We start from the raw sequence: 144,179 nt of genomic DNA, 5'->3' as shown, positions 1-144,179 counted from the left end.
GGCCAGGGAAATAAGTAGAGTGATTGGTGGGGAGGGGAGTAGAGTGGAGGACCCGGCAGGACTGAATAAGGTATTCCGGGATTTCTATAGTATGCTGTGTGCTTCAGAACCCCCGGAAGGGCCGGAGGTGATGAAAAGGTTCCTGGACGGGCTAACATTCCCAAAAGTAGGCGGGGGACTAGTGGACGGGCTGGGGGCCCCGATTCGAGTGGAAGTGGTGTTGGGGGGCCTAAAGGCCATGCAGTCGGGGAAAGCCCCGGGGCCGGATGGATACCCAGTAGAGTTTTACAAGAAGTTCTTGGAGTTAGTGGGACCGGTCTTGACTAGGGTTTTTAATGAGGCAAGGGACAGAGGGACCCTGCCGCCGACAATGTCGCAAGATACTCGCTGATACTGTTCATCTTCCAGTACCTCCCGATCTTTATCCCACAGTCCTTCTTCAAAAGGACTGGCAAAATCATCATGAACTTTGTCTGGGCGGGAAAATCCCCGCGGGTGAAGAAGGCGATGCTTGAAAGGAGCCGCAGCGAGGGAGGGCTGGCATTGCCGAGTCTGATCAACTACTACTGGGCGGCTAACATAGCCATGATAAGGAAGTGGATGGTGGGTCCAGGGACCATCTGGGAGCGGGTGGAGGTGGCTTTGTGCAGGGGCACCAGCTTGGCAGCCCTGGTCACAGCTCCCGTACCGCTGTCGCCGGCCAGGTACTCCACCAGCCTGGTAGTGGGGGCGGCCCTGCGGATATGGGGCCAGTGGAGGAGGCATGTAGGGGAGGTGGGTGCGTCTGTCTGGGCTCCAATATGTGATAACCATCGATTTGCCCCCGGGAACATGGATGGTTTCGAACATGGCGGCGGGCGGGGGTGAGGAGGGTGGGCAATATGTTCCTGGAGGGGAGCTTTGCGAGTTTGAGGGGCTTGGAGGAGAAATTTGGTCTGGTAAGGGGAAATGACTTCAGGTAATTACAGATGCGGGACTTTGTCCGCAGACTGGTCCCATCCTTCCCACGCCTCCTGCCAATAGGGACCCAAGACAGAATAGTCTTTAGAGGAGAAGGAGGAGAGGTTAGAGTCTCAGATATTTATAAGGTGCTCATGAAGGGGGAAGAGTCCCAGACGGAGGAACTGAAACTCAAATGGGAGGAGGAGCTTGGCGGGGAGATGGAGGCTGGGCTGTGGGCAGAAACCCTGAGTAGGATAAACTCAACCGCAACATGTGCCAGGCTCGGCCTGATTCAATTTAAGGTCATTCACCGGGCCCACATGATGGTATCGGATGAGCAAATTCTTTGGGGTAGAGGATAAGTGCGCTAGATGCGGAGGAGGACCAGCAAACCACGTTCACATGTTTTGGGCATGTCCTAAGCTTAGGGGGTACTGGGAGGGATTTGTGGGGATCATGTCCCGGGTGCTAAAAACAAGGGTGGTGATGAATCCAAGGGTGGCAATTTTTGGGGTTTCGGAAGACCCGGGAGTCCAGGGCGAGAAAGAGGCCGATGTTTTGGCCTTTGGTTCCCTAACAGCCCGGCGACGAATACTGCTGGCATGGAGGGACTCAAAATCCCCGAAGACCGAGCTATGGCATTCGGGAATGTCAGGTTTTCTGGGTATGGAAAAAATTAAGTTCGCCTTGAGGGGTCTGTACTGGGGTTCGCCCGAAGGTGGCAACCATTCGTCCACTTCTTCGCGGGAGAGTGAACGTCAGCAGGGGGCAGGGGGGAGATTAGAGTAGGAGGGATAAATAGGCGGGTAGTGTCGATGGGAGAGGAGCGGGCTTGTGTAGTATGGTTCGATTGAAGTATTGATTTTATGTTGATGTTTGCACATTTTTGCCTTTTTTGTTTTTTTTGTTGTTATCTGTATCTGTTTATAATGCTAAAAAACACCTCAATAAAATTGTTTGATTAAAAAAAACCAATGTGCTTAGGATCAGCAGCTATCTTAGCCTTACCCAACCCTCAGAATCAGGGGGAGATACCTGAGCCAGAATTAAAACAGCTATCCTGCAAGCTGTGAGAAGTGATAGGGGTGACCCCATAGGTAGCGTAAACAAGTGTAGACAAAGAAAGGGAGAGCACCCTACAGCTTTTGCAAATATTTGTGAGTACTTTTTGATGCAGTCTAATCTAATTTAATCAGACAAAGTTTAGATGGGCGCCTAGGTCAGTGAACAAGGACCCAAGTAGTCCATTCCTGAGAAGGATCAAGAAATTAGATGGAATTATTTGACCCCACAGATCCAGTGCATAATGAAGCCTGGGTACTTAGGAGAATGACTGGAGCTTTGAAAAGGGAGTGAAAACAAGATCTCAGATGACAAATGAGGCAAAACACCCTCCAGAACCAAGATGCATTTAGAGAAATGACGGACGAGGTAGAGGAAGAGGAAGTTGCCATCAGGGATCCTAGAGGAGCCCCCTTCATATAACAGCACAATGGCCCGAGGCAGACAGAACTCTGGAACACAAAGAGTAGGGCAGCCAGGACCTCAGGGACAAAGGGGAGCTAGTCCCAGTGATCAGTGTTATACTGTGGTGGCAAAGGACATCATACAATGGATTGTCCATAGCCCCCTCGCAACAATCCACCAGAAGGGCCATAGAACTAAAGGCCACAATTGCCACTAGAGGGACCATCGTAAAATGGTCAGCCAATGGCACCTCTATACTCTGGTGACCATTATCCTGGACAAAGAAACAATCAAAAAATGCATGATGGTGTCAGGCCTCTCCTACTTGGGCCTGTAATGCCAAGTGGGATAGTATAGAATGTCCACTCATAGAAAGCGAGGCAGGTTTTCTATGGGATACTGGAGGTTTCTGCCCTACCCTTAATATGACCCACGGGACTAACCCATCTTGGAAAACCAAAAGAATAATAAATCTATGTGGATTCACCGGCCACTCTCAGAAAGGATTTGAAACTCAAGCATTAGAATTTAGACTATAATAACAATCTTTATTGTCACAAGTAGACTTACATTAACACTGCAATGAAGTTACTGTGAAAATCGCCCAGTCACCACATTCCGCCGCCTGATCTGGTCAAGGAGGGAGATTTTAGAATGTCCAAATTACCTAACAGGACGTCTTTCGGGACTTGTGGGGGGAAACCGGAGCAACCGGAGGAAACCCACGCAGACACAGGGAGAACATGCAGACTCCACACAGTGGCCCAAACCAGGATTTGAACCTGGGACCCTGGTGCTGTGAAGCAACTGTGCTAAACACTGTGCTACCACTAGGAGACATGATATGTTACCTCGCAGCTATTTTGGTGAAATTAGACCTCGAAGCAGAACACATATTGGACTCAGACTTCATGAAGAAATGTAGTTTATCATTTGACCCTGTAAATTGTTGTGTACAGTACATGGGAGACTCGGAAAAGTCCACCAAAGAAATATCTGCCAGGGAATATGGTGAAAGAATTTGCACAATTGGATAGCTGTGCAAAATCTCAGATAATAAGAATAATCTTTATTAGTGTCACAAGTAGGCTTACATTAACACTGCAATGATGTTACTGTGAAAATCCCTAAATCACCACACTCCGGGTACACTGAGGGAGAATTCAGAATGTCCAATTCACCTAAAAAGCACGTTTTTCGGGACTTCTGGGAAGAAACCTGGCGCCCGGAGGAAACCCACGCAGACACAGGAGAATGTGTAGACTCCACACAGACAGTAACCCAAGCTGGGAATCAAACCCAGGTCCCTGTCGCTGTGAAGAAACAGTGCTAACCACTGTGTTACTGTGCCACCCAAACTGTTAGGCAGAAATAGAAATGCCTTCACCGCGAGCAAGCATGACTGCGATAGAATGGAAAGAGGGGTTCTGATAGATGGAGCCAACCGTAAACCACAGAAGCAATATGGGTTCTCTGAAGAAGCAGAAGAGGAAGTAGAAAAAGTAGTCACAAGCTTGCTACAGCAAGGAGTCGTATGGCCAATAACCTTCACTGACAATTCCCTGGTTTGGCCTGTAAGGAATCCAGATGGCTCTTGGCGTATTACTCTAGACTATAGAGAGCTTAATAGCAACTCCCCTAAACACAGCAATTGCGACAAGTACATTTGGTATACCTACCCCAAGCGTTCTACAATTTGCATCAGTATTTCACCAAAGGTTGGCACAAGGTCTCCTGTATCCTGAGAATCAGACTCTCAAAACCCACCTGACGCCCAAATTCCCCCCACTGCACACACATCGGCCCCAACACCTCCCTCCCCGTACCCCACAACAGCCAAACACCAAATTCCCTGGCTCCCCACACCACCTCAAAGTACAGGGGTGACCTGAACCCCCCCTCACCCCAAGGAACCCCTGTGATAGGGAGACCCCAACAGGGATCCCAGTGATAGGAAGACCCCCACAGGGATCCCGGTGATAGGGAGACCCCACAGGGATCCCAGTGATAGGAAGACCCCATAGGGACCCCGGTGATAGGGAGACCCCCCACAGGGACCCCGGTGATAGGGAGACCCCCACAGGGATCCCTGTGATAGGAAGACCCCCACAGGGATCCTGGTGATAGGGAGACCCCCATAGGGACCCCGGTGATAGGGAGACCCCCACAGGGACCCCGGTGATAGGGAGACCCCCACAGGGATCCCTGTGATAGGAAGACCCCCATAGGGACCCCGGTGATAGGGAGACCCCCATAGGGACCCCGGTGATAGGGAGACCCCCACAGGGACCCCGGTGATAGGGAGACCCCCACAGGGATCCCAGTGATAGGAAGACCCCCATAGGGACCCCGGTGATAGGGAGACCTCCACAGGGACCCCTGTAATTTGTGGAATTGCCCATAGGGACACCTTTCCCAATGGAATCTCCTCCATAGACCGCCTCCCACACCCAGACCCCACCCCACACAGACCCACCCCGAGAAAAGGGGCCCTTGTCCGGAACCTGGAATGTGGTCCAGACAGCGGCATTGGGAAGCATTATAGCTGTAATGCTTTCCTTGCATTTCCATATGTCCATCCCTCCAAAGAGAACAGCAGTGCCTGCGTTTGGTTCCCACAGGTCAACTATCTGCAAGCCATTCATAGCATTCGCGGAGTGGTCTGTGATTGACTGCTCGTAAAAACCATCTTCAGCTTTGATCCATTCATATCATTTCAGGTTTCAGTGGCCTATGTGGTGAAACCCCAATTTTGGAACCATTAACCACATTAAAGAGATGTAAGTTACACTAATTACACCACAATCACTCAAGCATCTGATTTCACTGCACATCCATCTATAGGGCAGTACGGTAGCATTGTAGGGCAGTACGGTAGCATTGTAGGACAGTGCGGTAGCATTGTGGTTAGCACAATGGCTTCACAGCTCCAGGGTCCCAGGTTTGATTCCGGCTTGGGTCACTGTCTGTGCGGAGTCTGCACATCCTCCCCCTGTGTGCGTGGGTTTCCTCCGGGTGCTCTGGTTTCCTCCCACAGTCCAAAAATGTGCGGGTTAGGTGGATTGGCTATGCTAAATTGCCCGTAGTGTCCTAAAAAGTGAAAGGTTAGGGGGGGTTGTTGGGTTACGGGTATAGGGTGGATACGTGGGTTTTAGTAGGGTGATCATTGTTCGGCACAACATTGAGGGCCGAAAGGCCTGTTCTGTGCTGTACTGTTCTACTTCTAGAGAGCAGTCCAGACAAGGCAGTGGGAAGCATTATAATTTAATACTGACCTTGCAGCTGCACATGTCCATTCCTGGAAGGACAGCAGCTGTGCCTGCCTCTGGTTTCCACAGATCCACTAGTTGCTAGCCATTCATAGCTTCAATGTCTGTTATTGATAACTTCTACAAACAATCTGCAGCTTTGATCCATTCATATCCCTTCACTGTTCAGTGGCCATGTGGTGCCTTTTCTGTTCTGTGTGGGTCTGTGTGGGTGGGCAGTCTCTGGAGGGGTTTCTATAGGCAGAGGGTCCCTGTGGGGGTGTCTCCTTATTGCAGGGGTCTATGTGCGAGTCTCCCTGTTACAGAGGTCCCTTGGGGGGTCCTCCTATTACAGGAGCCCCTGGAAGAGGTGACCATTTTAAAGGGGTCTTTGCGGGGTCTCCCTATAACAGGGGTTCCTGTGGATATGGGAGGGGGTGTCTGGTAGAGGAGACATGGGCAGGCAGTGCATTGTTGGGTGAGGAGGTGGCCCTCGGTGGGCTCGGATGGTTTCTGCCAGCATGGCCCTGGCATCCTGGCCCACCACAAGGTCCACCACGTCAGAGCCATGCTGGAAAAAACACAAGTGATCCGCACCCATGTGATTCCCAGCCACGTGGACTGGAGAATTGCGGGAGGCCAGCACTTTAAGCGCTGGGTCTGCTAAATAGATGCTAATGGTTCTCCAATTTGCATTTATTTCCATGCTCCCGCTGCCGTGCGGTGTGGAACTCGTTCCCGCCACCAGCAGGAGATCAGAACATGGCGTCCAGGTTGGCATCCGGCGCCGATCCCGATTTTGCCCTGACGCCTGATTCTCCGTCCCATCGGAAAACGTGATCCGTAGTCCCGGGACAAAGAATCCAGCCCAAAGACTGTGAAAGAAACAAGTTGGTGGTACGGTATTTGGAACTGGAGTACAAATGTGCAGATTTGCCCTTGGATAGGAATGATTTCTCATATTACTCTCATTGTAATGATTTTCATACTAGTATATCAAATGTATACTTTGATGATGTTTAAATATTAGAGAATTAAGATATGAAAGAAAATGGAAATGGAATTGTTTGCACAGAAATTAGAGAGAATGTTAGACATGGATGATGACCGAAAAGAATATGTCATTCCAAAATGTTAATGTATAAGATCACTACAGAAATAAATGTGATGTATGTTGTAGTTGATAATGAATAGTTTCAGCTTGGAGATAATCGCTTAAGAAACCTATGCTAACCATATTTATGTGTGAGAATTGTCAAGGTTATTGGAAATGAGTTGTTCAAAGTAGCAAACTGTGACATAGCTTGGATGAAGTATTGTACACACCCATGTGCAAATGTGAACTCGGCTTAAGAACATCTGAAGATTTAGTTGTGATCCAAAGTACTATTGTTTAGTGGCCCGGTTCATGCAAAATGGCGAAACAATATAAATTTCTTAAATCAAAACTAAGCTTCCTTACAAGCCTTTGCAAGTTTCTCTGAATATCCCATTTCAAAATTGCAAATTCTCCCAGTACAAAACAAGGGCATGACCCTTGCATACGCGTGTAGGAGACATAAATATCCGGCTCTTCGACCATTCTATAGTGTAACTCTGGGAAGAACTTTGCAGATGCAAGCCCCCCTGAGTTGGAAGCTCAGGGAATGAAGACCCTACAGAAGAGAACCTGGCCAGTTCCTGCACTGGGTAATATCTATCTATCTAAATATCCAAGTTATGAGAATTGTAATCATTAGTGAATCATAAGATTGCACGAATAGTGTATTTGCTTTAAATATATAACAACATTTTGTTGAATCATAACTTACAGTGTAGAGCGTTTGTTTGACAGGTAAACTATTTGACCTTCTGAAAGAGTACAGAGACTAAGAGGGTAAGCAATAGCACACTCCCAGTAGTTACGGAAATCTGAGACATTGCGGGTTTTAGATAGTATAACAAAATGAAGCTTATGACAGTCATATAAACTTAATACTGTAGAAAGCCCAAAGGAGTGTACAAACTACAGGGGTGAAGTAAAAGCAAAAGGGACACAGGGCAATGCAGTGAGTTGGATCCAAAATTGGCTCAGTGGCAGGGAATAAAGTACAATGGCCCATGGAATATTTTTTAAAATGGAAAGTAGTCTCTGGTGTATTTCACAGGGCTCAGTGTTAGATCGCTTACTGTTGTGGTATATGTTAATGATTTAGACTTAAATGTGGCCGAGAAGACTGGGAAATTTGCAGATGGTACAAAATTGGCTGCGTAGTTGGTAGTGAAGAGGAGAGCTGTCGTCTCCAGAATTATATCAATGGTTTGGTTCAGTGGGTGGAAAAGTGGGGAATGGAATTCAATCCACAGAATTGTTAGGTGTTGAATTTGGGAGGGTAAACAAAGCAAGGGAACACACAATAAACAGGAGGATATTGAGAGGGGTAGAGGAAGGATGATATCTTGGAAATATGTGGACTGGTCCCTGAAGGTGGTTTGTGAGATGCAAGGTGGTAAAGAAAGCAAATGGAATGCTTTCCTTTATTGAATGAAGTGTGGATACAGAATTAGGGATGAAATGACAGAACTGAATAAAACGCTGGTTAGGCCACAGCTGGAATTTTGCATACAGTTCTGATCATCACTTTACAGGAAGCACTGCTGAGGAGAAATTACAGAGAAAATTTATAAGAATGTTGCCAGTGCATGAAAATTGCAGCCAAGAGGAGAGATTGGATTGGATTTGATTTTGTTTCTTGTCACGTGAACCAAGGTACAGTGAAAAGTATTTTTCTGCGAGCAGCTCAACAGATCATTAAGTACATGATAAGAAAAGTAAATCAAAGAAAATACATAATAGGTCAACACAAGGTACACAATGTAACTACATAACACCGGATTCGGGTGAAGCATTCAGGGTTTATGAGGTTATGTTAATGAGGTCAGTCCATAAGAGGGTCGTTTAGGAGTATGGTAACAGTGGGGAAGAAGCTGTTTTTGAGACTGTTCATGCGTGTTCTCAGACTTTTATATCTCCTGCCTGATGGAAGTAGTTGGAAGAGTGAGTAAGCCGGGTGGGAGGGGTTTTGATTATGCTGCCCGCTTTCTCCAGGCAGGGGGAGGTGTAGATGGAGTCAATGGATGGGAGGCAGGTTTGTGTGATGGACTGGACTGTGTTCACGATTCTCTGAAGTTTCTTGTGGTCTTGGACCAAGCAGTTGCCATGCCAGGCTGTGATGCAGCCAGACAGGATGCTTTCTATGGTGCATCTGTAAAAGTTGGTAAGAGTTAATGTGGACATGGCGAATTTCCTTATTTTCCTGAGGAAGTATAATTGCTTTTGTGCTTTCTTTGTCGTAGCGCGACGTGGGTGGACCAGGATAGATTTTTAGAGATATGTACCCCTAGGAATTTGAAACTGCTAAGCATCTCCACCATGGCCCCGTTGATGCTGACAGGGGTGTGTACAGTACTTTGCTTTCTGAAGTCAATGACCAGCTCTTTAGTGTTGCTGGCATTGAGGGATAGATTGTTGTCGCAGTCACCACTCCACTAGGTTCTCTATCTCCCTCCTGTATTCTTACTCATCGTTATTTGAGATCCGGCCCACTATGGTCGTATCGTCAGCAAACTTGTAGATGGAATTGGAACTAGATTTTGCCACACAGTCATGTGTGTACAGCGAGTATAGTAGGGGGCTAAGATTGGATCGTCTACGGTTGTTTTCCCCAGAACAGAGGAGGCTGAGGGGTGACTAAATTTAGGTGTACCAAATTATGATGGGCCTCGACAGGGTGGACAGGAAAGACCAGGGGCAAAATTCTCCGACCCCCCGCAGGGTCGGAGAATCGCCCGGGACCGGCAAAAATCCCGCCCCCGCCGTGGCCGGAATTCTCCGCCACCCGGGAATTGGCGGGGGCGGGAATCATGCCCCACCGGTCGGAGTGCCCCCCACGCCGATCGGTGAGCCCCCTGCGGTGATTCTCCGCACGCGATGGGCCAAAGTCCCGCCGCTGAGAGACCTCTGGTGAACCACCTCTGGTGGAGGCGATTTGGCGGCACAAGCGAGCCCCCGGGGTCCTGGGTCCGCGGGGCGATCGGACCCTGGGGGGTGCCCCCACGGTGGCCTGGCCCGCGATCGGGGCACACCAATCGGTGGGTGGGCCAGTGCCGTGGGCGCACTCTTTTTCTTCCGCCACCGCCATGGCCTCCACCTTGGCGGAGGCGAAAGAGAAGCCCCCAGCGCGCATGCGCCGGTGGTGACGTCAGCAGCAGCTGACGCACCGGCGCATGCGCGAACCGGCGAAGGCCTTTCGGCCAGCCCCGGCGCCGGGCGGCAGATGTCAATGGCTGCTGGCGCGGTTTTGGCGCCAGTCGGCGTGGCGCCAACCACTCCGGCGCGGGCCTAGGCCCAAAGGCGTGGAGAATTCCGCACCTTTGGGGAGGCCCGACGCCGGAGTGGTTGGCGCCACTCCGCTACGCCGGGACCCCCCATTCCGCAAGTAGGGGAGAATCCTGGCCCTGTTTTCCTTACTGGAAGGTCAATTACCAGGGGACACAGCTCTAAGGTGATTGGTCGAAGGATTAGAGGGGACATGAGGAGAATCTCCTCCCAGGGGATGGTGGTGTCTGGAATTAACTGCCTGGTTTAATGCTGGGGACAGAAAACCTCAATTCATTTGAAAGATTCCTAGATCAGCACCTTGCGTGCTGTAACCTGCAGTGCTCTGGACCGACTGTTGAAAGGTGGGATTAGAACAGGCAGCTAGTTTTTTATTTTATCTCTTTTGACTGACACAGACACAACGGGGTGCATTAACATTTCTATGATTCTATGGTTATGGTTCTAAGTCTGCACAGAACATAAATTATATAAATTTTGCACCTTACATGTGAGTTATCAAAACTCTAATACTAATGTCCACTCCACAAATGTGGCAAGCTGATTTTCTTCTCACACTTAAATCCAAGCAAATATGAATATAGAATCCATCAGAGCACAGAACAATAATGAAAGATCTTTAATAATATTTCAATTACATATTTATTTTATTGCTTGCTATTTATTTTAAAACGTGAGAGAAAATCACTAGGCAAACGCTTGGTCGAAACAAACACTGGCAAATTTGTAGAAAGTGAGTTAAAGCCAGTTTTTTTATCCCCAACGTTGCCAACAGGCAATGAACCATAGAATTCATAGTGCAGAAGGAGGCCACCCAGGCAATCGACTCTGCACCGGCCCCCAGAAAGAGCACCCCACCCAAGCCCACACCTCCACCCCATCCCCGAAACCCTACTCAACCCCTTTTTTTGGACACTAAGGGCAATTTTAACATGGCCAATTCACCTAACCTGCATGTCTTTGGACTGTGGGAGGGAACCGGAGGAAACCCACGCATACACGAGGAGAATATACAGACTCTGCACAGACAGTGCCCGGGAAATGCACCAGCTCGAAGTCGTACCTCTGTAGGTTCATGATTAGCCTCTGGGTTCGAGGTGACATCTCACTTTGGTTCTTTCGAATAATGAACACTAGTGGCCTTTGATCGGTCTCCACAGTGAACGTTGGCAGGCCATAAACGTAGTTGTGGAATTTTTCAATTCCCACCACTAGTCCGAGGCATTCTTTTTAGATTTGGGCATACCGTTCCTCGGTGTCTGTCATTGCCCTGGATGCGTATGCTACCGGCTGCCATGCCTTGTCATCGTTTTCTTGCAGCAAAACTGGTCCTAGCCCATTCTGGCTGGCATCAGTCAATATTTTGTGTTCTTTGCTGGGTCAAAGAACGCTAAAACCATTGTGGTGGTCAATGCATTAATCAGGTTAAACCACTCTGTCTCATGACTGTCAGTCCATTCAAAAGTAACAGCCTTCCTTATTAAATTCCAGAGGCACACTGTTTTTGAGGCTAAGTTGGGGATGAATTTCCCCACAAAGTTCACCATTGCAAGCATACGTAGTACTGCTTTCTTGTCATGTGGACGAGGCATACTGACAATGGCTTTTAGCTTCTCAGGATCCGGCTGTATTCTGTGTGCTGATAATTTGTCTCGCAAAAAGGTGATCTCTTTGATCCAGAACTGACACTTGCCTTTTTTGAGCTTGAGCCCATACTGCTCAATTCTGTGCATGATTTGTCATCGTCTTTCGTTGTGCTCTGCCATGTTTGATGCCCAGATGACATAAGCGAGAACTCTAGGAAGATTTTCCATGATTTGTTCCATTGCACTGTGGAAGATTTCCGATGCAGAGATGATGCCAAACAGCATTCTAAAAAAACAGTACTGCCTGAACGGTGTATTAAAGGTGCACAAACGTGTCCTGTCCATGTCCAATCTCAGCTACTAGAATCCCCTTGAAGCATCAAACTCCAATAAATATAAATAAATAAATAATAAAAAGGAGTAAATGTTTATTACAGGAACAACCTTTATTCATATTGATGCCCTTAATGTATAGAAACATCCTACAATGGTTTGTCGGTGCACTGTAAAGTCGTTAAGATCCATTTACATTTGTTTATGGGTTCCCGCTGGTGCACAGTCATGGAACACGCTCCCTACACCTGTAGGGGGAAGGGGGGGGGGGGGGGTCGGAGCATCACGATCGGCTCAGCACCCAGCCTCAATCATAATCTTGCCTATATGCCCGATTCTCTGTCCCATTGGGATACACGGGCATCGCAGGACAAAGTATCCCGCCCAATGGCTTAACTCTTCCTTATATTTAGTGAAAATGTCAGTTCATCCAGTACACACATCCGGCAAGAAGTCTGACAATTCAGAGGCAGTGGAGGAGCGGTGGTGAGGTAGAACTGGGTAGCGTCAGTGCATATGGAAATGGTTAGGTAATATAGCAGACCAGCACATGAACTGTCCAATTCCAGGCCCCTGTAAAATTAGATGCTGCTGGAGCCTTACCATTCACAGGGCGTTAAGTCCACCAACTCCATTTTAATATTGTTCCCCACATCAATTATGTTGGGTTAAAACTGGTTGTTATGTATTTCTGTGACTATATGAACGATTTGTTTCCCTGAGTGAAATTCACTGAATATTTCTCTTCCTTGTAACCGTAATTCTAAACTTTGTTGTGGCGATGACTCAGACTTTATTGGAAATTTCAGATCTGGCACCTTGCCCTATTGAAATTCATTGCAATTCCCCATTTTCTAACTTCCTTGTTTTATCGGATAACAATAGTTCAGAATAATTTGATCAGTTTAATTATGAACAAATGATTTATATGGTATTAAGTTGTTAATTTATGGAAGACTGCGCAGTTAACATAGTGTAAAAATATTGTAGGTTGAAGGAGGTTGTCTGAGATGAGATCCCTTAAAACTGGATACCTAGGATAACATGAGAATAGTTCTAGATACGTTAGTTTATTAAGGATTGAGACTAACCATTGAAAGTATACCCAGTAATCATTATTAACCATTAAACATGTATTTTCAGAACATAGCAGTGATAAGCATTCGAACTTTTGCAATAAGCAGTGGCCACACTGCATGATGGGATTTAAGCGAGGTAACTAGTGTGGTCAGGAATAACATGGTCAGCTCAGTAAACAGGGGCGAAATTCTCCGAAGACCTGCGTGACGCCCATTTCCGGCGGCCAAAAGCGGTGCGGATGACTCAGGCGTCGGGGCCTTCTTTTAAGCCGGTAATCTCCGTTCCCGAAAGGGTCAGCAGCGGACTGACGCGATACGCGTCAGTTTCACCCGCTGCGAAAGTGGCGCGTTGAGAGAGAGAGAGGGGACCCGGCGTTGAGAGGAGAGGGGGGGACCCGGCGTTGAGAGGAGAGGGGAGGGACCCGGCGTTGAGAGGAGAGGGGACCCGGCGTTGAGAGGAGAGGAGAGGGGGGGACCCGGCGTTGAGAGCGAGCGGCTGGGAGGTTCCTGGACCATAGGGCCAACTGGACGGCCCTCCAAACCGTCCCGTTCTCCCTCTCTACCTGCCCGTTTCCCCGGAGGTTGTAGCTGGTCGTCCTGCTGGAGGCGATACCCCTGCTGAGCAGGAACTGACGCAGCTCATCACTCATGAATGAGGCTCCCCTGTCACTGTGGATGTAGTCGGGGAAACCGAACAGAGCGAATATTCGGGCATGGGATGGCGAAGGGGAACCTAGAGAATTTATCGACCACAGTAAGGATGTACGTGTTGCGTTCGGTGGAGGGGAGGGGCCCTTTGAAATCTACGCTGAGGCGTTCAAAGGCGCGGGACGCTTTCACCAGGCGCGCACGGTCTGGCCAGTAGAAGTGCGGCTTGCACTCGGCACAGACCTGGCAGTCTCTGGTTACTGTCCATACTTCCTCGACTGAGTAGGGCAGATTGCGGGCTTTGATTAGATGGTGCAAGCAAGTGACCCCCGGATGGCAAAGGCTCTCGTGCAAGGCACGGAGCTAGTTCACTTGTGCGCTGGCACATGTACCTCGGGAGAGGGCATCTGGGGGCTCATTGAGCTTGCCGGGGCGATACAAGATCTTGTAATTATAGGTGGAGAGCTCGATCCTCCACCGCAAGATTTTATCAGTTTTGATCTTACCCCGCTGCGTGTTGTTGAACGTGAAGGCTACCGACCGTTGGTCAGTGAGGAGAGTGAATCTCCTGCCGGCCAGGTAATGCCTCCAGTGCCGCACCGCTTCAACGATTGCCTGGGCCTCCTTTTCAACAGACGAATGTCGAATTTCAGAGGCATGGAGGGTGCGTGAAAAGAATGCCACGGGTCTGCCTGCCTGGTTTAGAGTGGTGGCAAGGACGACATCTGAAGCGTCGCTCTCTACTTGGAAGGGCAGTGTCTCGTCTACTGCGTGCATCCCGGCCTTGGCTATGTCAGAACAAATACGAGCGAAGGCCTGTTGTGCCTCGGCCGTGAGGGGAAATTGTGTGGACTGGATTAGTGGGCGGGACTTGTCCGCGTATTGTGGGACCCACTTGGCGTAGTAAGAAAAGAACCCCAGGCATCGTTTGAGAGCTTTGGGGCAGTGGGGGAGGGGAAGCTCCATGAGGGGGCGCATGCGGTCGGGATCGGGCCCCAGTAGTCCGTTTTGGACAACGTAGCCGAGGATGGCCAAACGTCCTGTGCAGAACACACACTTCTCCTTGTTATACGTGAGGTTAAGGAGAGATGCAGTGTGGAGAAATTTAGCAAGGTTGGCGTAATGGTCCTGCTGGTCATGGCCGCAGATGGTGACATTGTCTAAGTACGGAAACGTGGCCCTCAGTTCGTACCGGTCAACCATTCGGTCCATTTCTCGTTGAAATACCGAGACCCCGTTAGTGACGCCGAAGGGAACCCTAAGAAATTGATACAGGTGACCGTCCACCTCGAAGGCAGTGTAGGGACGGTCCGATTTACGAATGGGGAGCTGGTGGTAGGCGGATTTCAGGTCAATAGTAGAGAAGACCTGGTACTGTGCAATCTGATTGACCATATCAGAAATGCGAGGGAGGAGGTACGCGTCGAGCTGCGTGTTCCGATTGATGGTCTGGCTGTAGTCCACGACCATCCTGAGTTTCTCCCCAGTTTTAACCACCACCACTTGGGCTCGCCAGGGACTGTTGCTGGCCTCCATAATACCCTGCCGAAGCAGCCGCTGGACTTCGGACCTGATGAAGGTCTTGGTCTGGGTGCTGTACCGTCTGCTCCTGGTGGCGGCGGGCTTGCAATCTGCAGTCAGATTGCCAAAGAGGGAGGGAGGCTCAACCTTGAGGGTTGCGAGGCCGCAAATGGTGAGGGAAGGTAGGGGTCCGCCGAATTTGAGGGTGAGGCTCTGGAGGTTGCATTGAAAATCCAGGCCTAGTAAGAGTGACGCGCAGAGGTTGGGGAGAATGTACAGGCGTAAACGGTCGAATTCCATGCCCTGTACAGTGAGTTTAACCAGGCAGAAGCCCCGGATCGGGACAGAGTGGGAACCGGAGGCTAGGGAGATCTGCCGGTTGGCGGGATGGACCGCAAGGGAGTAGCGCCTTACCGTGTCCGGGTGAATGAAGCTCTCGGAGCTCCCGGAGTCGATGAGGCAGGAGGTCACGTGGCCATTGACGAGCACCGTCGTGGAAGAGGGTGCCAGGTTGCGAGGATGGACTGGTCGAGCGTCATGGAGGCGAGTAGCGGGTGATCGGCCGACGAGTCTGACGAGTCCAACGAGTAGTGGCGGGGAGCCGGGCCCCATGGTCCCGTCCCGAGGGGAGGACAAAATGGCGGCGTCTGGAATACATGTGAGGAAGAAGATGGCGGCAGACAAGATGGCGGCGCCCATGGAGTGCATATTGTGGGGGCGGGACAACATGGCGGCGGGCAAGATGACGGTGCCCATGGAATGCACATGGGTGTAGAGGGTGAAGATGGCAGCACCCATGGTGCGCACATGGCGGGGGCGGCGAAAGATGGCGGAGCCCACTGATCGCACGTGGGATCGGGGCAGTGGATGGCAGGGCCCATTGTGCGATCGGCTGAGGTGAGGGGGGTATTCGGGCGCGATAGCGGCAACCGTCCGGGACTGGCACACCGCTGCAAAGTGGCCTTTCTTGCCACAAGCTTTGCAGGTCGCGGTGCTGGCCGGGATGCTTCTGCTGACCACAGAAGTAGCAGAGGGGACCCCCAGGGTGCGCGGTGCGGCGAGCAGGGCAGGCGTAGTGCGCAGGGGCGGCTGCTGGGGGGCCAGTTGCGGGGTCCATGAGGGGTAGGACGGGTGGGCCGGGGGGGGGCGGTTGCGGGTTCCATGAGGTGTAGGACGGGTGGGCCAAGTGGCTAGCGGTGTAGGATCGCGCACTATGGGAGGCGGCCGTCATTGATAGCGCCAGAGTCTTTGTAGCCGCGAGATCGAGAGCGGCCCCTTCCAGCAGTCGTTGCCAGATGGGGTCCGATGCAATACCCGTAACAAAGGCATCCCGCATGAGTAAGTCGGAATGTTCTGTGGCCGTGAGGGCCAGGCAGTTGCAGTCTCGTACTAGAGGTATAAGGGCCCTCCAAAAGTCCTCAATCGACTCACCCGGCTGTTGGACACGAGTAGAGAGTAGATGCCTCGCAAACAGGGTGTTTGTCGATTGTGCTTAGTTCTCTTTGAGCAGTTCCATGACCCGGGCGTAGTCAGGTGCGTCTCGAATTAGCGGAAACACGCTGGAGCTGAGTCTTGAGTAAAGAAGCTGTCGCTTTTGAGCCTCCGAAGGTGGAGGGTCCGCTGAAGAGATGTAGGCCTCGAAAACTGCAAGCCAGTGAACAAAGTCTTTCCTGGAGTGGGGCGACTCCGGATCCAGCTGCAGGCGGTCATGTTTAATCCTGATGTCCATGGTGTAAGGAAAATCTCACTGTAATAAATTGTGGCGCTAACAATTGTACGCAAAGACTCGAGTGAAGTACAAGAGAGGCTTTATTACAGTGAGATGCTATTCCTCAGCTGTAGAATAGCATCTCAGTGAAACTTACAAATATTTATACAGCTCCCTGTGGGCGGATCTAGCCGGCAGGGGCTTACCAGAGAAACCTGTAATACAGGTACGGCCATACATCCCCCTACTGGAAGCACACATACAGTGGTAGGATCACCACAACCATAACCCTTTATTCCTTTACTCTTCAAAAAAACTATCTATCTTTATCTTGAAAATATTTAATGAAGGAGCCTCAACTGCTTCACTGTGCAGGGAATTCAACATTCACAACCCTTTGGGTGAAGATGTTCCTCCGAAACTCAGTACTAAATTTACTTCCCTTTATTTTGTGGCTATGCCCCCCTAGTTCGGCTTTCACCCACCAGTGGAAACAACCTCCCCGCATCTATACTTTCTATTCCTTTCAGAATTTTATATGTTTCTGTAAGATTCCCCTGCATCCTTCTAAATTCCAATGAGTACAGTCCCAGTCAACTCAACCTCTCCTCGTACTCCAACTCCCTCAACTCTGGGATTAACCTAGTATTATGGGCCAGGGTTTAGCGAACACCAAAGTATATCCTGGAGTTCACCTAGAACATAGAACATAGAACAGTACAGCACAGAACAGGCCCTTCGGCCCTCAATGTTGTGCCGAGCCATGATCACCCTACTCAAACCCACGTATCCACCCTATACCCGTAACCCAACAACCCCCCCCTAACCTTACTTTTATTAGGACACTACGGGCAATTTAGAATGGCCAATCCACCTAACCCGCACATCTTTGGACTGTGGGAGGAAACCGGAGCACCCGGAGGAAACCCACGCACACAGGGGGAGGACGTGCAGACTCCACACAGACAGTGACCCAGCCGGGAATCGAACCTGGGACCCTGGAGCTGTGAAGCATTTATGCTAACCACCATGCTACCCTGACCCACAACTTTTAATAGATTTTCGTTATGGGGAGCACAAGGGCTCACTTTATAGGTGTGATGCAACAGAGTTCGAAAGTATTTTTAAACAAAAAAAGTGTTTATTCTATGAATCCAGTTAACATTTTATCAATACACAGTAAACATCTTATCAAGTACCAATACTGATACCCCTGCCCAAAGATACAGTACTCGACAGTGTGTTGTTCCTCGTGTCTTAATAAAGCTCGTAGTCTCAAATGTGGAGAAGATGCTTTATTGTGAATTTGTTCTCTCTTCAGAGCCTAACTTACGACTACCTCAAATGCTGCCTGCTTGTGTCTGTGTCCTGCTACGAGTTCTGCCTTCCGTGAAGTGTCGTCACTTCCTGTCCATGTGTATATATAGCTCTCCCGTGCTCCCTCTAGTGCTTGCTCAGTTGTATTGCATCTACTCAGATCTACGATCACCACATCCCCCCTTTTTTCTTTACATATTTTCTGTACATCGTTAAAGAAAATTGTACAAAACAGTTACTTATGATATATGTATCTATACAAGTGATGGTGCTATTGCATATTTTACAAAGCCAATTTATATTTATGAGTCCACTCAATAAAAACATTTATGAGTCCATACTTGATGAATTTGTTAACTGAGTTTTTTCTTTTGTTGTTGACGTGGTGAATGTTGTCGGTGTTCTTGTTATTTTAAGTAACCAATGTGTCATCCCGAGGTGTTTGCATGGTCGAACCACTGATGTTGACTGACATGGACTTTTTTCTGTGCTTGTGGTATCGATTTATTATGTCATCCGCCTTGAAAGCTGGTGCGCTTGCTTGTTCTGGAGCAGATGTGAGTTTGTGCGATTCGTTGTCATCCCATGGCATGTTTGTAGTCTTGTCATTGTTTTGCAGTGTGCTGTGGCATTGTCCTACATGTGCAGAGTTGTACCATTTTGTACAAGTCGTTGTTTCATTGCTGTTGTTTCTGTCATTCCTGTCTTTGTTGTCTGCTCCTCGCCCCCTATTCTCCCCTCCCGGCGGGGCGGGCGCCGTGCCGAGAGCGACGTTACGGCGGTGCCTATGTGATGTCAGCTGCACATGCGCAGGTTGGCCGGCTCCAACCCGCGCACGCGCGGCTGACGTCACGACGGCTGACAGCTCGAACCCGCGCATGCGCGGTGACCGTCTTTCCCCTCAGCCACCCCGCAAGACGTGACGGCTTGATCTTGCGGGACGGCGGAGGTGAAATAGTGCGTCCGATTAAGAGGCCGGCCCGACGATTGGTGGGCACCGATCGCGGGCCTGTCCCCTCCCGAGCACAGTCGTGGTGCTCATTCCCCACCAGGCCCCCTACAAGCCCCAAACGGGCATCTCACAGAGTTTTCATGACGGCAGCGACCAGGTGTGGCTGCCGCCGTCGTGAACCGGTCGCTAACGGCAGGCCGCTCGGCCCATCTGGGTCGGAGAATTGCCGGTCGCCGTGAAAAACGGCGAGCAGCGATTCTTCCGAGTGGGGAGTGGGAGATTCACGGGGTCACCAGGGGGTCATGAAATTAGTCGGGGGGGGCCTCCTGCGATTCTCCCACGCGGCATGGGGAGCAGAGAATCACGCCCACAGTACTCCATAGGGAACCGAACCCTTAGTAACTTTCCTAACAATACCCATAAGTTAAAGACCCTTTTTAACAAAGGTTTGCATTCCTTACAGAAACAAGAGAGAGATCAGCCTCCCCGGACAGGCGCCGGAATGTGGCGACTAGGGGCTTTTCACAGTAACTTCATTGAAGCCTACTCGTGACAATAAGCGATTTTCATTTCATTTCAAATACACCTCCTTGGTTTGAATGCAGCTCTCCAACTGAAAACGAAACTAAAACTCAGAGCCAAAAACAGCTTCTAGCTCAAAATGAAAGTAAAAAGCAGAGCCAGACCCCAGTTCCACCCACACAATGACATCACTGCAGCCACTTTGGAAGACAAACGTTTCTTAAAATGACATTTCCATGACACCAGTGAATCTCCTCTGCACACCCTCCAGCGCCAGTACGTCCTTTCTCAGGTAAGGAGACCAAAACTGAACACAATACTTCAGGTGTGGCCTCACTAACACCTTATACAGTTGCAGCATAACCTCCCTAGTCTTAAATTCCATCCCTCAGGCACTAGGACACCCAGGTCCCCAGGTAGTAGCCCAGAGGCAACGGAATAAATTAAGGCCAGCAGGATATTATTCCGCCCAAATGGATGCGGTAGCCACAGGCAGGCACTGATGTGTGCCAGTGATGCACAATCAATGGGCACGAGACGTAGATGAAGTCCGAACGATAGGCTTTAATACGCAAGAAGTGTACCCGGCAGCAGACATACAGAAGAAAGGCCGACTGCCGGGAAAGACGGGTTCTTATATGCCGCCTCGTAGGCGAAGCTACCTACCTCTCAGCCAATCGGCTGAGAGGCACATGACTTACCCGGGCCAATGGGCAGCGAGTCCTCTGCACCAATGGCAGCTCACACTTTCAGGTACCGTAATACCCCTAGTCATACTACCACAGCCAGCCTTAGCGTGCGCTTCATGGGCAATAAATGCATCAGAAACCATCACACTGATGGGAAAGATAATCCTCCATCGCCCTCACATTCTTGTTCAACTCTTTGAGGCTGAAAGACTGAACGGTGTCTCAGATAGTTGACGCTCAAAGTGGGAAGCTAATATTTCACCTGGGGTCAGACATGTAGAAATCTGTAAAGTTATAAGGGAAAATTCCACGGGAGGGTTAAATATACAAGGAAAGGAGCATGAATGCATTGTGTAAGTAAAGGAGGACACTAGTGGAGGCTTGGCAGAAGAGCGACTCATGGGAGAGGGAGTGAGCGACTTATATGTGGATGGAGCAAGGCAGTATATAGGAGAGCCCCGTTAGGTGTGGGCTATTGTGGCTAGTAAAGGTGTGTTGATTGCAGGAGAACAGGTCCCCAGGAACCACTCTGCACAAATAGCTTAATTTCCAACTAGATATTACTGGGCCTATGCCTTGGGTACTCAACATACTGGACAGGATTGGATTGGATTGGATTGGTTTATTGTCACATGTACCAAGGTACAGTGAAAAGTGTTTTTTTCTGTGAGCAGCTCACTAGATCATCAAGTACATGAAAAGAAAAGAAAATAAAAATAAAATACATTTAGGGGCAGCACGGTAGCATGGTGGTTAGCATAAATGCTTCACAGCTCCAGGGTCCCAGGTTCGATTCCCGGCTGGGTCATTGTCTGTGCGGAGTCTGCACGTCCTCCCCGTGTGTGCGTGGGTTTCCTCCGGGTGCTCCGGTTTACTCCCACAGTCCAAAGATGTGCGGGTTAGGTAGATTGGCCATGCTAAATTGCCCGTAGTGTCCTAAAAAGTAAGGTTAAGGGGGGGGGGGGTTGTTGGGTTACGGGTATAGGGTGGATACGTGAGTTTGAGTAGGGTGATCATTGCTCGGCACAACATCGAGGGCCGAAGGGCCTGTTCTGTGCTGTACTGTTCTATGTTCTATGTTCTACATAATAGAGCAACACAAGATACACAATGTAACTAGATATCACCGGCATCGGGTGAAGCATACAGGGTGTAGTGTTAATCAGGTCAGTCCATAAGAGGGTCGTTTAGGAGTCTGGTAACAGTGGGGAAGAAGCTGTTTTTGAGTCTGTTCGTGCATGTTCTCAGACTTTTGTATCTCCTGCCCGATGGAAGAAGTTGGAAGTGTGAGTAAGCCGGGTGGGAGGGATCTTTGATTATGCTGCCCTCTTTCCCCAGGCAGCGGGAGGTGTAGATGGAGTCAATGGATGGGAGGCAGGGTCGTGTGATGGACTGGGCAGTATTCACGACTCTCTGAAGTTTCTTGCGGTCTTGGGCCGAGCAGTTGCCATACCAGGCTGTGATGCAGCCAGATAGGATGCTTTCTATGGTGCACCTGTAAAAGTTGGGAAGAGTTAGTGTGAACAGGCTGAATTTCCTTAGTTTCCTGAGGACGTATCGGTGCTGTAGTGCTTTCTTGGTGGTAGCGTCGACGTGGGTGGACCAGGGCAGATTGGTGGTTGAAGAACAATTCACCCAGTGGGTAGAAGCATTCAACATTAGTACCGTGGCTTTGATATTGGCTAATTAAATAATACCAAGGTGGGGGGTGCCCCTCCAACTGGATTCTGACCAAGGGCCATTTCACAGGGAAAGAAGGGGGCCTGTAAAGTTTTGCGAATCCAGCAGAGATTCTACATCCCATACAATTCTCGGAGCTCGGGAATAGTCGAGCGGATGAACCGAATCTTAAAAAACAGCCTAGCCAAAGTTATATTGTAGGAAGGGAATAATTGGGTCCGGGCCCTGCCTGCAATCTTGTTGTGGCAAAGAGCCAGACCCACCCGGGGAACGGGTCTAACTCCTTTTGAGTGAATGACAGGAAGAGCAATGTGCCTCCCAGAGGAGGTGATAACCAGAGGAGTGGAAATTGAGATAAGCAAAGGAACTGTACTCCCATGTATGAAAGATCTGGCAGACTGCCTGCATGTCCTTAAGAGTCAGGTAATTGCACAGCAATAGCATAGAGATAGGACCAAACTGACTGGAAAGAATACCCAAAACCTACCATCACCAGGGGATGGGGTGATGGTCAAATTCATGACAGGTAAAAAGGGACTAGGGGTTCGATGGGAAGGGCCCTATGCAGTAAGCATTACTGGACAAACATGTGCCTTAATAAACGAGAAACTCAGTCCGCGGTGGCAGCACGGGACACAGTTGAAACCATACCTTCATGAGTAGTCCCATAGCCACAAGGATTGAGAGAACCTTCCGGTGGGTCAGCGAACCCATGGAACAGGGTGTGGCCATGATATTTGCAGCTGCTGCACTTGTAATAGGAATTGTCTAGATTTGTAGATGAGCCACCAGGGTGGCTCAGAATATGGGACAAAAGCACGGAGAGGATGCATACGAGGAAGGAGTGGAGATGATGTGAATGATATAATACTAACTGAGCGTCGGAAGGCATTTGTTTATACCCACAGGATTATATTGCTAGCACGCTTTGGAGCTCCACTTCATCTTGGTTGCAACCATCCACATTGACCTCCTTGCCATGGACACGGAAAGACATCGTTGACACAAAAAACAATGATCACATGTATACTAATGTCACGTGGGTGCGTCGAAATGCTGCAAATGTTATGAGAGACGCAAGGGGAAGGAGTGGTATAGGTTTTTATTATGATGGGGCTTGGGATGTATGCACAAACTGAACTCTCTTCGTTCCTGCAGGGCAGCTTATACGAATTATTTGCAATTCCGAAATATCTAGGCCCCATATCAGTTGGGAATCCAAGATCAAGGGAAATACAGTTGATACGGAAAGCTGGGTCACAGAACCTTTGCTCCCAGGCAAGGTGACATTGCTTTTTAAAATGACTGATCAGAAAACGTTAACTGCCCTCGATGACCTGAATCGCGCTATTGTGAAATATAAAGTTATAGGGGACTGTGTGGAGATTCACTGTACAGATCCCTGCCAAGCACTGAACCGTACTACAAATCATGAGATGACATGAGACAGATTAACAGTTTGTACCAGGGAAATAAGGTAGGCAGCCAGTCAGCACAGGAACCCGAGAATCGGGTGAGATATTGTCGGAAGCGAGGACCCCACCAGATAAGGATAGGGACCAGGCAGAAGCCTACCACCACCACGGTGATACCGGCAAGCCCCGGCTTGGTTACAACTACAAGCCCAAGGACGACCCCCAGACCCGAATGTGATCAGCATATCACTAGCCACACTCTGGGACATGGGTTAGTCCTGACCCCCACTGACGAATCAATGACAATAGTACCAGGATATGAACATGTAAAAGTTATGATTAATTTCACCAGCCTACATTCATCAGCCTATTGCTATGGTCAGAGATTATTTGTAACCCTGGAGAGGGAGATTGGGAGTGATTGAAAACATGGAAGCAACAACAGCGAGACATAGTGGAACTAACGGTTGGAGGATATGGGGCAGGAGTTTCAACTGTCAAAGCCGTTGACATCGCAGAGATAAGTGAAGAGATTAAGGTTATGAAAGGGCAAATAAGAGCTGCAGTTAAGGACATATACCAGGGTGCCAGAATGGCGACAGACCATTGCCAGTGAGTCAATCAGCTGATGTGAAAGGAACTTAACAGTTGCAGCCATATCAGACAACAATTAATGAGTTAATTGATAGACAGAATGCTATCTCGCAGAAAGTGCAGGCATGTAATATGTATGCAACACACTTATTACAAAGCCTCCAGACCAATCTACTCCAGCTAGATGCACACCAAGTACCTAATTGGGTGAGCAATGATCAATTGAAGGCTTGGATAAAAACGACTCACCAAGCCCCTGAACATCTAAGGGAATTAACATTGGCCAATCGCGTTCCCTTTGCCAATGATAACCACACCCTGGGAATGATGTTGCATATTCCTAGGGCCAGGGAGGACAGTACTCATGAAATTCTCTGGGTGAACAACTTGGGACACAATGGGAATGTGGTGTTAATTAAACTAAAGAATGCCCCTGAAAATGCATTTCAAAAGGCAGATAGGATATTCTCCATCAACCTCCAGGTGTGCAAAGGAGGGGGAAATAACTGGTTGTGCTCGGAAGAAGCTATTAGTACGGAAGATTATTGCGGGTACACCACATATGAGAATTGCACATTAACGGTAAACAACCAGACTTTGTTTAATAGTGCTCAGTACTTCATCAATTACTACATTGTGATGTTGTATAGCAATTATACGAAGCGAGGCATTGTGTATGAATTGCATGGGCATAACCAATTCTAACCAATTTATCTGAGTCAATTACCATTGGCCATCATGAACTGACTCCATACGGGGATCTGTCTATCGTCGAAGCAGATGACCTTGAGCGAACTGACAATGACCAACGGATTCACCGATATGTCCAGAAGTGACTTCCGCGCATTCCCCACTTGTGGGCTGACTGGGAAGGACTTAAGAAGGAGGCAACATAGATTTACAACTTCTGGAACAAGAAGTGGGAGCTGATTAAGACTCACATCGAAAAGGCTGAGGAACTGTTTAAATCATAGAACTTTTTCTCTAAAATATGGAATTTGGGTTAAATACCAATATCCATCCATGGATATGCATCATGTTGCACATTATTGTAATTCTGCAACTGTTTATACTGCTCATCTTTTTTATTGCACTCTGTTGCCTCAGACGATGAATCAGGGAATGGCGGAAAGACAGTTGGCCCTAAATAAAGAGGAACTGTCACAGATCTTACAGATCTTACAGATGTTTCAGATTCCACACCTAGGCCTGAATCCAACAAATTCAGTATGTCTACTTAATGGTATTCTTGGGCTAGCCAAGGGACAAAAGGGTGGACTGAAGGGGGCGTCCTGAGCTGGGACTCCTTAAAACTGAATAGCTGGGATAACACTAGAATAGTTCTACATGAGTTAGTTTATTAAAGATTGAGACTAATCATTTAAAGTATATCCAGTAATCATTAACCATGAAACGTGTATTTTTAGGACATAGCAGTAGTAAGCATTCCGGCGACTTTTTGGAAACTCTGAAATTCTGAGAATTCAGAATCTCCAATTATTTATCTTCCTTGTGATCGTCACTCTAAAGTTTGTAATGGTGATGACTCAGAATTGTGTTGGAAATTTCAGATCTGGCACCTTGCCCTATCGTGATTCATCGGAATTCCTCATTTAATTTCTTTTTTTTTACAGACAATTATAGTTCAGAATAATGTAATCAGTTTCATTCTGAACACATGATATACATATTAAGTTGTTAATCAGGACGCTCCTCAACCTCCGTCGGTCCAGTGAGAACAAACCAAATTTCTCCAACCTCTCCTAATAGCTAATGCCCTCCATACCAGGCAACATCCTGGTAAACCTCAACTGAACCCTCTCCGAAGTCTCTACATCCTCCTGGTAGAGACCAGAATTGAACACGATATTCCAAGTGAATCCTAACTAAGGTTCGATACAGCTGCAGCATGACATGCCAATTTTTAAACTCAATGCCCCAGCTAATGAAGGCAAGCATGCAGTATGCCTTTTTGACTACCTTTCCCACCTGCATTGCTACTTTCAGTGACCTGTGTACCTGTACACCCAGATCCCTCTGCCTAACAATACTCTAAAGGGTTCTGCCATTTACTGTATATTTCCCACTTCTATTAGACCTTCCAAAATGTATTACCTCACATTTGACTGGTTTCAACTTCATCTGTCATCTCTCTGCCCAAGTCTCCCAGCGATCCATATCCTGCTGTATCCTCTTGACAGTCTTCATCGCTATCCGCAATTCCAACAACCTTTGTGTCATCCGCAAACTTACTAATCAGACTAGTTACATTTTCCTCCAAATCATTTATATATACTACAAACAGCAAAGGTCCCAGCACTGATCCCTGCAGAACACCACTAGTCGCAGCCCTCCAATCAGAAACGTACCCTACCATTGCTACCCTCTGACTTCTATGACCGAACCAGTTCTGTATCCATCTTGCCAGCTCACCTTTGATCCCATGTGACTTCACCTAGTGTACCAGTCTGCCATGAGGGATCCTGTCAAAGGCCTTACATGGATGAAGTCCATTTAGACAACATCCACTGCCCTACCTTAATCAATCACCTTTGTCACTTCCTCGAAAAACTCAATAAAGTTTGTGAGACACGACCTCCCCTTCACAAAACCATGCTGCCTCTCGTTAATATGTCCACTTGCTTCCAAGTGGGAGTAAATTCTGTCTCGAAGAATCCTCTCCCATAATTTGTCTACCACTGATGTAAGGCTCACCAGCTTGTAATTTCCTGGATTATCCTTGCTTCCCTTCTTAAACAAAGGAACAACATTAACTATCCTCCAGACCCCTGGGACCTCACCTGAAGCTAGTAAGGAAACAAAGATTTCGGTCAAGACCTCAGCAATTTCCTTTCTTGCCTCCCTCAGTATTCTGGGGTAGATCCCATCAGGCCCTGAGGACTGAACTATCTTAAAGTGTTTCAAGACGCCCAGCACCTCCTCCTCCTTTTCGATCCCAATGTGATCCAGACTATCTACACATCCTTCCCCATACTCTAGACGGTTGGGGGAGGGGTGGATGGGGAGGTGTTAGTGGATGTGGTAGGCTGTCTGCCGACTGGGGGGATGGGGGGGAACTAACAGTGATCAGGAATGTTTCTTTGTTCCACCATTTGTGTGGGACATGTCGCTATCTTAGGTTGCCCTGTGGCCTGGGAATCATCGGGAAGCTATGGCCTATTACAGTGCTAATGGCTGACTCGAGGTTGAGGTGGGTGAGCAACCCTCAAATGGTGGTCACCTGTAATGTGCAAGGCCCAGTCTAAAGAGCTTGGGTTTTTGCTCATTTAAAGATTCTGGGGGGGGATGTGATGCTTCTCCAGGAGACCCACATGTGTGAGTGGTATCAGCCGTGTGTTCAAAAGGCTTGGGTGAGCCGGGTTTTCCACTCAGGGTTTGACAGCAGGGTCCGAAAGATGACAATTCTCATTAATTAATGGGTCCGGTTTTGTTCGGAGTAGGTAATAGCAGATGTGCGTGGGCGGTATTTATAGTAATGGGAGTGTTAGAAGTGAAACAGGTGGTGTTGGTGAATGTATATGCCCTGAATTGTGACGATACATTGTCATGAAACAGTTGTTAGCAGCGATACTGGATCAGGACACCCATCAACTTATTATGGGGGGGGGTGATATGAACTGCGTGTTAGATATGAGGGTGGATCGTTATAAGCCGCGATCGCTGGTCCCGGGGGATATGGTGAAGCCATTAATTGTATTTATGGAGGAAACGGGTTGAAGGGGTGGGGCAGATCCTGAGAAGTTCGGGCCTTTGGGGGAGAAAGAGTTTTCATTGTTCTCCTCAGCATATAATGTATTCTCCAGGATTGACTACTTTGTGATGAGCCAAGTGGTGGCGGTTAGATGTAGGGCTGCTGGAAAACCTGGGATTCTGTATAAGGATCTCAAGGGCCATAGTGATCTGCATATCTGCATAAAAACAATAATGTAGAGATGTAACAATCAAGTAATCACTAGAGGGCAGCACTAGAGACAGATATAAATAGACAGACTGTAGCCAGGATCAGTCTCTTCACAGGAACAGGGTCTGGTCACCACAAGCTTACAAGGACAGCTCAGCACAGGTATAGATAATCATAAGTATTTCTTAATCAATCATGTTCATGTAACATCTAGTTTAAGCATTGGAGAGAGAACGATCTCACAGTTAATTAGTCAATGTTACTCAATAAAGCATTTGCTTTAATTAGAAGACTATGAGTGTTAATCACGATCGAGTTAAAGATCATACTGGAAGAAGCAAGGGAGTAACACATGTTGCTCAAAGCAATACAACATTACTATCAGAAAGAGTAATATAATAAGGGCTATCCAAGATTATCATGGAATCATAGAATTTACAGTGCAGAAGGAGGCCATTCGACCCATCGAGTCTGCTCCAACCCTTGGAAAGAGCACCATACTTAAGATCACACTTCCACTCTATCCCTATAATCCAGCAACCCCACCTAACCTTTTTGGACACTAAGGGCAATTTAGCATGGCCAATTCACCTAACCTGCACATCTTTGGACAGTGGGAGGAAACCGGAGCACCCGGAGGAAACCCACGCAGCCATGGGGAGAAAGTGCAGGCTCCGCACATTATCTTGAACAATGATAATGGGGAGGTCTCACACTCGATACAATGGGAGGCTCTGAATGTAGTAATTAGGGGAGAATATCTTTCAAGGTACATGTAGATGCGGAGGCAATCAGGAACGGGAATAGCTGGGAGATGATATCCCAGAGGTAGATTGAAAATATGTGAACAGTCCATCCCAGAATTACTAGGAAGAAACTGCAAATGCAGTTCGATTTGATCTCCACAAAGGTGGCGGTGAGAGAGCTGAGGCGAGCTAAAGGGGCAATTTACGAGTATGGAGAGAAGGCTAAGTCTGCTCCTGGCATATCAACTAAGGGAATGGGAGGTGGAGAGGGAGATTGTCCAGATTATGGCACATGATGTGGGGCTGGATTTGGCTCAGGAGAAGGTGAATGACTATCTACAAGGAGTTTTACAGCTCCTAACCGCCTCGGCATGAGAGGCGGTTCTGGGGGAGTTGGAGATCAAGGAGGTGCTGAAATTGATGCAGTCGGGGAAGGCATCAGGGTCCGATAGATTCCTCATGGAATTTTATAAAGTATTTGTAGTCAGTTGGGCCCTCTGATGTTCAGGGATTTCTTTGAGAGAGGTGCCTTGCCACAGTCGCTGGGGTAGGTGTCTATTTCTCGGCTCCTGAAGAAGGACAAAGACCCCACAGACTGTGGGTCATATCACCCGATCCGAACATGGATAGAAAGCTTCCAGCTAAAGTGTTGGGATTAAGACTGGACCCTTGTCTCCCAGAGGTGGTGGGGAGAGACCAAATAGGATTTGAAAAGGGGTGGAGGTTAACGGCAAATGTGAGACAGTTGTTGAACCTGGTTTTTCCCCCTGGTGAGGGTCTGGTTCCAGAGATCATTGTTTTGCTTGATGTGGAGAAGGCTTTTGACCACTGGGACTACCTGTTAGTGATACCAGAGAAATTTGGGTTTGGACCGGGCTTCATAGCGTGGTGGGCCTGCTGTATGAGGCCCCATTTACTAGTGTTGCACTAACCAAGTGACTTCTGAGCCCTTTTGTCCATATCGGGGCCCTCGGCAGGGATGTCTGATGTCCTCTTTGTTACTTGAGTTCACAAAAGAATCACTGGCCATGGAGTTGAGGACTTCGATAGCATGAGAAGGAATAGTTAGAGAAGGGGTGGTGCATAGGGTCTCGCTATAAGCCGCAGATTTTCTTTATATGTTAGGGATCCAGGGTCATCAGTGGGAAACATTGTGGGGATATTCCAGCATTTTGGGTCTATTCTGGCTGTAAGCTAAATATTGGAAAGAACAAATATTTTGTGGTTGGGGCACTGGGGAGGAAAGGGGGCTAGGATTGTTACTGTTCCAATTAGCAGGAAGTAATTTTCAGTATTTGGGGGTCCAGATAGCAAGGGACCAGAAGTTGAACTGTACAAATCTGGTGGGGAAGGTCAAGGTGGACCTGCAAAGATGGAACGGCCTCCCATTATCCCTGGCGGGCCGAGTACATAATCATGCACGTGTGCACTTTCTTCCAAGGGAGTGTGCATGACAGCTACATCCTGGGGCAGTCAGACATCCCCGGCCTCTTTGAGAACCACCCCAGGATGGTTGGTTGGCTCTTGGGGAATAAGGGGTACCCGCTGAGCACCTGGCTATTGAGACCAGTATTGAGACCGGTGACCAATGCTGAAACCCAATACAACAAGGTCCATATGGCTACCCTTGCTGTCATTGAGCGGTGCATTAGACTCCTCAAAATGCGGTTCCAATGCCTCGACCGCTCTGGTGGTGCACTGCAGTGCATCCCCTGGAGGGTCGCCTGCTTTGTGGTGGTCTCTTGTTCCATCCATAACCTGGCACAGCTGCGGGGCGATGTACTGGAGATGGAGGGGAAGGAGCATGTGGCCAACTCCAAGGAGGAGGAGGACGAGGAGGTGCCAGAGGAGGAGGGGCTGGAGGAGGAGCCCGGGGAGGACCCGCAAGATCAGCCGGGGGATGGAGGATAGGCGGCAGTGGTAAAGATCCGGCAAGCCTGGCGGGCCAGGGAGGCCTTCAACCTTGCCTGCTGGACATAGGGCATGGCCTTGTCTGTAATTCACGCCTGCCCCTCCTTCTTCCTTCCCCCCCTCCTTCCCCCCCCCTCCCCCCATCCCCCCCCCCCACACCCTCCCGCAATCTGAGCAATGTAGACACCCAGTGTAATGCTCTGGGAAACCAGGTTCGAATCTTGCCATGGCAGATGGTGAGATTTGAATTCAATAAAAATCTGGAATTAGAATTCCAATGGTGGCCATTGGCAATTGTTGTTAAAAAACCATCTGGTTCGCTAATGTCCCTTGGGGAAGGAAATCTGCAGTCCTTACGTGGTCTGGCCTACATGTGAGTGCAGACCCACAGCAATGTGGGTGACTCTAAAAAATGCCACTCAGTTCGAGGGCAACCAGCGATGCACAGCAGATTCTTGTCTTGCCCACATCCCATGAAAGAATAAAGAAAAAATGTAAAATAAAATAAAACGGAAGAGAGTCACTGAAGTCAATGTTGGTCACGTGGAAGTTGAAACCGGAGAGTTAATAGTGGCTAAATCAATATTTGGCCTCAGTTTTCGCAGTGGAGTACATGAATACCACCCTTATAAGAGTGGGTAATTCAGAGGTACGAGGAGGGGTGAAACTTCGAACAATCAGCATCAACAGGGAAACAGCACTCAACAAACTATTGGCATTGAAGGCAGACAAGTCCCAAGAGTCAGGTGGCCGACATCCTAGGGTGTTAAAGGAAGTGGCAGCAGAGATAGTGGATCCATTGCTTACAATATTCCAAAATTCCCTGGACATGGGAAAGGTTCCAATGGATTGAAAATGCTAATGTAACGCTCCTTTTCGAAAATGGAGGGAGGCAGAATGTAGGAAATTACAGACCAGTTAATTTAACATCTTTGGTTGGGAAATTGTTAGAATCAATTATTAGAGAAATAATATCAAAAGGAATTGGTGGAAACAGGATTGGATTGCATTGGATTGGATTTGTTTACTGTCACATGTACCGAGGTACAGTGAAAAGTATTTTTCTGCAAGCAGCTCAACAGAGTTGAGGTACGATAGTGACATTTAAGGGGTGTCTTGACAAATACATGAGTGGGATGGGAGTAGAGGGATATGGGCCCGGGAAGTGTAGAAAGTTTAAGGTTAAATGGGCAGCATGGTCGGCGCAGGCTTGGAAGGCCAAAGGGCCTGTCCTGTGCTGTACTTTTCTTTGTTCTTTGACATTTGGATAGTCAAAACGCAATCCATCAGAGTCAGCATGGTTTTATGAAGGGTAAATCATGTTTGACTAATTTGCTAGAGTTCTTCGAAGATGTGCACAATGTGGACCCTGTAGATATAGTTTATTTGGACTTCCGGAATGTATTTAATAAAGTGCCACATAGAAGGTTAATATACAAGGTTAGATCACATGGGGTTAGGGGTAATTTACTCCCTCCGATAGAAGACTGGCTGACGGATAGAAGACAGAGAGTCAGGATAAATGGGTCTTTATCTGGATGGCAGGATGTGACGAGTGGGGTTATATACTGTTCAGTCCTTGGGCCTCCACTATTTACAAACCGGGGGGGTGGGAACCAGAATGTGAGCTTAGAAGGTGTAATAACTGAAGGGGAAATAGAGAATCAAAATAAAAGAACAACATCACCCTCAGGCAGAGGAAAAAAGGTGACAAGAGGTGGTCAATGCAGGATTGAGGGTGTTGTACCTAAATGCGCGCAGTAAACGGAACAAGGTAAATGAGCTCGTTGCGCACATTGAAATTGGCCGGTACGATGTTGCGGGAATCACAAAGACGTGACTGCAAGGGGATCAGGGCTGGGATCTAAATATCCAAGGATATGTGTCCTATCAAAAGGATAGGCAGATGGGCAAAGTGGCCGGGGTTGCATTGTTAGTAAGGAATGAAGTTAAATGGATAGCAAGGAGCGATATAGGATCAGAAGGCATAGAATCTCTGTGGGTGGAGTTGAGGAATTGCAAAGGTAAAAAGACCCTGATGGGAGTTATGTTCCGACCCCCTAGCAGTAGTCAGGATATGAGGCAGAAAATAAATCAGGAGATAGCGAAAGCATGTAAAATAGTCAATATCACAATAATCATGGGCGACTTCAATATGCACATGGACTGGGAAAATCAGGTTGGTAGTGGATCCAAAGAAAATAAATTTGTGCAATGGCTAAGAGATGTTTTTTTGGAGCTGCTTGTGACAGAGATTACAAGGGAACAGGCAATTCTGGATTTGGTAATGTGCAATGAGGCAGACTTGATTAGGGAACTTAAGGTGATGGAACCCTAAGGGAGCAGTGACCACAATGATAGAATTTACCCTGCAGTTTGAGAGGGAGTAGCTGGAATCAGATGTAACGGTATTACAATTAAATAAGGGTAACTACAAAGCCATGAGGGAGGAGCTGGCCAGAGTTGATTGGAAAAGGAGCCAAGCAGGGAAGACAGTGGAACAGCAATGGCAGGGGTATTTGGGGGTTATTCGGGAGGCACAACTGAAATTCATCCCAAGGATCATAGATCATAGAATTTTACAGTACAGAAGGAGGCCATTCGGCCCATTGCGTCTACACCGGCTCTTGGAAAGAGCACCCTACCCAAGGTCAACACCTCCACCCCATCCCCACAACCCAGCAACCCCACCCAACACTAAGGGAAATTTTGGACACCAAGGACAATTTATCATGGCAAATCCACCTAACCTGCACATCTTTGGAATGTGGGAGGAAATCGGAGCACCCGGAGGAAACCCAGAGGATGTGCAGACTCTGCACAGATAGTGACCCAAGCCAGAATCGAACCTGGGACCCTGGAGCTGTGAAGCAATTGTGCTATCCACAATGTTACCGTGCCGCCCAGGAGGAGGAAACATGCTAAGGGGAGGACAAAGCATCCATGGCTTATGAGGGAAGTCAAAGACAGCATAAAAGCTAAAATAAAGCATACAAAGTGGCGAGGATTAGTGGGAAGCCAGAGGATTGGGAAGCCTTTAAAAATGAGCAGTGGACAACTAAAAAAGCAGTAAAGGGAGAGAAGTATGAGTGCAAGATAGCTAATAATATAAAGGAAGATAGGAAGAGTTTTTTCAATATATAAAAGGTAAGAGAGAGGCATAAATAGACTCTGGACCATTGGAAAATGTGGCTGGATAGGTAATAATAGGAAACAAGGAAATAGCAAACAAACTGAATAATTACTTTGCATTAGTCTTAACGGTGGAAGACATCAGTGGGATGCCAGAGCTCCAGGAGAATCAGGGGGTAGAGGTGAATGCAGTGACTATTACTAAGGAGAAGGTTCTGGGGAAAGTGAAATGTCTGAAGATGGATAAGTCACCTCAGCGGTCGGTGCTGGGACCACAAGTTATCACAATATACATTAATGCATTGAGGAAGGAACTAAAGGCACTGTTGTGAAGTTTGCAGATGACACAAAGATCTGTGGAGGGGCAGGTAGCATTGAGGGAGCAGGCGGGCTGCGGAAGGACTTGGTTACGCTAGGAGAGTGGGCAAAGAAGTGGCAGATGAAATATAATGTGGAAAAGTGTGAGCTTATGCACTTTGGAAAGAGAAATGGAGGCATAGATTATTTTCTAATCAGAAGCACAGAGGGACTTGGGAGTCCTTGTTCATGATTCTCTTAAAGTTAGCGTGCAGGTTCAGTCAGTAGTTAGGAAGGCAAATGCAATGTTAGCATTCATGTCGAGAGGGCTAGAATACAGGACCAGGGATGTACTTCTGAGGCTATATAAGGCTCTGGTCAGACCCCATTTGGTGAATTGTGAGCAGTTTTGGGCCCCGTATCTAAGGAAGGATGTGCTGGCCTTGGAAAGGGTCCAGAGGAGGTTCATAAGAATGATCCCTGGAATGAAAAGCTTGTCGTATGAGGAACAGTTGAGGACTCTAGGTCTGTACTCGTTGGAGTTTAGACGGATGAGGGGGTATCTTATTGAAACTTACAGAATACTGCGAGGCCTGGATAGAGTGGACGTGGAGAGGATGTTTCCGCTTGTAGGAAAAACTAGAACCAGAGGACACAATCTCAGAATAAAGGGACGATCCTTTAAAACAGAGATGAGGAGGTATTTCTTCAGCCAGAGGGTGGATCTGTGGAACTCTTTGCTGCAGAAGGCTGTGTAGGGCAATTCACTGAGTGTCTTTAAGAACAGAAATAGTTAGGTTTTTGATCTATAAGGGGATCAGGGGTTATGGGCGAAGGCAGGAGAATGGAGATGAGAAAAATATCAGCCATTATTGAATAGTGGAGCAGACTAGGTGGGCCGTGTGGCCTAATTCTGCTCCTATATCTTATGGTCTTATATTAATGACCCGGATACGGCGATAGAAGGTTCTATAGCCAAATCAGCAGATGACACGTAAATAGATGGGACAGTAAGATGCATTGAAGAACCTTACAAATGAATATCGATAGGTTAGGTGAATGGGCCAAAATGTGACATGGGGTTTAACATGGATAAGTTTGAGGTCATCCATTTTGGTCGGAAAAGTAGAAAGGCAACTTGTTATCTAAATGGGGAGAGACTTTGGGTGCTCCGATGCAGAGAGAGCTGGGTGTCCTCGTGCATGAGTCACAGAAATCCAGCATGCAGATACAGCAGGTAATAAAGAAAGTAAATGGAATGTTGGCATTTATAGCTGAAGGAATAAAATATAAAAATAAGGAAGTGTTCTTGCAACTGTACAAGGCATTGGTGAGGCCACACCGCGAGTATTGTACAGAGTTTTGATTCCTTCATTTGAAGATAGGTGCAATAACATTGGAGGCAGTTCAGAGGAGGCTCACTAGATTAGTTCCAGACATGAAGGATTTACCTTATAAAGAGAGATTGAGCAGTTTAGGCCGATACTCTCCAGAGTTTAGAAGATTTGGGGGAGATCAATATAAGATGATAAAAAATGTGGATACAATAGACGTGGAGCGAATGCTTCCTCTTGTGGGACATTCTAGAATGAGAGGTCATAGCCTCAGGATAAGGGGTAGCAAATTTAAATTAGAGATGAGGAGAAGCTACTTATCCCAAAGGGTCGTGAATCTTTGGAATTCGCTACCCCAGAGTGCGGTGGATGCTGGGAAAGTGAGTAAATTTACGGAGGAGTTAGAAAGATTATTCATTAGTAATGGGTTGAAGGGTTACGGAGAACGGGCAGGGCGGTGGAGTTCAGGCCACAATGGGATCAGCCGTGATCTTATTGAATGGCAGAGCAGGCTCGAGAGGCTAAATTGCCGACACCTGCTCCTAGTTCTTATGTTATAAGAAAGAACTATTCTGCCTAATTCCACCTTTGAGCTCTTGGCCTACAGCCTTGTCGGTAACAGCACCTCAAGCACAAATCTAGTGTTCTTGATTAATAAGGGAATTGTTGATTAATAAGAGGATCAGGGCTTATGGCAAAATGGCAGGAGAATGGGGATGATGACCATCTCATGGCTTTAATTGTGTGTCACAAATTTCACGACCGGAAAATCCCACCCAACCATTTCATCCCAGGAATCAACCTATGACTCTCCTCTGATCTGCTTCCAAAGCAAGTATATTGTTCCTTAAATAAAGAGACCAAATATGTGCACAGTATTTTAGGTGTGGTCTCACCATCGCGCAGTATGAAATAGCAAGACTTCCCTATTTTGTTCTGCATCCACCTTTCAATAGATGCCAACATTCCATTCGCTTACCTAATTACTTGCTGTATCTGCATGTGGAGGGTAGAGGGAGGGGGGGATAGGAGCCTACTGACAGGGGCGGGCTGTTGAAGGGTGACAGTGTGGGTTGATGACGGTGGGTGCCCGAAGGCACGCCTGAGGAGATGCGGGACGTGGGCTGGAGGCTGGCCCAGGAAGGGCTATAGTTGATCGGTGGGGTGGGAAGTAGGGCCGATCAGGTTGATCACATGAAATGTGAGAGGGTTGAAGGGGCCTGTGAAGATGGCCCGCGTTCACACATCTGAAAAGTTTAAAGGCGGATGTGGGAATGATACAGGAGACACACCTGAGGGTGGTGGATCAGACTAGGCTGAGGAAGCGGTGGGTAGGGCAGTTATTCCATTCAGGGCTAGAATCGAGGTGGAATTCAAAGTAGGAAATATAGTGGCGGACCCGGGGGGAAGATACGATATGGTGAGCGGGCAGTTGGAGGGGATGCCCGTGGTGCTGGTGAACATTTATGCACCGAACTGGGGCAACATAGAGTTCATGAGACGGGTATTGGGGAAGGTCCCTGACCTGGACTCGCATTGGCTGATTATGGAGGGGGGAGGACTTTAATACGGTTATAGATCCAAGGCTGGATCAGTCGAATTCGAGGACAAGGAGGGTGTCGCCACCTGTTTATGGATCAGATGGGGCTGCGGGGTTGGGTAGATCCATGGAGGTTTGGGTGGCCGACAGCGGAAGAGTGCTAATTTCTTGCTCGGGGGTCCCGGAGGCGGGGTTGTTGAAGGAGCGGCAGAAGCTCCAGATGGAGTTTTGGTTTCTATCTACAGGGAAGGTGGTGGAGCAGTTGAGAAAGGTGAGAGGGGTGGTTTATGAATATGGGGAGAAGGCTAGCAGGATACTAACACACCAGCGAAGAAAATGGGGAACACGATCTTGGTCCCGGTGGGGATGTACCCGGCGGGGCGGGGGAGTCCCGGCGGGATGGAGTGGCGTGAACCACTCCGGTGTCGGGCCGCCCCAAAGGTGCGTAATCCTCTGCACCTTTAGGGGCTAGGCCCGCCCCGGAATGGTTGGTGCCCCGCCAGCTGGTGTGGAAGGCGTTAGGCGCCACGCCAGCCGGGGCTGAAGGGACTCCGCTGGCCGGCGCGCATGCGCGGGAGCGTGAGCGGCTGCTGATGTCCCGCGCAAGCGTGGGGGGGTTCACCTACGCGTCGGCCATGGCGGTGGCTGACACGGTCGGTACATAGTTAAATAGTGCCCCCACGGCACAGGCCTGCCCGTGGATCGGTGGGCCCCGATCACGGCCAGGCCACCGGGGCCAGATCATCTCACGCCCTCCCCCCCCCCCCCCCCCAGGATCCCAGAGCCCGGCCACGCCGCCAGGTCCCACTGGTAAGGGACCTAGTTCAATTGACACTGGCGGGACTGGCATAGAACCAGCGGGACTTCGGCCCATTGCAGGCCGGAAAATTGCCGGTGGGGGGGCGGGGCCACTGGTGCTGCGCAATTCCCACTCCCACCGAATCTCCGGTGCCGGGGAATTCGGCGGCCGGCAGGGGCAGGATTCACGCTGCCCCCCCCCCCCCCCCCCCCACCCCCCCAGCGATTCTCCGACCTGGCAGGGGATCGGAAAATCCTGTTTAGGGACATTTACAGCAGGTTATATGAGTCGGAAACCCCAGCCGAGGTGGAGGGGATAAGGCAGTTTTTGGAGGGACTGGAGTTTCCGAGGGTGGAAGAAGAGCTGGTGGAGGGTCTAGATGGCCACATTGGGCTGTTTGAAGTGGTGGAGGCGATGCAGTCGGGCAAGGCCCCGGGGTCGGATGGGTAGGCGGTGGAGTTTTATAAAAGGTTTTCAGGAATGCTGGGACTCCTGCTGGTAAGGGAGTTTAATGAGGCTCGGGAGCAAGGGGTGCTCGCCCTGACAATGTCACAGGACCCCATTTCTCTCATCATGAAGCGGGATAAGGGGATCTGGAACAATGCGGGTTGTACAGGCCAATCTCCCTTCTAAATGTAGATTCCAAGCTACTGGTCACGATCTTGGCCTCGAGAATAGAGGATTGTGTGCCAGGGGTGATAGGGGAGGAGCAGATGAGGTTTGTGAAGGGGAGGCATTTAGGTATGGGGTATTAGAAGGCTGCTAAATGTGATTATGATGCCCTCCGAGGGAAGGGAGGTGGAATAGGTGGTCACCATGGGTAAAGAGAGGACCTTTGATCAGGTACAATGGGAATATTTATGGGAGGTCCTTGGGAGGTTTGGGTTTGGGCAGGGTTTTGTGGACTGGGTCCGGTTGCTGTACCAGGCACCGACGGCAAGCGTGCGGATGAACCAAGTGAGCTCAGATTATTTAAGGCTGCACCGGGGAACGAGACAGGGATGTCCCCTCTCCCCACTGTTGTTTGCTTAAGCCATAATGCCACTGGCGATGGCGCTGAGAGCATCAAAGGACTGGTAGGTGACAGTACGAGGGGTGTGTAGCAAAGGGGGCGGGATTCTCTGATCCTGAGGCTAAGTGTTGATGGCGTTATAAACGCCGCCGCGTTTCACGACGGCGTCAACATGCCCTCAGGAGCAACGTTTCTGACCCCTACAGGGGTCCAGCACACCACTGGAGTGACCCATGCAGCTCCAGCTGCTGATGCTGGCGTCAAATGAGCGTCGCGGGTCTGCGCATGTGCACTGTGACCCACGCAATGCGCGCATGCGCAGTGGCTCCCTTCTCCGCGCCGGCCCTGATGCAATATAGCGTAGGGCTACAGGAGCCGACGCAGAGCAAAATAAGTGCCCAGCCCAAGAGGCTGGCCGGTCGATCGGTAGGCCCCGATCACGGGCCAGGCCATAGCGAAGGCCCCACATGGGGTCGGACCCCCTCCCCCCGCCCCCCCACCAGGCCGCCTCCGGATGCATGAACGCCGAAGTCCCACCAGGATAGACCACCGTGGACGGCGGGACTCGGATTTCTTTTGTAGCTGCTCGGCCCATCCCGGGCGGATAACCGGCAGGAGGGCCGCATAGAGCAGCCCCCAACCGGCGCCCCGCCGACCGCGCAGGCGCCAATGGCGGCGATTCTCTTCTAACTGGAGAATCGGTGGACCGGCGTTGGGGCGGCATCGCACGATTCGTACCTGGCTCAGTGATTCTCTGCCCGGCGTTGGCTGAGAGAATCCCACCCAGGGTCTTGCTATATGCGGACAACCTACTTTTGTATATTTCTGACCCCGGGGGGGATTGGAGAGATTATGGGGATCCTAGGGGAATTCAGCCTGTTTTCAGGGTTCAAATTGAATATGGGCAAGAGCAAGGTCTTTGCGATTCTGGCGAGGGGGCAAGAGAGGAGATTGGGGGGAATATCGTTCAAGGTGGTGGGCGGGAGGTTTTGGTATTTTGGTATCCAGGTGGCACGGTAGTGGGAGCAGCTACACAAGCTGAATTTGGCTCGGTTGGTGGAGCAGATGAAGGTGGACTTCAGAAGGTGGGATATGCTCCTGTTGTCACTGCTAGGGAGGGTGGGATATGCTCCCGTTGTCACTGCTGGGATGGTGCAGACAGTAACGGTGACGGTTTTCCCGAGGTTTTTGCTCGTATTTCATTGCCTGCCTATTTTTATCCCCAAGGTTTTCTTTAAGAGGACAAATGCGGTGATCTCTGGTTTAAAGGCTACAGGCTGGTGAGCCTTACGTCAGTGGTAGGGAAATTATTGGAGAGAATTCTTTGAGACAGGATCTACTCCTATTTAGAAGCAAGTGGACGTATTAGTGAGAGGCAGTACGGTTTTGTGAAGGGGAGATCGTGTCTTACTAACTTGATAGAGTTTTTCGAGGAGGTCACAAAGATGATTGATGCAGGTAGGGCAGTGAATATTGTCCATATGGACTTCAGTAAGCTCTTTGACAAGGTCCCTCATGGAAGACTGGTACAAAAGGTGAAGTCACGCAGGATCAGAGATGAGCTGGCAAGATGGATACAGAACTGACTAGGTCATAGAAGGCAGAGAGTAGCATTGGAAGGGTGCTTTCCTGATTGGAGGGCTGTGACTAGCGGTGTTCCGCAGGGATCAATGCTGGGACCTTTGCTGTTCGTAGTATATATAAATGATTTGGAGGAAAATGTAACTGGTCTGATTAGTAAATTTGTGAACGACACAAAGATTGGTGGAATTGCCGATAGCAATGAGGACTGCCAGAGTATACAGCAGGATTTAGATCGTTTGGAGACTTGGGCGGAGAGATGGCAGATGGAGTTGAATCCGGACAAATGTGAGGTGATTCATTTTGGAAGGTCTAATACAGATCGGGAATATACAGTGAATGGTGGAACCCTCAAGAGTATTGAAAGTCAGAGAGATCTAGGTGTACAGGTCCACAGGTCACTGAAAGGGGCAACACAGCTGGAGAACGTAGTCAAGAAGGCAAACGGCATGCTTGCCTTCATTGGCCAGGGCATTGAGTATAAGAATTGGCAAGTCATGTTGCAGCTGTATAGAACCTTAGTTAGGCCACACTTGGAGTACAGTGTTCAATTCTGGTCGCCACACTACCAGAAGGATGTGGAGGCTTTAGAGAGGGTGCAGAAGAGATTTACCAGGATGTTGCCTAGTATGGAGGGCATTAGCTATGAGGAGAGGTTGAATAAACTCGGTTTGTTCTCACTGCAACGACGGAGTTTGAGGGGCGACCTGGTAGAGGTCTACAAAATTATGAGGGGCATCGACAGGGTGGATAGTCATAGACTTTTTCCAGGGTAGAGGGGTCAATTGCTAGGGGGCATAGGTTTAAGGTGCGAAGGGAAAGGTTTAGAGGAGATGTGGTGGACGCAGAGACGATAGTGATGTTTAAGCGGTATCTTGACAAATACATGAATAGGATGAGAATAGAGGGATACAGACCCCAGAAGTATGGAAGATTTTAGTTTCGACGGGCAGCATCGTCGTCGCAGGATTGGAGGGCCGAAGGGCCTGTTCCTGTGCTATACTTTTCTTTGTTCTTTGTTCTTTGTTTGCGTGGGCGGGAAAGACCCCGTGGGTAAAGCAGTTGCTGCTGGAGCGCGGTCAAGGGGAGGCGGGCTGGCATGATGAATTTCAGGAACTACTACTGGGCGGCGAACATAACAATGGTCAGGAAGTGGGTAGTGGGGGAGAGGTCGGTGTGGGAGCGGGTGAAGGCGGGTGTAGGGGCACAAGTTTAGGGGCACTGGTAATGGCACCTCTGCTGTTCTCGCCGGCTCGGTACTCCACAAGCCCGGTGGCACTGGCGGCCTTGAGGGTGTGGGGACAGTGGCGGAAGCACATGGGGGTGTGGGTATGGACACCTATTTGTGGCAACCTCTAGTTTGCGAAGGGGGGGGGCTGGATGGGGGGTTTCGAACGGTTCAATTCCCGTACCAGCCTCCCGAACAGGTGCCGGAATGTGGCGACTAGGGGCTTTTCACAGTAATTTCATTGAAGGCTACTCGCGACAATAAGCGATTTTCATTTCATTTCATTTCATTTCAGAGGTGGCAGCAAGCTGGGATAGAGCGGATTGGGGACCTGTTTATTGACAGCAACTTTCTGTGTATGGAAGACTTGGAGGAGGAGTTTAAGCTGCTCGGGAGGAATGGGTTCTGCACCTGCAGGTGAGGGGCTTTGTGCGGAGGAAGGTCCCAACCTTTCCGCCTTACCGCCGCAGGGGATGCAGAACAAAGTAGTGCCAAAAACGGGAGTGGGGGAGGGGAAGATCTCGGAAATTTATGAAGAGCTCATGGAATGGGAGGGAGCCCCAATGAGGGAAGTGAAGCGTAAATAGGAGGAAGAATTGGACAAGGAGTTAGAGGCGGGGTTGTGGGAGGGTCCCCTGAGTAGAGTCAACGCATCCTCGTCGCGTGCCAGGCTTAGCCTATTACAATTGAAGGTGGTCCAGAGGGCGTATCTGACTGTGGCCCTTATGAGCAGGTTTTTTGAAGGAATTTTTTATAGAATTTACAGTGCAGAAGGAGGCCATTCGGCCCATCGAGTCTGCACCGGCTCCTGGAAAGAGCACCCTACCCAAGGTCAACACCTCCACCCTATCCCCATAACCCAGTAACCCCACCCAACACTAAGGGCAATTTTGGACACTAAGGGCAATTTATCATGTCCAATCCACCTAACCTGCATATCTTTGGACTGTGGGAGGAAACCGGAGCACCCGGAGGAAACCCACGCACACACGAGGAGGGTGTGCAGACTCCGCACAGACAGTGACCCAAGCCGGAATTGAACCTGGGACCCTGGAGCTGTGAAGCAATTGTGCTATCCACAATGCTACCGTGCTGCCCCAAAGGGGTGGAGGATAGGTGAGGGCGCTGTGTGGGAGGGCCCACAAATAATCTCCACATGTTTTGGGCATGTCTGAGGCTTAGAGGGTTTTGGCAGGGATTTGCTGATGTCAAGTTAATGGTATTGAAGGCACGGATGGTTCCAAGTCCAGAGTGTAATGATATGTATATATTTTTTTTATTTTTAGAGTACCCAATTAATTTTTTCCAATTAAGGGGCATTTTAGCATTGCCAATCCACCTAGCTTGCACATCTTTGGGTTGTGGGGGTGAAATCCACACAAACACGGGGAGAATGTGCAAACTCCACATGGACAGTGACCCAGAGCCGAGATCGAACCTGGGACCTCGGCGCCGTGAGGCCACAGTGCGAACCCACTGCACCACCGTGTTGCCCATGATATGTATATTGACTGGGATGTAAAGAGTTAACAAGTTAATGATAATGCTGCTTACCACTCGAGGGACCCACTAGAGGGACCCACAGAACAGTCATATAAATATCATGTGACTAAGGGATTCTGGGATTAGATTAGAAAATGATTAGGAGTTAAGAGTTAGGAGAGAGCTGGCAGAGTGTCAGGCATAGAGAGCAGTTGTATACTTGAGAGTTCTGTAAGTTAGAGATAGCATGGTTTTGTACAATAACCTTCTACTTTAGGAATGTGAACGAATCTTAGTTAGTAGTGTAATAAATGTATAGCTTTGTTCGTTAACAAAGCTTAGTGTTATTTATTCAACACTACGCACCCGAGCCAACCAGGCAAAGCAGAATGGAGAACATAACACAGAGGTGGTGATTTGTGGCGTGTCGGAAGACCCGGGAGTCCAGGGGGCAAGAGAAACTGATCTTTGGCCTTTGCCTCCCTGGTAGCCCGGAGATGGATCTTATTGGCCTGGAGGGAATTGTAACCCTCAAAATCGGGTGTATGGGTCAGTGAAATGGCTGGGTTTCTCAGGCTTGAGAAGATCAAGTTCGCCCTGAGAGGATCGATGCTAGGGTTTGCCCGGAAGTGGCAGCCTTTTATCGACTTCTTTGGAAAAAATTAAGCTGTCAGCAGATATAAAGAGGGAGGGGCAGGGGGCTGGTAAAGGGAAAGAGGGAGGCCTGGGGGGGAGGGGGGGGAGTTGAGGTGGGGAATAATTTGTGGGAAAGGTGGACTGGGGAACTGTGTATGTAAGCCACGTTGGCTGAGTTTGGTTGTTGGTTGGTTGGGTGTTATTTGTTTTGTTGTTTTTTCCTCTTGAAAATTGTTAAAATTACATATGCCTTAATAAAATCTTTCCAACAAAAAATAATAATCTTTATTCGTGCCACAATAGGCTTACATTAACACTGCAAATAAGTTATTGTGAAAATACGGCAGTCGCCACACTCCGGCACCTGTTCAGGTACACTGGGGGAGAATTCAGAATGTCCAATTCACCTATCAAGCACATCTTTCGGGAATTGTGGGAGGAAACCGGAGCGCCCGGAGGAAACCCACGGAGACACGGGGAGAACGTGCAGACTCCGCACAGACAGTACCCAAGCCGGGAATCAAACCCAGGTCCCCAGCACTGTGAAGCAGCAGTGCTAACCATTCTGTTCCATATAAATAGTGGTTCCCAGTGGTCTGACCTTACAGCAAAAAAAAATCATGGTAGTTCAGGGAGGTTGATGCTTATGCTGACGTAGGGTTAAAGATCATCCAGAAACTGGGTGGAATGCAGGTGAAGTATAATGTCAAATTAGATTAATTTTCTATAAGTAATGGTCAGTAAGTGTCCACTTCCTTCTAATTTTTGTGAGTAAAGTAGTGGATAGGGGGATGTCAATGGATGTTATTTTTATGGATTTCCAGAAGCCACTTGATAAAGTCCCTTGTGTCTGTAAAATCTCAGACACTTTGACCAGTTTATTAGGCAAACATTATATCCAGGTACCCTTACTTGCGAGATGAATAAAGGACCAGATACCAGAAATGTTGGAGAATGAAAGGTTTAGTGAGAAGGAAGAACTGAGGGAGATAAATATTAGTTGTGAAATTGTGCTGGGAAAATTGATGGGATTAAAGTCAGATAAATCCCCAGTGCCTGATAATTTACATCCCGGAGTATTTAAGGAGGTGGCTCTGGAAATAGTGGATGCATTGGTGGTCATCTTCAGGAATTCTACAGACTCTGGAACAGTCTCTGCAGATTGGAGGGTAGCTCATGTTACTCCAATATTCAAAAAGCGAGGTAGGGAGAAATCAGGGAATTATTGACCAGTAAGCCGAACATCGGTAGTAGGGAAAATTCTTGAATCCATTATCAAGGACTTTATAGCTTTATAGCAGAACATTTAGAAAGCAGTGGCAGGATCAGTCAGAGTCAGCATGGATTTAACATCGAACTTACAGTGCAGAAGGAGGCCATTCAGCCCATCAAGTCTGCACCGATCCACTTATGTCCTCACTTCCACCCTATCCGCGTAACCCACTAACCCCTCCTAACCTTTTTGGCCACAAAGGGCAATTTATCATAGCCAATCCACCTAACCTGCACATCTTTGGACTGTGGGAGGAAACCGGAGCACCCAGAGAAAACCCATACAGACACAGGGAGAACTTGCAGACTTCACACAGACAGTGACCCAGCGGGGAATCGAACCTGGGACCCTGGTGCTGTGAAGCCACAGTGCTATCCACTTGAGCCATTGTGCCTTATGAAGGAGAAATCATGCTTGACAAATCTGTTGGCATTCTTTGAAGATGTAACCAGTACAGTTGACAAAGGGGAGCCGTCGATGTGGTATATTAGGACTTTCAGAAGGTTTTTGACAAAGTCCCACATAAGATATTCTTGTGCAAAATTGAGATGGATAGAAAACTGGTTTGTCCAGAGGAAGTAAAGAGTAGGAATTAATGGGGCCTTTTCCAATTGGCAGCCAATAACCAGTGGGGTGCCACAGGGATCAGTGCTGGGACCCCAGCTATTCACAATATATATATATTAATGATTTGGATGAGGCAACTAAATGTAACATCTCAAAGTTTGCAGATGATATCAAGTTGGGTGGGAGGGTGAATTGTTACGAAGATGCAGGCATCCTACAGCATGACCTGGACAGGTTGGGCGAGTGGGCAAATCAATGGCAGATGCAGTATAATTTGGATAAGTGTGAAGTTATTCACTTTGGAAGCAAAAACAGGAAGGCAGATTACTACCTGAAAGGTTGTACATTGGGAGAGGGGAGTGTGCAGTGGGACCTGGGTGTCCTTGTGCACCATTCGCTGAGGGTAAGCATGCAGGTGCAGCAGGTGGTAAAGAAGGCTAATTGAATTTTGGCTTTCATAATGAGAGGTTCCGAATATAGAAGCAGGGATGTGTTGCTGCAATTATACAGGGACTTGGTGAGGCCACACCTGGAATATTGTGTGCAGTTTTGGTCTCCTTTTCTGAGGAAGGATGTTTTTGCTCTTGAGGGAATGCAGCGAAGGTTTACCAGACTGATCCCAGGGATGGCGGGACTGTCATGTGAGGAGAGATTTACAGTACCCAATTCTTTTATACTGGTCTGCTAGCACTGAGTCATAGGTATATGCCCACAACTGGCCTGAGTTCTATCGTCCCATCCAGACTTAAACTGGTTAATGGGAATAAACAGGATAGTCCGGCTCAGCCAGGGTGATTCAATCAAGATTCATTGTCCTCTGAAATACTTGTTTGATCAGCCTATTATGGAGTCTGATGGCATCTTTTGTTTGTCCTGCTACAAAGTTGATTAACTATGTCTGGAAGCTCATTACGTATGCATAGCATGGATTGGAATGGATTGGATTGGATTGGATTTGTTTATTGTCACGTGTACCGAGGTACAGTGAAAAGTATTTTTCTGCAAGCAGCTCAACAGATCATTCAGTACATGGAAGAAAAGGGAATTAAACAAAATTCAAGAAAATACATGAGAATACATAATAGGGCAACACAAGATATACAATGTAACTACATAAGCATTGGCATCGGTTGAAGCATACAGGGTGTAGTGTTAATGAGGTCAGTCAATAAGAGGGTCATTTAGGAGTCTGGTGACAGTGGGGAAGAAGCTGTTTTTGAGTCTGTTCGTGCGTGTTCTCAGACTTCTGAATCTCCTGCCCGATGGAAGAAGTTGGAAAAGTGAGTAAGCCGGGTGGGAGGGATCCTTGATTATGCTGCCCGCTTTCCCCCGACAGAGGGGGGTGTAGATGGAATCAATGGATGGGAGGCAGGTTCGTGTGATGGACTGGGCGGTATTCACGACTCTCTGAAGTTCCTTGCGGTCCTGGGCCGAGCAGTTGCCATACCAGGCTGTGATGCAGCCCGATAGGATGCTTTCTATAGTGCATCTGTAAAAGTTGGTAAGGGTTAATGTAGACATGCCGAATTTCCTTAGTTTCCTGAGGAAGTATAGGCGCTGTTGTGCTTTCTTGGTGATAGCGTCAACGTGAGTGGACCAGGATAGATCATGGTCTTTTGCGTAAAAGTGAGTGGCTAATCACAAAATCCATATAGCAATAACAAGTTTATGTGACTTGCTTACATTCTCTTGCAGACGGCCAGTATCAATTCAGCTAGGGCTCATGTGGCAGTTTATGTGTCTTGTCAGCCTGTTTCCAGTACCACACCCTCATAAGAGACTGTTAGCTAAAGTTGAATGTTATATTTTGATGGCAATTTATTGAGTAGCAATAGCCAGGGAGTAGAGGTAAAAAGTAGGAACACAAATTGGTAGAATATTCGACTGGTGTTCCACAGATATTGACTGGAGCCCTACATTTTCGTTGTACTTACAAATGATTTTGATTATGGGATAGAGAACCACATATCCTGGGTGACACAATGACACAAAGATAAATAATGTTCAAAGCAATTTAATGGAAGGATAAAATTACAAAGATATATTTACAGATATAATGAATGGACAAGTTTGGGAGAAATGGATTTCAATGTAGGCCAGTGTGAGATCATCCACTCTGGACCAAAGCAAACATCAGAATACTTTCTAAATGATGAAAGGCTAGAAGTAGAGGCAGTCCAAAGACAATTATGGCGTTTTGTAAATAAAATGTCATGGACAGGTACAACAACAATCAAAAAGGCAAATTAAAGGTTGACCTTTGCATCTAATGGACGAAGAGGCAAAGATTTAGAAGTCATGCTGCAACTCTACAAAGCCTGGAGTTCTGAGAATTCTTCTGAGTACAACACCTTAGGAAGAATATGCTAGTGTTGGAGGGAGTGCAATGTACATTTCTAAGCACGCTCCATGGACCACTTCTGAATTAGAATCATATTATCAGGTAACATTATTGTAAATTGTACTTTGAAAATCTTTGAATTATATTGAGATAACATATATATGTGTTGTACAGCATTATTGAGGATAGTGCATTTTAATTTTGGTAACAATGTATCATTTTAAAAAGCTGTAACATCATAAAAATATAATACACATAAGTAAATATTCATTGAATTGAACAAGCATTTCAATCATTTCTATAAAACTGTTCTCAAATTTGTACACTCGTCACTAATAAAATACTATTTTCCCACATTCATGATAATAAAAACCCCAAATCAACATTATTCGGAATGGATTTTAAAATACTATAATTATTAACAGATTAGAATGAATAAATTATCTTGTGAAGATTCTGAAGAAGAAACATGTTCAAATGAGTAACATTGTTTTTCTGAAACTGCTTCATTTTAGTACAAGATTAAGAGATGTGTAAAAAAAAGGAGCAATTTTCCACTTTCAACCCTGTGACTGTCAAAACCACTTCAAAGGTTTCTCCTCCTTTAAAGGCATAACTTTCACCTTCATCTCACAAATCTTTAAACTTGGCATATGACAGACTTTTTAAAAGGTTTAGGAGGGCAGATATGAACATTTTCACGTTATTATTAGGCATGCGTGTTTATGAGATAATGAGTGATTCTCTAAATAGTTTTGAGGTACAGAGGAGCACATTTGCATTTTATTTTGGGAAAATTTCCATTGTTCAATGGGTTTAAAGTCTGCAGATGGGGAGAGCAGACAAAGGAACCCCCATCCCAGGGAAGACCCCGATCTGAGCCCACCCAGCCCAGCACAACCTCCCCTGACCACCCACCCAAGAGGAAGGAATCCTCTTGGCACCCTGCCAGCTATTGTTGGGAGGGGTACTTACTTCATGCCACCCCTTGGACTGCAGGTACAAGGTTGGCACTGCCATGAGACGGAACATGAAGGATGGATTGGGGGTGCTGAAGTAGGGCCTGGAGGGGGGTGAGGTGGGGGGAAGGACAGGGCTGCTGAAGACAGTGTTTGGGGTGAGTGAGCTAGCGGAATGGAGAGGCACAAACAGGAGTCTGGGGGGGTGAGATGGGGTAATAGGGTGGCTGAAGAGGGTCTGGGGTAGTGAGGGGGGCTGAATGGGGGCTGAAGAGGGTTTCTGAAGGGAGGGTTATGCAAGCAAATAGGGTGGGGTGATGTCCTATCTGTGATCCAAAGGTGGGGATGAAGCAGCTAATGGAGATTGGACCGTCCTTTATAAAGGGCGCTGTGATCTCAGAGGTGCTGGATCTGTCTGGGAGATTAGATCCTACTCTTCTCAATTGCAACATGGACCCCGCTAGACCATTGAATGGCACAAAAATAGTGATTTCCATTGAATTTTAAAATAATCCATTGTGTGGAATTTCCCTTTCAAACGTCATCAAAATGGTATGGATGTTAATTGTTTTACCATTCGCATTTATATTTTAAAAGCGAAATACTGCGGATGCTGGAAAACTGAAATAAAAACAGAAAATGCTGGAGAGACTCAACAGATCAGCCAGCATCTGTGAAGGGAGAAACAGAGTTAATGTTTCAAGTCTGTATGACTCTACTTCAGAGGTCAAGATTTATATTTTGTTTATTTATAGTGACAAGCTTTTTCAATTAATAGGTAATTTAAAATCTCAGATGGTACCACAGTGAGGATAATTAATTTAGATTTAGATTTAGATTTAGATTAGTACAGCACAGAACAGGCCCTTCGGCCCTCGATGTTGTGCCGAGCAATGATCACCCTACTCAAACTCACATATCCACCCTATATCCGTAACCCAACAACTCCCCCTTAACCTTACTTTTTAGGACACTACGGGCAATTTAGCATGGCCAATCCACCTAACCCGCACATCTTTAGACTGTGGGAGGAAACCGGAGCACCCGGAGGAAACCCACGCACACACGGGGAGGACGTGCAGACTCCGCACAGACAGTGACCCAGCCGGGAATCGAACCTGGGACCCTGGATCTGTGAAGCATTGATGCTAACCACTATGCTACCGTGCTGCCCATTGTAATTGATAGCACTCCAATCTGTTTTACTTCATTTAGTGGGGAAAGTAAAAACAATGGATGTTTTCGTGCATAGACAGCTATGGACAATCTGGAACAATCTAGAATAGAAACAAAGTGCAGCTCTCAGCAGCTCTGACAGCATCTGCAGATTGAGAAACAGAGTTAACCCATTTTGAGTTGAATGTGACTCTTCTTTGGAACTGAACAGGTAGAAATGTGATGGGGTTTTGTGCTGTTGCGATAATGGGAAAGATCAAGTAGAATAATGGGACAGGTAAAAAAAAAGTCAGGGCAGCGAAATTAAGTAACAAAAATGACAAAAGGAATGATAATGACTCCATGAAAGAAACAAAACATTGGCCCAGAGTGAGTGTTACTGAGAGTAATGGACAACTCTGTCTGAAAGCAAAAAAAAATGAAACCAAGATACAGACTGGTACTTGACAAAAGAAAAAAACCAATATGGAGAGTAGAGTTCATTGTCTAAAGTTGATTTACTCAATCTTGAGTCTAGAATGCTTATTCTGGAGTTGTGGCACTTTTGGTCAAACATAGAACATTACAGTGCAGTACGGGCCCTTCGGCCCTCGATGTTGCGCCGACCTGTGAAACCATCTGAAGCCTATCTGACCTACACTATTCCATTTTCATCCATATGTCTATCCAGTGACCACTTAAATGCCCTTAAATTTGGCGAGCCTACTACTGTTGCAGGCAGGGCGTTCCACACCCCTACTACTCTCTGAGTAAAGAAACTGCCTCTGACATCTGTCCTATATCTCCCACCCCTCAATTTAAAGCTATGTCCCCCTCGTGTTGGTCATCACCATCCGAGGAAAATGACTCTCACTGTCCACCCTATCTAACCCTCTGAATATCTTATATGTCTCTATTAAGTCACCTCTCAGCCTTCTCCTCTCTAACGAAAACAACCTCAAGTCCCTGAGCCTTTCCTCGTAAGACCTTCCCTCCATACCAAGCAACATCCTAGTAAATCTCCTCTGAACCCTTTCCAAAGCTTCCACATCCTTCCTATAATGTGGTGACCAGAACTGCACGCAGTACTCCAGGTGCGGCCGCGCCAGAGTTTTGGACAGCTGCAGCATGACATCGTGGCTCCGAAACTCAATCCCCCTACTGATAAAGGCTAGCACACCATATGCCTTCTTAATAGCCCTATTAACCTGGGTGGCAACTTTCAGGGATTTATGTACCTGGATGCCGAGATCTCTCTATTCATCTACACTACCAAGAATCTTGCCATTAGCCCAATACTCTGCATTCCTGCTACTCCTTCCAAAGTGAACCACCTCACACTTTTCCGTATTAAGCTCCATCTGCCACCTCTCAGCCCAGCTCTGCAGCTTATCTATGTCCCTCTGTAACCTATAACATCCTTCAGCACTATCCACAACTCCACCGACCTTTGTGTCATCTGCAAATTTACTAACCCATCCTTCTACACCCTCTTCCAGGTCATTTATAAAAATGACAAACAGCAGTGGCCCCAAAACAGATCCTTGCGGTACACCACTAGTAACTGAACTCCAGGATAAACATTCGCCATCAACCACCACCCTCTGTCTTCTTTCAGATAGCCAATTACTGATCCAAACCGCTAAATCACCTTCAATCCCAAACTTCCGTATTTTCTGCAATAGCCTACCATGGGGAACCTTATCAAACGCCTTACTGAAATCCATATACACCACATCAACCGCTTTACCCTCATCCACCTGTTTGGTCACCTTCTCAAAAAATTCAATAAGGTTTGTGAGGCATGACCTACCCTCCACATAACCGTGTTGAGTATCGCTAATCAACTTATTCTTTTCAAGATGATTATAAACCCTATCTCTTATAACCTTTTCCAACATTTTACCCACAACCGAAGTAAGGCTCACAAGTCTATAATTACCAGGGTTGTCTCTACTCCCCTTCTTGAACAAGGGGACAACATTTTCTATCCTCCAGTCTTCCGGCACTATTCCTGTCGACAAAGACGACATAAAGATCAAGACCAAACAGTGTTGGTTTTCACTTGGCCACTACAGCAAGGAAAGTAGAGAAATGTGACAGCAAGGTGGTGAAGTAAAGTGGCCAGTGACTGGAATATTGGAGATGTGTTTGAGGACTGAGTGAAGATGTTCCACAAAGCAGTTACCCAGCCTGTGTTTGGTGCCCCCAACATAACAGAAAGTGCCTTGTGAACAGCGAATGCAATATACTAAATACATGGAGGTACAAGTAAAGCGCTGTTTCACCTGGAAGGATTGTTTGGGGGCTTGGACAGTGGGGAGGACAGGGATGCGTTTCTCCCATTTTCAGGCTAAGTGCTCCCGTCAGGTGGGAATCTATCTCAGATTTAAAATTAACAACTGTCCTAGCTTCAACTGCCATTTGTAGGAGATAGTTCCAAACCTCCATTACCCTTTGATTGAAGAAGTTCTTCCTAACATCTCTCCTGAATGGTCCAGAACTAATGGTTAGACTATGCCCCCTAATTTTAGAATCTCCAACTAGTGAAAATGGTTGATCTTTATCCACCCTATCTTTCCCTGTTAATATCTTAAATACTTTGATCAGATCACCCCTTAGCCTTCTAAATTCCGAGAAGGTGAAGAAAAGAAACTGGTACAATCTGGGTTTTACTCATCTGAAATTCTACCATTTCCATATGGGTTGCTTATCACCTTTCCACTGAATGCTTCATTCACATAGATTTGCTTTTTTGAGAATGTTGCTGCCGTGTCTGATTTTACACTATTCAACTTTCTGCGGGTTGCAAAGAATGTCAGAAACACAGGCAGAAATATGAGACCATGAACGGCCCCAAAAGTTATGACGAGAAACATGATTTTGAAAAATGTCCTGAATATGTAACTTTCTGCAGCGGCCAACACAACCACACCCAGTATCGTTGAAAGAGCTCCCTGGATAATAGGATAACCGAGAGTGTACAATGCATCAATACTTCGCTCATTGGCACTTTCTTTCTCACTTGATACAAATGCGTATGAAATATGAGCTGAGAAGTCCACAGAAAATCCAATACAAATGACCAGATTAATCATAGATATAGAATCTAAATTGACATCCCAGAAAGTCATGAAACCAGTCACGCCCACTAAAACTGATGCAGTCGCAAATGTTACCCACAGAGAGCAGATTGGATTAGGTATGAACAATAAGGCAATAACCAGCATTGCTGCAGCAGCCACGGCTACATTCTGTATTGTGTTGGTTACTATAACAAGATATTGATCAAAATAGATGAACGCAGGATGATAAACTAGCAAAGGGATTTTACATTCTTGTGCCAACTTTCTTAATTCAATCAGCATCTGTTTCTCTGCAATTGAATTATTGACATAAATGGTCTGAATAAAAAATCGTGAAGCAATAATGCTTTGGTTATTTTTTAAAAATTCAACATCTTGTTTAAATAAAGGAACAATTCGAAAGAGTAAAGCTAAATTGTCTAAGAATGTATTTTTCTCCGTTATAGCTATTTGCATCTGTTTGGAAATACTAACGTACGTTCGAAGCCAGGACTCTGACAGGGTACGATCTACATATGAATTATTTTCCAATCTGTCCATACAAATTTCAATTTCATTCTGAATGGTGGAATTCCAATATTCCACAGGTTCAGTGACAGAAACCATGACTCGTGGCCCATACTTGGAGAAAAAATCACTTTGGTCGTCATAGAATTGAACCACATATGAATCATCAAAGGCAAGATTTCGAACATCGATACCTTCTTTGATGTTTAAACAGCCATAAATACTGCCAGCCAAATAACCAGCATACAGGAGCACCACAAATGCCTTGGTCCATCTGATTGTAAGGATTGGACCATAATATTTCTTAAAGAAGAAATAAACTGGATGCTCTGATTCTGCACCTGATTCCTGATCAGAAGCCCCACCTACACAACACATTGCATAGCATTTAGATTCGTCTGGTTTAGGATCATGTTCAACCTTTCTGAATGTCAGCCAGTGTCTGTTACTGGCTTCCCTTCTCCCATTCAGTGCGAGAACAGCTCCAAAAAACGTAATATTGTAAAGGAAGCAGAACAGAATAGTTGTACCTGTGTAAACACAAAATGACTGCACAGATCGAAAAGGTGTCAGAATGCCAATATAAAAAGCTAAAACATCAGTCAGAGTGGTGATTGTAATGGAAACAGCTGCTTCAGCGTACGTCTGTGCCAGGCGATCCCCAACTTTATCTTTAACCTTTGTCTTTTGCCAGCTGGAGAGCATAATGAACATATCATCTACACCAATACCTAGAAAAGTGAGATATGGTGAATTAATAAAGCAGTTATTTTTAATTAATGATCACAAATGGAAGTTAATAAAGCTAACATTTCCATCTGAATGATGTATCTGATGGAATCAATACTGCTGAAAAATATTAAATTTCAATGAATAGTAATTACTTCAGAGACGTTGAAAGAATTTGAAGGCAAAATGCTGCAACTAAATGCAAACACTAGGCCAATATCTGCACTATTTTTATATTTTTTACCTGTTGATAGCAGTATTCTGCAACATTACCACTGATATGCAAACATAATTCTGCATTAGAATTATAGGTTGCACAATATAGGAATTATGAACAGTTACAGCCAAATAAACAATTGCTCCACTTTGATGGCTGTCTGCAAGCCTGCCTGACAACAACAAGTGAATATGGAAAAACCTCGGGCGGGATTCTCCGTTTACCGACGGCGAAATCGGGAACTGCAATTGGATGGAGAATGGCTCCCGACACCGGAATCGCGGCAGGCGCTGGTTCGACGCTGGGTCTTGCTACTTCGTCCGCTCCAAATCGGTGTCATCGAGATGCGCGCTGCGCGCAGTCACAGCCCCGTTTGAATATCATTATCCGGCCCACCCACAATGCTCCACTGCCGATGGGCTGAGTACCCGATGGTGCGGGCCACATGTGGTCTCAGCAGTCGTGAGCCTGGCGTGGCTGCTGTGGAGAGAGAGGGGGCATGCAGACAATGTGCAGCAGTGCCATACTCTGCCAAGAGCCGTGCCGCTGGCCGGGGGGCTTCTGCCAGGGCTGGGGGAAGTAGTGAGGGGGTGGCCAGGAGGTGGGCTGTGGGGTTGGGGTGGATGGGTACACAATCCAGCACAACAGGCGCCATCTTTTCCGGTGCAAGTGTGGGGGGGGTGTAGGCGTACACGCGGCTGCAGCTTGTCAGCTCTGCGCATGTCCAACATGGACCCGACGATTCTCCCACATTTTTCGCACGTTCCACAGGTGTTTATAGCGCCGGTGCTAGCCCCTCACTGATAGCAGAATCGGTGCGGGAGTGGCGCCGGATTTTCCGTCATGAAACACCACGGATCCTCCGTTGGCGTCAGTACTTAGACACAGGTTTCTGTACTTCATTCTAGACTTTGAGGGCGGCACGGTAGCACAGTGGTTAGCACTGTTGTTTCACAGCACCAGGATCCCAGGTTCGATTCCCGACTTGGGCCATGTCTGTGCGGAGTCTGCACACTCTCCCCGCGTCGGCGTGGGTTTCTGCCGGGTGCTCCAGTTTCCTCTCACAAGTCCTGAAATACGTGCTTGTTTGTTGAATTGCATATTCTGAATTCTCCCCAAGTGTACCTGAATAGGCACAGAAGGGCTTTTCACAGTAACTTCATTGCAGTGTTGATGTTAATAAAGGTTAATATTATTAATTGAGCTTGAAAAACAATATGGAGTTTTTGGAAGGTTGTAAGTCTGGAGAAACGCAAAGAAATAGGGCAATGCAAAAGCCATGAAAGTATATAAACAGTAAGTTGAAAATGTTAAAATCAGTGTGTTGGAAATCCAGGAGACACTGTAAGTCAGGATATGTGTCAGCATGGGTGACTCAGAGGAGAGGTTTTCCAGGTACAGGCGCGTAAGTAAGTGGGGATGAAGGTGAAGAATACAAGGAAGTGATTGGCGATGCCTTTACTTATGACTGAGATGATGGGGATCGAGAAGTCATGTGAGATGGCAAAGGTGGTCATGAGTATGAGAAGCAGTCTTTGTGGAGGGAAAGGTTGTGGGAGGACAGGAGGGTGAGGTGATTGAGGATGGTGGAGGAAGTCACCAAGAATGAGTAGTTGCTCAATGCAGGGAGGAAAGGAGTGAAGGTGTGTCACAAATAAGTGTGAAATTTTGGATTGGGCAGTAGCGAAAGAGATTTTTAAAGAGAAGTGAGAGAGATGGAATTAGGTCAAGTGGACAAAGGAGAACATGGCAGAGCTAATCGGAATCTTGGAATTGTTACAGTGCACTGGATTTTTGAATGATGGTTGGGGTCAGAATAATCTGTAATTTAAGCAGACAAATTTGAGAGGACAATCATCTGAAGTTTGATCATACTTTAATTGGGAAAATAATATTACTGACCGAGAATCAGAAAAGGTGCATTTGCTGTATTGATGGCAAACTTCATCCCACAGAACAAAAGTAGTCCAAATCCCGACAGTACGGCTAATCCAGCTGATACAACTCCCAGAGTAGCGACCCAAACCTTATTTCTCACACAGTCAAACCTGAAATTAAATTGGATCATATTCTATAACACAACAGACTTTCTTGTATGAAGTTTTCAATGTAAGTGCGTTAAAAATAAATGTGAAAATATAGTTCCTACCTCATACAAGATGTGATGGAAAAGAATATTGAAAGAAAATATGTGATAGAGAACAAAGGAATAATCTTTTTTGAATTTGCTTCAAATTCCTCTTGTCTTGACAGTGACGTGAAATAAGAGACCTGAAATTCAGGATCAAAGGTTATAAATGCATTGTTAAGTTATTTTTAGACAATTGCATCCTGTTGTTCATTCAGGTATCCGGTAAATTTCTCGAAATCAATTGCTCGAAAGCTAATTGCTCGAAGTCAGTTGCTCGAAAAATTATTTCTCGAACTATCGATTGATCGAATGATAGATTGCTCGAAAAGCAGTACTTCAAAAAAGGAATACCCAAGATGAACAAGGCTCATTACATAAAAAAGCAACGAATTTTTGTAAGAAAATAAAAACAATTAATTGGTTCAATAAATAATACCAACAATTACAATTCATAATTTTATTAGTCTTTACAATTTATAAAAAGTTTAAAAGATTTTAGTAAGAAAAAAATAAAGTTAAAATTCAGGATTGCCAATATGTGTTGGCTACTCCATTAATATGCAATATTGTGTGCAACACTTCTTAAATATTCTTCTACATTTCCCGTTTCGTTATATTTTGATACAATATCCTGTAATCGTTGTGCGCAGTCACGGTATTTTTTTCTGCTCCCAGCTGTACTCACACCTCCCACAAATTGTTCGATTTGCAACTCGTGTAAACTTTGCTCTCGCTTTAAGCCATCTATAAACTTCCAAATTGACGGATGACAAGCACTTAGTTGATGTTGGAAACTGTTGTGCCATCCCTCAGTAGAATTGTTCGTTTTCGGCAATCCTTCTTTGACGTAATCGAAACAGTTCCACATTTCATGTTTAAATATAGGAGTACGTCTACGGTTGTGTCTATACGGCCGACCAATCCACGTATCTTCAAAGTAATCCACTACTACTTGAAGTTCATCTGGAAAAATCTCATTTCCAGTTAAAGATTCAAATGTTGCCACAACATTGGGTATCGGTATAAATGCCAATGCAGATAAGAGACTTCCTTGAATTTTTCTATAAAGGGTTTGACAAAAATGAAAAAAACACCCACGACATTTAGACATTGGAAATTCTTGTTCTATGGCCTTAACCATGGCCATTTCAAAATCAATAATTATTGTCAATGGCTGGAATATAGGGATTTTTTCTTTTAAAGCCATCTGGAACTTCCTATACGTTTCTTCAGTCTTGTTAGGTAGCAGTGCATATACAAGGGGTATAACATTACCTGATTTCACACCATGTATTGTATACAATTGAGCAAAAATCGAGGGCACAGTTTTAAATGTTCCATCAGCATACCAGTGCTCCGAACGTACTAAGATATCGAGATTCTTTTGGGTTGCAAAAATTAATATACGACCATTTGTGGGACCAGAGTCATAAATAAGGAATAAATCTCCTTTGCTGGTTTTTGTAAACTCTTCAGGGATATCAAGATCGAGGTAACTATTAGGCAAAAAATGTCCAACATTCTTTCTTGCGCGTGTATTGCGTATGGTTCTTTTCATATTTTCTACTGAAGGGAGCTTCACAGCTGCAGCACCACTTACCTCTATTGAAGCACATGATACAATATATTGCGGTGTATCTCGACTATTCATCGCATGTTCTTTCACTTTCTCCATTGCTTTAGTAGCTTCAATTCCAGCAGCGTCTCCTGCATGGTTGTGATTCCCACTTTGTTTTGTGATACTATCATCAACAGTGATAACACGCGCACAACATTTTCTTGTTTTGGACATTTCACATTTCCAATATATCTTATTGTTCACCGCTTTGTCCTTAATATATAGGTGACCATCCAAACACAATTTCTTCTTTCCTTTTTCGCTCGCTATGAAACTTATATCCATCTTGAGGGTTCGAGGTTTCCTGAATTAATGGTATTTAGCAGTGGTGTTTAACGGTTAATTATTTATTAGTTATCATTTAAAGAGTGAATTGCTTTGAAATAATTGGTAATTAACGTTTAAATATTTATTAGTGATCGTTTAAAGAATGAATGTCGGCTTTCGAGCAATCTATCTTTCGATCAATTGATAGTTCGAGAAATGATTTTACGAGCAATTGACTTCGAACAATTAGCTTTCGAACAATTGATTTTGAGAAATTTACCTGGAACCGTTCATTCATACCTCTTAAAAATTCAATTATTTATTTGACATAATCAGCAACAAAAACAATGTTTAATTCTTATTTTCAAACAATGTTTTTAAGCACAACAATAATTGATTGACAGATTCTAAAACGTTGCTCACTTTTACTTTCCGAGAACAATTACATTAATTAGGGATAAATATAAGGTGCGCATTCATGCATGTTGCAGCATTGGTAGAGATCTATTTTAAAGCATTTAGCAACATATGCATTAAAAAGACAGCAAATAAATTATTGTCCAGACTGGGTGCCCTTTATTTCAGAACAATGCTGTAATCCTTAATTTAGAATTACAAATAAGAACATGACGTTGTACATAATAGTTTTTCAAAGTCAGGGCTGGTGGATAGCGGGTGGGTGTCAGGTGAGTAATGGAGCGATGGGTCCCTCTGTTCCCGCAGTGGTCTCCATCGTGGGAAAAGCGGCGAACCACGGCTACTGGCTTTTACATGCAGAATTCCATGTGTAATGTTTGATTCTGCACCTTTTAAATGGAGATACAGATTAGACTGCGTGGAGTCTTCTGGCCAAAGATGGCAGCAGAGAGTAGGTCACGTGCCCTGCACGTAGAATTGACGTGAAATGCTGTCCATAGACATTTTCCTTTGGCGCCAAAGCAGGGAGCAGATCTGCTTCAATTTTACAGCTGCTGGCAAGCAAGGCAAGTGAACTGTGAAGATCAATGTTTGTTTTTTAAAAGTAAGAGACAGCCAGAAACTCAAACAGGCAGTTTACCTGTTGGAGAGAATCTCACAACAGAGTCTGCTGTGAGAGCTGCCAGGAGAGTCCAGGGCAGCCAGAGCAGTGGAAGTGTTACGAGCTCCAGTGTGTTTGGTTAACGGCCCTGAAAAAATTAACTTACCTCAGAACAAAGAAGTATAAATATGATTTCATGAGGTATGGTTTTGTCAATTGTGACAATGCAAATAAGGAGACAAAGCCACTTTCGGCAATCGATCGGAAAATCCAACTTTCCGACCAAATCAGGGGCAGGATGCTCTGCCCCCTTCAAAACAGCATACTCTAGGTGTACGCCACATAATGTATCGACGGCCTCAGGACTTTGCCTGAGGCCCGCCCACCCGATGCTCCATCCCCGACTGGCCGACTTCCCGAAGGCATGTGTTGTGTGTGGTCCCAGCCTTTCGGGAACTCGGTGTGGCAGCTGCAGGCTCAGTCCAGCACCACCACAGTCGGGAGAGGGACGATCCGCGGGCAGGGGGGGACATTATTCGGGGCTGGGGGTAATGTGGGGAGTGGGCCGGGGCGCACAAGCCGGCCAAAGGGGGGCACTATTTTGCAGGCCGGGTGCACGAGCGGCCTCCGCCATGTAGCACGGCGCGGCCGCTGTAGGCTGCCACCATGCACATGCGCAGCCATGGACTCGGCATTTTTCCGGGACGTATCGGCAACTCAAACCGGATGCTCTACGCTGCCGCCATGCTAGCCCCCAGAAAAACTGGGACTCGGTGGTCATCTTGCGCCACTTTTTCTGGCATAAGACGACACCATTCCCACGGCGGCGTAGGACTACAACCTCAGAATCGGAGAATCCAGCCCCATGTGTTTTATATGCAAGGAAGAACTGGAAAATGAGTGGAGAAGTTTCAGAATTTGAAAGAGAAGTGGTGTGCGAAAAATTCCTTTTCAGGTTGCGATCCCAGAGTCTGTAATTAACTTAGCCTGACTCCAAATTAAAAGACTACACTGCTACAGCTTACCTGTAATACCACTTTAAAACATGCCAAAAGCCCATAATGCTGTCAGCATTCTGGAGTAGCATCTCCCAGGAGTATTCAGTGCAGAGTAAAACAAGCATTTTGTTGCAATTGCCCTTCACGACAACATACATGTGTAATGTTTGATTTTTCGTTTTCATGAAGATAAAGACGGCACAAAGAATCTGGCTGAACTCAGCACCTGATATGCACATTGCCCTCTGATGCTTTGAACTGCATTCAAGCAGGCACCCCTTTGAATTAAAAGATAAGCGAACATGGCGGGTGTCATGAAGGTCGATCGGCGTGTGTCATGAAGTTCGCTTTGCATGTGTTACGAAGATAGGCCGGTTGCCAAACCAGGGAGAAAACGTTTGAAAAACACTGTGGTACACAACACTTAAGAATGTGAGGGACTCATATTTTTTAAGTTTTCTTTTCATATAATGAAAGCCGGAGCATAGCACTGAACATTCAAATTGTTTAAACAGTCACACAATTAAGATGCATAGCCAAATCATATAAGTTATAATTCAAGAACAACTGAAGAGAATTTGACATCATACCACCTAAATGTAGAGCATTTTGCACTTCCTCAGAATGCAAAAAATATGGCGGAGTTTATTTTCTTTCATGAGTGTGGACATCACTGGCTAGGCCAACATTTGGGGGGTGGGGTTACTGGGTTATGGGGATATGGTGGAGGTGTTAACCTTGGGTAGGGTGCTCATTCCAGGAGCCAGCGCAGACTCGATGGGCTGAATGGCCTCCTTCTGCACTGTATATTCTATGATTTGTTGCCCATCAATAATTGCTCTTGAGAAGGTGGTGGTGAGCTGTCTTCATGAACCGCTGCAGTCTACATGGTGTAGGTACATCCACAATGCTGGTAGGAAAGGAGCTTCAGGATTTTGACCCAGTGACAGTGAAGTAATGGCGATACTGTTGTGAATCCGAATGGTAGGTTGCTTGGAGGTTTTCCCATGCATCTGCTGTCAGGTGGTCGAGATTGTGGATGTGCACGATGCTGGTGAAGGAGCTTTGCCGAGTTGCTGGAGTGCATCCTGCAGATGGTACAATCCTCTCCTACTGTACATCGGTGATGGAAAGAATTATGTTCAGAATGGTGGATGGGGCTCTGATCAAATGGGTTAATTTTCCTGGATGGTGTCAAGCTTCTTGAGTTTTGTTGGAACTGCACTCGGCCAGGCAAGTAAAGACTATTCCATCACAGTCCAGGCTGGTGTCTTGTGGATGGTGGACAGGCTTGGTTTAAACATGGACAACGAACTGACTTCAAGGGGTGAGAAGATAATAACTGCCCTTGGCATCAAGGCCCTATTTTGCTAAGTATGGCATCTAAAAGCATTTAGGGAACTGTGACTGTTATATTGCAAGGTGATTGACGAGGCAATGTTGAAACACAAAAGAGGTTTATTTAACTAAGGCAAACTGTATACACTGGACAGCACAACTAATACACAGGTCTTGTTCGCACAACTCCCGGGCTAAATCTGGCCAAACCCCAACGTCCAGGATCACACTGAAACTCCTGATCACGTGCTGTGCCTCTGCATGCTCTAGGCTCGTAATTGGTCGTACGATGTATCACCATTTAAAGGGACCAGACTCCCACAGTGACCTTGGCATCATAAGGTGTGGTTAGCTGTGGAAAGGGAGAACTGGCAATCTAGAGTAAAAATATTAAATTGAAAGCGGGCCAGTTTCAGGAGGGTGAGAACAAGATTTAGCCCAGGTAATTTGGAAACAAAAATTTCAGACAAAACTGTAACAGGCTACCTTTAAAGTGGAGATGGTACAGTGCAGGGACATTGACATTTTATTTGCGTTCATTCATGGGATGTTGTCATGGAGTCAGCATGGCTTCATGAACGGGAAATAGTGTTCGATTAATTTATTAGAGTTTTTCGAGGAAATCTCAACCAGAGTGGATAGAGGGGAACCAGTAGATGTGTTGTATTTGGACTTCCAGAAGGCATTCAACAAGGTATCTCACAAAAAGTTAAGTCATAAGATAAGCCCATGGTGTTGGAGGTAGTATATTGGCATGGAAAGGCCTGTGTTGGCATTTTCAGCATGTCACCAGAGAAGGCGAGAGAGTGCTGATACCCCGCTGTGAGGAAAGCTCTGGCACTCCCCGGTTTCTGTAAAAGTCTGACTCCTGTCCTTCTGTTAACAGTACGCACACACCCATCCTTTGAACGGGATCTGCATCATGGCATTGATCCTGGACCACTGCGCTGGGGGAAAGGGGGATGGGGAGTGGGGGTGCAGGCAGGCCCACTGTGAAGATTAATGTGACAGAGGCTTGACATTATATCAGGTGTTACATATTTTAATAGTGAACATTTTACTGGACAGATTTCCATTCCCCCTAGTTACTGATAATACACCCCCCTCCCCCCGCACAGTGCCACTCAGTGCTTCTCCCTCTTCTTGATCTTTCATGGTCTAGTGCTACGTCCCGGTATGTTGCCAGGATGCACATCAGAGGCGGAGGCAGCCTGCTGCTCTCCGCAACCCATGCCCTTGGATGTCCTAGGAGGGCCTGGAGCCTCTGACTTACTGGTGTCACTGGCGAGGCCGTGCCACCCTGTTCTGCCCGCTGCCCTTGAGATGCACTGGTGTCAGAAGGCGGCATTTGGAAGAACTGGAGACCGCCATTGTTTTATTGGTGACAAGCCCTGGGAAGGCCTCCAATGCTTCCTCTTCCGAGACACAGCTCTTGGGGCCCTGGGGGGCTCCATGGGATGGGGGACATTTGGAGTGAGCCCCAGAGTCCTGTGCGTCATATGGCGCTGCCAGTACCGAGGCTTACCATTGACTTTACCATGGTGTTGGTTCCCTCAGCGATGGTCCTCGGTGACTGGGCTACGCTCTGCAGGGCCTCAGAAATGTCCACCTGCATCTGGGACACTCCCTCAGTGACTGGGACATGATGTTGAGGCCCTCAGCCATGGTTGTCACAGACTGAGCCATGCCTTGGACACCACCACTCAAGACGTGGACGTCGTGCTCCATGCTTTCCACTGCAGTCGCCACCCTAGCAGCGTTGGTCTCGGTGCCATGCACTGTTGGCACCAACTCCTGCACTTGCAGCCTTTGGGACTCCTCCAATTGGCTTTTCAGTCACAGGAATGTCGCTGACACCCCCTCCTGAATGCTACGGTTGTGTCCTATCATCTGCATCAGCTCTGGGACAACCTTGTCCAGGGTCTTGGCACCTGGCTCGGACCCAGCTGTGTCCTGGTATCCGGCAGACCTCCGACTCCTGTCTCACTTGGATGTTTCTACCTCCACCTCAATGTGCATCAGCAACTGTATGGTGCTCACCAGATTGTGCCCCAGAAGCTTGTCCACTAATGTCACCCACAAGGTGCATGTCTCTGCGTTGGTGGAAGGTGCAGGTGATAGTTATGTATAATGCCTTAATGGTGGTCTGCACAGTGCTCTCCTCTCTTTGGCGGTGCCTGGGGGGGAACGGCTTCAGACAGCTCAGCCTCATAAGATGGAGATCATGTGAGAAAATGGACATGTGATCAGTGAGAGGACCATTTTGTCTGAGATGAACTATTCCCTTGGGACAGGTCATCTGGATGAAGGGGCAATAGATCCTCACCTCACTGGTGCAGGCCAACCTCGCTGTCAGTGACTGCTCTCTCTCCTTGGGCAACCCCGCAATTTCCAGGGTCCGTTCCTCATGGAGAGGGGGTGAGGATTCAAATCTCTGGGACTCTGCCTCCGTCTTGGCCTTTTCCTCTGATGGCATGGTAGCACAGTGGGTAGCACTGTTGCTTCACAGCTTCACAGCTCCAGGGTCCCAGGTTCGATTCCTGGCTTGGGTCACTGTCTGTGTGGAGTCTGCACATTCTCCCAGTGTCTGTGTGGGTTTCCTTCGGGTGCTCCGGTTTCCTCCCACAGTCCAAAGATGTGCAGGTTAGGTGAATTGGCCATGCTAAATTGCCCGTAGTGTCCTAAATTGCCCTTAGTGTTGGGTGGGGTTACTGGGTTATGGGGATCGGGTGGAGGTGTGGGCTTGGGTAGGGTGCTCTTTCCAAGAGCCAGTGCAGACACGATGGGCTGAGTGGCCTCCTTCTGCACTGTAAATTCTATGATAATCCTGATGGCCATCTTGTGTGCGGCTGGGTCAGTGTCTATGTGGAGTCTGCACATTCTCCCAGTGTCTGCGTGGGTTTCCTCCGGGTGCTCCGGTTTCCTGCCACAAGTCTTGAAAGATGTGTTGTTGGGTGAATTGGATACTCTGAATTCTCCCAAACATGCCCCGGAATATGGTGACTAGGGGCTTTCCACAGTAACTTCATTGCACTGTTAAGGTAAGCCTACTTGTGACAATAAAGATTATTATTATTAATAGTTATTATGGGCCATCTCCTCCCGTGGGGACAAAAAGAGAACATTTTGAGCCACACGCTTGATGGGTCGGCGGGTCTAAAGCAGGGGGCATCTGTGGACACTGCACCTGGACAAGAAGAGGTTGTGATGGTGGTTGCCAGGGGGTTCTGAGGAACAAGCATGGAGATAAGATGTGGGGAGGCTGCGAGGTGTCAGCCAGTGAATTGAGGGGAAAGGTGACAAGCAGAACTGATGCCAGGAGAGAGGTGGCGGCTTACCCTTGCAGCTCATCAGAGGCTACTGCCTCCCAGGTGGCAATGCTGACCCTGCTGCTGGTCCTCCGACCCCATCGAGGGGAAGTTGTGGTCCTATCTCATCCACAGCTTCGACAAACGTGACCTGGTCGGCATCACCAAAGCGAGGAGCAGGTCTGCGCACTGCCATGCTTGCATGATGACTGAGTGAGTGGTAAAGGGGCCGTTAAAAAGAGCTCTCCCTTGATAGTGACAAGTTGCTGAGGCGCACGTCTGGCGAATCAGACGGTGAAGGAGGCAGTAATGTCAAGAATCTCCTGGGGGCTCATTTTGGGCACAAAGTGCCGTTGAGTACGGGCTGTGACCTCGCCAATGTGGCCGTCACGAAACACCCCTCAAACGCACCCAAAAACGGATTTTGACATTTTTTGTTCAATCGCTCCTGTGAAGTTGTTCATTTTGGAATGGAGACCAAAAGAATCAAGCATTATTTAAATGGAGAAAAACTGCAGAAAGCTCCAGCACAAAGCAACATGGGGGTACTTATGCACGAAACACAGAAAGCCAGCACACAGGTGCAGCAGGTAATCAGGAAGGCTAATGGAATGTTGGCCCTAATTTCAAGGGGGTTGATTGTGATACTCTGCACCCGCACCCCCCCCCCCCCCCCTCGCTAGTGCGGGAACGAGGTCCATGCCTGTGCCCTGTAATGGATTTAAATGAATGCAAATGGGTCACAATGACCCTCTGCTCCGGCCCTCCGTGATTCTTTGACCTTCGGGACCGAGAATCACATGGACGCCGGTCACCTGTGGTCTCTACCAGCGTGGCCCTGGTGTGGTGGATATACCACCTTGGCCAACACGAGGTCCACCACGCCAGGGACACATGCCAGTGACGATCCGAGCCTATCTGAGGACCACACCCCCCCTCCCCACAATGCACTGCCTGCCAACCCGCCTTCGACAGGACACCCGCCCCTTGCCCCCCTGTCTAATTCTACCTTCCAGCTCTTGGCCTGTAGCCCTGTAGGTAACAGCACCTCAAGCACAAATCTGGTTTTCTTAATTAATAAGGGGATCAATGTTTATGGGGAGAAGGCAAGAGAATAGGGAAGAAGAACATATCAGCCATGATCGAATGATGGAGCAAACCCGATAGGCCAAATGGCCTAATTCTGCTCCTCTGTCTTCTGGTCTTGATTGGCGCACATGAGGCTCACATGCCGCAGTTGGACTTACACAGTCCATTCGCCACACACATTGTCCCAGCCAACAAGATGGCTGGAAGGAGAGCAGCGCCATGGTTCAGGGACGCTGAGCTGGACACCCTCATCGACGCCATGGATGTTTTCCATCGAATTGATTATGTTCCATGTGGTGATGGTGCTAGCCCATTTAAAGTAGCTGAATCGTTGCAGCTGTTGCGCTGTTTTTTCTGTCGTAAAACGCCAAAGTTACGATGCAGGCGTCGGCACTTAGTCTCAAAATCAGAGAATCCAGCCCTAGTTTCCCAAATGGAGAATCCATCCCGTTATTTCACGGGAGGCCATTCAGAGAACCTCCACTAGGATGACCGCAGTATTGAGATATTGGGCGGGTTTCTCCGTCCCGCCGTTCCCGCCGTCAGGAAACCCCCGGGCTGTCGGCAAAATGGAGAATCCCGACGGCGGAGAATTCAGCCCATTATTTGATTAGCAGGTTAAACAGGTTGAGACACATTGGAATTTGGAAGAATGGGATGATCTCATTCAAACAGATCGGATTCTTATGGAGGTTGACAGGATAAATGCTGAGAGGATGTTTCCCCTCATGTGAGAGTCTGGGACCAGAGGGCACAGTCTCAGAGCAAAGCGGTGTCCACTTAACACTGAGATGAGGAAACTTTCTTCTCTCAGAGGACTGTGAGTCTTTGGAACTCTTTCTACAGAGAGCTGTGGGGGCAGAGTCCTTATGTATATTTAAGATTGAGATAGATAGATTCTTGATCAATAAGGGGATCAAGGGTTCCGGGGAAAGGGCAGGAAAGTAGACGTGAGGAATGTCGGATGAGCCATGATCCTACTGAATGGCAGAACAGGCTCGAGTGGCTGAATGGCCTACTCCTGTTCCTATTTCTGATGGTATTATTGTCTCAGGGATATTATTATGGACAAGGGCAGCACGGTGGCACAGTGGTTAACACTGCTGCCTCAAAGCGCCAGAGACCCGAGTTCAATTCCCGTCTTGGGTGCCTGTGTGGAGTTTGCACTTTCCCCCTGTGTCTGCGTGGTTTTCCTCCGGGTACTCCGGTTTCCTCCCAGAGTCCAATGATGTGCAGGTTAGGTGGATTGGCCATTCTCAAATGTCCTTGGTGTCCAGGAATGGGGTTACGGGGTTGCGAAGGATAGGGCGGGGGATTGGGCCTGGGTGGGGTACTCTTTCAAATGGTCAGTGCAGACTTGATGGGCCAAATGGTCTCCTTCTGCACTGTAGGGATTCTATGATGAGCATGATCAATATTTTTTGCCCATCCCTGATTGTCCATGAGAAGGTGGTGGTGAGCTGCCACTTGAACCGTTGCAGTCTATATGGTATAGGTACACCCAGAGTGCTGACATGGAGGGTATTCCAGGATTGTAACCCAGCGAAGGAACAATGATACATTCCCAAATCAGGATGTTGTATGCCTTGGGAACTTGCAGCTGATGGCATTTTCATGTGTTTGCTACCCTACTCTTTCAAGGTGGTACAAGCCACAGGTTTTTAAGATGCTGAGGAGGAAAAGTGGAGTCAGCAAAACCAAAGTCCACTAGATGAGAAAGAAGTCAGACAGATGAAACAGAAAAAGAATGCCTGTGACATATATCAGGTGGATCATGTAATTCAAGACTAGGCTGGAATCGAAAGTTCGGCTCGGAAGTGGAAAAGGAAAAAAAGAGGCAAAGTGAGTGCGAGAATAGACTATAGTTAGCATAAAAGCGTATCCAAAACATATATCAATAGCAAAATTGTAGTAAGAGGGAGGTCAGAATAAGGAGAAACTTTTCCCATTTGTGAAAGGATGGAGAACGAGAGGCCAGCAGTTTTGAAGTAATTTGCAAAAGAAGCAAACGCAATATGAGGAAAAATCATTTCTGCGCAGTGAGCAGTTAAGATTTGGAATGCACTGCCTGAGAGTGTGGTGGAGGCAGAGTCAATTGAAGCATTCAAAAGGTGTCTAGACTGTTACTTGAACAGAAACAATGTTCAGGATTATGGGAGGAGGGCAAGAGTATGGCACAAAATCCATTGCACATTTGGAAAGCCAATGCAGACATAATGTGTTGATTGGCCTCCTTCAGCACTGTGGGAGGATCAGGGACCAAAAAAGGGTGTGGCAGCTGGAAGCAAAATATTGCAGCTGATTCTCTGGCTATGACTGGATAACTAAGAATAGAATCAGGTAAGCGCAGCCCCTCCAGCTGGTGACAGAGGAGATGTGTTGGAGAATGCAGGTGTTGTCAGCTCTGTAAAAGATTGGAAATAGGGCTGGGGCAGGGCCTGTGCTGAGATGAACATTAATGCTCCTCCCTGACACATAACAATCATTTTAAACATTTACCTGGGTCATTTATAGAGATGTCTTCAGTGATCTTTTTAAGACTAGGCCACCTAAGGCCTCCTATCTGTCGATGGAATTTGTTTCTGAAAATAGACTCAATTTTTAAATTCTCACCATTATTCTCAAACCCCACCATGGTGTCTCCTTTTGTGATCTCCTTCAGCCCTGCAACCCCCTTAAATCTCTGTGCTCCTCCACTTCTGGTTTCATGAGCATCGTGATTTTATTCGCTCTGCCACTGTTGACTCTGTCTTTCACTGTCTTAAATCTCTGGATTTCCCTCCCTAAACCTCACTGACCCACCACTCTTCAACATGCTTCTCAAAATCTATTCTTGGACTGAGTTTCTTGCCACTGTTCTAACTTCTCCTCATGTTGCTCAGTGACACGTTTTGTTTAATAATGTCCTTCTGAAGCCCCCTGGGCAATTGATTACATTAAAGGCTGAATAAAGACAATTTGTTTTTGTTGTATTTAACATAGAATTGGTACAAAACAGAAATGGTAAAAAGACTCCTCACTCATTGCCACAGGCCAGGAATGATGGCAAAAAATCTTCCACAAACTAATATTACTGACTAATTTCAATTCAAGGAATAGACTTAATGCAGGCACAGAATAAAAACTCATCATGTGGGCAGCACGGTGGCGCAGTGGTTAGCACTGCTGACTCACGGCACTGAGGACCCGGGTTCGATCCCGGCCCCGGGTTACTATATGTGTGGAGTTTGAACATTCTACCCGTGTCTGCATGGGTTTCAGCCCAACAACCCAAAGATGTGCAGGGTAGTCACCACCGTAGTGGGTCGGATTTCAAACAATGTGAGACAGAGTACAGAAATGAGATAGAGAATCTGGTGAACTGGTGTGATGACAATAATCTCTCCCTCAATGTCAAAAAAATGAAGAAGATTGTCATCGACTTCAGGAAACATAGTGGAGAACATGCCTCTGTCTGCATCAATGGGAACGAAGTAGAAAGGGTCGAGAGCTTCAGGTTTTTAGGTGTCCAGATTACCAACAACCTGTCCTGGACCCACATGCCGACACTATAGTTAAGAAAGCCCACCAATGACTCTACTTTCTCAGAAGACTGAGGAAATTTGGCATGAGAGCTACGACTCTCACCAACTTTTACAGATGCACCATAGAAAGCATTCTTTCTGGTTGTATCACAGCTTGGTATGGTTCCTGCTCTGCCCAAGACCACAGGAAATTACAAAAGGTCGTGAATGTAGCCCAATCCATCACGCAAACCAACCTCCCATCCATTGACTCTGTCTATAATTCCCGCTGACTCGGAAAAGTAGCCAGCATAATAACGGGCTCCACATACCCCAGACATACTGGGCGGAGTTCTCCGCAAGGCCCGACGCCGTCGTGAAACTCTCCGAGTTTCACGATGGTGTCGGAGGCTGCTCCTTGCCCCCTATTCTACCCCCCCCCCCCCCCCCCCCCCCGGGGGGCTAGGAGCGGCTGGCCGTAAATCTCGGGCGCCGGGCCTTGTCACTGGCGTCAAGGCCCGGCGCTCCGAGAATTCCGTGGCGGTGGCGCCTAATGACGTCAGCCGCACATGCGCAGGTTGACCGGCGCCAACCCACGCATGCGCGGTTGCTGGCTTCCCCTCCGCTGCCCCGCAAGACATGGCGGCTTGATCTTGCGGGTCGGCGGAGGGGAAAGAGTGCGTCCCTTTGAGACGCCGGCTCGATGATCGCGGGCCAGTTCTCACCCGAGCACGGCCGTGGTGCTCACTCCCCTCTCCGCCCCCCACAAGCCACAAACGAACATTTGCTGCCATGTTCACGCCGGCAGCAACCAGGTGTGGTTGCCGCCGGCCTGAACCGGTCGGGAACGGCAGGACGCTTGGCCCATCCGGGCCGGAGAATCGCGGGTCGCCGTGAAAAACGGCGACCCGCGATTCTCCGAGCGGCGTGTCGCGTTTTGTAACACGCCATTTTGGGGGTGGGTGGGAGAATCGCGGGGGCTGCCAGAACGGCACTCCCGCGATTCTCCCACCCAGCCTGGGCAGCGGAGAATCCCGCCCACTCTCTTCCACCTTCTTCTGTCACGTACCAACCGACTCAAGAACAGCTTCTTCCCTGCTGCCATCAGACTTGAATGGACCTACCCCGTATTAAGTTGATCTTTTCTCTCCATCCTAGGTATGACTGTAACACTACATTCTGCAGTCTCTCCTTCCTTCCCTATGTACGGTATGCATTGTCTGTACATACAGTGTATATCATTCAAGAAACAATACTTTTCGCTAATACATGTGACAATAATAAATCAAATCAAAAAAGGTGGAGTGCCAATGCTAAATTGCCCCTTATTTGGGAAAAAATAATTAGGAACTCTAAATTTTGTTTAAAAAACTCACCCTGATAGTATTCTGATTCTGCAATTCATTTGGAAAAACTTGAAGAAATGCCTTCAGCCACAGCAAATTGCGCTGTTTCATTTCATCGTTATCTTCTTGTAAATAATAATCAAGTTTAATCGCCTTTGCTTTCGTGATGTCGTTTTGATTTAGCGTTACGCCTCCAACAACTAAACCAATAAAAGTTCCATTCATCATCGGATATGAAATCTCAGTTCTGGTGGCCAAACTGTGGTTTATAAAATCTAAAATTTTATTTGGAAAGCAAGAGTCTGCTTCCCGTACACAAAGCGAATCATACCTGACCGTGACATCCTGGGGATAAGTAATGTTAAGCTGCTTCACGATTTCATCTAGTGATAAAATCTCTTGAAATGCAATCTTCGTAAGGATGTTGTCACCTTTCGATACAGCAATCAGAGAAGCAAATGACCCCTCTGTGGAAAGCCTCTGTCCAGAGAATTCAGACCCAGTGGTTGGAAAGTGTTTTTCAATAAACGCTCTCTCAGATTTTGCTGGTCCGTTAATGGGTGTAAATTGCTCTTCTATGTCATTGGCTTCGTTTATCGATAAAAAATAAAAACCTGAACCCAGAGCTGCAGAAAGTATCAGCGGGATTGTGAAGAAACACCAGACGTATTTATTCACGGAATGTCCAAGTTTATAAAAAGCACTGCGGAGATGTTTCTCGATGCAATTTGTCTGACACTGAGCCATGATGAGAGACAGACTGGCAAAAGAAAGCTCGATTCCAAAGCCTTCACCTCGGCGAAGTTAAGCGTGTAAGAGCAGGAAGAAGGAGCGTTCCAAAAGGATGTTTGCTGGTTGTTTGAGCGGCTGATATGAAACCATCCAATGATAACTGCCAGTGTACATCACTGGAGGAGCAACCTAACCCAGTCTGCCATCTACCTGTTGTTGTGGAGACTGTTGCTATCCTGTTAAAGTTGCAGATCAGTCTTTCCATTCAGCCACCATCCATTAACGTAGCTTAATAATTAAACCGTTCTGTTCAGTTTTGCTATGAGTATTAGTAGGAAACATCAGGGGGCGAGTTTGGAAATCCCGGCAGCGGAGTAAATGATTCAGGAAATACACTGTGCTCTGCAAAAGCAGCAGGGTTTGTGAAACTAGGCTCAATTTTCAGCTGTGGTGATGATTTGCATTGAGGACAGAGAGATGCTCTAGTCCTCAGTGATATGCCTGACTCCTGCCTAACAGAGAGTTGAACATGTCCTGCCAATGAATGAGTTTATCGTGGGATTTAAGGACACAGGATGAGCTCTCAGCTGCAACAGCCCCCTTCGAGGTCAGGGGTCCTGTTGCATTCCTCCAACTAACCTCCGGGTGGATCATAGTGCTGCCACTCTCACACTGCACATGGATGAAGCTCTGAGTGCATGCAAGGGTTTGGGAGCATGGTGCCATGAAATGACAGGGCGAAGGATTTGCTGTTGAATAAATTGATGTTTATTTCCAAGTGTCTATTTACAGTGTTGAGCCATCTTAACCAGTGCCTGTGTCCACCCAGGCCCACCACGAGGCTCACTCTTCCTCACCCTCCCACTACATCCAGTTGTACCCCCAGTCTGCTGCCTTCCACACTCTGTTACCTGTGATGACTTTGGTGCATGTTCCCTGGGGATCTGGACCTTAATGTTCCGGGCCCACTTTCTGGCTGCACAGGTGTTGCGTGCTGCCATCCTTGGTGTGGGGTGTTGAAGATGGGTAGCTCACAAGGAGGGGGGAGTCAGATGGGTTGGACACACCCAGGACTCCCTGGGTAGAGGGTCCCAGGCTGCCATTCCTCTTCCCTACATAGGACCGGGGACCTCTGTGCTCCTCCATGGGTAGAGAGGTGGGTGGAGTGAGATCCAGCAGCCCCACAATCCACTGGCACAGGTACTCATAGATTCACACCAGAGCACCCGGAAGAAACCCACACAGACACAGGGAGAAACATATTGGGAGGGCCTTCCCGACATTTTTGCCGCCCTCCCGCTATTCTCCCACCCCCCCGCCGAACCCGACCCGAATCGCTGCCGCCGTTTTTTTACAGCCGGCAGTGATTCTCAGCTGTTAGATGGGCCGAAGTCCCAGCCCTTTCCGCCGTTTTTACGAACGGCAAACACACCTGGTCTTGCCGTTCGTAAAAAACGGCGTCACAAACTCGCTATTAATAACCATGGAACCGATTGGCACGGCCGTACCACGGCCGTGCCAAGGGTGCCATGGGCCCGCGATCGGTGGGCACCGATCGCGGGCAGCGGGCCTGATGCCCGCGCACTACTTGTCCTTCCGCCGCCCCGCAGTATCCATTCGTGGGGCGGCTGAGGGGCAACCCGGCCCGCGCATGCGCGGGTTTCGCGCAAAAACACGATGACGTCACCCGCGCATGCGTGGGTTGGAGTCTTCCAAACTGCGCATGCGCGGCTGACGTCATATGACGCGTCAGCCGGCGCTAACTCCAAACAGTCACTGAGGGCTGGATTTGAACCTGCATCCCTGGCATTGTGAGGCAGCAGTGTTGGCCACTGTGCCACCATGCCGCCCACTTAAGGCCGTCATTTACAGTCATCCCCTGCCTACAAACCCATGGAAAGGGGTCATAACATTCTGCCCTATGTATTGAACCATCAGTTTCAACCATCAATGTATTGAGTTGGCAGCCTACCTGTAATGTCTCTACGTTGTGGGCTGAAGGGCCTGCATTAGGGGCTGGTTTAGCACACTAGGCTAAATCACTGGCTTTGAAAGAAGACCAAGGCAGGCCAGCAGCACGGTTCAATTCCCGTACCAGCCTCCCGGACAGGGGCCGGAAGGTGATGATGAGGGGCTTTTCACAGTAACTTCATTGAAGCCTACTCGTGACAATAAGCGATTTTCATTTCTGTACTGTTCTATGTTCTATGTTCTATGACTTGCCATAATAAACAGAACCCTAAACTTAGTGGGCAGCACGGTAGCATTGTGGATAGCACAATGGCTTCACAGCTCCAGGGTCCCAGGTTCGATTCCGGCTTGGGTCGCTCTCTGTGCGGAGTCTGCACATCCTCCCCGTGTGTGCGTGGGTTTCCTCCGGGTGCTCCGGTTTCCTCCCACAGTCCAAAGGTGTGCAGGTTAGGTGGATTGGCCATGATAAATTGCCCTTAGTGTCCAAAATTTCCCTTAGTGTTGGGTGGGGTTACTGGGTTATGGGGATAGGGTGGAGGTGTTGACCTTGGGTAGGGTGCTCTTTCCAAGACACCCAAGAGTGCAGACTCGATGGGCCGAATGGCCTCCTTCTGCACTGTAAATTCTATTCTATGAAAGAAAGGCTAGCAAATCTATCTGAACCGAAAGTAGAAACACCTAACATAAATCAACACCTTGATTTATTTGCCAGTTTCCTTCCAGTAAATGTGCAGTTAAAGAAAATTCATTTTTAATTCCTGGAATTAAAAAAGGTCATGATTTAATACCTATAGAACCATAACAATGCAGAGTGCAGGGAGCGTCTATTGCTCAAAGGGTTGAACCACTCTCTGAACCAAGGGGTATCAATATTGTTCTATGTCAATTTGCAGAGGCAGTTATAACTTTCGGCATTAAACAACCTTCGTATTTTGCTTCATGACAGCATATGAGTACTTGATGGATATTGTAAAATATTTTAATTGAAACGATGTAATACCGTAATTATTACACTGAACAAATCACAATCTGAACACTTAGGATTTCTCCAGTTGACAATAGTGTAAAACTATTTACTTCCTCTTGTGAAAATATTTATGTGGAGCTTTAAAAGAGAAATCAGTCCAGGGTTCTCAAATTGACTTGGATCCATTATTAAAACTAACTTAATCGAAACCGTTTTTAAATAAAAGGGTGAAAAATGATGCCTCACTTTAGTTGAAACTGAAATATAGTGATTGAATGTGCTTTGCACTTTTGGAATTGTATGGTAAAACTATTGGTTAATTCACTTTTGTTGCGACTCCAGGGAAAGTGGGGCTGGAATTGACTGTGCACTAGTCTAGGGTGTTGCAACACAATTTGGGGGCTCAGATCCAGGATCTTTGGAAGGTTGGACAGCGAAGTTTGGGTCAAAGTATAAATTAAAACAAAAAGAGCAATATAACGGAATGACCCTGGAAGCTGCTTAGAGTTTTCTTCAGATGGATGACTTGTTTCTGGTGTACTTAAAAGAGCCTCAAAAAGAAAAGCAAGTCGAATTGGCAGGGGAATGAAAAGTAGAAATACTAGCTAGAGCTAGGAAGGTGAAGTTAACTGATGCAATTGCGCAGCATTTAAAGTTGAAAGAGATGCTGGGAATACAGGGGAGAACATGAGGTAGTGGAGCATCAAGGACATTATCCGGTGGGAAAATTGGACTGGAGAGAATTTGGTTACAGTTTGAACATTCTGCGTAGCATATCGGCAAACGTTTTGGGATTTAAGGCAACAGCCGGAACAGATGTTTGCCGAATTTGTAAGTGTTCAGCAGAACAATTTTGACAGATGGGTACAAACATCAAACAGCAAATATCAAACATCAAAACAAACAGGGGCTGGTTTAGCACACTGAGCTCAATCGCTGGTTTTTAAAGCAGCCCAAGCAGGCCAGCAGCACGGTTCGATTCCCGTACCAGCCTCCCCAGACAGGCGCCGGAATGTGGCGACTAGGGGCTTTTCACAGTAACTTCATTGAAGCCTACTTGTGACAATAAGCGATTTTCATTTCATTTCAACATTGGTAATTGCAACTACCCATGAGGGTCTGTGAGAGGTCCTTCTCTTAGAGAAATTTGAGAATTCCCAACCTTATATAATAACAGCCCATGTTGAAGACCAGACAGCAGTAATGGCTGGCGAGTATGAGCTAATCCATAGATTTAAATCTTTGTTCCGTCACCCCAGCATTTTGAAAAGGATAGGAAGCGGGAGAGTGAAAGGAAGGCAATTCTAACATTTTTTATGTCACAAGTCGGCTTACATTAACACTGCAATGAAGTTACTGTGAAAAGCCCCTAGTCGCCACACTCCGGCGACTGTTCGCGTACACAGAGGGAGAATTCAGAATGTCAAATTACCTAATAAGCACATCTTTCGGGACTTATAGAGGGAAACCGGAGGGCATGGAGGAAACCCCCGCAGATACAGGGAGAACGTACAGACTCCACAAAGACAGTGACCCAAGCTGGGAATCGAACCCAGGTACCTGGTGCTGTGAAGCAACAGTGCTAACCACTGTGCTACTGTGCCCCCGAGAAGCCAAGGTAAAGAATGGAAAGCTGCGAATGCTGTGCGATCTTCTCCTCAGACCATAAAATAAGATACTGAGTGTGGAGATGAGATTCAGAATCTTAGGTGTTATCTGTAAAAAAAGAGGGACACCTTCATTCAACATGTTGGAAGTTGCAAGAAAAGCCCATGGGACTGGTGGGAGTTTGGAAGAAATAGTCCGAAAAGAGAACAAAAGTTGAGAATACTACAAGCACACTGTATCTTTAACTGGACTTAGGAGACCTCAGGTAAACACTGCTGTGGGAGCAGGTGAGACTTCAATAAAGAGCATGGAGAGAGAGAGGGAGAGACTTCAATAAAGAGCATGGAGAGAGAGAGGGAGAAACTTCAATAAAGAGCGCGGAGAGAGCGGGGAGAGACTTCAATAAAGAGCGTGGAGAGAGAGAGGGGCGAGACTTCAATAAAGAACGCAAAGAGAGAGAGGGGTGAGACTTCAATAAAGAGCACGGAGAGAGAGAGGGGCAAGACTTCAATAAAGAGCACAGAGAGAGAGAGGGGCAAGACTTCAATAAAGAGCGTGGAGAGAGAGAGGGCAAGACTTCAGTAAAGAGCGCGGGAGAAAGAGAGGGCAAAGACCTCAATAAAGAGCGCGGAGAGAGAGAGGGCGAGACCTCAAAAGAGAGCACGGAGAGAGGGAGGGCGCAACTTCAGTAAAGAGTGCGGAGAGAGAGAGAGAGGGCAAGACTTCAGTAAAGAGTGTGGAGAGATAGAGGGCGAGACCTCACTGAAGAGCACGGAGAGAGAGAGGGTGAGACTTCAGTAAAGAGCGCAGAGAGAGAGAGGGGCAAGACTTCAATAAAGAGCACAGAGAGAGAGAGAGGGGCGAGACTTCAATAAAGAGCAAAAGAGAGAGAGGGCAAGACTTCAATAAAGAGCGTGAAGAGAGAGGGCAAGACTTCAATAAAGAGCGTGAAGAGAGAGGGTGAGACTTCAGTAAAGAGTGCGGAGAGAGAGAGAGGGCAAGACTTCAATAAAGAGCATGAAGAGAGAGGGCAAGACTTCAATAAAGAGCGTGAAGAGAGAGGGTGAGACTTCAGTAGAGAGCACAGAGAGAGAGAGAGGGCGAGCCTTCGATAACGAGCGCGGAGAGAGCAGGGACGAGACTTCAATAAAGAGCGTGGAGAGAGAGGGCAAGACTTCAATAAAGAGCAAAAGAGGGAGAGGGCAAGACTTCAATAAAGAGCGTGAAGAGAGAGGGCAAGACTTCAATAAAGAGCGTGGAGAGAGAGAGAGTGAGACCTCAATAAAGAGCGCGGAGAGAGAGAGGGCGAGACTTCAATAAAGAGCGCGGAGTGAGAGTGCGAGACCTCAATAAAGAGTGCGGAGAGAGAGAAGGCGAGACTTCAGTAAAGAGCACGGAGAGAGAGAGGGCGAGACTTCAATAAAGAGCATGGAGAGAGAGAGGGTGAGACTTCAATAAAGAGCACGGAGAGAGAGGGACAAAAAACATTTGTGGGCATCATATTTAGACCCCCAAACTGCACTGGTGAGGTTGGGAATGGCATTAAACAAGAAATTAGAGATGCGTGTAATAAGGGAACATTGGTGATCATGGGTGATTTTAATCTTCACACAGATTGGGCAAATCAAATTAGACACAATGCCGTAGAGGAGGAATTCCTGGAGTGTACACGGGATGGGTTTCTTAACCAATATGTGGAGGAACCAACAAGAGAGCAGGCCATCGTAGACTGGGTACTGTGTAATGAGAAGGGAATTATTGCCAATCTGGCTGTCCGAGACCCCTTGGGGATGAGCGACCATAACATGATAGAATTTTGTATCTAGGTGGAGAGTGAAGTAGTTGATTCGGAGACCAGGGTGCTGAATCTTAATAAAGGGAACTAAGAAGATCTGAGGCGTTGAGGCGTGAGTTGGCCTTGATAGATTGGGGAGAGTTACTTAAATGGGTGACAGTGGATAGACAATGGCAAACATTCAAGGAACGCATGGACGAACTACAGCAACTGTTAATTCCTGTCTGGCACAAAAGCAAAGGGGACAAGAGGGCCAATCCATGGCTTACAAAGGAAATTAGAAATAGTATCCGAGACGAGGAACAAGCATACAGAGTGGCCAAGAAAAATAATAGGTCTGAGGATTGGGGGCAGTTTAAAATTCAGCAGAGTAGGGCGAAGGGATTGATTAAGAAGGGGCAAGCACGGTATGAAAGGAAGCTTGCAGGGAACATAAAGACTGACACTAAGAGTTTCTACAGATATGTGAAGAGAAAGAGATGGGTATAGAGAAACTTAGGCCCAGTGCAGTCAGAAACAGGGGAATGCATACAAGGGACAAAGAAATGGCTAAGCAATTGAATACATACTTTGGTTCTGTCGTCACAAATGAGGACACAAATCAGATCCCAGAAATAGTGAAAGGGAAGAACTGAGGGAGATCAACATTAGTAGAGAAATGGTGCTGGGAAAACTGATGGGATTGAAGGCGATAATTCCCCAGGGACTGAGAATCTGCATCCCAGAATGCCTAAGGAGGTGGCTCTGGAAATAGTGGATGCGTTGGTGGTCATCTTCCTGGATTCTATAGACTCTGGAACTGTCCCTGCAGATTGGAGGGTGGCTCACGTCACTCCGATATTCAAAAAGGGAGGTAGAGAGAAAGCAGGGAATTATAGACCAGTAAGCCTAACATAGGTAGTGGGGGAAATGCTTGAATCCATTATCAAGGATTTTGTAGTGGAACATTTAGAAAGCAGTGGCAGGATCAGTCAGAGTCAGCATGGATTTATGAAGGGAAAATCATGCTTGACAAATCTGTTGGAATTCGTTGAAGAGGTAACCAGTACAGTTGACAAGGGGGAGCCAGTCGATGTGGTATATTTGGACTTTCAGAAGGCGTGTGACAAAGTCCCGCAGAAGAGATTATTGTTCAAAATGAAAGCGCATGGGATTGGGGGAAATGTATTGAGGTGGATAGAAAACTGGTTGGCAGAGAGGAAACAAAGAGTCGGGATTAATGGGTCCTTTTCAGATTGGCAGGCAGTAACCAGTGGGGTACCACAGGGATCGGTGCTGGGACCTCAGCTATTCACAATATATATTAATGATTTGGATGAGGGAACAAAATGTAACATCTCAAAGTTTGCGGTTGATACCAAATTAGGTGGGAGGGTGAATTGTGATGAGGCTGCAGGGAGCCTACAGCAAGATCTGGACAGGTTGGGCGAGTGGGCAAACCAGTATAATTTGGATAAGTGTGAGGTTATTCAGTTTGGAAGCAAAAATGGTGATCGAATCTTAATGGATACAAGTTTCAGCCAAGTCTGGTTTCTTTGCGCAATACACAGAGGCTGTGTACCTGTCTTTGTCTCAAATTGACCACAATTCCCATGGTCCTTTGCAGGTGGCCATTTTACATGGCTACATATCTATGTAGGTGTGATCAGAGATATACTGAACTTTTGTCTCAGGGAATATCATCCCATTTTCCTCAGTCTAGGTCAAACATAAAATTGAAGATGATTGGGGTAGGCAGGAACCTGTTGGGAAGGTCATCTGAGATATTTTACAGTCAGGCCCTGTCTACAAACCCACGGAAAGGTGAACATAAATATCTGCCCCATGTATTCAATCATCAGTTTCAACCTCTATGTATTGCATTGGCAGCTTACCTACAATGCACGATCCTGATTTTCTAAACTGGCATTTACATGACTTACGATAATAAACAGAAACTGAAACAGAAACAAAGAGTTGCAAATCTGCCTGAACTGGAAGCAAAAGTACAATTTACTCACGCACCACCTAACTATTTTGATTTATTTGATAGCTTCCTTCTCGTAAATGTGCAGTTAAAAAAATTATTTTCAATGCCTGGAATTAAAAAAAGGTAATTTTTAAATATCTATAGAACCATTAGAGTACAGGGTCCAGAGAGCATCTATTTCTTAAATTATTGCACCACTCTCTCACCCAAGGGGTATCAATATTGCAGAGGCCGTTCTAACTTTTGGCAGAAAAAAACCTTGGTATTTTGCTATGCAACGACATATAAGTCCTTGTGGACTTCGTAAGTCATTAAACTAAAAGGAATTTATACCTTAATTATTAAACTGAATGAATGAACAATCTGAATGCTTAGGATTTCCCCAGTTGATAATAATCGAAAATTATTTGCTTCCTCTTCTGAAAATATTTATGTGAAGCTTTAAGAGAGAAATCAGTCCATGGTTCTCAAGTTGTCTTGGATCCATCATTAAATCTAACTTAATCTAAAATTGTTTTAAATAAAAGGGGTGATAAATTATGCCAAGCCTTAAAAGAGTAGCAAACATTTAGTTGAAACTGAAAATGAGATTGAAAAAAATATAGTGATTGAATGTGCTGCTCACTTTTGGAATTGTTTGGTCAAATAGAAAGTTTAAAGAAAGCCTGTCCACGATATATCTGACTTATGCCTTGTTAGCGGGGCAGAACGGTGGTTTAGTGGTTAGCACTATAGCCTCAAGGCGCCAAGGACCCGGGTTCGGCCCCGGGTCACTGTCGGTGTGGAGTTTGCACATTCTCCCCATATCTGCGTGGGTCTCACCCCCACAACTTAAAACGATGTGCAGGGTAGGTGGATTAGCCACGTTATTTTGCCCCTTAATTGGAAAAAAATAATTGGGTACTCTAAATTTTGAATTTTACAAATGCCCTGTCAGTGGTGGAAAGGCTCGGAGGAGTCAGACAATAAACCATGAGCTGCAAAGTATCCAGCATCTGATCTGCTGTGGTAGACAAGGCTCAACATGATTTGAATTTTACCTGCTCAAAACGTCCAGCAATTGATTGGCTGGGGCCAATGAATTGGTCTGAAAGATCAAACACTGCCTGGTAGCAGGTGCTGATTGGATCCTGTCCCAGTGGAATGGATTTCAGAGTCCCGCGCAGTTTTAGTTTGGCTCCTGGAGGCAGAAAGACATTTCTCCTTCTCTGGAAGGTATTCCTGAAGCTGTAGTGAATCTGGATGAATAAATCGACAAGAAAACAAATACAGGGTGCTAGCAAAGATCATGGGCGAGATTCTCCTTTTCTGAGACTAAGTGCTGACGCCAATGCAGAATCCATGGACTTTTATGACAGAAAAAACGGCGCCCCACCTGCACCGATTCCGCTACCATTAAGGGGATAGCACTGGCGCCACGTGGAACACAATCGATTCGAATGGGAAAAGATGCCAGATTCACCGGTTTCAAGATAGACATCCAAAGGCTGACAAGCTGTAGCCACATAGAAACAATTCACCCCCACACACACCATCCCAGTTAACAAGATGGCAGCAAGGAGAGCAGCTCCATGCTTCATCGATGCTGAGCTGGAGACCCTGTTTGACGCGGTGGAGGAGCAGCGGGTGACCCTGTACCCTGGCCCGGGATGCAGGCTGCCAGCTGCCACTGTTCGTCGTACCTGAGCGCAGAGGCCACGGGCACCACTAGCAACACTGTCCGGATGAGCCAGCAATGCCGGAAAAAAACTGCACGACCTCCTCAGGGCGGCCAGGGTGAGTAGGAAGCAGTAGGCACCCCATCCCACACACCTGTAACCATAACCCCCCCCCCCCCCACCTCGGAGGACGGTCAAACCACCACCCTGTACCACATGCAGGTACACATAGCAGCTGGCATGGCCGGGTGAGCTGGCCTCTGAGGCCATCGGCTACTCACCCCCTGGGCTGCATGCATCAGATTGCCTGACACTGTCATTCGTTGTGTTTCCACCCCCCCCCCCCTCCCCCCCCCCGCCCCACAGCAGAAGGCCACACACAACCGTTGGGAGCGGGAGAAGACAGGAGGGGGACCGCCGGACCAGCGGCCCTTCACCATGTCAGAACAGAGAGCCCTGGACGTGGTTCACAGGAAAGGGAGGTCGCCGAGGCGCAGCTCAGCCCCGTGCAAGGAAGTGAGACCCCGCTGAGTTACAGTTCCCTGTGACACGTGCGTCAACCCCCTCGAACGCCCTCCACCACCCTCACCCCCATTCCACCCTCACCCCCACACCATCCCCATGCCAACACCAACATCCCCCATCCCCGCCAACACGTTTATCCCCACTCTCTCCCCCTCCATCGTCCCACGGTCAAATCATGTGTGTTGGGCTGTGACTTGCAGGACCTGCTGGAGATGGGGCGGGTCCATCTGGCGTCCCTTGTCCCAAGCCAGTGCAACAGCCAGAGCCCCCACGTGAGCCGAGCAGTGATGGGAGCAGCTCGGAAACCAGCCCTGCGCCCGAGACTCAGGAGACTCCAGAACTCGGAGGATGACACTGACCTTCCATTACAACTGTCTTCAACACACTCCACCATCCCAGAGACACTCACCTCAGTTGGGCCCTTTAGTGAAGAGACACTCCCTGATGTGCACCACACAGCTAATCCGGTACAGCAGGTGGAGGTAGGAACTCCTGAGGCGGGCGGACGGTTGGAGGGCAGGCCAGCCCCAGGAACCAGCTGCCATCCTGATGGGTTTCGGACTTCTGGAGCAGACAGTCCCATCGAATGTGGAGATGTAGTCGCAGAGCCAGGGACTACATGAAGAGTTCCAGCGAGCATCCAGTACCTGCAGGCGCAGTTTGAGGAGTCCAACCGATTGCAGCAGCAGGAGGTGGTGCCAACAATGCGTGCACGCAGGCCAAAATGCATGGGTTGCATCCATGATGGATGCATTGGGGGTGACGATGTCGGCTATGGATCAGCATGTCCAAGGCCCGGGGCATTCCGTGCAGGCGCTGGCCAAGGCCCAGGACAGGGTTGCCGCCTCACAGACGACCATGTCCCAGAGCCACCTGGAAATCGCAGTGCCGCTCCTGAGCGTGGCCCAGTCACAGCAGGCCATGACTGGGAATGTCGGCAGCATTGCCCAGGCATTGGCCAACATGGCGCAGACACAGCGGGAGGTGGCCCAGTCCCAGAGGGAGGTGGTGCAGTCAGTGGCTGATGTGACACAGACCCAGGAGGTGGTAGCAGAGTCGCAGTGTGATGTGGTGCAGTTCCAGATGGCGAAAGATTTGGTTTTCCCTCCAGAGGGCTCAATGAAAGCAAAGGAATGAGTGAGTGGATAGATGGAGAATATTTCCCAGTACCATTTTACAAAGTACAATTGGAGTCTGATTTCATGTCAGGTCCAGTAGTTGGTGAAGCGGTTAAGAAATTCCCAGTGGATGGAGTAGACTTACTTTTGGGGAATGATTTGGCAGGAGTGAAGGTTGTAACCTCACCCATGATTACAGAGAGTCGAAGGGAAGTACTACAGGTTGCACATGATATACCGATGACAGGGTATGTGCGAATTAGAAAAACGAATTGAGCTGTAAATGACTGAAAGAAAGAAATGTTGGATGACATTAATCAAATTTCAAATGACAATGATTCGGAAACTGATTTTGGTTCTGAATTTGAAGTCATGATAAACAACTTCTACCGAAAGGTCTGTCACTGACGAATCTTGAATAAATGGTACGTAATTCTTCCGAAGCTCGGAAAGAAGACACCAAATCAGAAGAAGTAAGTGATTGGAATTTCCGAGAAGTAATTGATACAGCCTCTTGCAGTAAACCCGATGCCATTCACTTCAGGTGCAAATATTTCCCAGAGCGTGCCTGTTTTGAAGGACAATTATACATAATAGCAGGGCATCAATTATTCAGGATGTGGACAGCAAGGACTGTGAAGTGACACCAAGTGATTCACTTCAGGTGCAAATATTTCCCAGAGCATGTCTATTTTGAAGGACAATTATACATAATAGCATGGCATCAATTATTCAGGACGTGGACAGCAAGGACTGTGAAGTGACACCAAGTGAACGGCTGATTAACCGCATCCTTGTAAAGGTTCACAGGGCATCATTAATGTAAAAGAAGCAAATAGCAAATGAGACAAAATAATCAGTAATCAATTCCTTTTAAAAATTGAAAAGGAGTTGGTGTCGAACCATGTATTCTCCATTCATTGGAGTTTAGATGAGTGAGAGGGGATTTCATGGATGCATATAAAATTCCAACAGGATTAGACAGGGTACATTCAGAAAGAATATTCCTAATGGTAGGGGAGTCCGGAACTCGGGGTCATAGTTTGAGGATAAGGGGTAAACCTTTTAGGGATGAGATTAGGAGAGATTTCCCCACCCAGAGAGTGGTGAATCAGTGGAATTCACTACCACAGAAAGTAGTTGCAGCCAAAACGTTGTGTGGTTTCAAGAATGAATTAGATATAGCTCTTGGGCTAAAGGAATCAAGGGATATGAGAGGGAATTTGATGATCATAATGAATGGCAGAGCTGGTTTGAAGGGCCAAATGGCCTACTCCTGCTTCTACTTGCTAAGTATGTTTGTTTGTATGTTTCTATGCAACATAGCTGCTGAAGTTACTTTGGAATATTTATGTGTATGCTTTAACCTTACTCCCTCCCTTATTTTATTCGACATCCAGCAGGCTGTGCATACCATGACTGGCTTTTATTCTCACTATTTTTCAATTTTTACCTCCCTTTTATCCTTACCAATGTGAGAGAGGCAGGGGAACCTAAATCTAAGTCCATTTGTTCATATGTGATGTACATTTGTCCTGATGAGTGCAATCGAGCTGCCCGGTGTTGATGTAACCTGAGGGTCAGTTGAGGAGTAAGGTTGAGAAAGTGGGGCTTTCATGAATAACCTCAACCAGTAGGGGAATTGAACTGATGATGTTGGTGTCACTCCGCATCATAAACCAGCCGTCCAGCCAACTGACCTAATTGAGTCCCATTTTCAGCAATATAAAGTCAAGTTGTAGTTGTTTTTGTTTTAAGAGGGACACAGGTTAGTGTGGCTGCTTATGTAACAGTAAATAACTGGAAGCCAATACCTTGTCACACAACCTATGTGCAAGGTAGCCAGAGGAAGGAATGTATTAATATTGTCAACCATCTTGCTGATCACTGCCTCCTTTGTAGAATCTTACCTATATTTTTGACCAGGAGTTTGAGGTTGGCAGGGTTTTCGATACAGCCTGCACCACAGGGATTTCACACTCCGACAAGTGTTAATTGGCTGGAGACGGGACATCTGCCCCTCCAGTGGGAGGAAGTCTCTCCTCAGAGACCTGCCAAGCAAGCTGATTGGTGGGCAGTTTCTGGTCCCTGCAGCGCCGGGACCTGCAGTGCGGATGAGGCAGGCAGGAAGCTGGTGGGAAGGTTGTCTGAGATATTTTACAGTCAGCCCCTGTCTACAAAGCCACAGGAGGAGGAATGTAAAATTCTGCTCTATGTATTCAACCATCAACCTCTGAGTTTCAACCTCTGTGCATTGCGTTGGCAGCTTACCTGCAATGTTACACCTGATTTTCAAACTAGTACCGACATGACTTACAATAATAAACAACATTAAACTGAAAGAAAGGGTAGCAAACCTGTCTGAACTGGAAGCAGAAGAAATATTTACTGAGACACCTCCCAAACTATTCTGATTAATTTGATAGCATTCTTCCAGTAAATGTGCAGTTAAAAAAAAATAGTTTTTAATACCTGGAATTTAAAAAAAAGTAATGATTAAGATATATAGAACCATTATAGCAAAGGATCCAGAGATCATCTATTTTGCAAAGTGTTGCGCCCATGGCTCATCCAAGGAGTATCAATATTGTTCCATATCATTTTGCAGAAGCAGTTATAACTTTTGGCAGAAAACAACTTTGGTATTTTGCTACATGACAGCGCATAAGTACTTGATGGATATCATAAGATATATTAATCGAAAGGATATTATACCTTAATTTTTAAACTGGACAAATGAACAATCTGAATGCTTAGGATTTCTCCAGTTGACATAGTCTAAAATAATTTACTCCTCTTCTGATAATATATATGTGAAGCTTTAAGAGAGAAATCAGTCCAGGTTCTCAAGTTGACTTGGATTCATCATTGAATCTAACTTAATCTAAACTGTTTTTGAATAAAAGGGATGATACATTATGCCACACCTTAAAAGAGTAGCAAACTTTAGTTGAATCTGAAAATGAGATTGAAAAAAATATAATTATTGAATGTACTTCTCACTTTTGGAAAAAAAGTTTAAAGCCAGTGGGGGCAATGGAGTGAGTGGTCGTACATTTGATGGCTCCCGCTCGAGGTGGATTTTTTCAGTCCTTCTCCACTCAAATTGTGTGCTGTTTGAGGGCAAAAGGTGTAAGAGTGCCCAGGGCATGTAATACAGGTCTGGTGGGGCTGGTGTACGGATCATCGGATGAGGAATGCCATGAAGAAGAGAGAGCACTTGGAGCAAGAAAGTTTTTGTGGTGTTACACAGGAGAAGATGTGCAGGATAGTTGGATTGGTCATGCTAAATTGCCCATAGTGTCCAAAGGGTTAGGTAGGGTTATGGAGTTACAGGAATGGGGCTTGGTGGGGTGCTCGTTCAGAGGGTCAGTGTAGACTTGGTGGGCCGTATGGCCTCCTTGTGCCCTGTAGGGATTCTATTCTATGGGGGAGAGCAAGGGGACAGAGTTGGCCTCCCTGTGGTCGACAGAGCATCTGCTGGAATTCCTCAATGGTAAATTTCGGCAGCAGAGGAAGGAGGCTTCAGAAGATTTGGCTAAGTTGGTGGAATCACTTAGAGCAGCGATTGAGTGGGTAGAGCAGAGGCAGGAAGCTGAGGGCCTGCCGATCCAAAAGGTTGTGGGGTTGGTGGCGGAGCATGAGGATCAGTTGACCTCACTGGTGGTGGAGGTGGGATGGTATTGAGCAGCCAGAAAAGGCTGAGGGAGAAGCTGGAGAACCTTGAGAACCACTCCAGAGGCAGAATCGGTGGATTGTGGAGGTACCCGAAGGCATTGATGGTTTGGAGGCCGCCAAGTATGTGGCGAGCATGTTGGAGAAGCTGTTAGGGGATGGGGCCTTTGATCGGCCCCTCGAAGTGGATCGTGCGTACAGGTTGCTGAATGAGTCTGTAGGTGCGGGAGTCACCGAGGGCAATGGTTGTGAGGCTGCATCGGTTCTGGATAAGGACAAGTGTCTGAGGAGGTGTGGCAGACCAACAAATATACCTGGGAGAGGGGTGAGCTGAGGATTTACCAGGACCTGGCCAAGTGGAGGGTGGGTATAATCCGCCCTCTATAAGAAGGGGGTGTAGTTCAATGTTTTGTACCCTCCCGCTTGTGGGTGACGCACCAAAAGCAAGTATTTTGTTTTGAATAACCGAAGGAGGCGATGGACTTTATGAGAGACCATGGACTGGGAGGAGTGTGAGGTCATGGAAAAGGACAGAGATAAAGCAGGAGTAAAAATTTTGAACAGGGTGAAAGGCAAATTTTGACAAGTGAGAATGGATTTGGCTGAAGTGGACTGACTAGCACAGCCGGAGGATAAATCAGTGGAAAGCCAGCTGGAAGCACGGAAAAGCAAAATCCTAAATGTACAAAGTAGACATGACCACTCCAAAAATAAGAGTGGTCCTGCCAAATCTAGACCCACTTGGTTGTCTAGTGGAATTCAGGGGAAGATCAAACAGAAAAAGAAAGTGTATAATAGGCATGAAGAACTAATAACAATAATAATCGCTTATTGTCACAAGTAGGCTTCAATTAAGTTACTGTGAAAAGCCCCTATGCACTGCAGATTGCAATCCAGGCAACATCCTGGTAAATCTCCTTTGCACCCTTTCCAATGCTTCCACATCCTTCCTATAATGAGGTGACCAGAACTGTGGTCTCACCAGGGTCCTGTACAGTTGCAGCATAACCCCACGGCTCTTAAACTCAAGCCCCCTGTTAATCCAGTTTGAGGTGGTGCATAGGGCCCACATGATGGATTTAAGGATGAGCTGGTTCTTTGCGGGGGTGGAGGATGGGTGTGGGTGGTGTGGTGTGGTGTGCGGGGGGGGGGGGGGGGGGGGTTCTCGCAAATCAAGTCCACATCTGGGCTTTCCTGAAATTTGGCATGTCCAAATTGACTCTTGCCAATTTTTACAGATGCACCACAGAAAGCATCCTATCTGGCTCCATAACAGCCTGGTATGGCAACTGCTCGGACCAAGACCGTAAGAACTACAGAGTTGTGAACCCAGCCCAGTCCATTAGGAAAACCCGCTTCCCATCCATTGACTCTCTCTACACCTGCCGCCGCCTTGAGAAAGCGGACAACATAATCAAAGACCCTCCCACCCACCTTATTCACTCTTCCAACTTTTTCCATTGGGCAGGAGAAACAAAAGTCTGAGAATACTCACCAACAGGTTCAAAAACAACGTCTTCCCCCGCTGTTACCAGACTCCTGAATGACCTCTTATGGACTGAACTGATCTCTTCACACCTCTTCTCTACTGAGTAGTACTGCACTCCTGTATGCTTCATCCGATACCTGTGTCTATGTATTTACATTGAGTATTTATGTACGTCCTATGTTTTTGTTTCATGTATGGAATGATCTGTCTGGACTCTATGCAGAATAATATTTTTCACTGTGCCTCATATACAAGACAATAAACAAATCCAAGTTAAAATTATCCACTTCGGTAGCAAAAAATTAAATGGCAGGCTATTATCTGAATGGCCATAAATTAGGAGAGGGGAATATGCAACAAGACCGGAGGGCATGTCCTTGTTACACCAATCACTGAAGGTAAGCATGCAGGTACAACAGGCAGTAAGAAGGCAAATGATTTGTTAGCCTTCATAGTGTAATTGAAAATATGGAAAGATGTGTCATTTGAAACATGGGAGTCTGGCAATACCTGATCTAAGAGAAACCATGAGAGATATAGGGAAAAAACCCCACGAACGGTTAACAGCAGCTGCAGAGAAGATTGTAAAATGCAGATAGCCCTTAGTCAAGCAGGCTTAGGAAACAAAACCAAACAGGATTTTAGTATACAGCTAAAAGCAATGTTCACACTTAATTGAAGTTAATTATTTTTAAGCAGCTGGAAAAGAATGGATAAAATTTCAGTGAATTAGGTGACAAATGTTTAAACAGCCAGGTCTTTCAAGGTCATAACCAAGTGATTTTAGCATACAGCTAAAAGCAATGTTTCACACCTTCATTGAAATTAACTACCCTAGTAAGTAGATGGAAAGAATGGATAAAGGTTCAGTTTAATTAGGTGACAATTCTAGGTGTGACATTTTGCTGACATCAGGTAAATTAAAGAAAACTGGAGACACCTGTCTACAAGACACAAATTAGACCAAATCAAAGTCAAGATTATGAGGTGGGACACAATGCGATAATAAAACTATAGAAATGACAGGAACCAAATCAAAAGTCACATCGTCCTTTGAAATCAAAGTATTTTTGAACATCACAAGGAAACAATGTAATCAGATATCTACTGAGATGAGGTCAGCTGAATGAATACTTAGTCGTGTTAGAAAAATTTAGATTAAAGTACCTTTTACAATCCAAGTGAAATAAAAGTTACTTTACAATAAAGTCATAAAAACTAAATAACTGTTAGAAAAATATATAAACCCTGAGAAAGGAGCAGAGAAGGAACAAGAGAAGCAAGCAGAGTCAGTTTACAGTCAGCTCGGTCATGGGACAGAGCAAAGCAGCCGAGCTAAAACAGCTAATACATCTAAGGGAGACCAGAATTTAAAGAGGAGGCAGAGTCAGCTCAGAGTCAGCTCAGAGTCAGCTCAGAGACAGCTCTCATAGCTTGATACATGGGAAAGATAGAGCATAGCAACAGAGCAGAACAGCGAATACATCTGAGGAAGACCAAAATAATTTAAAGAAGAGTGATTGTCAAGTTGGGCCTGAAGGTCCCTTCAACCAACCAGAAGGATCCAGAAGCAAGATCTTTTTACTTTTCTGTAAAGACAGCGATTGCATCTTTTAAAAGAAAAAAATATAATAATAAAATAACTTAAAAGTTTTAACCTGAATCAGTGGTTATTCCTCAGCCTACTTTATTTACTTAGCAATGCAGGACCCAGGACATTGATGCTACTAAGTGATAAGGAGGTAAAATTCTTCTATGAAGATATGGGTTATAGAACATAGAACATAGAACAGTACAGCACAGAACAGGCCCTTCGGCCCTCAATGTTGTGACAAGCCATGATCACCCTACTCAAACCCACGTATCCACCCTATAACCGTAACCCAACAACCCCCCCTTAACATTACTTTTATTAGGACACTACGGGCAATTTAGCATGGCCAATCCACCTAACCCGCACATCTTTGGACTGTGGGAGGAAACCGGAGCACCCGGAGGAAACCCATGCACACAGGGGGAGGACGTGCAGACTCCACACAGACAGTGACCCAGCCGGGAATCGAACCTGGGACCCTGGAGCTGTGAAGCATTTATGCTAACCACCATGCTACCCTGCTGTCGGGGGATAACTTGAAAATATAGTTTGACCTGAATAGCACCCATCTAAATCTGCATAGGAGTCAGGGAGTGAGAATCCCTGTTCACCACTTAGAATGTCGGCCCTTTTTGGTATAGGGGGACTTCTGAGAATAGATGTGAGTTTTCAACAACACTAGCAAGAGGATTTGAATACAGGAGCAGGGATGCCTTGCTGCAATTACTGCCTGCTGCACCTGCGTGCTCACTTTCAGCGACTGCACGAGACGCCAAGGCTGCCGCTGAGTATCCACCTCTCTCAATTTACACCCATTTTAAATATTAAGATCTGCCTTCCTATTTTTGCGACTGAAATGGATATCCTCACAGTATCAACATTATACTGTGTCTGCCATGCATATTGCCCACTCACTCAGCGTGTCCAAACCAGACTGAAAGATCTCTGCATCCTCCTGACAGCTCACACTCCCACCCAACTTTGTATCATCAGCAAATTTGGAGATAGTACATTTAGTTCCCTCATCCAAATCGTTAATATATAATGTGAACAGTTGGGGTCCTAGCTCAGATCCCTGTTACCCACTAGTCACTGCTTGTTAATTGGAAAAAGACCCACTTATTCCAACACTTTGCTTCCTGTCTGCTGACTAACTTTCTATCCACCTGAAGACACTACCTGCGCTTTAACTTTACATATTAATGCTCTGTGAGGACCTTGTCGAAAGCCTTCTGAAATTCTATATAAACCACATTCACCGGTTCTCCCTGATCACGTGAAAGAATTCCAGTAGATTTGTCAAGCATGATTTCCCTTTCGTAAATCCATGCTGACTTTGCCTGATAGTTCTGTGTGTTCCCCCATGTGTTCATGGATTATGACCATCAGAGGAATGAATGTTCTACTAGAGTCACAGAGATCTATTAGACAGAAAAGCCCTTTGGGCCTATCACTTCTGCAACCAGTCAGAAACACTAGCAAACTATCTTATCCCATTTTCAATACGTGGCCCATAGCCTTGTATACCGTGGCATTGGAAGTGCACATCTAAATACTTCTTAACTGCGATGAGGGTTTCTGCTTCTATCACTGAATTCCAGACTCCCACCACCTTCTGGGTGAAAAGTTCTTTCCTCATATCCTCTCTAAACTTCTTGCCCCTTACCTGAAATCCATGCCCCTTGGTCATTGATCCCTTCACCAAGGTGAAAAGTTTCTTGCTGTCTACTCTATCTATGCCCCTCATAATTTTATACACCTCATCATGTGTCCCCCTCAGTCTCCTCTGCTCCAAGGAAAATAACTGCAGTCCATCCAATCTCTCTTCATAGCGAAAACTCTCCAGCCCAGCAACATCCTGGTAAATCTCCTCTAAACCCGATCATGTGTAATTACAACTATTGGATTTAACAATGATGTAGAGGTCCTTTAAGAAAATCAACAAAGCCTATACCGGAGAATAAAATGATTCTTGAAAAAATACTGAATCTGCAGAAGCATGATCGACTTATAAATAATGAGTGAACTATTAAACATTGACCATGACCGTCTAGCGATACTGACAACATTTCAAAAGATGTACGAGAAACAAGCAATACAAAGGTACATTCAACAGATTTGAAACAATCTCAAAGAACAAAGAACAATACAGCATAAGAACAGGCCTTTCGGTCCTCCAAGCCTGTACCGGTCATGATACCAACCTTGGCCAAAATCCTCAGCACTTCCTTGTGCCTTATCTCTCTATACCCAACCTATCCATGTATTTTCAAGACGCCCTTTGAACGCTGTTAATCTATCTGCTTCCACAACCTCCCCTGGCAATGCACTCACCAACCTCTGTGTAAAAATCCTGCCTCGCACATCTCCTCAAAACTTTTCCCACGCCCCCTGGTGACTGACCGCTCCATCCTGGGAAAGAGTGCCTGCCCATCAACTCTATACATGCCCTTCATAATCTTGTAGACCTCTATCAGGTCACCCCTCAACCTCCGTTGTTCTAATGAAAATAGTCCGAGCTATTCAGCCTCTCAGTATAGCTAAAACCCTCCAGACCAGGCAACATCCCGGTAAACGTCCTCTGTAGCCTCTCCAAACTCTCCACATTCTTCTGGTAATGTGGTGACCAGATTTGTGCGCAATATTCATCAAGGTTCTGTACAACTGTAGCATGACTTGCCAGTTTTATACTCGATGCCATGTCCAATGAAGGCAAGCTTTCCATATGCTTCTTGATTACCTTGTCCACTTTTATTGCCACTTTCAAAGATCTGTGGACCTGCACACCCAGATATTTCTGACTTTCTATATTCCTTGGAGTTTTGCCATTGATGGTATATTCCCCCTCTATATTGGACCTACCAAAATGCATTACCTCACATTTGTCTGGATTCAACTCCATTTGCCATTTCTCGGCCCAAGTCTCCAACCTATCTAAGTCCTGCTGTATCTGCTGCAATCCTCAACACTATCTGCCACTCCACCAACCTTGGTATAATCAGACCAGCTATATTTTCCGCCAAATCGTTTATCTATACGATACACAGAGGCCCCAGCACAGATCCCTGTGGAACACCACTAGTCACAACCTTCCATTCAGAAAATACTATTCTACTGCAACCCTTTGCCTTCTGTGACCAAGCCAGTTCTGTACCATCTTACCACCTCACCTCTGATCCTGTGTGACTTCACCTTTTGTGCCAGTCTGCCATGAGGCACCTTGTTAAAGCCTTTACTGAAGTCCATGTAAACAACATCCACTGTCCTCCCCTCATCAATCATCTTTGTCACCTCCTCTGAAAACTCGATCAAGTTCATGAGGCATGACCTCCCCTTCACAAATCCATGCCGTCGATCGCTTCTGAGTCCATTTGTTTCTAAATGGGTATAAATGCTGCCCCTGAGAATTCTCTCCAATAATTTACCGACTACTGACGTGACTGTCCGAAAGTGGTCCAATCCTTTCCCTGGCCACACTCGTGCTTTTTACATATGAATAAAAAGCTTTGAGATTCACCTTAATCCTACTTGTCAAGAACTTTTCATGACCCCTCCTCGCCCTTCCTACTTTCTTTCTACTCCTCAAGGTTTTTGACTGTCCCCACACTTCTAGACCGTACAAAAGCCTCCTTTTTCTTTTTGACGATGTTCACAATATCCCTCGTTATACAAGGTTCCCTAGACTTCTCATACTTATCCTTCCTTCTCTCAGGAACGTGACTTTCCTGAATCCTAATCAACTGTCGCTTGAAAGACTTCCACGTGTCCGATGTTGATTTATCCTCCAACAGCCGCACTCAATCCAAATATTTCAATTCCTGTCTAATGTTATCGTAATTTGCCTTTCCCCAGTTTATCACCTTTACCCTCATCCCTATCCAAAAGAACCCTAAAAGGTACAGAATTGTGGTCAAAATGTTCCCCTACTGAAACCTCAACCATCCGTCCAGGCTCATTCCCCCAATACCAGATCCAGTACTGCCCCTTCCCCAGTTGGACTATCTACATATTGTATCAAGAGGCCTTCGTGGATACACCTTATAAACTTTGCCCCATCCAAGCACGTAGCACTAAGTGAGTCCCAGTCAATATAAGGGAAAATAAAATCCCCTACAACAACAACCCTGTTACTTTTGCACCTATCCAAAATATCTCTCCCTATCTGCTCCTCTATCTCTCATTGGCAGTTGCAGGGCCTGTAATAAATGCCCAACATTGAGATTACCCCCTTCCTGTTCCAGAGCTCTACCCAGATTGCCTCATGGAGAGCCCTCAGAGGTGTCCTCCTGTAGAACAGTTATAATATTCTCCTTAACCAGTAATGCTACTCCCCCACCCCTTTTTACATCACCATCTATCTCTCCTGCTGTATCTATATTCTCCAACATTCAGCTGCCAATTCTGCCCTTCCTTTAACCACATTTCTGTGATAGCCACATCATAATTCCAAGTACTAATAAGTGCTCTAAGCCTTACCTACTTTACTTCTGGTGTTGAAACAAATAAACTTCAAACCACTGGGTTTGAGCAGGCATGGTGATGTTGTTCTCTGTGTCCCCTTCAGTTATTACACCTACTAAGTTAACGCTTTGGTTCCCACCCCCCTCCATACTAGTTTAAAATCTCCTGAGTGACTTTCACAAACCTCCCAGCCAGGATATTGGTGCCCCCCCCCCCCAGTTTAGATGCAACCTGCCTTTTTTCTGCAGGTCACACCTGTACTAGAGGAGATCCCAGGGGTCCAGAAATCTGAAACGCTCCCTCCTACACCACGGTCGAGATTCTCCGACCCCCTGCCGGGTTGGAGAATCCCCGGGGGTAGGCGCGAATCCTGCCGCGCCGCCCCGACGCCAGCTGCCGTATTCCCTGGTGCCGTTTCTCAGGTGGGGGCGGGACTCCCGCCACGCTGATCGAGCACTGTTGGCAGCAGCCCTCCCAGCGATTCTCCAGGTCCTGATGGGCCGAGCGGCCGTCCATTTTTGGCCAGTCCCACCGGTTACTCAGGTCCCACACGGTGGGATCTGGCAGGTGAGTATACGTGGGAGGTCCTCGGGGGAGCGCGGGGGGGATCTGACCCCGGGGGGGGGGGGGGGGGGGGCCATGGCGGTCTGGCCCGATCTGCGGGTGGGCTTGTTCCATGAGGGCACTTCTTCCTTCTGCGCCAGGCGCCCCTGTAGTGCTCTGCAATATTGCCCAGGGGCCGGCGCGGAGAAGAGAACCTCCACGTGTGCGCAAAAATACACCGGCCGGTCTGCGTATGCATGAGATCACGCCGGCCATTCCACGCATACGCAAACTTGCGCCATTCCTTCTGCACTGGCTGGAGCGGCGCCAACCCCTCCGGCGTCCACTTTGCCCCCTGGAAAGGTGAGAATTCCTCAGTTTGGGTGGCCGTTGATGCCGGAGTGGGTAGCGCCGGTTTTCCCGCCGGCACGGTGACTTTGTCCCCAGAGGGGAGAATCCTGGCCCAGCAGTTTAGCCAAGTATTTAACTGTTTAATCCTCCTAGTTCTAGCCTCACTAGCACGTGGCACAGGGGGTAATCCTGAGATTGCAACCCTAGAGGTCTTGTTTTTTAGCTTACTGCCTAACTCCCTGAACTCCTTCTGCAGGACCTCATCACTCTTCTGCTCTTAACTCGTAACAATAATACGGCTAGACTGGACATGATGCAAAGAGTTTGTCCATGGGATAGCATACATTGGAACTGTGCTGTGTCAGGGAAATAATTAATTTGGAGTAAGTGATTAATGTCTAATTGACCGATAATCAGCTAAGTGGTTTACATCTTTCTGAAGAATCTGGGGTGGGTGGCGCCGTGGTCTCAGCTGAGAATTAGAATCAATGAAAGCTAATAAGGGACTAAACCATAGATTAGAATTTCCTTAAGAATATGATCCCTATGATTGATTATTGAGAGAAATCTAGCCTTCCGGAATTCCTGAATCATCCATAGAAATTATTTATTTGAACTATTTCCTTTTACCTTTTATTTGTGATGATATAAAAAGACTTATCGCTGTAGTCTGACAAGTTTATCTGTTATTTTGATCTAAGTTTTGATTCAGTTTTCATGCAAGTGTATTAAGTAAATATTTAAAATTAAAGAGTGTTTTCGACACCGCTTCAGCTGGACTGAGTACCTTATTTTTGGAAGAAAAAGAAGATCCTACTGTTGCTCATTCTGGGTGAGTGTGCTTTACACTCAATGTGGCTCTGTTTCGTTCCTTAGCTCTAGAGTCGCCAGGTATCGTTAAGATACCGCCCCAAGTTTCAAGTTCAAGTTCAGACCAATAACTCCATACACCAGTTAGTAAGTTCAAACAAGACACGTTTATTATAATACAGTTATCTACTAATTGTGCATATAAACTACAAGACTAGGTTAATTCTACCACTAACAGGCCAAATACTTACCTGGATAAGGGAACTGCCGGATCAGGGATCAATGGTCTCTTGCTCTGCACTGGGTCTGCAGGTTTCCAGTAGTTGTGGACTAAAGGGGTCAGGAGTGTCTACTCTCATAGCGTGCATTGTATGACACTTACTTGATGGCGGCTGCTGGCCAGGCCTCTCCTCTCCGTGGTCAAGTTCGAGAGCTGCTACAAAGGTGTTCTTGTTGGGAGGGCCGGCTGAGAGAGAGAGTTGGGGTCGGGGTCTCTGTCTTATACCTCTCTCAGGGTCTCGCGCTCACCTGGGCGGACCCTCTATACACTTGCAATCAATTGGGTCTCTTCCCAATCGATTGATTTGAATTTCCCCAATAACGGGGCAGTCCCTCGATCACTGGGCGGTTCTTGGGGCTTATTGTTTTGGACTTCTCTTGGTGCCGAGAAGTCTGGCCTTCTATTCAATGTAGCGATTTGAGTTAACTTGTTTCCATTGTACCTGGGAATGACCGGGTATCGCCTCATTAGTATGCTAACTTGTTTTTTTCACAGTGCTATCTGGTTTCTGCAGCAGTCAGAATACACAAGTGCTTTTGCAAGCTGCTTGCTTTTGCAACCTGTCCATTTTCCCTGCATTCTTTGTAATCTTCCATTTTGTGTTGGGCAGTGGCCGCCCCAGGTGGCTACACTACAACATTCCTCCTATAATGTGGATTCCAGAACTGCACACAATACTTTAGCTTTGGCTAACCAATATTTTTGGCTCCTCCTTCTCATTCTGGAGGTCAATGTTGTGCAAACTGCAGCAGACGGCAGCCAACAGGGAGTGTCAGGATGGAGCTTACAGCAGAACCCATCCCGATCCATTCAGGCACCTGAATGTCACGTTAAAGAAACCAATTGTCTGCTCTATGATGGCCGTGGTTGAGTCATGGCTGTTATATTACCTGTACAAGGCGTCTGTTCCAGAACCATTCAGACATGATATGAGTCACTCTTTGACCTTGCAGCCATTCCACAATGCATTATGTCCAGTAAACATGCACCTGCAAGTTATGGCTGCTGCAGCACAGACCTGCATAATTCTCTGTTGCTGAGAACACACTAATTCAACATTCAGAGAATGGTAGCCCTTTCAGTTCACAACAGTTCTAGGCTGGTCTGCTGGAGCCTTTATGGAGCCATATATGCAATCTATCACTCCCTGCACCCCGGTGAAACCTGCCGTTCCCATGAAGCCTCATTCTAACTGACAATGAATGGGATATGTTGACAACCTGCTCTTCTGCACATTACACCTGTGAAAACCTTTGTGCAGGTGGGCAGCAAGTTGCATTATGTCACTGATTTCATAAGAATTTACAGTGCAGAAGGAGGCCATTCGGCCCATCGAGTCTGCACTGGCTCTTGGAAAGAGCACCCTACCCAAGGTCAACACCTCCATCCTATCCCCATAACCCAGTAACCTCACCCAACACTAAGGGCAATTCTGGACACTAAGGGCAATTTATCATGGCCAATCCACCTAACCTGCACATCTTTGGGCTGTGGGAGGAAACCGGAGCACCCGGAGGAAACCCACGCACACACGGGGAGGATGCGCAGACTCCGCACAGACGGTGACCAAAGCCGGAATCGAACCTGGGACCCTGGAGCTGAGAAGCAATTGTGCTATCCACAATGCTACCAATGCTACTGAGGTCCCCACATTCAGCTTGAAATGATCCGATACAAAATAAATCAGCACTACAGTGACCATCAGGGCAATTAGCATTGGATGACCACACGTGCAGGCAGTTTGAGGAAATCTCCCCTGTTGTCATCTCACATAGAGAGGTCACAGTGGCACTTGACAGCCTGAGTCTCCCCTGGCACTGTGCCTCAGTCATTCGCAGGTACGTCAGAGTAAATTTTCCATTTCCATCTGTCATGAGAATCACCGTGGGTGGAAGGGAAAATTTTATGGACCATTGAAAGGTCTGTTGATCGTGGGTGTGAATTTCTGGTCTCGGGGTGGGAGTAACTGGACATCCTTGCCCGTCATTCTCACCCTGCATACACAGGTGGGTTAATAATTCCTCCTTCACATCTCTGTAGCTGCAGCATCCCACCCTCAGCAGCACTTTGCTCCTGCGCAGGTCAGGCACCCTCATGCCTCATGCACTTCTTGTGCCTCATGCCACTGACCACCAGGTGTCTTCCCACTTCTTTTCTTCCTCTCCTGCTCACGAGAGTATCTGCCTCCCCCAGAGATCACAATCCCCATGTTGCCCAAAACACAAACGCTGCAGTGCAGATAAAACAATAAGTCCAGAGAAAACCAGAATTAAAACCTTTTTCTCGATGGCAGTGCATTCTCACCTTTCCAAAAGAACAAATCACAAACCTCACAGCAGGTTCTACTGCTGAAATCACACACTGACTGACTGCAGCCTTTAAACCCACCCAGATAAGCAACCATGGCCTTTTTTCTATGCTGAGTATTATTGTAGTCAACTGCTATTGAGTTAAATTATTCCTCAATTGACAATTGTAAAATGGCAGAAAGGATCCCAATTTTGAGGGGCGGCCACCCATTGTATTATTGCTTACCAGCATGATGATCAGGAACCTGACCTTACGTCATCAGGCTGAATATTCCGAAGCAGAGCTATTCCATTTCCACGTCATGTTACTCTATCCATTATTTCACCACTTCTAAGCTGTTTGATACAACTGAGTAACTTGCACATTTTAGCCAGACTGTCAAGGATAGCAGATTTACTTCTGTTATGGGAGTGTCCCTTTAAGAAATGTTTTTGTCTTATCACATGGCTTCAGTGATATAATTGTGTGGGTGGATCTGGGCTGTGGGTCCGGGATTTGGTTGTACTTTCACTTTGAGTTTGAACTGGTTTTGTTCTGCACAGGTTGAAAGAAGGTTGTTTTCTCTATCTGCGTTTTAAAAGCTGTTTCCAGACTGCTTGATAACTTGAAAATAAATAACTGTTTTCTGGAAGAAATTCAAACTTGCTGCATGGAAAGGAAACAGCAGCATCCATATCAGGTCCTGAGAGCGATGTGCTGGGCCACACCTTCAAAAAGGGTTTTCTGGTTTATGGGAACTGGTTATTAAACTGGAACAGCTTAAAGGGGGACATATTAAGGGTTATACATAGAGTACTGCTGCTGTGCGGGTATTTATGTTGGTAGTTGATAGAAATACTGTGTGTGTTTATAAAAATGTGAATTGAATTTGTAGAATAAAGTTTGTTTTTGATTAAAAGGGCTGAAGACAGGCCCTTGTGCTCATCGTACCCAAAATCAATAAACAGTTGTAGGTCAGGTGAACACCATGATATAGTTTGGAGTTTTCTAAACCCTGGCCCATCACACTTCTCTCAGGGACATGAATGAACAAGTTTGGTTTTAACCAGAACAAAAAATGTTCTGGTAATTTTTACTGACACCAGAGAGGGAGATTTATCCTAAATGAATGGGTGTATTTGGATCAGGAGGGAGGCAGTGGGGTACATTGGGGTTAAACTCTTTACAATCAGATTACCAACCCAAACCCGTTTCTAATCCACCCACTTCTAGCTTCAACTGAGGAGGGCCAATGAGTTGCAACTAACCCATTGCAAGTAGATGAGTTGGCAGCCTCATAGTTATTTAGCATTTTAACTTCAGCTATGGAAGCCAGAACAAAAGTTTGGTAGATACAGCAAGTGTGTCTTTACATCTACTTTCTGGATCCAGAGGGTCTGCCAGAGTGATTTCTGAAATCGGGTAAAACTACTTTCACCATGTGGCCTTTTTCCCACCAGTCCTATGACACCAAGACCTTCAATTGAATCTGACCTCTTTCCCTCCCACGCCCAGACCACAGATCCCTTCAAAGAGCCACAAATGCACCTCCCACCCTGAAACCTCTGGTTCCACCGCAGAACCCCCTCCCCCAATGAGGCCTTTGATTCCATCCTGAGACCTGAAGTTAAAACTCACCACTATTCTTAGAATTCCCCCTATACCAAAAAAAGGTCGATATTCTAAATGGTGAACAGGGATTCTCACTCCCTGACTCCGCTGCAGGCTTCTGTGGGTGCTATTCAGGTCAAACTATCTTTTCAAGTTATCCCCCGGTATAACCCATACCTTCACTGAAGAATTGTACCTACTTACCCCTTAATAGCATCGATGTCCTGGGTCCTGCGTTATTAAGGAAGTGAAGTAAGCTAATAACCACTTTTTCAGGTTAAGTTATTTTTATTATTATATTTTTTCTTTTAAAAACTGCTAACACTTTCTTTACAGAAAGGAAAAAAGATCTTGCTTCTGGCTGCTGCTGGTTAGTTGTAGAGACCTTCAGGCCCACGACACTCAATCTTCTTTAAATTCTGGTCTTCTTGGGATGTATTTGCTGGTTAGCTCTGTTGCTGTGTCTTGTTGATCCATGTACTGAGCTATAAGAGCTAACTCTGCTAGCTATCTCTAAGCTGACTCTGACTCCTGTTTAAATTCTAGTCTTCCTTAGATGTATAACTGTTTAAACTCGGCTGCTTGCCTTGTCTTTCCCATGACCGAGCTCTCTCTCTCTCTTGAGTTCTCCTCCCCTTCTCTCCTGTTGCTGGTTTCCTCTGCCCTCTGTGCTCTGTCCTTGTTGCTGCTGCTCCCTGGGTTTATATTCTCTTTCTGAGAGTTATTAAGTTTTAACGACTCTATTGTAAATGAGCTTGTTTCACTTTGATAGTTTAAAAGTATTTTTGATGTAAACATTTTACTACAACTAATTATTCATTTTGGGCATATCGTCTCCTCTCAGATCTGATTAAAAAATGCTTTGGTTTCAATAGTTAACTTTTATTTCTGTGATTTCGAATCGTTTAATTTTCCAATTGTCCCCAGCTCATAACTTTGCCTTTGATTTTGACTTAAATGATGTTTCTCGTAGACAGGTCGTCTCCAATTTTCTTTTAATTGACTTGATGTTCGTAGAATTTTACACTTTAAAATTGACACCAAATTCGACTGGGCATCTTCCATCCTTTCCAGCTGTTTACTAAGAGAGTTTATTTCAATTAAGGTGTGAAACTTTGCTTTTAGCTGTATGCTAAAATTTAACTTGGTTATGACTTGAAAGACTTACCTGTTTTAAACATTCGTCACTTAATGCAATTGAAACTCTCATCCATGCTTTTTCAGATGCTTCCTGAGATAGTTACATTCCATGAAGGTGTGAACCATTGTTTTAGCTTACCACATGAAACCTGTGTGTTTGCTAAAGCTTGTGAGCAAGAATCTGCATTTTTTAACCCTGCTCTTTGAAGCTGCTCTTAAACTTTTGTGGGATCTTTCCCTGTATCCTCTCAAACCAGATATTGCCAGACTTCCATGTTTCAAATGACACATTTTTCTGTATTTTCAAGAACAGACCCCCGGTTGCCACGCTCTCCCCCCTCATTATAACCGCCACAAAACCCATGGGAGAACCCAATCGATTTCCCTGTGGGACTCGTGGAATACAAGCTCACCCGCTGAGGAACGGAGGCCCAACAGTGCGGCTCGTTAATTCCCAGAGATTTAAAAAAACTGGCCCAAAAGGGAGCTGGCATCTTTAGATGGTCCCGGCTGGGACTTGAAGTGTTGCTTTATTGCTGTGTTTGGTAACTGTAAGTAGGAAAAAAAACTTTGTTTGACTTTCCTTTCCGGGGCTCCTCATTGACGACAATACCCACCACCCCCACTAGGTGTTTCCTACCCAGGCTCCTCGTTTCAGATAATCTGGTGCCATGTTAACATTCTGCCAAGTGCGGCCATTCTAACCTTTCAACCTGATATCATTCTGACATGCATTCCCTCATGTTCCCTCACATTAAGTATAAAATGCTGCTATTTAGGTGTTTCTGAAAGCACTATCTCAGTGCATCAAATTTACTTATCTGTGCTGTTAAATGCCTTGGATTCTTGGGTGGTGGAGATTGCTTTCTGTTGTCATTGACATGACATTGAGTTTAGGAGAAGATTTGGAAAGGGTTGAAGTGGCACTTTTATGTTGTTAACATATTGTAATTTAATCAGCTGTCTGCTTTGACTGGAAGCTTCTTCTACCAGCCCGGATGGAAGTGCAATGTTTTACATTGTGGCACAGAGACCAAGGACTGAATTTTAACTGAGGGAACAGATGGGTTTGGGTTGGGCGGGAGTTTTCGCTGTGAGAAATCTGTTTCCCAACCAAGCCGTCTTCAAACCCATCCAATTCTGGCCTTAACTGAATAATCATAAGACTGTATTAGAATTCAGTTGTATTTCCAATAGTCAAATGTTTTATTGCACTATAGTTTGACAAGAACATTAACAGTTACATCCATGTACACCATAAATAAAAAATAGTTCAACTTAGCCCTTTAATTAAGAAAATTATAACATGTTCAGCTAGAATTCCAGAGCAACAATCAAACAAAGTCTGAACATTTAGTGAAAATATTCCCAAGTGATGAATAGTGTAAAAAACATATTGTGCACTTCATTATTTACAGGTTGGAATATCCTAATAGCAAATATTTGAAATATACTATCATTCCAAGCAATCATACTTATTCACAGGCACAGCTGGTGAATGATTTACTGTACAGTCCTCATTAGTTGGGAGCATTTCCTCCAATATAGAAAGAAAACAATAAAAGAAGCTCATTAACAAAGAATATAGCTGATCTACCATGTCACCAATTAATCACCTCCTAATAAGCAACAAGCCAGCAAGTCCTTACTGACTCTCAGAATCTGAGGTTTCCAAGAATTTCTCACCATGGCAAACTTCTGCAAATGTCTTTGTTAAAATATTTATATTTAACCGTGAACTAATGTCCAGATCATTACTTGAGTAATATAGGATTCAGAATCTAGACGCTGTGTCTAACTGTTTGGGGTTAGCTGGAAAAGCATAACTATATTCTCCTCATCAGAACAGCTAACAGTAATTATTTTACAACTGGGTGTTTTCTTCAAGTGAATCGCTCAAAGATGTGTTCTGTGGCAGAGCTGGTTTGACAAAGTGTGGTTGAATAACAGTTTTCTCTTCCAGCAGTGACACAACAGTATGTACTGTTGTCTTTGGATCAAGAAACGTTACGAGTGGCAAGTTGATGTTTTTTTCCTGATAAATACGATTCTGCACTGTCATACTTAGCATGGAATCAAGGCCAAAACTGGAAAGATAGGATTCTTTTGTAAACTCTGCAGGGTCAGTATTACTGACTTCAGACAACAATGCAATGACATACTGCTCAGGTGTCATTGCTGAATTACTAGCTAAAACCTGCTGTTGGATGAGCTGTGTTTTACTGATTTCATCCTGTACAAGTGATAGGAATCGTGCTTTGAGAAATTGATTTTGAGAGACAACATTCTGATATAAATTCAAGAAATTGAATTTACAGACAGCTTGTTGTGGATTGTCCAACGCCAAGCAGTGTTCAAGGCATTCAGAAATTTCTGAAACTTCCAGTGTCATTATCCCTTTCGATTCCAGAAACCTTTGGGTACTGTCCTTATTGAGTAACAGGCCAAGGTTCAATGCACCCCAGTTTAAAGATTGCCCTACAAGCCCTTGGTTTCTCCTATAGTGGACAAAGAAATCAAGAAACGAGTTTGCTGCAGAATAGTTTGACTGGGCAGAATTCCCGCTAAATGATGCAATTGAGGAGTAACATACAAAGTAGTCCAACTGGAGGGACTGTGTTGTATAGTGAAGATTCAGGACACCTGCAATTTTGGGATTCAGAACTTTTTCAAACAACGTTTGATTTAGACTTTGAAGAAGGCCATCATGTAATACAACAGCACTGTGAAAAACTCCTTTAATTGCAATCTTTGGGAAAATGTCATGAAAGGCATTGATGGTTTTCTCAACATCCGACAGCACTGAAATGTCACAGGTCATGCTAGTTACCCTGGTCCCAAACTGATTCCAGAGATTTCTAAATTCTTCCTGCTTCTCATTAGATGGAGTGCTTCTTGACAGAACAATGACATACCCACCACCATGCTTGGCAATGAAATTTACTGTGTGAAAGCCAAGCCCTGTAAGTCCCCCTGTCACTATATATGCAGCATCACTTCTGAAAAGTTGCTTTTGGCTGTGATATACTTGTATCTGTGGCATCCTACTATTTGGTGCCTGTGTGCTCTTCAGGTCAACAATTGAAACAGCTTTGCAGGTAAAGTATGATTCTGCCCTGCATTCATCCACATCAGAGATCACTTGCTGAAAATCAACTTTTGGTAAGTCAAGCTGTTTTCTTTCTAAATGAATTGATCTCACCCACTTGTAAATATCACGTGCAGATTTTGTAAGATATCCCTTCTGAAATATGTTAGCTACCAGCAAAACGTGAACATAAACATTGTCCTTTTCACAGCCTGGAATGTTGTGAGAAGTATCAAACACCTGGTTGTTGTCAAAGAGAACAACAACATGTTTAGCAGAAGAGCTGTTGACAGATGTTGCAACTAAAGATGTATTAATAGGGGGCAGGAAAATCAATGCATCAGAATGAGTAAAAGCAGGTGAAAAGTCATGAGATTCAATCTGAACTCTCCACCCCAATCCATTGGCTGCCATGGACAGCACTTTAGTCAGACATGATTCTGGCTCCATGGAAACAATTAGCAAACGTTTGTCATATTTAGCACGAGGCAAAATGTTATGCAGTATTTCCCACGCGAGTACAAAGTATGAAACACATGGTGTCTGCTTCAACAGTGGAATTTTACTGCTTTTGTAACAAACAGATGCAGAAAGAGTGACTGTGGAAAATGCTGCAACTGGGTAACATACAGCAACGTGATCACCTATTTTACAGGTCTTTACATCACTGCTAACAGCTGTGACTGTGCCACTGAAGTCAAGAGCAAGTAGATTGTGCCCCTCTGTCATTGATTTGTTCCAGTACATTGTCCGTCCAAAGTTCATTTCTGATACACTGATTGGAAAGTAATCTGATGTATGGATGCAAATTTTGTCAATTTTAACATGGACAGTTTGTTTTGTTGGCTCATTCACTTTCCCGTGCTGTGGTGTTGCATGGAAATTTACAACTTTGTAGGGATCAAATGTTTGGAAACTGACATTTTCAAAACCAGAGTAAGGAACCGTGCTGTGAACATTATCAGATATTTTAGTGGGTATCCGTGTGATGTGGGATGTATACAGCTTTCCTCGCCTAATCATTACTTCGGGATAGTTATGAGGCAAGGTAATTGCATTTGCCAATGCTTTAATATCTGCATCAATGTCAGAACTGATGTCAATCAGGTGAAAAGTAACCTCTTGAAGTTCTGCGGCACATGATCTGGTCATGCCCCATAACGCAAAGCCTGCCGTGATCTGATCTACTGTTTTTTCTGATGTCCTGAATGTGATTGTTCTGATAGACTTTGTGGAATTTGCCCCTTGAACTAGTTGAAGGATTTGACGGTAAATCTCACAGCAGCTGCTAATATGCTCCACCGTTGCTTTGCTGTTCTGGTCAGTTAATTTTTGCATCCCCCACATGAATAACACATCATCAAAGCTGCTCAAATCATTAATATTGTGCTGCCTTAGAACCTGTGTAATTTCTGTGTCCATCAATGTCTTAGGTTCTTGGTAAGGAATATATGAGGACTGCTTGTGCAAGTACCTTTGAAGGCTACCAGCAATTCCACAGTTATCTGCAAAGACCAACAATTTGGGGGCAGAAGGATGATCTATACCTTTGGGAAGGTAAACTATTTCCTCCCACTTATTTTGGTAAAAATAGTCATTGAATTCTCCAAAATTCTGTTGGCTAAGAAATGTAATTCTGACATTTTTTAGTTCTGCAATGAGGGTTCCCTTTGTATCTGTAAACCCCCCCGAGACCTCATAAAATTCTGCAGTACTATTACATGTCCTCATATACATCAGCATTTCCTGTTGCATTGGTTGGCATATTGTCAAACTCCCCACGGATGTCGGGAATCCTGCTCTAGAGTTTGACATTTTCATTGCTACGACAGCTGTCATTTGCATATAATAATCTAAAATGACTGGATGAATGTGGTAATCGTGCATCTGCAGCACAATCTCATCAGGTACCTTAATACATGTTATAGCTTCCTTTAATTCATCCCCACAGAACACATCCCCAAGGTGTCTGAAAACTGAACCATATTGGAAACCTAAAGAGGAGAGCTCATCATAGATGTCTTCCGCTTTTATCTTTTCCTTGACCCTTTGTGAAATATTTTGCAGAGCGATAGTATTTTCTTCAACGATGCATTCCGGAACTTGACGAACCTCTCCCTTTGCATAAGTGGCAGAAGATGCAGAAACAACAAACTTGGTCACTTTGTCTTCCTTGGTAAGTTGTACCTTGAGCTCAGTTGAGTTTGGTTGCACAATACAGGGATTCAAAAAAGTAGTACTGATTTGACACAAACTGAGTGGTATCTTTGGCTTAATACTTGCCAGGGCCGATGCTAAGCCAAGCTCCACATGAACAGAGCCGGGTAATATAGGGACATTATTGTTTTTGTGCTCCAATATATATGGCACTGTTGTTGGTGTTAGGTTGTAGTTGAATTCCTTGCCATCTCTGTTTGAACTGCAGAGGAAGGGGTGCGTGGGAGATACTACATTTTCATTACTTTGCCTAAAGTCTTCAAAATTGACCTGAAGCTTAGTACGATCAAATTTGTAGCAAGGATACAATGTTGGAGCAGATTCACATTCTACATACATATTTTTCCAGTTAGGATTGTACCCTAGTTCAAATAGTTTCGATAAAACTGAAATCAGTGTTTCATAATCCCTCTCTGGCTGTACTGCGGGAAGAACCAGAACGTCATGCCCTACAATTTCTCTGATGTACCTTTGTAAGGCCCTTCTTGGACCTATTTCTACAAACACAGCATTTTTCACCTCGGCAACTGCAGTTCTTATGGCTTGTTCAAAGGCAACAGGATTGCGAATATTTCTGGCCCAATATTCCCCTGTGACACAGTCTCCCCTTGAAACTAGTTGTCCAGTAACAGTGGAAATTACTTTGGTCTCTGTTTCATGTTTTTCTAAGTTGCCTATGTTCTCTTCCACCTGTTTTAATATTGGTTCCATTAAGTGACTATGATATGCTGCCGGAACATCTAAACTATGAAGGAATACATTTCTGTCACCAAATGAACTGGACAATTCTGCGTGCAGTTCATCCACTGCTTTGGAGTCACCTGACACTGTACATGATGACGGACTATTGAATGCAGCAATGCACAATCTCCCCGAATATGAATCAAGTTTGTCTGACACAGTTGACAGGGATAAATTGCTAACCACTAACATTTTTCCTCCTGTTACTGTTGACTGTAATACACTTCGGTGGTAAAGCACCTTTACAGCATCTTGTAATGAAAGTATCCCAGCACAATGAGCTGCAGCAACTTCCCCAACAGAATGACCAATGGTAACATCTGGCTGCACTCCCCAAAACTTCAAAAGAGACACAATTGCCATCTGAATGGCAAACAGCACTGGCTGTGCGATGTCTGCTTTTGTGAAGTCGGCACAGTCGTCTCGAATTAAATCTAGCAATTTGATGTTTGTGTATGGTTTGAGTATTCGTTCTATCTCTTCAATTTGTGACCTGAACTTTGCTTCTGTTTGGAGAAGTTGTTTGCACATACCTTGATATAAAACACCATTGCCACAAAATACAAATACTAGCTTTACCCCTGTCTTTCCCTGAGCTACTTCAGTATTTGTGGCTGATTTAAGCTGCTGCTGCAGATGACTGAGAGAAGATGCCACAAATGCTTTTCTGTATCTGTTATTTTTGTGGCTTCTTCTGCAGGCAGATGTATATGCCAGGTTCTGGAGCACAATGTCATCACTTTCCTTTATTTGGTGACTTGTGTCTTTTAGCATCATCTGAACTGAATTCTGGGAGGCAGCTGAAAGCACAAATATCGCGAACGGTTTTTGTGCACAGTTTTGTACAGAATCCTGCCGGTACTCCCTTACTACTACATGAGCATTTGTTCCCCCAAAACCAAATGAATTAACCCCTGCCATCTTCTCTTTCATCCAACTTTCATTCCATCGTTTCACACTGGTAGGAATATGTAGATTCAAAGCTTTTGCATTGATGCTTGAATTCCCCTCAGAGTAGTGGAGTGATGGCACAATTTTCCCATGATGCATCATTAGGAGCACTTTAATTAAACCTGCTGCTCCTGCAGCGGACTCTGTGTGACCAATGTTTCCTTTGACAGAACCCATGATGAGTGGAGGTAGGTCTGGATGCCTGGATTGCCCAAGGATATTTGAGATGCTGGCTGCTTCTGTAGGATCACCAGCTGGTGTTCCGGTTCCATGAGCCTCCATGTAGTGAATCTCTGATGGGTCAACATTTCTGGGGTAAATACTTCTCAATAACTCTTCTTGTTGTGTTTTTGAGGGTCTGGTGATGGGTGTGACTGTCCTACCATCCTGATTTACTGCACTACGGACTATTACTCCCCAAATATGATCAAGGTCCTTCTGAGCCTGTTAACAAGATTAATCGATATGGAAAATTAATAATAGATATTGGAATAAATATCAATGTATAAGTGCATATTCTGGATAAAAATGTCGACAAACAGGTTTGATAATTATGCATTACCTTTGTCAGCTTCTTCAACAGAAGAATTCCACAACCTTCTCCCCTTCCGTACCCATTACCTTTGCTGGAAAATGGCTTGCTTATTCCATCTGGTGATATCATCTTTGCTTTGCTAAGTGCTACATTGACTCTTGGTTCAATGATACAGCTCACTCCCCCACAAACAGCCATCTCACAATCACCTGAAAGATGAAAATGGAGTTTGAACAAAGTCTTTGTGGACAAAGTTGAGCTTGATAAGAGTAGTTGGTTTGTAATAAAAATATTGACAAAGCAAGGGCAGCCTGTGGTGCAGTGGTTAGCACTGGAACTGCGTTGCTGAGGAACCGGGTTTCAATCCTGGCCCTGGGTCACTGCCCGTGTGGAGTTTGCACAATCCCCCCATGTCTGCGTGAGTTTCACCCCCGCAACCCAAAGATGAGCAATTTAGGTGGATTGACCACGCTAAATTGCCCCTGAATCGGAAAAAAAAATAATTTTGCTCCTTTTCCCAATTACCTTAAATCTGAGCGCTCTGGCTCTCGATTCTTCCACCAATGGGAACAGTTTCTCCCCCTCTACCCTCTCCAGGCCCCTCATGATTTTGAATACTTGTTTCAGATCTCCTCTCAGCCTGAAGCTCGCGTGAAGCTTAACAGCGAAACAATTTTATTTTATGTGTTTTTAACAAGTACCGTGGTTAGCACTGTTTCTTCACAGCGCCAGGGTCCCAGGTTCGATTCCCGGCTTGGGTCACAGTCTGTGTGGAGTCTGCACGTTCCCCCTGTGTCTGCGTGGGTTTCCTCCTGGCTCCGGTTTCCTCCCACAAGTCCCAAAAGACGTGCTGTTAGGTAATTTGGACATTCTGAATTCTCCCTCCGTGTACCCGAATAGGGATTTTCACAGTAACTTAATTTCATTGTTAATGTAAGCCTACTTGTGACAATAAACATTATTATATATTCCAAATAATGGTCTCCCATTTAAGAGGATGAGGAGGAACTTCTTCTCTGAGGATTGTTAATCTTTGGAATTCTCCACCTCATAGAACATGGCTGTGTCATCGAGTATATTCAAGGCTGAATTAAACAGATTTTTGATCTCCAAGAGAATCAAAAGGTTATGGGGGTGGAGAAACAGGTAGGAAAATGGAGTTAAGGCCAAATTCAGATGAGCCATGATCTTACTGAATGATGGGGTAGGCTGAATGGGGCAAATAACCTCTTCATGCTCCTATTTCCTCTGTTTTTAAATGCTTATTAAAAAGTGAAATAATTATTCGTACCTTGCTTGATAGCCATTGAAGCATAGTGTAGAGCAACAAGGGATGATGAGCATGCTGTGTCGATAGCCAATGATGGTCCTGTAAGGTTGAAAGTGAAAGAAATCCTATTTGCTGCGATACTCATTGATGTTCCTGTCCCATTGTAATGGGTGATTTTGTTGGCGGCACTATTTAAAATTCCTTCATAGTCACGATTCATGAGTCCTAAAAAAGCCAAGAACAAAGTGTCATATATTACTGAAGAGTATTGCTGAGGAGTATATCTGTGCACACAGAATACTTTTTTTGACTCTATTTGTAGCTGTGGACTAGCATTAAGTAAATGTGCAGATGGACATCCAAAGTGTAGTGTAGATGTCCTTCCCCAACAGGCTGTATGGATGCTTTGTGAACTGCAATTTTCAAGAGTTAGGTTTTTGTTCGGTAAGGGTATTAAAAGTTATGAAAGGTGGGCAAATGTTATTGAAATACAAATCAGCCATGATCCAGTCAAATGGCTGAACAAGTTTAAGGGGCAGAATGGTTTGTTCCCATGTAACAAATGGAACTCACCGATGAAGACTCCTGTTCTGCTGCCACTGATGTCTTCCATAGGCATCCCTGCATTTTCAAATGCTTTGTATGTGCACTCTAACAGAAGTTTGTGCTGTGGATCCATACTGCTGGCTTCTGTTTGGTTAATGCTGAACAACTTGTGGTCAAATTCATTAAACCTGGTAAAATAAAAGATAACAAGTTTACATTAACTACATGCAGGTGAATTTACAATGGGTGGAGTGTTCTCCTGCTCATCGGATATAATTTCAGCTGAAGAGTTATGAAAACTCAGAAAAAATGGCAGAAATGGTATTTATTGTTATTCCAGAGTTTCTGTGGCTCTATTGCTGATGCTGATGATAGGGGCTGGTTTAGCTCACAGGGGCTGGTTTAGCTCACAGGGGCTGGTTTAGCTCACAAGGCTAAATCGCTGGCTTATAAAGCAGACCAAGCAGGCCAGCAGCACGGTTCGATTCCCGTACCAGCCTCCCCGGACAGGTGCCGGAATGTGGCGACTAGGGGCTTTTCACAGTAACTTCGTTGAAGCCGACTCGTGACAATAAGCGATTTTCATTTCATTTCATTTTCATTTAAACTCAAACCGCCCCCATGCAGACATATTGGAAATGTGAGAGAAATGTGAAGTGATGTATTTTGTAAGGAAGAAAAGGAGAGGCAATATAAACTAATTGGCACAATTTTAAAGAGATGCAAGAACAGAGAGAGAGGTTTGAATTAATGATCATTTATGGTTACATTCTCTGATTTCTTAATTAAGTTAAACTGTTTTTGCTGCATTTTCCTTGGAGTTCAAATAGATCTCAAGATTAAGAATAAACATTTCAATTGGCTGATTATGCTTTGTTGATTTATAATCATTAATACTCTCTGATCATTGAAGTTATTATTGTAGAATATTTTCTGCAGCATTACCCTTCGATTAAACATCCGCGTTTTGTGATCATTTTTCCAGCTTTGTTGTCATCTGTGTCATGCCAGAACTTAGTATCGAATCGATCTGGTGGAATATCTACGACACAGTTTCTTCCCTCATGAAGAACTTTCCAGAAATTGTCAATGCCTTCCCCTGAAAATAAAACACAAGAATTCAGAAGGGAATCACAGGTATTAAAATCATTCTGAATACGTCAGTAAAATTGTCTGAAGACAGACAGTGTCATTGGTTATGACAGCTCTTGTTGGCCATGTGGCCAATGCTCACATCCTTTTTTTCCAAAAATATGCTTCATTCATAAAATATCGAAAAATAAATTCCAAAACATTTCAAACTGGTAATTACGGAATGCAATAACATTACATTTTTCTCATAGAGCATGTTGCATCCTGACATGTCTCAATTCAATTGTGATACGTGTGGGGTGGGATTCTTCACCCGGCGCTCCAGTTTTCTTCTGTTACAGCATGCCCTGCTGACAGTGGAGTTGTCCGTCCTGCCAGCCAGCCAATGGAATTTCCCATTGTGGGCAGCCCCACGTTGTCGGGAAATCCCCAGGTGTGGGTGTGCTGCCGGCACAGCGGAGAATCCTGACAGTGGAGAATCCATGATATTTACCATATATATTCAATGTGCAGCAGCCAGCCCAAGGGGTTCTACATAGTTTCCAGTCCTCGGTGTACTTTGGCTGAAAGGACTGAAACAATTTTCCCCATTTCCCAATTTATGGCACATGCCCCAAGCTTTACTGCCTCCCTCAGCATGTAGTCCTGGCTCATAGAATGTGCCAGTTTACAACACTCAGGCACGGATAACTCTTTGCACTGGAAGGCCAACAAGTTTCAGGCAGACCATAAAGTGTCTTTCACTGAGTTGATAATCCTCCAGCTGTGGTTGATATTTGTCTCGGTGTGTGTCCCTGGGAACATCCCGTGGAGCTCAGAGTCCTGTGTCAAGGAATGACACAAAAACCACTACATCCCTTTCCAGACCCTGAAGGAGGTGTGTGAGTCTCTTCACCATCACAGCCGCTTTGAGGACAGCATGCGGAGGTGCTGAGACTTCGGGCATACGTGAAGGGTCTGATGGAGAGTGCACTTTTCAGCAGCCAAGCTACATCTTGGCGCTTGTTTGGAAATTTTGGCAATCAGACATTCTGCCAAATGACAGACTTCTCAGGGAACGATCGAACAAGATCTACCATCTACTATAGTATTACTATACTATTAGGCAGCATTGTAACATAGTGGTTAGCACAATTGCTTCATAGCTTCAGGGTCCCAAGTTCGATTCCCGGCTTGGGTCACTGCCTGTGCGGAGTCTGCACGTTCTCCCCACCTGTGCGTGGGTTTCCTCCGGGTGCTCCGGTTTCGTCCCACAGTCCAAAGACGTGCAGGTTAGGTGGACTGGCCCTGCTAAATTGCCCTTAGTGTCCAAAATTGCCCTTAGTGTTGGGTGGGGTTGGTGGGTTATGGGGTGTGGGCTTGGGTAGGGTGCTCTTTCCAAGAGCCGTTGCAGACTCGATGGGCCGAATGGCCTCCTTCTGCACTGTAAGGGCAGCCTGTGGTGCTGTATGTTGTGGGAAACATACTGTTTGATGGACCTGTGGTCAAAGGTGTTCTTCTTGATAAACATTTCCACTAAGAACAGGTGATGGGACACAGTCCAACTACTTGGAGTGTTCCACGGCAAAATGACCAGATCTATACTTTGCAACACCAGGGAAGGTGAAACCTCAGCTTGCAGTGACACTTGATGTTTACAGACTGAGGGTTCACACACAGTTTGATGCAGCCGCACACAAGATGGCCATCAGGATTATCATAGAATTTACAGTGCAGAAGGAGGCCACTCGGCCCATCGAGTCTGCACCGGCTCTTGGAAAGAGCACCCTACCCGAGGTCAACACCTCCATCCTATCCCCATAACCCAGTAACCCCATCCAACACTAAGGGCAATTTTGGACACTAAGGGCAATTTAGCATGACCAATCCACCTAACCTGCACATCTTTGGACTGTGGGAGGAAACCGGAGCACCCGGAGGAAACCCACGCAGACACTGGGAGAATGTGCAGACTCCACATAGACAGTGACCCAAGCCGGGAATCGAACCTGGGACCCTGGAGCTGTGAAGCAATTGTGCTATCCACAATGCTACCGTGCTGCCCTTAATGAGGGCAATGCTGGGCACATTTTTTCCCCTTCTATCCAGATCTTGTATATGATATCACAAAGTAAGGTAAAGTTAAAACAAAAGCTTTATGTATGAATAAAACTGATGACCAGGTGTTCATTCTGGTGCACAATGTCCACTCTGTTCCTCATCCAGGGCTTTGCTGCTTCTTTAGACCAGCATTCAGGGACAACAATTGCAGCAGAGATCAAAAATTGTCTTTGATATCGTCTTCTTCATCACTACCATCACCATCGTCACTTGAAGCCGGCATCGAGGTACCCAGAAAAAGACTCACAACTCAGAGTTTACACCTAACCTTAGGCAAAAGGCCGAGAAGCTTTGGGTAAACAGCTCCACTGCTTTGTGGGTGTTCCAGGAGATCAGACTAAATACTGATTGAAAATCCAGAGTGGAGTCACATAGGCAGTAATCTGGAAATTCCTGCAGCTGAGCTTATACCAAACAATACTGGTTTCATCCTTTCCTGTGGACACCATCAGCAATTCAGGGTTTCCATGCATCTTTCCCAGGCCTGAGCCCTGGAGAGGACATTTCAGCTTCCCGGTTTACATTGGCACAATGCGGATTCTCACTCGATTGGTGTAGAACATAAGCACCAGGGATTACTTCCAACAGTGGGAGAGATTATTGCATGTCATTGGATGGCTACCGTTAGCCTCAAGCTGGGCAGCCCTCAGTCAGATAAGTGTTGTTCCACCACAGCCTGCTTGCTTCAGTGAGCACTTGAACCTTAAGAGAGTCATCTCTCGCCAGGTGGGTTGCTAATCTATGCACCGGGCAGGATGAACTCAATAAGGAAAAAAAACATCTTTCGCATCTCAAGCTGTAACGTAAGGACCACGCATCTTGGCCTGAGCAATAACCTTCTGCAGATTGATGACACATGCAAGATAGCTGAGATCAAGAAAGAACTTACAAAGCTCAATGTGGACATTGCTGTGCTGACAGAACTAAGCTCACTCAAAGTGGATCCCATAAAGAGAAACATTACATATTCTTCTGGCAGGGAAACACTTGAGCATGCAGTTGAATTTGCAGTAAAATACTCTCTAATCATGATAATTGATCATGTATCCCGCACTGCCCCACAGAAGGTTCAAAATGACATTATACTCTTTGCTTTTCCACAAGCACAGGCCCTGTTAACATCATGTACATCTATGCCCCTTCACTCACTGCCACTCCAGATGACAAGGGTCAATCCTATGAGGAACTTTAGGCTGCCATGAACAGAATCCCCTCCCAAAAACGAGGGACTGTATCATCTACGAAGCTCCAATGCAAGAGTGGGTACTAACTACACAGCTTGGCCAATGTTCACAGGACACCAGGGAGTTGACAAAATGAATGAAAATGGACAGAAGTTACTGGAGCTATGCTATTACTGTGAATTCTGTGTGACAAATGGCTACTTCCAAACTAAGCTGTGCCACAAGGTGTCCTGGAGACATTCGAGATCACGCCACTAATGCCAGCTAGATCCCATCATCACCAGACATCCAACCCTCAAAAGTGTCCTCATTGCTCGTAGCTATCACAGCCCTGACTGAGACACTGACCACTTTCTGGTGTGCAGCAAGGTCAGGCTGCAAGAAGAAAGGTCATCCTCAGATCAACACTTACTGTCGCCAACCAGAAAGGACCCAGGAGTTCCTCAACATCCTTCTTCAGGATCCTTTTTAATCAATGCTCAAAGTCACAGTGGGATAATTTACTCAACACCATCCATCGGCACTCACTATGCAGGGGAAGTATATCAGAGGAATGCTGACTGGTTTCATGCTTGTTAAGCTGAAATGGAACAAGTTGCTGCAACCATGAGGAGAACCCCCATGAACTACAAGCGAAACCCCAGCAAATAAAATCAAGATGTTGTCAGATCGGCCAGAACCAAGTCCCAACAGACAGCTTGGCCTTGTGTTGAACAATACTGACTGAAGCCCTGCAACAGCGTTCAATCTACTGCTGAACCAGGGGATGCTAGAATAATGTATGAAGGAATCAAGAAAGCAACAGGCCAAGAAGCAGCAGTCCAATTATCCCCCATGAAGGTAAAAACAGTGAAAAAACAGCAAGCCATTGAGAAGGTGGTGGAGCCCTAGAACTTTATGCAATGGAGAATGTTGTCACTGAAGAAGCTCCCAGCGCCATTCCAGACTTTCCTGTCATGGCTGAGCTGGACAGCGAGCCCTCATAGCAGAACTCAACAAGGCCACTGACCATCGTGTCAGTGTAAAGCCCAGAAAACAATGGCATTTCACCTGAAGTGAGTGAGCAAAAAATGTAAAACCAGCACTTCTGCCACATCTCCAGAGATTGTTATGTGTCTGCTGGAGGAAAATATTTGTGCCTCAAGACATCTGTGATGCAAAAATAGTCACCTTGTAGAAACACAAAGGGATTGCAGTGACTACAACAATTACTGAGGAACCACCTTGCTATGAATTGTGGGAAGGTCTTTCCCACCTTGCTGAGAGGAAATTGCAGACCCGAACATCAATCATCGATCCTGAGTCTTAAATGTGGCTTCTGAGCTAGCAGATTAACAGCTGACATGATTTTTTCAGTCCAACAGTTACAGGAGAAATGCTTTGAAAAACATAGACGATTCTACATTGCGTTCATAGACCTCACCAAGTCCTTTGACCTTGTCAGCAGAGATGAACTCTTCAAATTGCTGTGGAAAATAGATTGTCCACCTGGATTCCTGGGCATCATTTCTTCTTTCCATAAGAACATGCACAGTTCAGTTAGTTACGATGGAGCATCGTCAAAAGTTTTTAAAAGTATAAAGCAGGGCTGCATCCTAGCACCTTCTCTCGTTGGCATATTTTTATCAATCCTGCTATTTGATGCTTTCAGTGTCTCTAAATGCCATCTTAGTCTGTGGGTTTCTACATGCTGAGTACACCATGCTGGCATCCCATAAATTCACTCGCTGTGGCTTGTAGGTCCGTTCTCCTGGGCCTGCAAGGAATTTGCACTGACAGTCAGCATCAGGAAGTTCCAAGTTATGGGCCAGGACATAGAGATTCCACCTTCCATCAACATTGACAACCTCACTCTGGAGGATGTTGATAGCTTCATATACCTTGGGTCAGCAATTGCCAGGATCCTGTCCCTCAATGCTGAAATCAGCCCCAGGATTGCCAAGGCCACAGCTGTCATATCAAAGTTGAGAAGACAAGTGTGGACCAACAGCAAACTAACTGAAAATACAAAGCTCCATGTGTTCAAGTCTTATGTTCTCAGCATCTTCCTTTAAAATAACCAGGCATGGACAACATGCCAACCAGGAAAAACAGCAGAGCAGCTTCCACAACCACTGCCTCAGATGAATATTGGGAATCTGTTGGCAAGACAGAGTGCCAAAAATGAAATTAAACCAGTGTGCAGGAATCCCAGCATGTTTGCCCTCTTGTGTCAGTGGTGACTCTGTTGGCTCGTACCTGTGAGCTGAATAATGGCCACATCCCCAGAGATATGCTCTGTGGTGAGATGCTATGGAACACGACCCACAGGTTCCCATGTTTGTGATATAATGTCCGGAAGCAAGATTTCAAGCTGACAGGGTCAGAGTTGATACTTGGCAAGTCTGTTGCTGATCGGAGTGCTTGGAGACAAGCAGTCGGGAAGGGTATGGAAAAAGCAGAGGGCAAATGAAATGGCCAGATCGCAGAAAAGAGAGGAAGGAAAAGCCATCAGTCGACTTCAAGTCAATATTGTTCATCTGTGTGAGTTGTGGAAAAGACTGCCACTCATCACCCAGTCTCTACAGCCATAACAAATGATGCTCAATACAGAAGTGACATCACCCTGGTGTAGTCCATCATCTCCCAAGATGGACTCATGTCATCATGGGTGACCATGTCTTGATCACTTGATTGAACAATCTGCACCAAATTTGTGCAAACTTTCTAATCAACTGCAAGTGAATTTAAGCCAAAGTACTCTTTATTATAGGAGCCTTTCTTTTTGACATTCTGGCAGTTCTCCAAATGCAAACTGGGCACCATGATCACAAGAGGCTGCACTCACCAAGATTCCTTAGCAGCACCGTCCAATCCCTGACCATTATCAGAAGGACAAGAGCAGCAGATACCTGGGAACACCACCACCAGCAGGTTCCCCTCCAAGTTACTCACCATCCGGACTTGGAAGTTTATTGTCGTTCCTTCACTGTCGCTGAGACACAATCCTGGAATTCCCTCCCTCACAGCACGGTGGGTATACCTAGGACCAGCGGCCCCAATGGTGCCGGACACTGACAGGGCAGGGGCATGTGGGTGAGGGAGGGACATGCCGGGGCGGAGCCCACAGTGCCAACCGGGGTCACCGTGTAGCCCATAGAACCTGGTTGGGCTCGGGAGTATGCGCCATGCTAACATGTTGGTCTTCCACCCCCTGCAAACAATGGCATTTGTTGTGTTAGGTAATTTGGAATAACACAAGCTGCCACTTGATGCAGTTTTGAGGAAAATATGCTCCAGACTTTGAAGTGAGTTCAAGGTGTTTTATTGAACAATTAGCACAGTTCTCAATGAGTTCGACTCTGCTAATCTAAATGTAGTAACTCAGTCTAACTGAACCAGTCTTGCTCTAAGCCACGTGCTGGGGTGTGATGCTGAGGCAACACCCTCTCTCACTCCGTAGATGTTGGTCTGTGGAAAGAGGCGGGGTGTGAGTGCCTGATCCCTTTTATAGTGAGATACCACCCCTGAGTGTCCTGACTGCTCATTGGTCGTGTCCTATTCTATGTGTTCATTAGCTGCATGTTTGCATATATCATGACAGCGTTTGTCCTTCAACCAGCAATGCTGGCCACTATACTGATAGTCGCTGCTCTGTGAGATGCCTTGAGGCCACTCTGAGAGGAGGGGGAATCTGCAGCAACAGAGCGGCCAGCAGAGGACCGGGCAGGAGAGGACCGGGCTGCAGAGGGGCAGGTGGCAGCCACACAGGCTGGAGGGCCGGCTGCCAACAGACCGAGGAGGAGGAAGTGCCAAGGAGGCACCGCATGAGGCCGCATGTGTACCGGCACTGCCTGTTATTCGAGGGCCTGTCAGATCAGGCATGCCGTTGGGGACTCCGGATGAGCTTCTGTTGACTGGAATGGTGTGTGTTGGGGGCAGGACCATTTACGTTCGGCTGCGCCAAACACGGACCCGGCGAATCCGGCACCGTTTTCAATGGAATTGATTGCACTCCACGTGGTGATGGTGCTAGCCCATTTAAAGTAGCTGAATCGGTGTAGGTGTTGCGCTGTTTTCACCACGGTTCCCATGTAGGCGTCTGCACTTAGCCTCAAAATCAGAGAATCCAGCCCTTATGGTTAATTCTCTGATTTATATTGTCCATGGGCATAAAGATTTATCAAGATTCATCCATACATAGTGACTCGGGAGGGGAAGCTGCATTATCTATTCAATTAAATTGGACAGAAAATGATGGGCGAGTGATTAATCTCACCTGAGTGCAAGCAGCCCTTTATACTCAAGCATTAGAGTAAAATCTGCCCTAATTCATCTGCATTGAATAATAAAGTCAATAACTATTCATAATTCCAATCCTCATTTACCTACCTCCAGGAAAATTGCATCCTATTCCAACAATTGCTATTTCTTCACCTTTATTTTCCATTTTTCATTGTTTGTGTCTATTGGTGGAAAAAGAGAGAATACAGCAAAATTTTAACTATTTCAAATAATACTTGGTTATTATAAGGTTGCTGAGAGCATTCGTGATATTCCTGCCTCCATTAAGAATCTAGAACAACATAACAAGGACTGACAATGATAGAGCCCCGGAATGCTTACAGCACAGAGCAAATTCAGCCAATTAAGTTTGTGCAACCTCTCTGTAAGGTCAATTCAGCTAGTCCCACTCCCCACATTTTCCTTGAAATCGGCAAGATTTATATCCACAGGAGCTTATCCAATTGTCCTTCGAAAGCCACAATTGAACCTGCCTCCAGCACCCACTCAGGCAATACATTGTAGACCCTAACCACACACAGCAGTGGCAGGAGAGAAGACGAGACAGCAGAAACTGGAGCACGAGGGGGGTTGAAAGCCAGAGGGGGAGGGGTGGGAGGCCAGAGGGAGGGTTAGATGGAATCATGGAGCATTGCATATGGGATGGTGGGGGTAAGGGACTGTTGCTGGGGTGGGCTCCGAGCAGAGGGGGAGGGGTGGGAAGGCCAGAGGGAGGGTTAGATGGAACCATGGAGCCTTGCATATGGGATGGTGGGGGTAAGGGACTGGCGCTGGGGTGGGCTCCGAGCAGAGGACAGTTGGGGGAGGCGGCTGAATGTTTAGATGGAGGGATCTGGCGTTCCAATGGCGTAATCCAGGGGGAAATAAAAGATCTTCTATTCTAATTTACCATGGACAGTCCATTCTCAAACCATTCAAATTGGCCTTCCTCCAATAAATATTGTTATTCAGGATTGCACTTTGTTTTTTTTTCCTACAGGTAATCTAAACCTTATTGTACTTAAAAAAATCCAATGAACTGGAATTTAGCGTGGCCAATCCACCTACCCTGCACACCTTTTGGGTTGTGGGGATGAGACCCACGCGGACATGGGGAGAATATGCAAACTCCACACAGACAGTGACCCGGGGACAGGATCGAACCCGGGTCCTCAGCACCGAGCTAATCACTGCGCCACCGTGCCACCCAACCTTATGTTATTTTGATCACTGTTTCCTGAATGTTACCCTACTGACCGAGTTGATCCCCTCAGTCCCCAAAACCAGATCCAGCAAAGCTTACTTCTTTGTTATTTCAGAAGCATACAAATCAAGAACTCCTGAACTCTGCTGAAAATCTTCTTCCTCTCTGTCGCCTCAGTCGCTTTCCCCATTTATATTAGGATAATTTTACTTACTATTTCTTAAGTGGCCTCTAAGGGCCATTGGTTAGACTGCAATTAAATCGCACAAGCCAGTGGGAGTTTGTATTGTACAAACTGCCTAGTTTTGTCAAAGATCGCAATTTACTTCTCCTTCAAGGTGAGACAGCTAGTCTCACTCTAATATGCACTCGCCGGATCTAACGAGGCCCTGGGATCTAACATCTTCGCCTCGGAGATCTCCGGCAAGTGCTATTCAGTGCTGCACTCCAAAAATGGGGACCAGACAGAAGGCCACTTGTGGGGGTCTCCCAAATGATCGGAGACCCCCAGGTGCTTGCCTGCTATGCCACCTGGGCACCTTGGCACTGCCAGCCTGGCACCTAATTTGATTAGATCACGCCCATTGTATTTTTAGGCCAGCATCCTGAACTATCCTTGAGAAGGTGGCTTGCAGCTTCCTTGAGTCACTGACAAAATTTGACTTCGAAATTATCAGCAAAGTATCTAATTTTCCCAAGCTAAACACTGAAGAATTTTTAATTAAAATATCTAAATAATTTATGCTTAAATTTGTGTGGAGAAACAATTGTACTAAATCTGATACTGCTGTCAGCACTGCTGCCTCATGGCGCCAAGGGCCCGTATTCGATCCCGACCCCCGGTCACTGTCCATGTGGAGTTTGCACATTTTCTCCATGTCTGTGTGGGTCTCCATTGGTGTTGTTTTTGTCGTGCTTGTTGTCGACATTGTTGCCTCTGGTACGCTTCTTGTTATTGTCTTTGATGGTGTTGTTGTGTTGGTTGGTTTTGTTGTCATGTTTGCTGCACTCACGGACCACACTCTGTGGATAATACGAGTCCCTCACACAGTTACTCGTGTCAGCGTTCTTTGTGGCATCTGCTGTTTGCTGCTGTTTTCTTGGGCGTGCCGTCACTGAGTTTGCGGTGCTCCCCGTCTGGAGTCATGTCCGGCTTACCTGAATCAGCTTTGGCTTGTTGATGCTCCCTGTCTGGAGTCTGGTCTGTTTCACCTGAGTCAGTTTTGGCTTGTCAATGCTCCCTGACTGGAGCCCTTTCTGGTTCACCTGAATCAGCTTTGGATTCTTGACGCTCCCCGTCCGGAGTCATTTCAGGTTCGCTGGCATCTTCTGAGGTTTCTTGATGCTCCACGTCCGGAGTCAAAACTTTCAGGAATGCATTTGCTTGTGGAGAGGCTTGAGCAGATGAGGTTTGCATTATCGTGGTGTCACCGGAGTCACCAGTAGTCTCACTGTGATTGTCGAGTGCCTCTGTACATTCTAGCTGAGGTCTGTCATGTTGCACACCTTGTATGGGAAGTGGGATGCAGTCGTTACTTGTCACACATACAGTGGGCAGAGCCTCAATGTGTTCTTGTCGTTCACCCGAGCTGGGTATACTGTCAGAGTCTTCTTGTTGTTCACTGGAGCGTGGTAGACTGTCATAGTCTGCTTGCTGTGCACTTGAGCGTGGCAGACTGTCATAGTCTCTCTGTTGTTCACTTGAGCGTGGCAGACTTGCATCATCTGCTGCTGGTTGCTCAGAGGAGGTTGCTATACCCTCATGGTCTTGTTCATGCAAGGACTGCGCTGTGGAGTTTCGCGTTCCTTCCATCATAGAATCTGACCACGAGCTCGCTGTGGAGGCTTGTGTCACTCCCTCTGTGGAGTCTTGCAGCGTTCCCTGTGTGGAATCGTGCATTGGTCTAGCTGTGGAGACTGTCATCATTTCTTGTTCATGCAAGGACTGCGCTCTGGAGTCTTGTGTTGCCTCTATTGTGGAGGCTTGGACCCTTTGTGGTGCGTGGACCACTCTCTGTGTGGAGTCAGGGACCCTTCGTGGTGCGAGGACCACTCTCTGTGTGGTAGCAGGCTGCTCTCTGTGGGCTTGTACCACTCTCTGTCTCTTGGTGTCAGGCCGCAGCATAATCCTGCACTCAGGAGTCGGGATGTCATATATTCCGGGCTGAGGATTCCCCAATCCGAAGAACTCGTCGTCGGGGTCTTCAATGTACAACACTTCTAGTTGCGGTTCGGATTTGGTACTGGGGTAGCCACCTCCCAAAGTGAAATCTTCGTCTGAGTCGTTGTCAACAAAAACATTTCATCTTCTAGGGCGGTGCTAACTGCTTGTTGCAGGGTTCTGCGGAGGTTACTTTCAGCTACTGGTCAGGCATTGTGCTGTCGTTCCAGGTGAAAGAATCTGGTTTTGAGGCTTCAAAATTTTTTTCCGTGTTTTGGGACATTTCCCCTTTAAGTGGGCATGGTCCAGAGCCTCTGACGCCATGAAACGTGTGACGTAGTGCGCATGCACAGATCGCTGTTCCTATACTTGGGGCCTTTTTCGCAATTGCACATGCGCAGCTTCTCGCGCATGCGCTAACGGAACTTTCCGTTCGGTGGGCTCTTCGCGCAACTGCACATATGCAGCACCTTTTCCAAGATGGTTGCAAATTAAAACTGCCGTTTTCTGCAATGGACAGCTTACCTTCGCATCGTGGTCAGGATTGGCGCCTCTTTTACCGTTTTTCCTTGTATTTTCCTCGCAGAATTCTTGGAATTTGTCCAGGACTGCCTGGAAGTCGCTCTTGTTTTGCCCCTTTGAGTATTTGAAGGTCTGGAAGATTTCAGCTGCTTCCGGACCCACGATGGTAAGTAGGTTTATTTTCTCTGCATCCAACACACCATCTAAGTTGGACGCTACCAGGTAGATCTCGAATCTCTGCCTGAACCAACGCCAGTTTTCATTGAGATTGCCTTGGTACCTGAGCTGCTGTGGAACCGGAATCTCGAACATCATCTTGCCTGGATACCGTCGCTGGTTGTCGCTGTTTGCTGAGTTGTAACTATATGGATTTAACAGTCACTCACTGGTACCATGTTTGTTATGCTCTTGACGTAGCATAAGCTGCTTCGTTGATGTGCACTCTGACGAAGGAAGGTTCAGACTTGGAGATTGCTTTAACACATTTATTACTGTTAACGATTCTCCTACTTGGATTCAACTCTCCTGTTAATCCTGCTATAGCTACTCAGACTGACGAACCAGTCTGCTACAATCCACGTGGTGGGTGTGATGTTCAATCAAACCTGTGTCCGACAACCTACATTGTTCAGAAAATGTTCCTTTTATTAAAAAAACCTATTGTAACAATTGAGTTAAGGAAAGGAGAGGCAGAAATAATTTCAAATACTTAAGTAAAACTGTATTAAGAGGTAGGTTCATTTGCAATGATAGGTCTTACTTCATATTCTCCGATTCAGTTGAGAGCGGTGCAGTGATTTATCTCACATAATTCTATTAAATCATATCACAAGATGAAGTACATTGGATTTCACAGATATTTACTGGAAATTGTTTAATCACTTGATTAATTTAATAATTAAAGCATTTCCAGTCACAATGTGCTGGGGCGGCACGTTAGCACAGTGGTTAGCACAGTTGCTTCACAGCTCCAGGGTCCCAGGTTCGATTCCCGGCTTGGGTCACTGTCTGTGCGGAGTCTGCATTTCTCCCCGTGTCTGCATGGGTTTCCTCCGGGTGCTCCGGTTTCCCCCCACAGTCCAAACATGTACAGGTTAGGTGGATTGGTCACACTCAATTGCACTCAGTGTCCAAAAAGGTTAGGTGGGGTTACGGGGATACGGTGGAGGTGTGGGCTTAGGTCGGGTGCTCTTTCCAAGGGCTGGTGCAGAATCGATGGGCCGAATGGCTTCCTTCTGCACTGTAAATTCAATGACTATATCTATGTATAACCTCCTGAAGGCCGGGGGGGGGGGGGGGGGGGGGGGGGGGGCAGGGGGGGGGCGGGGGCGGGGGCAGGGGGGGCAGGGGGGGCGGGGGGGCAGGGGGCGGGGCGGGCAGGGGGGGCGGGGGGGTGGGCGGGGGGGGCGGGGCGGGGGGGGGGGGGTTACCCAGTGCAAATTATAGTGGTTGATGCATAAAAATCAAAAGGTTGTTTTCCATTAAAAGCCTTAATAACATATGCACATTGGCATCAATGAACCACAATTTACATCATGGCCTCGAGAGGGTGGTGCAACCTCTGATAATTGGCCTCTTTCTGGGCACAAAAACTTTATGATTAAAATTAATTTGACTTTTATTCCTAGCAACAAGACATAAAATTACTTCACTGTATATTTACTCGTATGAAGCTGTCCAATAAATCAGCGTAGTTTTGTAGTTTTGATGTTCTTTTGGTCGAATCTACTGCTGCCTTAAGGCAGAAATTCTTCCTCCTTTTCTTTTTCAGTAACTTCAGGTGAAGACACTGGACCACAAATCACCTAGTTTTAGAAATTGTGCCATGGACAATTATAATAATCTTCAGCCTGAGGGTGCAAAAAGGCCTTTCAGACAATGTAAATCACAAATGCTGATTTTACAATTTCAACTTCAAACGTTGAAATTAGATTTAGTACAATACCTCACCACAGATATTTCATTACAAATTCCTGCATTTGTAGCCTCAAAATATAAATACTATGCTGACTAATGCTGTGCTGTTTTTCTCCCCTTTTCTCCTTGTGCTGCTGTGGTGTCCAAAAGCAGCCAAGAGCTTCCATTACAACAATCTCTATTTCTACCTTTCCGTCTTTAAGAAAACACAGGCTGACTGTGCATGTGGTCTTTGGAATGCTGCCAGCACCTCCTGCTTTGTGCTGAGCTCTCCAGCAACATTGAAATGGGCCAACCTGTCCGAGAGGTACAGGAACCGTCACATAAATCATTCAAGTAGCATTCACCTCAACTCAATCGGCACAGGCACGCCACAGATTGCAGCACCCACACCTAAAAATTAGGGCACATGAATTTTGTACCCATTATTTCAAATCTCTTTAAATAAAAGCCCAAACCAAAGGTAGAAATACCCAAAAATATATAGCGTAATTTTTTAACTTTGCCACATGGCCTATAATCTGGAGGAGTGATCACCCATTATAGAGATTGCCAATTTGCAATCCGTTGAAATCTTTCTAAATAAGTGGGTGATCCACTCTGACAGATACTAGCCGTGTGGTGAAGATGAAAATTTCAATCATCACTACATAACTTACAAAACTCTCCTGCTTTGAAAGAAAACTATCATAATCAGCAAAAATAATATTTATTTATGGAAATGAGAGAATGAAATGTTTTCAGATAATAAAGCAAGACCTGCATTTTGATGAAAGTTGATCAGAAATGATGGTTCCTACCTCACATGCTCCTCCTGCCTTCTCTGGTTCTGTGTGAGCACAGTGCAGTGATTTACCTCACTGAGTTCCATATAAATTACCTTCAAGAGGAAGTAGGTTTTTTTTCACAAACATCAACTGGGAAATTCTAATTGGTTGAAATACTCGCTTGTTTCGTTTAATAATGAAAGTATGCTCTCTATATGAATCACCACAGACCTCGGATAATCTTGAGTTTTATAATTGCTATGAGCAAACGTGCTATTTTTAACAAAACTAACATGTTGACTAATAAGTAACATTGATTATTTGTAGGTACAGTGGCGTGATTCAGCAGCCTCTTTGCACCTGATTTGCTATTGGGGCGAGGCCATTGATTCTCGTGAGAGGCCGGCATCGAGATGCGTGATGATCGAAACGTCTCGCAGGGAGGCTGGTATGGGAATTGAACCGTGCTGCTGGCCTGCCTTGGTCTGCTTTAAAAGCCAGCTATTTAGCCCTGTGCTAAACCAGCCCCTAGGATGGTACCCAGGGTGCCACACTGGCACCATCAAATTGCCAGTCTGTCACTGCCAGGGCACCAGCCTGCCCAAAGGTCATGCAGCTGGAGGGCCTCCAATCCCCTTAGAGACCCCCATGAGTGCCGTTTCTTCTGTTCCCCGTTTGTGGGGACCAGTGTTAAATGGGACTCGCCTGATATCCCCGAGGTGAAGGGATTGAATTCCAAAGCCTCAGGTACCTTGGAAATCTGCACATTAGAGTGAGGCTTACTGCCTCGCTGTAATATGCAGATTTACCAAGAAGTGGCAAACCCCACAATGGGCGGGATTCTCCTTGCAACGTCTCGCGAGATTGCATTGAACCTTGCGAGGCATTGTGAGCCGGACGGATTCCATTGCGAGCTGTTTTTCCGCCGCAGTGTGGATGGAAGATCATGCCCAAAGTTGGGGCTAAACTGGTGAGAAATGCCCCAGGGCCCAAAAAAGTGACTAAGGGCGTGATTCTCCAGGAAAATTTTGAAGTGTGATAGCGAGCGGTATCGCAGCTCCAAGCGCTCGGACGTGTAAAACCGGCAACACAATTCAATGTCAATTGGTATACTTAACAAAGCTTCATGGGCTTATCACCGTAAATAGCTCCTCGCCAGCTGATTCGCCTGGACTGCAATCGCCAGGCCCCGCTAACATGGTCAAGCAGCACTTAAATTGCACTTGTTCAGCCAACCCCAGCCAACTCACAACAATGGCGCCGAGGAGAGCGGCTTCAAAATTCAGGGATTGTGATCTGGGCAGGCTCCTGGACTCGGTGTTGTCCAGGAGGGATGTCGTTAGTTCCAACAGTACGATCAAGAGGACTGGCCAGCAATGCAGGAAGAAGGGGCAGCACGGTAGCATAGTGGTTAGCATAAATGCTTCACAGCTCCAGGGTCCCAGGTTCAATTCCCGGCTGGGTCACTGTCTGTGCGGAGTCTGCACGTCCTCCCCGTGTGTGCGTGGGTTTCCTCCGGGTGCTCCGGTTTCCTCCCACAGTCCAAAGATGTGCGGGTTAGGTGGATTGGCCATGCTAAATTGCCCTTAGTGCCCTAAAAAATAAGGTTAATGGGGGGGTTGTTGGGTTACTGGAATAGGATGGATACGTTTGCTTGTAGGGTGATCATTGCTCGGCACAACATCGAGGGCCGAAGGGCCTGTTCTGTGCTGTACTGTTCTATGTTCTATGTTCTAAGGTCAACGACCTACACGGGGCCACATGAGTGAGTGGACACCAATGCCTCCCATCCCCCGCTCCCCCAAGGGAGCATCCATCCCTCAACTCATCAAGTCATCCCCAGCCATCCCTCACCACTCCCCCCACCCCGCATTCACACCCCCTCTCCCAGCACTGTGAACCACGCCTGTGGCTAACGATGCCTTCCCTGTGTCTCCTCAGGAAAAACTCTCCCACAATCGTTGAGCGAGGCCCCAGACTGGCAGAGGGGTGCTGCACATAAGAATCATTACCTCCTTTGCGGGGCGGGCACTGGAGGTGACTGGTCTGGCCAAGGACAGAGCATTCACCCACGTAACGATTGGCGGACGTCACAGAGGTGAGGAACCACTGGCTCCACTCGGGGAACCTGTCAAATGTGAGTACTGATTGCCTTACTGACTGATCCATGCCTCCCACTGACCACATCTCCAATCTGCCGCAGGTCCTCCAGCTGACGGAGCTGGCCTATCCCAGATGGCCCCTCCCTTGACTCTGAGGAGAACACGTCAGGGAGAGCTCTGAAGAGGCCACCATTCTCGCGGCACAGCTGTCATCCCCACCCTCCCCCAGCGCAGATACACACACCTCGGTGGGAAATGATAGTGGACAGGCTTCTGGGGCACAATCTGGTGAGCACCGGATTGCTGATGATTTACATTGTGTGGTGGCAGGAACCCCAGGGAGACAGCAGTCGGAGGTCTGCTGGATCCCAGGTCACAGCTGGGTCCCAGCTTGATGCTGAGCCTCTGCAACAGGGTTACCCAGAGCTGATGCAGACATTCGTGTGCGGCCTGGACGTTCAGAGGGACATATCAGCATCACTCCAGCAGATCCATAGCAGCTTGCAGGAATCCAAGAGGGTACAGGCGCAGGAGATGGCAATGGCAATAAGTGGCACAAGGAAAACACTTCTAGGGTGGCGACTACAGTGGAGAGCCTGCTGCACGATGTCGGCACCATAAGTGAAGGCGTCCAAGGCATCGCGCAGTTGGTTATGGCCATGGCTGAGGGTCTCGGCAGCGTGTCTGCCTCGCGGGGGGATGTCACCCAGTACTAGGCTGACCTTGATGAGGTTCAGCGGGATCTCAGATGGGCATGGCCGAGATGCTGAGGAATTTGTCCCAGTCGCAGGTGGGCATCGCTGAGATGATGCATAGCGTAGCCCAGTTACTGAGCAGCATCGCTGAGGGCATCAGCATGATGGGAACATGCCAGGGCTGGCAGATCCAGACGATGCAGGGGCAGTCGGAGCTCGAACCAGCTACCCCTGCATCCCAAGGTGAACCCCAGGGCCAAACTGGACCCATCCTATGGAGTGGCGACGGTGGCCATTAGCCACCCCGTGTTCCACTCCTCTGACGAGGCCATGTCTCTGGGTCAGCACATGGGACCCAGCGGCACGGCTGTGCAATTGCCGCCGACAGATGAGCTGGAGTCCTTCGGCTCCAAAGCCTCCATAGGATGTCATCAAGGGGCATCTAGGGCCACAGAATGTGGTAAGCAGCTGGCTGCCTCTACCTCTGATGTGCATCCTAGGGAAGCACCTAGATGTAGTGGTAGAGTTAGGAGGGCCAGGCACACTGAACATCACCGAGGGCACCGGGGTAGGGGATGCAGGGGTCGGTAGGGGGTGGGGAAGGGGTGGCACCATCGGGATTGGGCTATTGTACAGCACATTAAACAAGATTTTGCACAACCTTTATGAAGCCTCTGTCACTTTCTTCCGCAATGCGGGCTGACTCCTGGACCATTTGCCCATTTCTCCAACCATCCACCCCTCCCCGTGGTGCTCATCCACCCTCCGACCATGGTCATATCCTCGGAACTGTGTCCCATCCCTTGGGTGTTCGGAATTTGCGTGTGTGGTATTGCCTCCCGCAGTGTTCAACCACAGTGTGCAGGCATTGAGGTGTGATTGGGATGCTAGGCAATGACTCCCATATACTACATGGCCCGCCTACATATGGGATTCCACTTGGTATGCGTCAAGTTCTTACTTAACCACGATTGCCAATTCTCTATTAGCAATAGCTTCAGGCACAGCCAGAGGACTCTGCAGTCGGTGCGGGTTTTGGGTGCTCGATGGGGCAGACGGACAGGGATAAAGGTTGACCCCAGCATGGGGTTGAGATCCAAGGGTTGGCATTCTGGTGCCGTGTTGATTGCCCCCCAATTGCCCCCCTAGTGCCTCCCCCCCAACCCCTATGGTGGCCCATCCCTCCGCAGGGTCCCTTATCCCAAAACAAACTCCCCAATCCCCGAGCACTGGGGTGGCAATCCCAGTTTCCCATGGCTCTTTGCCTGTGAGCAAAGATGGCTACTCACCTCCTTGGCTCCCCACAGAAGCCCTTCCGCCAGGTTCACTTTTTTCAAAAGGAGTGCTAATTGGCACTATCGTGGCCACTGGCTGGAGAGACTGCTGAATGATGGGAGGCCATTGGATATGGGGTATCTCTCATTGCTTGTATGGGCTTAAGTGGTAATAATTTGTTTCTCGCCACGTTATGGCAAAATCATGCTTTCTTGTACGGGAGCAGGCCAGTTGCATCACAAACTGTTTGGCGCATGGCGCAGATCTCGTTTTTGGCCTGTCCCACTATTCACCGGCCTCGTTACGCTTCAGCGAGAGCGCAATGAGGCTGGAGAATCGTGCCCTAAGTGTCATTGAATAGCGGTGGGGAACTCGCCGGTAAACTCCCTGAAAAATCCGTCATTTTGGCCGTGTTTTTCGGATGTTTCTCGTCTGCTTTTTGGGTTATCACACTGGTATTGAACCACACTTAGACATTTTTTGGACCATTGGGGAGTTTCTCCCTGGTTCATTCAACGCTTAGAAATCTTTTCAACAATTGGGAGCTGAACTCTCCGGTGAGACCGGATCCTCGGTGATGGGGCTGCCACTTTGAAGGGTTTCTCGATCTTTAAGTGTGCTTGAGAGTCCCCCACATCCCCCCCACCCAGAGAATATGTCACCCCCACACACATGGGCATTTCCCCATGACTCCCCCAAGTGAGGACACCTTGCTATGGGCTCGCTGAGGGCTCCCCTTTTCAGACCTCCACACCCCTCATTTTGGGTCCCTCTCCTTTCAGGACCCCCACCCTTAACTCTCCCAAACTTTATGAGGTCCCTTCATACCTACCTTTCACACTCCCCAACCTTCATACCTCCCCTAATCCCCCCTTTCATGGACATGGCCCTCTCAGGCCCAGAATCTTGGATTTGCCACCCATGGTGCCCATGCCAGCCTGACAATGCCACCCAGGCACCCAGTGCCAGGTTGTTAAGCTGGCAGTGGCAAGGTTCCAGGGTGCCAGAGGGAGAGCCAGGGTGTCACCCTGCCCTCTCCTTGACCACGCAGAGGGTCTCCAATGCCTTGAGGAAACCCCCCAGGAGTCAAAATACCTGGTCCATGTTTGTGTGGACCAGTCCTAAACGGTGCCCGGTTGAGGCCTCCCTGGGGAGGTTTTTCATTCCGGGCACAGGGACAATCCGGTGGATGTGTAGAAGTGGATTTCATTTGGAACTTCGTTGATAGGGTTAATATAACAGTTCTGAAAAGCTCTGTGAAAGAGATGTCAACAGGTCAAGGGATGAAATAAAGGGAGTGTGTCTGACCGGTATCTGTAAAAGCAAAGATGTCAGAAGGTTATGGGATGGAATATAGGGAGTGTGGCATTGGTACTAATTAATGTTCTGACCGTATCTGTAAAAGCAGAGAGGTCAAAAAGGCAAAGAATGGAATGAATGGGAACCGTTACTTTATTGCAGAAATAACATAATTAAGCTCGTTTGACCAGTTGGAACAAATAAACATTGAAATGTTAAAGGAAGGGCCTTGGAATGAGATAAGCCAGATGGCCATGGGATACAAAAACCTTTGTATTAATATTAATAGTGACTTGTGCTAATGATTATGTCAAAAATAACCTCCCGACCTCGAAGAATAATTCCATATATGTACATGTTCTGGATCCTTGCCAAATCATAGGTGTATCTAGGAATTTAAAGGGACCACCTCTAAGCTGTGATTGTATAAAGAGACAGTCCATATTTTGGACTTTGGCACTTCTCGAAGGTGGTTACCCGACTGCTTAGAGATTTGTCCCGGCCGTAAATAAACGAATATTCGTTACTGACGTGTTCGAGTGTTTTACTTCTGGACTGACAATCAGATACGTGAAAGCGCAATTCACATTTGGTGGCCCGTACGGGGATCTCCAGAGGGGTCTGCGCAACTAACCGGCGTAATTGACTGAGCTCGTTCAAAGTAGAGGACGAATTTGGCCCCCAACGTGAGTAAAAATTTCTTTTCCACCTTGGTATTCGCCTACTACTAGTTTGATCGTTGCTCAGCCTTGCCGTTGGTTGTCGAGAAGCCTCTGCGAGATCCAGGTCAGTCCAGCGAACCCGTTTTAAAGAGGGTAAGTGAGTGAACCCTGCGGTTATCGTCTCTAGGGGCAGCCTGGGACTGCCGCCGTGATTCCAGGCAGCGTTCGCTGGAGTTACGGGCGGGGTTGCCAGGACTGCTAGGGGCAGCCTGAGGAGCCGCCGTGATTCCAGGCAGCGTTCGCTGGAGTTACGGGCGGGGTTCTCAGGATTGCAAGGGGACGGTTAATGGGCTGTGGGCAGCCTGGGACTGCCGCCGTGATTCCAGGCAGCGTTCGCTGGAGTTACGGGCGGGGTTGCCAGGACTGTTAGGGGCAGCCTGAGGAGCCGCCGTGATTCCAGGCAGCGTTCGCTGGAGTTACGGGCGGGGTTCTCAGGACTGCTAGGGGACGGTTAACGGGCTGTGGGCTCCGGACGGGACTGCCGCCGTGATTCCAGGCAGCGTTCTCTGGAAGTTACGGGCGGGGTTCTCGGAGCCTATCCCCCGGTATAACCCATACCTTCACCGAAGAATTTTACCTACTTACCCCTTAATAGCATTGGTGTCCTGGGTCCTGTGTTATTAAGGAAGTGAAGTAAGCTAATAACCACTTAAAATCTGGTCTTCTTGAGTTGTATTAGCTGTTTAAACTCAGCTGCTTTCCTTGTCTTTCTCCAGCAGGCTGTGTCTCTCTCTCTCTCTCTCTCTCTCTCTCTCCTGTTGCTGTGACAGAGTGCTGCTGCTTCTGCTCCCTGGGTTTATATTCTCTTTCGAAGAGTTATTAAGTTTTAACGACTGTATTGTATATGGGCTTGTTTCACTTTGATAGTTTAAAAGTATCTTTGATGTAAACATCTTACTACAACTCGTTATTCATTTCAGGCATATCGTCTCCTCTCAGATTTGATTTTAAAAAATGCTTTTGTTTCAATAGTTAACTTTTATTTCTGTGGTTTCAAATCGTTTAATTTTCCAATTGCCCCCCAGTTCATAACTTTGTCTTTGATTTTGACTTAAATGTTGTTTCTCGTAGCCAGGTCATCTCCAATTTTCTTTTAATTAACTTGATGTTCGTAGAATTTTACCCCTGAAATTGACACTAAATTCGACTGAGCATCTTCCATTCTTTCCAGCTGTTTACTAAGAGAGTTTATTTCAATTAAGGTGTGAAACTTTGCTCTTAGCTGTATGCTAAAATTTAACTTGGTTGTGACTTGAAAGACTTGCCTGTTTTAAACATTCGTCACTTAATGCAATTGAAACTCTCATCCATGCTTTTTCAGATGCTTTCTGAGATAGTTACATTCCACGAAGGTGTGAGCCCTTGTTTTAGCTTACCATATGAAGCCTGTGTGTCTGCTGAGGCCTGCTTGTGAGCAAGTATCTGCATTTTATAACCCTGCTCTTTGCAGCTGCTATTAACCTTTTGTGGGATCTTTCCCTGTACCCTCTTAAACCAGATATTGCCAGACTTTCATGTTTCAAATGACACATTTTTCTGTATTATCAAGAACCCACCGCAAAGAAATTAATTGCCTTGTGGAGGGAATACTGTCAGTCAGTGAAAGATGCATCTATACTGGCTAGCTGGCAGGAAAATGCCTCAAAATTGGGTATTGGCCTCACTGAAGGGGGAATTGTTAAAACAGTAGAGGTCTTAAAAAGGGAATGTAAAGAATATAAGAAACGTAAGAATGCTACTCCTCCCCCCGGCGCCGGTCAGCAATGCGAAGCAAGGTTGGGGGGAGGGGGACGATTAGGATGAGGAACATCTGTTCAATTGCGGGGGACGTCAAAAGCCCCCACAGCCTCCACAGCCCCCACAGCCACCTCCGCCACCGCCCCTGGAATGTGATCAGTATTATGAGTAACTCAGTATGTTCAGAACTACATTGGTCTCAGAATAAACAGATAAAGAATTTGTGCTGGGCAGTTTCGAAACTGCTGCGTTGAAATTGACACTGCATGGCTCCGCAGGGTCCTAGTGCCCGCTGATCACAAACAGTCACTAGCAGAACCACCTCAAGGAGGCACTCCTCCAGGCCCCTGCCCTTGGTCGACCCTTATATGATCGCCCTTTTCAGCTCTATTGCACAGTCCTTGCCGACTGCGCCACAGCTGTCCTGACCCAACGCCACGGCGACCGCTGTCGCCCGGTTGCATACTACTCCTCTAAACTCGATCCGGTAGCCCTTGGCTATCCTATCTGTACCCAAACTCTTGCAGCTATCTACAGCAGCCTGCAATCGGCTGCTAATATTACCCTCCAACAAGATATCACTGTCTATAGTTCCCATTCTGTTACGGCCCTTTTGGGACAGCTACAGACTCAGCATCTCACGATGGCTCGTCAGAATAGATATGAGATTGCTCTCCTTAATAACCCAAAGGTCCAGTTTGCCCACTGCACCACTATCAACCCTGCTGACTTTTTGACGCATCCTCCCACAGACATGCTCGACCCAACTCATGACTGTCTGCAACTGTTGCAAGAAGTCTCCTCGGTTCGAGACGACCTCTCCGATATACCCATCCCGAGTGCAGATTGTTCCTTTTTCACCGATGGAAGTTCTTCCGTCGGCGAAAGGGGGGATAGACAATCTGGCTATGCAATCATCGATCAAGACGGTGACGTAGTAGAAGCAGCAGCATTTGAAGTTCCCTTTTCTGCCCAACAGGCAGAATTGTTTGCGTTAATACGAGCATGCATATTGGCACAGGGGAGGAAGGTTAATATTTATACAGATTCCCGATACGCCTTCGGGGTAGTACATGATTTCGGGCAATTATGGAAAAACAGAGGATTTCTAACCTCCGCTGGTACACCCATCTCACACCAGCAGTTAGTAACCCAGTTATTGCAGGCCCTTATGCTCCCAGACAAGATAGCGGTGATAAAATGCGCAGCGCATACAAAAGGCACAGGACTGGTGGAAACGGGCAACAGGAGAGCGGACGAGAAGGCAAAAGAAATTTCTAAATCTGGCAAACTAATGGTGCCTAGAATGATGAGGCAGACTAAAACCCCCTCGGGAAAGTCCCCCTCTGAAAAACCTATGCCAACCATTGCTGACATAATCCAAATGCAGGAGGACGCTCCTGCAACTGCTGTAAATATGTGGAAAAACTTAGGATGTATATATGATATCGAAAATAAGCTGTGGGTCACCCCGGTAGGACAAACATGTATGACCGATGCATTAGCAGCCTGGGTGACCGAATGTGTACACTTTGCAACTCACTGTGGAGCTCGTGCCACAGGGGACATATTGTTAAAAAGCTGGTGGCACCCACGACTGCAAGAAATGGCCCAACAAATTAGCAGTCGGTGCCTAATCTGTCAACAGCACAACCCCGGTAAGGCCATCCCCTGTGATCCTGGCACAACCCCCTTACCTGAGGGTCCATTTGAGACCCTACAAATGGATCACATTGAGTTGGAAAGATGTCAATGCTATAAATATGTGTTAGTCATTGTGGACACTTTTAGCAAATGGATCGAGGCCTACCCGACTACGGATAACAAGGCCTCGACAGTAGTTAAGGTGTTAATGCGAGAAATTGTTCCGCGATTTGGAATTCCAGCCCGGCTGAGCTCTGACAATGGTCCCCACTTCATAGGTCAAATCAATAAGGAATTCTGTGCTCTGCTAGGAATAAAGCAACAGTTTCATTGTGCCTACAGACCACAAGCCGCTGGAGTGGTGGAAAGGGCTAATCAGACTCTAAAGACTAAACTCGCTAAACTACAAGCAGACACTGGGGCCACTTGGCTCAAACTCCTGCCTTTAGCACTCTTCCAGCTACGTGCCACCCCCGCAGGAAAAGCTCGCCTAAGCCCAGCAGAAATACTATATGGCAGACCCTTTCGAACGCCTTGGGACAGCAGTGTTCCACGGAATGTTCAATTCCATTACATGACTACCGAGATGGCTAATTATATATTAACACTAACTAGAATTTTGAAAGGATTACACTCCCGAGTTCGTGCCACCCAGGAAGAAGTCCCATCCATTACTCATGACGTCTCCATCAACCCTGGGGATTATGTCCTAATTCGAAATTGGACACGTAAGGGTTTGGAACCTCGATGGGAGGGTCCCCTACAGGTTCTACTCACTACCCCCACTGCAGTAAAAGTGGAGGGCCGGAACGCATGGGTACATATGCACCATTGTAAGTTAATTAAGTATCCATGATGTTCTAAACTTTTCCTTTAAGTCCTAGGAACACGAGTACCAGGATGAAGTCCCTCTTCACCGTCACAATACTCGCCACCCTGCTCTCTCTCTCGCTGCATCCGGAAGAAGGAGATGCCCGTATGGAAGCCGACGTCCACCCCTGTGCCGAGAAGGGACCCCACGATGTGGAACAACGACAGATCTCCGATGGATCACCATGGCTATCAAAACCTGCCCAACCACCGTTCATCCCGACGAACAGAAGCCCCGATTCCGGACTACGTACATGGTTCTGATCTACGATCGCCGCACATGCCGGTGGAACCACCGGTGCATTGATAAGGACAGGGTACAAATTTTACCATCAAGGACTACTCACCCCTACTCGCCTTCCAGAAGGAAGCGGGCAACGCACCATGTAACGGCAAATTCTTTTCTGTTTATGTCCTATGTCTATGCTAAGAAAGTGGGTGTCTCCTCTTGCTGGGTATGTACACAGGTCCCGACCCATGCCCATGGAGGCATTCCCTTGATATCTGTTCCTTTCTCGATCGAACAGACGGCTGCATGGGTTATATTCCAGACAGTTCAGAGAATATCACGCGTCTGGTAACCCATATCAGAGATGGAGTACAGCGCTTGCGACTCACCAGTCAGGCTGACTGGTGGAGCTGGATGTGGTCCAATTCTTGGGCCACTTACCTATTCCATGGGCTCATTATCTTCGTTACCATCTGTTTGTTGCTCTGTATCATAGCTACTGGTGTGAAATGCCTATGCAACCGTTTGGGTGCCACTGCATTACCACAGATGCTTCAGAGATCCGCCCTAGACGAAAAAGAAAAACTGGTTCCACCTACCCCTGACCTATATGAGGAAGTGGCATCCTGCCGGAGCCTAGTAGAGGAGGAGTACCTCCGCCTCGCTCTCATTTCCATCTAAAGTATCCTGAGTGTTATGTGATCAAGGAATGATCAAAGGGGGGAATGTAGAAGTGGATTTCATTTGGAACTTCGTTGATAGGGTTAATATAACAGTTCTGAAAAGCTCTGTGAAAGAGATGTCAACAGGTCAAGGGATGAAATAAAGGGAGTGTGTCTGACCGGTATCTGTAAAAGCAAAGATGTCAGAAGGTTATGGGATGGAATATAGGGAGTGTGGCATTGGTACTAATTAATGTTCTGACCGTATCTGTAAAAGCAGAGAGGTCAAAAAGGCAAAGAATGGAATGAATGGGAACCGTTACTTTATTGCAGAAATAACATAATTAAGCTCGTTTGACCAGTTGGAACAAATAAACATTGAAATGTTAAAGGAAGGGCCTTGGAATGAGATAAGCCAGATGGCCATGGGATACAAAAACCTTTGTATTAATATTAATAGTGACTTGTGCTAATGATTATGTCAAAAATAACCTCCCGACCTCGAAGAATAATTCCATATATGTACATGTTCTGGATCCTTGCCAAATCATAGGTGTATCTAGGAATTTAAAGGGACCACCTCTAAGCTGTGATTGTATAAAGAGACAGTCCATATTTTGGACTTTGGCACTTCTCGAAGGTGGTTACCCGACTGCTTAGAGATTTGTCCCGGCCGTAAATAAACGAATATTCGTTACTGACGTGTTCGAGTGTTTTACTTCTGGACTGACAATCAGATACGTGAAAGCGCAATTCACAGATGCAGATTTAAATGAGTCTAATTACCCCCATGTCTGACTCCCGCCCCAGTCACATACCACAAGCCGCCCAGTGATCCCTGCATGTGTGCTAGCCAATCCATCACACGGGCCCATAGACCTTCTGGGGGGGGGGGATGGGATGTGGGCTGGGCAGGTGGTGGGGGCGGGGGGAGAGCGATGATTGATCACGCACCTGTTGGCCTCCTGGAGGAGGCCTGCTGCATAATCCGCCCTCTGACCTGAGTCCCCTTTGGCAGCCGTCCTCTGGAGCAACCATGCCCGGATGGGCCTGGCAGTCTTCCAGGTGTCACAGATGGCGTGGTGCCACCCTTGTTGCCCGCTGCCCATTGGATGCACCAAGGACAGGTCGGGGGGATTCAGAGGTGCTTCGGTTTTCTAGCACCTCCACTGCTGGTGTCACCGTTAGGGGCTCCATCACCTCCTCCTCCCTTGAGGTGCCCGAAGGCCCCCAGGCTACTCCTTGGGTTGGTTCGCAGCTGCAGCGAGATCGGGGGGCTCCGCCGCCAGATGGCACAGCCAGTCCTGGAGGCCATGTCTCCCTCAGGGACTGTGTCAGGTCCCTCATAACCATGCCAGGTCCCTCTGGAACAGGCACAGGTCATCCACACATGGTCAGCACTGCCTCCTGCAGGCAGTTGGGCTCCTCCAACGGCACCTTCCGGCCCTGGATGGTTGCTGACACCCGCGTATGTAGCCTCATACAATGGAGAATTCCATTGACCTCGGACGGGATTCTCCGGTCGCGAGGCGCACGTGGCTGGAGAATCCCACCCTTAGTCTCCCAAATGGAGAATTTTGCCCAATTAATGGATTTATTTATGACATCAATCACATTTTGTTTTAATTCCTGTTGGCGGTTGGAGCATTACCAAGGTGGGATTCCATCCCCTTTAGTATGCTGAAACGTACATGGTGGATAGCATGCTGGTCAGTCTGCACTTACCGGTTTTGGGGTGCCATTATTAACAGACACCTGGATCCCAGGGTCCAGAGACAGGCCATCCTCCCTCTTGGCATGGTGATTTCAAGCAGGTCACTGATCAATGATGTACTTCTTGCAAAGCATCAAGCGAAGAGGGTACTGGAAATGCTTATAATACCAGGGTACTGAACAGGTTTCTACTCATATCATTGTGCTGGCTAATGTGCTCACACAGTCCTACATGAGCAATAATGTGCATAAAAGCAAAGAGTGCATGTAACTCACATCAAAAATGCCAAGAACCTTGTTAATTTCTCATTTATCTTTCCTGATAAAACGATAGCCGTACCAGAGGTGGCCTGGGGTATCAAGTTAAAATGAGATGCCTGCACATATAGCAGCCATGGATTGTACAGTTAGCATTTCCTGGGCATCAATGCAACTGGAGGATTGTACAGAACCTGCCCAGAAGATTTGCTTCTGGCTGTTCAGAGGCTGGAGGCAGAGAAGGCAGCCCTGCAGCAGAAGCTGGATGTGCTTCCTGAGGTCAATAGAAACCTCCAGAAAAGTTTGAGGATATCAAGAATCAACTGCAAGAACAATTCCTCAATTCCTGCACATGGAGTAATATGCATTTAGATAATTGCAGTCCTGATGGCACAGTTCGCTGTTGTAGCGCTGAGGAATCACATAAGCTGTTTTTTTTTAAGAGTATCTAATTATATTTTCATTTAATGGCCTCCCCACCAAGTGGTCACACTGGCGCTGATTAGTGCTCCTTTTTAAAAACGGAAGGGCTTCTGTGGGGAGCCGAGTCGCCATCTTTGCTCATAGGCAAAGAGCCCGGGGGCTCTGGGCTTGCTGCCCCTGTGATCGTTGGGGGATGGAAGACCCTTGGCTGGGGGGACTCTCCTCAGGGGTGGGCCGCCATGGGAGGGTGGGGAGGTACGGGTACACAACCACTCGCTGCACCACCATGCCAACCCCTGGATCGTGTGTACCGGGGCAACCTTTGTCCCTGCCCATCTGCCCCGGATCACCCATAACCCCAGAGCTACCAACCATTCCCAGCAGAAATTAGTATTCCAGATACCAAAAATCAGTATTTTGGCAATAAAATCCGAATTTTCATTTCAAAGAAAAAATGCCCACCAATCTGTAATGTAGCTTGACATCTTTATTGCGCAAATCTAAAACACAAATGGAAAACGCAAATCCAATGCTTTTACATACATCATCATGAGTGGGTGTTTTCAAACAAACGAGGGAGGTCATGTCTCACTAATTTAATTGAATTTTTTGAGGAGGTGACAAAAATGAATGTCGAGGGAAGGGCTGTCGATGTTGTCTGCATGGACTTTAGTAAAGCATTTAATAAGGTCCCTCATGGCAGGCTGGTGCAAAAGATTAGATCTCATGGGATCAGGGGAGAACTAGCTGGATGGATCCAGAACTGGCTTAGCTATAGAAGACAGAGGGTAGCAGTGGAAGGGTGTTTTTCTGAATGGAGGTCTGCAACTACTGGTGTTCAACAGGGATTAGTTATGGGACCTCTGCTCTTTGCAATATATATAAATAACTTGGAAGAAAACGTAGTGGGTCTGATTAGCAAGTTTGCGGATGATACTAAGTTTGCAAGAGTTGTGGATCGTGATGAAAATTGCCAGAGAATACAGCAGGATATAGTGTAGCCACCTGGGGTGGCCACTGCCCAACACAAAATGGAAGATTACAAAGAATGCAGGGAAAATGGACATGTTGCAAAAGCAAGCAGCTTGCAAAAGCGCTTGAATATTCTGACTGCTGCAGAAACCAGCATGTGAAAGAAAACAAGTTAGCATACTAATGAGGCTATACCGGGTGATTCCCAGGTAGAATGGAAACAAGTTAACTCAAATCGCTACAGTGAATAGAAGGCCAGACTTCTCGGCGCCAAGAGAAGTCCAAAACAATAAGCCCCAAGAACCGCCCAGTGATCGAGGGACTGCCCCGTTATTGGGGAAATTCAAATCAATCGATTGGGAAGAGACCCAATCGATTGCGAGTGTATAGAGGGTCCGCCCAGGTGGGCGCGAGACGCTGGGAGAGGTATAAGACAGAGACCCCGACCGCAGCTCTCTCTCTCAGCCAGCCCTCCCAACAAGAACACCTTTGTAGCAGCTCTCGAACTTGACCACGGAGAGGAGAGGCCTGGCCAGCAGCCACCACCAAGTAAGTGTCACACAACACACGCTACGAGAGTAGACACTCCTGACCCCTTTAGTCCACACCGACTGGAAGCCTGCGGATCCAGGACAAAGCTAGAGGCCGTTGTTCCCTGATCCGGCAGTCCCCTTATCCAGATAAGTATTGGCCTGTTAGTGGTAGGATTAGCCTAGTCTTGTAGTTTTATATGCATAATTAGTAGATAACTGTATTATAATAAACGTGTCTTGTTTGAACTTACTAACTGGTGTATGGGGTTATTGGTCTGAACTTGAACTTGAAACTTGTGGCGGTATCTTAACGATACCTGGCGACTCTAGAGCTAAGGAACGAAACAGAGCCTAACTGAGTGTAAAGCATGCTCACCCAGAATGAGCAACAATAGATAGGCTGCAAAATTGGGCAGAGAAATGGCAGATGGAATTTAACCTGGACAAATGTGAGGTGATGCATTTTGGTAGATCCAATTCAGTTGGGAACTATAAAATAAAAGCAGAACCATCAGGAGCGCAGACACACAGAGAGATCTGGGCGTGCAGGTCTACAGATCCTTAAAAGTGGAAGCACAGGTAGAAATTGTGGTAAAGAAAGCATATGGCATACTTGCCTTCATAGGACGGGGTATCGAGTATAAAAGTTCGAAAATTATGTTACAATTATATACAATGTTGGTTCGGCAACATTTGGAATACTGTATCCAATTCGGGTCACCACACTACCAGAAGGACGTGGAGGCTTAGGAGAGAGTGCAGAAAAGGTTTACCAGAATTTTGCCTGGTATGGAGGGTAATAGCTATGAGGATAGATTGAATAAACTGGGATTGTTCTCCCCAGAGAGACAGAGCTGAGGGATGACCTGATCGAAGTTTATAAAATTATTAGGGGTATAGATAGGATGAACAGTTGGACGTTTTTCGCAGGATGGAAATGACAATTACAAGGGGCACAAGTTCAAGGTGAGGGGGAAAAGGTTCAGTGGAGATGTGCGGGGGGGGGGGGGGGGGGAGTTTTTTACACAGAGGGTGGTGGTGGCCTGGAATGCACTGCAAAGTGAGGTGGTTGAGGCAGATATGTTAGCGACTTTTAAGACTTGTCTGGTTAGGCACATGAACAGACGGGGTATAGAAGGATACAGGCAGTGGCGGACTGGCCAGGGTGTCAGCTTGCCCGATGGCAAGTGGGCCCCTGATGAAATGGGCCCCCTATATCAAAGAAAAATGCAATAAAGAAACAAACACAGACAACTGTTTTAGTAATAAAAAGGAATAAGAAAAAAAAGAGAACAGGGCACAAATAAGCAGTGCATGAAAAGGAACGAAGCAGAGGAGGTAGTGGAAGGATGTGGAATAGGGAGGCCCAGGTCGGGCATAATTAAGGAAATTCCATGTTTTCAGCAAGAGTGTGTGAATTTAAAGATAAAGTTACAATTCGTGATTTGAGATGGTCGGCAACTTCAAAGGATATCAAGCAGTAGTCTTGGTTCAGCCGGTACATCGGTCCGGGGCCCGGAGAGCCAAGAAGGGGCCTGTGAATCTCTGAAGGGCCCTTAAAAATTATAATTAATTAGATAAATAAATCTCCAACTTCTTTCCTGAGATTTGTATTCTAACTTTATAAAATATAATTGTTTTTAAAAAGAGCAATACCAAATTAAAATGCAATAAAGAAACAAACAAATAATCACTCAGTGTATGAAGGAACGAAGCAGTGTTAAACGGATGTGAAAAGGAGTGGAGGGGGCTGGTTCACCCGGGTCGGACATAGTTGGAAATCCACATTTTCAGCAAGAGTGTGTGAATTTAAAGATAAAGTTACAGTTCGTGATTTGAAATGGTCGGCAACTTGAAAGGATATCAAGCAGTACATAGGGTTGTGAGGTCACCGAAAAGGAGAAGCAGTACCTTTGACCGTGAATCATGAGGTCAAAGATATTGAAGTGATAAGCCATGATCGGTAAACTCAAAGGGTTGCGACTTGTAACACTACACTGGTATCAAACTGGACATGTTAACTTTGGTCGTGGGACCATTCTTAATGTCTTACTATAGTCGGACCAAACTTCTAAGTTTCAACAGTTGTCTCAGTTGCTTGCTGGTGTGAACACTGGACAGTGGATTGTCTCCTCTTCTGAAGCTGCCTAGGCCACAGTAGTATTGACTAATGAACATAGCCTATTGAAGTGTAAGTAAGTTATTTTATATTTTTTATCAAGTAGGGGTTTATCTGGCGTTCCTTCAAGTTATTCTTGCAATCATCAATATTCATTTTTCCCAATGTGAGCTATTTTTAATTAAGTTTTTATTTCAGGAATATTACCCCACCAGCATGGAAAAGAAAAAGCATAAATCTGGGTCACTAAAACGCAAAGAACAAAAAGAAGCAGAAAGGAAGGAATCAGCCAAGCGATGCAGGCCTATTACAGAGTTTATAATACCACAAGCACAATCCTCATCAATATCCAGTTCTGCAACAAATAATCAAGAAGCAAGAAACAGTGCTCATGGTGATGATGCAATGACATGCGAGTTACAAGAACAGAGAAGAGCTACTTTGAATGTAGAGACAAATACAAGTGCATCCATTGCTAATCAACCCAGGCCCAATATTTCTTCTGGCTTCCTTGTTCCTGTATCTGTATGCCTGTAGTTGCAACATCTGAACACATAGCTTTAACTAGTGACAAGGAATCAGATATTCCTTCAAGCATAAATGACTTGGTTTCTGAAGCACATCCTGTAAATG

General features: G+C 46.6%; 2 protein-coding genes across 2 annotated transcripts; both read right to left on the bottom strand.

Moving 5' to 3' along the window:
- Positions 1-51,994: 51,994 nt before the first annotated feature.
- Positions 51,995-72,289, bottom strand: LOC119966468 (patched domain-containing protein 3-like). Its single transcript, XM_038798199.1, has 4 exons — positions 71,180-72,289; positions 56,683-56,804; positions 56,436-56,581; positions 51,995-54,318 (listed from the first exon to the last, which is right to left on the bottom strand). Exons 1-4 carry the CDS (start codon positions 71,894-71,896, stop codon positions 52,667-52,669), a joined length of 2,637 nt encoding a protein of 878 aa, XP_038654127.1. The 5' UTR covers positions 71,897-72,289; the 3' UTR covers positions 51,995-52,666.
- A 30,736-nt stretch (positions 72,290-103,025) lies between these two features.
- On the bottom strand, positions 103,026-125,316 carry LOC119966467 (phenolphthiocerol/phthiocerol polyketide synthase subunit C-like). Its single transcript, XM_038798198.1, has 7 exons — positions 125,273-125,316; positions 119,831-119,904; positions 112,029-112,182; positions 111,111-111,271; positions 110,559-110,762; positions 109,295-109,476; positions 103,026-109,176 (listed from the first exon to the last, which is right to left on the bottom strand). The coding sequence occupies exons 2-7, from the start codon at positions 119,886-119,888 to the stop codon at positions 103,600-103,602; spliced, it is 6,336 nt and encodes a 2,111-aa protein (XP_038654126.1). The 5' UTR covers positions 119,889-119,904; positions 125,273-125,316; the 3' UTR covers positions 103,026-103,599.
- Positions 125,317-144,179: the final 18,863 nt, after the last annotated feature.

The sequence above is a fragment of the Scyliorhinus canicula genome, chromosome 5 (assembly GCF_902713615.1).
Source record: "Scyliorhinus canicula chromosome 5, sScyCan1.1, whole genome shotgun sequence".
NCBI classification, from domain to species: Eukaryota; Metazoa; Chordata; class Chondrichthyes; order Carcharhiniformes; family Scyliorhinidae; genus Scyliorhinus; species Scyliorhinus canicula.
This window is presented reverse-complemented; position numbering and strand designations above follow the sequence as displayed.

Coding starts and splice junctions, on each gene's coding strand:
- LOC119966467 (XM_038798198.1), bottom strand. CDS start 119,888: ATGGAAAATAAAGGTGAAGAAATAGCAATTGTTGGAATAGGATGCAAT. Junction 112,183..119,830: donor AGGATGCAATTTTCCTGGAG/GTAGGTAAATGA, acceptor TTTTATTTTCAG/GGGAAGGCATTGACAATTTC. Junction 109,477..110,558: donor TTCAATGGCTATCAAGCAAG/GTACGAATAATT, acceptor TTCATCTTTCAG/GTGATTGTGAGATGGCTGTT.
- LOC119966468 (XM_038798199.1), bottom strand. CDS start 71,896: ATGGCTCAGTGTCAGACAAATTGCATCGAGAAACATCTCCGCAGTGCT. Junction 56,805..71,179: donor AGAATCAGAATACTATCAGG/GTGAGTTTTTTA, acceptor CCTGAATTTCAG/GTCTCTTATTTCACGTCACT. Junction 56,582..56,682: donor TCCATCACATCTTGTATGAG/GTAGGAACTATA, acceptor ATTTAATTTCAG/GTTTGACTGTGTGAGAAATA.